Source organism: Sinohyriopsis cumingii, chromosome 17 (assembly GCF_028554795.1).
Source record: "Sinohyriopsis cumingii isolate HCF-2022 chromosome 17, ASM2855479v2, whole genome shotgun sequence".
Classification (NCBI taxonomy): domain Eukaryota; kingdom Metazoa; phylum Mollusca; class Bivalvia; order Unionida; family Unionidae; genus Sinohyriopsis; species Sinohyriopsis cumingii.
This window is the reverse complement of record NC_142977.1, coordinates 85,719,004-85,863,182: the sequence shown is the minus strand read 5'-3', so window position 1 is coordinate 85,863,182 and position 144,179 is coordinate 85,719,004. Positions and strand designations below refer to the sequence as shown.

General features: G+C 37.3%; 3 protein-coding genes across 13 annotated transcripts; all 3 read right to left on the bottom strand.

Moving 5' to 3' along the window:
• Positions 1-40,122: 40,122 nt before the first annotated feature.
• On the bottom strand, positions 40,123-63,667 carry LOC149779364 (uncharacterized). Of its 2 annotated transcripts, none has more exons than XM_089939989.1 (5): positions 63,573-63,667; positions 50,108-50,629; positions 48,981-49,173; positions 46,606-46,860; positions 40,123-45,707 (listed from the first exon to the last, which is right to left on the bottom strand). In XM_089939989.1, exons 2-5 carry the CDS (start codon positions 50,612-50,614, stop codon positions 45,310-45,312), a joined length of 1,353 nt encoding a protein of 450 aa, XP_089796115.1. In that variant the 5' UTR covers positions 50,615-50,629; positions 63,573-63,667; the 3' UTR covers positions 40,123-45,309. The 2 variants fall into 2 exon arrangements, with proteins under 2 accessions (XP_089796115.1, XP_089796114.1); XM_089939988.1 differs by lacking the exon at positions 63,573-63,667 and adding an exon at positions 63,139-63,264.
• A 17,708-nt stretch (positions 63,668-81,375) lies between these two features.
• LOC149779363 (sodium-dependent glucose transporter 1A-like) lies at positions 81,376-88,969 on the bottom strand. Of its 6 annotated transcripts, none has more exons than XM_089939981.1 (4): positions 88,877-88,969; positions 87,944-88,207; positions 86,530-86,815; positions 81,376-82,871 (listed from the first exon to the last, which is right to left on the bottom strand). In XM_089939981.1, exons 2-4 carry the CDS (start codon positions 88,196-88,198, stop codon positions 81,787-81,789), a joined length of 1,626 nt encoding a protein of 541 aa, XP_089796107.1. In that variant the 5' UTR covers positions 88,199-88,207; positions 88,877-88,969; the 3' UTR covers positions 81,376-81,786. The 6 variants fall into 6 exon arrangements, with proteins under 6 accessions (XP_089796107.1, XP_089796108.1, XP_089796109.1 ...); XM_089939982.1 differs by lacking the exon at positions 86,530-86,815 and adding an exon at positions 85,543-85,621; XM_089939986.1 differs by lacking the exon at positions 81,376-82,871 and adding an exon at positions 85,542-85,621.
• A 12,024-nt stretch (positions 88,970-100,993) lies between these two features.
• Positions 100,994-136,331, bottom strand: LOC149779362 (sodium-dependent glucose transporter 1A-like). Of its 5 annotated transcripts, XM_089939980.1 has the most exons (5): positions 136,086-136,331; positions 135,283-135,545; positions 132,787-133,072; positions 131,784-131,841; positions 128,712-128,846 (listed from the first exon to the last, which is right to left on the bottom strand). In XM_089939980.1, exons 2-4 carry the CDS (start codon positions 135,535-135,537, stop codon positions 131,825-131,827), a joined length of 558 nt encoding a protein of 185 aa, XP_089796106.1. In that variant the 5' UTR covers positions 135,538-135,545; positions 136,086-136,331; the 3' UTR covers positions 128,712-128,846; positions 131,784-131,824. The 5 variants fall into 5 exon arrangements, with proteins under 5 accessions (XP_089796105.1, XP_089796103.1, XP_089796102.1 ...); XM_089939979.1 differs by lacking the exons at positions 128,712-128,846; positions 131,784-131,841 and adding an exon at positions 100,994-101,142; XM_089939977.1 differs by lacking the exon at positions 131,784-131,841 and having other exon boundaries at positions 127,465-128,846; positions 136,207-136,331.
• Between the last annotated feature and the right edge of the window lie 7,848 nt (positions 136,332-144,179).

Here is a 144,179-nt window from a genome sequence, read left to right as displayed (position 1 = left end):
TAAGAGATTATAAAATGCAGTGATTCAGGACACACTGTCCTTGAAACTATTCTTGCATCCCCTAAACGTTGAACGTTCATAATCTTGAATTGTATTGCAGATTGGCAGCAGGAAATATATTCTATCAATCTCTCTATATATGCATGCATACATACATACATACATACACACACACGCAACATTACATACACACATATATATCAACTCTCTCAAGAGCGTAGCGTTTTGGAAATATAGCCAGTTATGTCTACAGGTGACACACAAAACCTCTTATCTATCAACGTTAGCAATGTTAATGGCGCAGATAGGGGCCGTCTGTTTAGTACGTTCGCATGTAAGGGGAGGGGGTTAACCCAAATGCTTGCGTGGGGTGGGGTGGTTACTGATAATGTACGTACGCATAGGAAACGGGGAGTGGGTGGTGGGGGTGGTGGTGAAACCGCGATAATAAATTGTCTAATAGTTAACCTTATCGACTGGGTTCAGTCGGCGTTTGAATTTTAGTGGAAAATAGACAAACTTTTTAAAGTTACGCAGCTTATTTCTTTGATGCAGCCAGACATTCAACGTCGGTGGACTATCTGTTTTATTAAAGATGTTAATATTATTAATCCTTGATCGTTTCTAAGTGAATTAAATATTGGCCGTTCTATAGAATTGGGGCGGGGAGCGTCACGCGTACGTACGAGGAGGGTGTGTGTGTAAAAATAGTACGCATATGTACAGGGAGGTGGAGAGGTCAAGCTTTGCCAGATGTTTCGTACGTAATAAATGGATGGCCCCGTACAATTCTTTTTACAAGGAACAGTTAAACTGAACTGGAAGTTAGTTCCAAGTATTTTCTTTATGCTGTACATGGTGCATTGCCCGACTGCTCTAAGATACATATAATCCGCACAACCTGAGTGGATTTAAGAATATATTTGCAACGAGATGGAGTGCTCCGTAACGGAGAGCGCTTTAGACCACTCGGCCACTCGGGGCCCCTTAATGTTACTGAAGTATTTACTTATATATCAGTACCTGAGGGAACAATCTGAATGTTTTCCATGATTATCTAAATCGTAATGATCTCTCACTTTCACTTAGGTTAATCGTGGTGATAATTCACCGAAGATGAAATCATATCAACCAATACGGTAGCAGACGTCACCTCATGAATAATAAATAAATCCCCCGTAATGTCAGCCAAGCATATCGAATTTCATTAAGAACTAACCATTGCAACTTGACTATGTTTATCTAACATAGCTTGAGGCATAGAATGGATGTAATGGGTACAACGTCTCCCGATGCTTTACTTCCTCTATGTTGACACCTCTTATTCTCATCCCAACACATTTAATTGGTTAAGACTTAGAAGTGACACCCTGGTTTTCTAATGATGTTTTATGCTTTGTGTATTCCTGTCCACCCATAAGGTGTTATAAGTTTGTTTGTCTCCAAGAAAAATAAATATAAAAATTTGGTCAGAGTTAGTCTATGTTTCGTTCATCATATGACAGAGTTTAAATTATCCCAATAAAGTTTGGTCGGTTGTACTCCCTTCCCTATACCTGGGCTGGCATTTGGCCTGGTTTCTATCCTTCCTTACTTTTAACCTAGGGAAGTACTATCCACCCTGGGGACTATTTAAGTCCCAGGGTAGTTTTCCTTCCCTTTCCCTTGTTGTTTTAATATTGAGTAGTGGCTCTGCCAGAGTCATTTTAGTTTAATGTTAAGTGTGCTTATGTGTGTTCTGTTGTATTATGTCCCCTTTTTCGTGTATGGACGGCTCTATCTAGGTCAGATCTTCTATGGTTTATTTTCTTATCTAATCCTGCATGTGTATAATTTTGAATCGTATCCAAAAATATGTGTTAAAAAAAATAAAGTGTCTATATGCATAGTATCTTTGTATCATGAGTGTATGAGTTGCATTTTGTTATTTGTATCTAGTTTTTCTATATGCCTTGGCATATTGTTGTCCAATTAGTTGTGTATTGTTGCACCTTAGTGCCTCAAAGAGGATTGAAATCTTCCATCACGCGGACGTGATGGAAAACACAGTTTTGTGCTTTAAGCTTTTACTTGAAAATGCCTTAGCACCTGATATAGGGACTGAAGTTTTCTGTGTTAGTCCTACTTCTCTCTCTAGTAATTTCTCTTTAGAGTGCACATTTATGATGGCATAATTATCAAGAGAGAGTTATTCTTTTGTTAGTTACAATTATGATTTAGTAAAGTTGTATAATTTTCTGGTGTATGTTTCAAGTCATTTCATAGTTACTTTTGAAATACCTTAGCATCCCAAAACGGATCGAAAATCTCTATCACCTGAACGTGATAGACAACATGTAGGTGGTTTGTTAAAGTCTTCAGTTCTGTTGTGCAAGTACCTAAGCACTTCTGTAGGGATTGAAAATCAACATCAAGCCAACGTGATTAAAACATCATATTTTATTCCGATTTGTATCATTGCTTTTTTGTCATTGAATAATATCATATCTATATATGAGGTTATATAAAGGGGATTATTAATTCTATTAGGGATATTTATTTTAAATTATTTGGAAGATGAACTTCATTCAATGCTGTTATGTGCAGAGTTTGGATACTGTTTGTTTCGGCAAACTGAAAGTTATACTTGGCTATAGTGAATTGAAACGAAGTGTTGTTCCTTCGAGCAAAACTAATAATTTCAAAATCCTGTATTCTTTAGATCAAAGAAAAGGATTTATTGGTATAGTTACGGCAAACTGAAAGCTACACCACAAGTTATACTGCATAGTTTTTGGTTTTAGTGTTGTAGTGTAATAGCATTATAATGTTTACAAAGTACCGAGTTTGATAAGAAAAACGGATTGAAATTGTAAAGGCGCGGACGTGATTGAAAACATCCTAATATTGGAAGTTTCAATATTGAGGTACCTTAGCATCTCCCATATGTTTGTGATTTCAAACATGATAGAAAACATGTATATTCAGTCACACGCCTTTTTCTTGTTCTTATTATTAAGAATTTTTGAGGAAAAGATTCCATTTATTGTGTTTCGGATTTTGTGTTGTGTTTGTTGGATCTAATAATTTCAAAATCTTGTATTCTTAAGATCAAAGAAAAGGATTTGTTGGTATAGTTTCGACAAAATGAAAGATACACCACAAGTTATACTACATTGTTTTAGGTTTAAGTGTTGTAATGTCATAGCATCATAATGCTTATAAGGTACCGAGCTTGATAAGAGAAACGGGTTGAAATCTGTAAAGGCGCGCGGACGTGATTGAAAACATCCTAATATTGGAAGTTTCAATATTGAGGTACCTTAGCACCTCCTATATGTTTGTGAATTCAAACATGATGGAAAACATGTCTATTCAGTCACACGCCTTTTTCTTGTTCTTATTATTATAGTTTTTGATAAGTTTTTTCTTTTATTGTGTTTTGGATTTTGTGTTGTACTTGTTGGATTCTTCAGATAAGTTCTAAAATACAGTTACAAGGCTCTTCCTGTGATCTCTTTTTAAAGTACACATCTTATCAATGGCTTAATCACCTAAAGAGCCCTGCTTCTGTTTCTTTATGATCAATTCCATTTTGGATAAATTAAATTTGGAATAGAGTACATTAGGAAAGTTCTATTACAGTAGAGTGTTATTTGAAGTTAAGGTGGCAAAGGTGTTTACTCATGGGTTCTTTTTAGATAACCTAAGCTTTCCCATGAGTATGGCTTTGACGTTTCAGTTATGGGTTCTTTTTAGATAGCTCGTCTTTCAACTGCTTTCCCATATTCTAGTTGTAAATATACATTTATGGGTTCTTTTTAGATAGCTCATCTTTCGACAGCTTTCCCATATTCTGTTATTTTGTATATATTTATTTATTCATTTTCAGTAAGCCATATTTTGCTTTTTCTGGTTTCGATTGATAAAATTATGAAATTGGTTACTTCTTTATATAAATCTTTATCATTAACTAAATTTGTGTCTAGTAAAATGGAATCTTCAAAATAACCTATTTTATTTATTATTTTTTGTTTTATATTTTCTCTCTGTATTTCTAATTTTTTTACAGAATAATATAATATGTCTTTTATTATCAAACTGTGTTTTGCATATTGGACATGGTGGATTATTTCTGACTATTTTTCTTAAAAGGGCCTTTTCTCCAGTCCACCATGCATCATGAATATGTTCAAATATTTTGGCTTTATTCTTTGGTCCTTTAATGTTTTCAAAATTTTTCCAAACATCTTTCCATATTATGTGTGGTTTCTGTATTTCTATTTTGTTTGATGGTAATTCTATATCTCTTATAAGATTGTAAATTTCCTCCTTATTCGTTTTTACCCATATTTCCTTATCATTTCTATATTCTTTTAATGCATTTGCTTGTCTATATGCATTAATTGGTGGGTTGATGATTTTGGTAAGTTTATTATTTTGGTGTATATCTTGTCTGTGGGATATTAAGAAACCAAACCAGTATAAATAGATGGCTTGCCAGTAATTATTTGGTTCATTATTTAAATTTTTAAATCTCTCTATATAGTTTATTGTTTGTTTTATTTTTAGTTTAGGGACATTTAGTCCCCCTTGGTGTTTTCCTTTCTGGAGTGTATTTTTAGACAATTTTTGTATTCCATTATTCCATATAAAGTTGTATATTAACTTTTCTATGTTTTAAATGTAGTATAATTCATAGTTAATTACATCGAACTCATACCATATAGAATTATGTAGGTATGTTTTAGCAATATGTGTTTTTTTCTACTATACTGAATTATCTGTTTTTCCAGGTGTCTGTGTGCCTTATAATCCTATTTTTAATTTGTTCTAAATTTAGGCTTTTATTGTTTTGCCCTAAATATTCTCCTAGAACTTTTGCATGTTGTCTAATTTTTTCTGGTGGAATTCCTGGATGATTATTTTTCCATTTTCCTATGAGAACGATTTCTGTTTTTGCATGATTTATTTTAGATCATGAAGCAAGTCCAAAAAGGCCATATTGTTTTATTAGATATTGATAGAACTTATGTGTTGTAATAAAATTAGTGCAGTCATCTGCATGCTGGAATGTTTTGCATTCTTTTTTATATTGGATATGTTTATTCCTTTTACATTTTCATCTTTTTGTATTGCTAATTGAAGTACTTCAATACTAAGTACATACAACAACAGAGACAGAGGACAGCCCTGTCTTACTGATCTGCTTATTGGGAAGGGTTTTGTTCTAGTCCCATTTGTTTGTACAATAGATTCAATGTTGTTGTATAATGTTTGAACCCACTGTATAAAAACTGGTCCAAAAATCCATATTTTTGAAGTATGTATATTATAAAATTGATTTCTATCCTGTCAAATGCTTTTCTTGATCAAAGAGAATTAATGCACCTGACAGATCATTTGAATCCATGTATTCTATTATGGTTTTAATAGACAAAATATTATTTTGAATATTCCTATCTTTTTCTCCACACGTTTGATTTATATTAACAAGTTCTTCTAGAGGTGCTTTTGATCTATTTGCTAATATTTTACTTAAAATTTTGTAATCAAGGTTTAATAAGGATATTGGGCGCCAGTTTTTCAAGTCTGTTATTTCACCTTTGCTTTTATATATTAAGGTTATTATCCCAGTTTTCATACTTTTTGTCATTTCTTTTTTCTTAATTATGTTATTATATAATGATTTTAGTAGTGGTGTTATTGAATCGTTGAATTTCTTAGAAAATTCAGCTGTTAGGCGATCAAGACCTGGAGATTTATCTTTGTTGTGTTCATCAATTGCTTTTTTTTATTTCATTCTCTGAAATTATTTCATCACATTCATTTTTATTAATTTCACTTAATTTTGGGAATTGTAAATTTTTTGTATAATTTGCTATTGTTTCTTCAGGAATATTTTGTGACGTATAAAGTTTAGCATAAAAGTCTCTTATATACTCTAAAATTGCTTCTTTTCCTTCTACTTCCTGATCATTATCTTTTAACTTAGTTATGTTCCTTTGCATTCCTCTCCTAATTTCTTCTCTTTTATATATACCTTTTCCTATATTATATATATCTTGAAAGAGACCTGCTCTTATTTTTTCTCCTTTAGTTCTTATTTCATTTATTTCTTCAAGTGTTTTTTCTTTTGCTTTGTCTTTTTCTTCCTGTTCTGTTATGTTATCATTTATTATTTTTATACACTCTGTCTCAATAATTTGTTAATTTTCTGCTTGCATTCTTGAGTATTTTTGACTAATTCTTTTGTATTCTTGTTTGATCTGTTCCCACAGTTCATAAATATTATATCCTTTTAAATTGTTAGAAAAGTTATTGATTTCTTCTTGATATTCTGGTAAACCTAGTATTGAATTGTTTAATTTCCAGTGATTCTTTCCCCATTTGGTTGAGGATAATATTTTAATTTCAAGCGTTATTGCTTTATGATCAGATATTTTTTCTTCTAAAATTTTACTATTTATAATACAATTTTGTAGATTTTTTGTTACATATGAGTGGTCTATTCTTGAAGCTGTAAATTCTGTCATATGTGCGTATTCTACTTTAGTTGGGTGCAGGGGCGGATTAAGGCTTACTGGTGCCCTAAGCACTGACAAATCTTGGTGCCCCCCTCCTTTCCACGTACACCTGGGAAGATAACCCTAGGGTGCACCATGATCAAAAAAACAGAATATTATGATCAATTTGCACTAGTTTTATCAATTTTGTTTACAAATCTTCATTCGTTTTTTTTTTCTTTTCACCCTTTTCTCAACTTTGTGGTGCCCCTTTTGGCCCTGGTGCTCTAAGCACGTGCTTAGTCTGCTTAATGGTTAATACGCCCCTGGTTGGGTGCAAGAATCTGTAAGTGTCTATTAAATTGTGATTTTCTATAATACCTTTCATTATTAGTGTAAATTTTTTTTTCCGATCTGGTGATACCTTGTTTTCTATCAAGGTCGCTGGTTATTGTGTTAAAGTCTCCAATTATTATTAAGTTATCTAGATTGAATGCATGCATATAATTAGACAATCTGTAAAGAAATGCTCTTTTTTGTTTGTATTTGGAGGGGGGACATAAACATTAATAATATTTGTTTTATTTGTGTAGATATGTATGACTCTACCTTTGCATTCAATTGGTACTTGCATTAATTTCCAATTGTTTTGTAGTGTTTTGTTATTAATAATTATTCCAACTCCTGAAAACGGGTTATTTGGATCTTTGTCTGTAATAAATACTGTATCGAGTTGTTTTTCTATGTGTTGTATTATTTTTTGTTTTATGTTATGTATTTCCTGTATATAAATGATATCATAAGATTTAATTATTTGAATTAAAGATTTTGACTTTTCAAAATCAAGATCATTTACATTAATTGATATGATTTTTAATTTTTCCTTTTTATCCATTTTTTGTTTTAGTTTACATCTTTTTATTTTAAATATTATTTATTTGTACTGTCTATCTGTATGGTTAAACACTATTGTGTTTTTTCTTATGTGGATTCATTTTGGTGAGTGCTGTTGTTTTTTCCACTTTGGTTTGCTGTCCGTTTTGGGTTTTGCTTTTTTCCTGCATTTGGTTTGGTCATTTTATCTGAGGCATTTTTGTCGATTATTTGGATTGGTTTAGCAGAGTGGGTGTCCTGGGGTACTTTGTTCTTGCTGCTTTGTAATGTGGCTTTCTTGGTCGATTCTTGTTGCAAACTAGGAATAAGTTGTGGGATTTGTGTGATCTCTTGTAGCATTTCTTTAATATTTTTAGTTCCAGGCGATTCAATTTGCTTTTTTGTTTTGGGGGTTTCTTTTTTTGGTGATGCTATTTTTCCTTTGTTTGTCGTTTTTTTTCTTAACTTTTTTTGTTGCTGCTGTTGTTTAGGGACGTTTGTTTCTTCACTTTCAAATGTCTGCTCTCTTTCATTTTGTATGTGTTCATTAAGTTGTGTTGTTGTCATTTGTTGTGTTTCTTCTGTATTCTGTGCTGTTTCTATCCTATTTTCTTTTTGAGGCTGTTCATCTGGTGATGTTATTGTCATTGCTTCTTCAGCAGTTTGTGGCAGTGTTGTTTCTTGTGTTGTTGTTATTACTAATGTTGTTTGTGTCAAGTCCTGTTGTTGAGTATCTATTTCCTGTGGTATTGGATTTTCATCCAAAAACATGTCCTCTATGTTTTCTGGTTCTATGTTTTGTGTTGCTGCTTGCGCATATGTTTTGTGTTGTTTTGTTGTGGCTGTTGTTTGGGTCGTTTGCATCCCCATGTTCTATGGCCCCTTGCGCCACATTTTCCACAAGCCCTGGACTTTTGGCAGTCATAATACCAGGTTTGTACTAAAATGCCATAAATTTGAAATATTTCTGGTATTTTGGGAGCATCTTTAGCTTCTACCTTAACCACTATCTTGCCATTGTAAAGTCCTGGGAACTTCCGTCTGCTCCGAACGCTGGACAAGATAACAATGAAGCTCCCCAGTACACGTACGTAGTACTATTTATAGAAAAAAGTCATGAGACCAACAGTCAATCAGACTGCATAGCGCTTGCTGACAAAATGAGTGCAAGTGGCGGGTTAGTATGTACTGGCAGCGAGTGCAAAGTAAAACATTGGAATTATGGAATAAATTAACAATGTCCTGGCTAAATTATACATGATACAAGGTAAATTCATTACATTGTTATGACTAACACGTGAAATATGCACAAAATAATTATACAAGCTTACAATACATACCAAATCTATGTATCACATATTATCAAGACATCTCGAGTCAGCAAGTCCCAATTCACAATGCAGGTCTCGATTCCTCAATGTGACCATTAGCTTTTGCCTGAGTAAGCGTGTGTTGTGTTTTTGGACTTTTAACGTAGCTTTAACAATATTTCAGTCATATCACTACGATGTATGCAATGTGGCAGTTTATTGTGATGTCTAGCACTGGGGCATCATGCCGCAGACATGTAGCATTATGTCCCACCCAGTCACATTATCCTGACACCAGGCCAACCAGTCGTAACACTAACCTCTTAATGTTGAGCGCCAAGCGAGGCAGCTGTTAGTACCATTTTTGTAAGTCTTTGGTATGACTCGGCCGGGGAACGAACCCACGACCTCCCGCATGTGAGGTGGACGCTCTAACCACTAGGCCACCGGAGCGGTGCCTGAGTGTCATTGTCAGTGCGAAACAGACGTTATGGGGAAAATGTGTGTATGTGTGTGCGATTTGGATTTTTAACGTAGCTTTAACAAGTTTTCAGTCATATCGCTACGATGTCTGCAGTGTGGTAGTTTATAGTGATGTCTAGCACTGGGACATCATGCCGCAGACATGTAGCATGATGTCCCATCCAGTCACATTATCCTGACACCAGGGCGACCAGTCCTAACAGTAACCTCTTAGAGCTTAGTATCATTTTAAAAGTCTTTTGTATGACTCGGCCAGGGATGGAACCCACGACGTCCCACAACAGAGGCTAACGCTCTAACCACTAGGCCACCGGAGCGGTATGGTTAAAATGTACTCAGTAGACCAATATATTTTGTCAAAATACCAATTTTATTAAAATATTAGGATATATTTTTCACATGTAAAAAAATAGAAATGAAAGAAAATATGAAAATTATTTCGTTCATAAGTTTCTATATTTCATACGTAACTATATAATAAATAGATGCTGTTTTCCTTTTTTTAAATCGATAATACCAGATTAGTTCATCGTGCGGTACACATAATCGATGTTTAAAATATTACCTAACTCGTCGGAACAATACCCATAATATTAACCGCATGGAAAATTTAGAAGTGAGAGTTCATTGTTAACCACCGGAGCTGCTAGAATGCAAAGAACAATTGCATCAGACATTGGTTGCAGCCTCCATCCCCTTTCCGTAAATTACACCTTACTTTTACTGATCATATACATATCAATGACGTAAGAGAGTGGTAGCGAAGGGTGGACCTAATATGTCGTGGTCAATTCAACTTTTCTAAACTATTTCACCCTATCTAAAAACAAAGCAAGTGCGGTTTAGCAGTGAGTCACATCGGGTTTTCTTTTTTTCCATGATGAAAAAAGTCGTGGCATCGACATAGTTATATTAGTCATTTACATAAATACTATTTTGGTCAAACAACATCTGCTGGTAAACTTTATCGAAGAAACTGAACAGTCAGTAACTCATCACACATTACACGTCGTGAAAGAGTTTTGTCTTGAGGAAATACAAACGTGTTTGTAATCCTGTAAGTCTTTGTCCTCGCCAATTTTGTAGGTAGAAGCCGTGACATAGAAACCCTTCTTTGTTCAAGGTAGTTGATCAATGTCTGATGCAATTGTTCTTTGCATTCTAGCAAATCCGGTGGTTAACAATGAACTCTCACTTCTAAAGTATCCATGCGGTTAATAATATGGGTCGACCGAATGAAGGCGTTGATAGCATGGAGACCAGGGCCGCGGACAGGGTAGGGCAACTAGGATAAAATTCCGGGTACCCACAACAGTCAGATGACCCACCGGCGTCACAATTTGTAATTCATAGGGGCCTACGGAATAAACTTTCCTAGGCCTCACAAATCCAGTCCGCGGCCGTGATGGAGACTATGTGGCATACTCAAGGTAAGCTATATATTTATGTTTCCATTGGTGAAGTTTCACAATAGAACTGAAACACCGTGCTTTGTCTCCGTATCCGAAGAAGACCTTTCTGTCTCCGACTCAAGATTTAGGAGTACGTCCTTCCAGAAACTCAGGCCATTTTCCTTTGAACGTTTGGATTCAACTGTCAAAGTCACAATAGCCAGGCAAAGTTGGAGAAAACATGTATTTTTCTTCGATTTGTAAATCTTGACGAGGTAGTCGTATCAGTTGTGACTTGTGAGTACATCGACAAGATTCATAGAAGGGTACACAAACAGAATTACTTTTGCAAGGAAAGCAGAAAGGTCATGTGGTTTCATCAGCTAGTAGAGCGATAAGGTCGTGCTACAACACTTCCAATGGTAGAGTAGCGGCAGAAAGATCGTGCTGCATCTCTGATGTCAAAGGGTACGGGATCGCTCTATTCACATGGCACAGCATCGAACTCGAGTTCAATGAACCTAGAGCCCGCACTTTTTCCATCACATAGTTTCTGTGTCGAGTTCATCATTCTCAGTCAGCGTTTCTGGTCACAATATATTTCTAAATTTAGTTGGAACATTTTTATATTGGGCATAAACATGTTTATAAAGTAAATTATTTGATGATCATGCAAATAAATAGCTTTGTAGCCTATTTTCATTTTCACTTGAAAGTCTTTTGTCTTGTCCCGACTTTAAGGCCACGTTTATGACGTCAGAGTTCAACCATTGACTGAAAAGATGGTAATGTGTTAGTAACTTTACATTTCATATAAAAAGTTTCTTTTTGGCCCTGTGTTGGTAACCCTACTTATTTTGTTCGCCATTAACAAACCCAGAATAGTCTCTTCCGGATTTTTGTCGGTAAATGATCTTAAACCCTCATCTTGAGTACAAGGAAGATAGCTACCAGGTCAATATATGTACATACAACTATCGGTGTCAAAGTAAAGGTGTGTCTCCAAGATGGAATACAATTTTAAAAGGACATTTGCTCTTGTCAAGTATGCTGCAATGGTGGTATTTCCAAACTTGTTTGTTGGTGTAAACTCCGAGACTTCATAATTCGCCCAGGTCAGATTATCACGTAAGTCGTCAACGAGTTAAAAGATTTTTCTTTATCGTGGATGAGTTGAAAGTATCTAAATAGTACTGTTTCCTTAAAAATATCGGGCGTTGCGCTACCTTTCCCCCACAAACAATTCAACATTACTTTTGCAAAAGACCGTCTTCACTCGTTCCAACGTGATGTCTGTTAAGGATCGGGAAAATATAGCAACTGGTGCAGTGGCCGCAACGGCAGTGGAAATATCAACACTAACAAAAATAACAGCAGCACGTCGGAATGTAGTCCATTCATCTACTTTATCTTCTCGTCAGTAATTGTATTTTGACAGCATGAATATTGGTGTAAAAGGAGATACCGGACGAGAAATTGTATTCTCTGAACGAAATGTCACGATCTAACTTCATTTTCTCAAACGATTATCGAGAGACTTGTTCGGTGTACTGAGCAGTATGTTGGATAACGAAGAGGCGGTTTGGGCGGTGTGAAGTGTCGAATTTTGAATTTCAGCGAACTGTAAAGTTGGATGCATTGAGCATTAAATTTTTTTCGCATTTAAGCCAGAAAGGTCATTGTGAAGGGTCACTTCGACCTTTCTTCGTTCCAATTCCCCCATGTCAGAGTAAACTTCAAAGGGACATAATTCCAACTCAGTGAAATTGACCGGGGTATCTTAACACGGTCCTTAGACAGTAAACATTTGAGCTACCAACCCTAACCGCTATGTACACTTATCACTTTTTCAAAGGGAAATTGTCATGCACAGTCGTTCACAGATTCTCAGCTGTCTAAACCTGATGAAAGGAATTATTTCTTTGGGACAAATTAAGGTCTGCTGCCTACGATTGGGCAGAATAAATTAGGGCGTACACTTTAGATCAATCAGACTTTAAAGTGACGACCTTAGTCAAAATTCTTTAGTCTGGAAATTTCCTAGAAGAGGAAACTTAATCTCGACTCCGTAGAAAGCATAAAGAGATCAGTGCTTTCCTCGTAAAACAATAAAAGGACCAGATTGTCTTGCAAAAAGAAAGACAGGTTTAGTGCTATGACGCACTGTTCTTAAAGAGAACATCAGTAAGGTACGCAATTTTAGTTTCACGCAATATTCTCTTAATCGATTCTTTGTTTATGCAAATGTGTTTGCTATGACTAGGTTTCCATATTATGTATCGTTTATTCAATTCATGGAAATGTGTTGATGCTAGAGTTGTTATGCAATTTACTTTATTCAGTTTCATGGGAATGTGTTGATGCTAGAGTTATTATGCAATTTATTTTATTCAATTTCATGGAAAGTGTTGATGCTAGAATTGTTATGCAATTTCCCTTTTTAATTATACAGTTATCGTTTCATTGGTAGAATTGATTGCATGCGATCCAAATGTTTATATATGTATGATTTCATAGGATTATATGAAATAACTTTCTTTGTTTGATAGGACGATACAGATATCATGAGTTAACGATACTTAACTAATTATATCAGATTTTGTAATGCTTGGATACTCTTATAGGTTAAGGATTGCCGTGAGTTACATTGTGTGAATTTCATGCAAGAGTAATCGAACATGTAGTAGCATATGTAAAATAATACGGTATTATTCGATAGATGTTCACGTGGTAATTTAAGACTTGCCCTGGAAGCGAGGTCAATGTCCTATCGTACTAAGTCAGAATTTACGCAGTGTGTAGATAGTAACATGCTCTGAATAACATAAGTGAATTGTATGTACCTCTAGAGAGTGGGGTATACAGAATTATGGGGTAATTTTGTCCTTTAAGGAACAGCTTTCTGAGAGAAAGACGAGACAGTCTGAAGACAGAAGTACGGGGAAAGAAAGAAGGACGAGGTCAGAATAAAAGGACAAGGAAGTCCATGAAGGGGCAAACCATAGAGCATAGGAAGGATGAAGTAGAATACATTGATATACGGTCAAAGGGAAGGAAGGCGATGCAATCAATCGGGACATTGCGCTCTTTTCACTTCTCGTTATAATGATGAAATAAATCCAAATTAGACACACCTGTTAAATTCTATTGATATAATCTAAATTGAATTGGAATTGCCGTTATTAATTTGTTTTATATAAATTTCTTATTTTCTTTCAAAGGGGGCTTGTATTGCATTATTTCTCCCAAGTATTCTCGCTCAGTTCTCTGTTGAAATTCCCTTCTCCTTTCACTCCTGCCGGGCTATAATATCGAGGGAGGTTATCCTCTAGATAGCTCCAGCCAAATCGAATTAATCACCCCTCTTACTAAGAGGGCGACGTTACAGGCGGTATACCAAAATTAGTATTTTGTACGGTAATGCCGGTCTTGAAACAATTTAGCCGCCATTGAGTGAACACTTTGAAAGGTCATGCCTTTTAGCAAGGATAAGAACCCATCAAAATATTATAGTCTATGGACAGAATCCAAAACCGGTATTAGAGAGTGAAAGGAAAAATCTGCTGATCCAGATAGGAAAAGATCTCTATGGAGACGGAGAAACCTCTATAAAATGAATTCCCACAATATGCCGTAAAAGCAGTTGCTCGTACACCCACGCAGCAGCAAAGACGAGCAAGAAGATACATATAAAACAGGCAGAAAGGCGTTATACAGTGAGGAACTTTGACATTTTGAATTACTAAAATATAAAGCAACGATGATTCACTAAACTTCTAGCGAACCATTACGAACGGAAATGGGTTTATTATGCTATTCACAATGATGACAATGCAAGAGTCCCAGTGGGTAAAACACCATCCCTTACGTGGACAGGAGTTCGAAATCAAAGAGCGATCCGTAGACCACTCATAAATCTGGTTAACTGTTACATGTACCTTAAAGTGAATTGTTCCAAAACTGCAATACGAATCCAAACCAAATTGCCAGAGTGGCTTCTGTGCAAATGTCATGCATTCTTTGTTCGGTGAAGTGGATTTATATTTGAGAAGCAACAGCATAAACATCCGGCGTATCTAGAGGATCAACACACATATGGAAAAGGATGCCAAGAACACACATTTTGATGCTTTTCTGGTGTGAAGCCAACATCGAAAATAATTCAACCGGACATACTGCCTGGACATGCGCATGGGACGTTTATTTATAAATTTTTTTTTGCTGATCTTAGGTTCTGTTAACAGTAATATTTTTATAACAGTCCTATTTTTCAAAGGTAAATTATTTAGTTTATGGACATTTTGATGAGAGTGACCAGTAAATCAAGTGTAATGTTGTATAACGTGTGCTATAATCAATTTTCGTCACCTTCGACCGTTTGCAAGTTAAATCACATTCGATGTGACAAATAATACGAACGTTAGGAACAAAATTAACAGTGATGTCCTGGGATGCGGTCGTTGTAGAGTTTATGAAGGAATATTCCATTGTCATGAAACTGTTTTCAGCTGTAATAATTTCTGATGCGACCACATGAAAATGTCAATTACATGTATGTAGCACTGTCTGGTCAATGGCATCTTGCTACAGGGAAGATTGTCCAAACTATATTTTGTGTAGAGAATGCTTTCTACTGTTCCCTTCTATAATATAGAGACCAGATGGTTGTTTTTGTTGTTGTTGTTGTAGGGTTTAACGCCATTTTTCAGCACGCGATAGGCTATGCATGGCGGTCAGTATTAATGGTGGAGGAAGAACCCGAGAAAACCCCCGGAGCAGCAGAGAGGGTGAACAGACCACATAAGGGAATGGTCATCCTTGTGTTTAGACAAAAAAAAAAAAATAGTGACCCTTCATAGAGGTCAATACCACGTCTACGATTATTGTTTGTCCCAAACAGAATTGTAGACAGGACCCTCTCTGCTGCTCAATAATCCTGGGAATCTTCATCTGAATCCTGGGAATTTGTTCTATGTTTCAAGTAATATTCAAGTTCTGATGGTGGTTTTGGATTTATGTTCTTTCTTTTTCTGTAATAGTTCATTAAACTTCTGTATCGATCTCCACCGCAATTTTTGCAAATCTGATATAATCCTCTAACGCCGTTGTTACATCCAACACAACTTCGTGAACCAGCATGAGGATTTTTCTTTAAAATATAATTATGTCTCCTGCAATATTCTCCACGGCACCTTTTGTTGCATTTATCTGTTGTTCCTTGACGCAGCCACGCACAGTTGTTCATTATATTAATGATATCTTTATAATTCAATTTAATGTTATCATCCAAATATTTTGTCAAGACCCACACGATATCTTGTTCTAGGATCATGTAAATTTATTGTTATAAATCCATGCGGAGTAGCTTGCGCTCGTGAAAAGAAATTTCTGAATTTAATTATATCCATGTCACCGCTGCACCAAGTTTGATGAATATTTCGCAGCGTGTGTGTGTCTACGCCATTAAACACAACTAAAATATTACAATTGTCCCTGATTACTTTTGGTATTTGTGTATATCGTTGAGTAACATAGATAACATCTGTATTTTTATGTCTGCCGCGAGAAAATATCCTGGCTGGATTTGATTGTTTATCTAGCATCACATCATCATATACAACTAAATTATTAATAAATCCGTCTAAAACCTCAACGGACGGTGCTTCATCAATATCTGTTATAAACTCTATAACATCATTATCTTCGTCCAGTAATCTTGCATTTTCGTTAAAATCTTTTAATACTTATAACATCGTTGATCATCAGCGGATGGTGCTACCAAATACAACTTATCCCATTTCAACCATCTCATTATCAGATTAAATAATAACTGCGTCTTACCCGATCCAGATGGTCCTATGATAATCATTCTGATGGAATTCGGTAGCGCAGGATGATGCTTAACAGGTTCTAGCAGCCGAGTTGCTGAGAAATCAATTATATCCATATATATTATAACATGAATTTATATTGTTTACGCTGTAGAGTTAAAACTCCAACTACTGATTTAGCTACAGTTATAACAAAAAATAAAAAAAATAGCGTACGGTGGAAAATGTGCTGTATGCGGTAGAAAGAAATTTTCGTTTTTACCTAATAAGCGCGGTGGTGATATTGCTAATTTGATGTCAAAGTTTCCGGGTACTCCATGGGCTAAATACCCAGGAGAAAAACATCTACCAGGATATAATTATTGCGGTCCTGGTACCAGACTTGATATCAGGCTGGATAATCAGGATCAACCAAAACCAGGCGAGGAACCAGTAAATGCTATTGATCGAGCTTGTCATATTCATGATGTTGCGTATAAGAGTAAAAATCTACAGGATAGGCATATTGCAGATGTGAAATTAATTCACGCGTTAAATTCCATAAAAAATAAAAATATCAGAGAATCATTAGCTAATTGGTTAGTAAGATCCGCGATGAAAGGTAAATTAGCGTTTGGGGCTGGTAATATATAACGGAATTAATTTATTATTCACCAAGAGGATACTGGAAAGGCAAAGCAGCAATTGGTAAACTCGCTGATGCAGCAGCGGTTAAACATTCTACTGCTAAAGCGTGGTTATCCAAATAGGCAATATGGCAAATTTATCTACCACCACCGAAACGAATTCAGTACGCGTATTTCGATGTTAGTGTTCCTAATGAAGTTCATCAAGCAGATATTCTGTTTTTACCACATGATACTGTGCGTGGAAAAGCGTACAAGTACGCGTTAACTGTAGTTGATGTTGCAAGTAGATATAAAGAGGCAGAGCCGCTACCAACGAAAACATCATCTGAAGTAGCCGATGCGTTTGAACGAATTTATCAACGAGGTGGTGGACCACAAAGTGGTCTACGATGGCCACAGCTGCTACAGGTTGATTCTGGTAAGGAATTTCTTGGTCCAGTATCATCGTTGATGAAACGACATAATACCAAAATACGACGAGGTCATACTGCAATTCACCGTGATCAGGCAATTGTTGAGCGATTTAATCGAACACTTGCTGAGCGGTTATTTGGATATCAATACGCGAGGGAATTTATTCAAGATAAAAGATCTCGCGAATGGGTTGCAAGATTACCAAGCGTGATAGCTGCATTAAATAATGAGATCACACGAACAACCAACATGAAACCCATTAGCGCAGTCACAAAAAAAAATATACTAACACAACGAAAGGGTACTGAAAAACAAAAAATATTGGGTGATGTTACAGTTAGATATTTATATGAACCGGGTGAACTTCAAGGTGGTAGCGCGAGAGCGACTGATCCTATCTGGAGTGTTACCACACACAAAATATCCACCGTGACAAGATCGCCAGGTAGACCTGCAATATACAGATTAGATTCGGCTGCTCCTCAACGTGGATTTGTACGTGAACAACTACAAATAATCCCCACGGATACACAACTACCACCGCGATCACTTAACTAGCACTAGCTCCTCTACGTCGATTACACTCAAGACAGGTCAACATGGTATTTTCTCGTGTATGACCGCGACCATTATCTTTTCTGTCTACGGTAAATTGTCTTGAATCATTACTCGAATACCGCCATAACATTATACAATTGCAACTTGCGCAATGATTATTCTGCTGCTGTTTTAGCTCAATAATAAATTCAACATCAAGATCAAAGTCGCGTTTATTTTTTTTATCAGATTGTTTGTATCCGATTAATTTTTTTCTTATTATATCATCATCAATGACGTTAAATTTATTAACGATTTCAGGAATTATAATTCTACGTAATTGAGATATATTTCTGACCCTCGATACCGCTGCTGTTGTAAATCGTCTCTGATTATTTTTCTGCTTGTTACGATCAAATCGTTGGGTCTCCATAAATTCAAAAAATCACTCATTGAGGTCTCTGAGGTTACTCCGCGTATTATTTGACACTGAATTTTGTTTGATTGTAATGTGATTAATTTTTTAAATTCCTTTAAATTTGCATCAAGAGCTCTATGATCATCGTCTATTTCTTCGTAATAATCGACGAAATTTTTTAACCAATCATGTGGAGATGGTCCAACAAAAGGCGGCGGTTGACCATGATCGCCACACATTATTATAGCGTTATTTTTCGTCAGCAACCAATCAAGAAACATTTTTAATGTATCCAATGACACCGTGCATATTTCGTCCCAAATAATTATTTTAGGTATATATTTTTCTCCCATTCGTTCAGGAGTCCATGTATCCCCGCGCCACCGAAAGAAACTATGATACGTGCACGATTGTACTTGCCGTTGTTTCATCTCCCGTGCAAGTCTATGTGTGGGTGTCAGCACGATCATATCTGAATTTCTAAAAACATTAATCGCTCGAGTCGTTTTGCCGCATCCACCAGGTCCATTGAGATATACTGTTTTATATCTAGTTATTGGATCACTCAACGATGGTGCTTTCGACATTTCTGATATTTTATTACACTTACGATAAAAATCTCTCGTCGGAACATCTGCTGATTCTGTATAATTGTGTAATATTTCATTTTTTATTCTCCACGAACTCCATCGTTCATCATTACTTGTAAATTTCATAACAGACTCTAAATATTTACTCGAAATATAAAACGAATCTGTTGCGACTCTGACTGCGGTCTCATGAAATCTATTAATCATCGATAATAAATTTATAGAAACATAAGCCAACATGGAAGATCTTAGATGAGTATACTGTGGGGAGATATCATTTATGTAACTAACGATCGTACCCAATTTTGTTCCGTCCGATAAATAAACACTTTCTCGATTTACAAATATATTTCTCGCTGTTGTATCAGCAATTATAAAATCGTACTCGGCATCATCTAAAATTAATCGTGTGTGATGTCTTTTATGATCATATGCACCACCCTGAGTAAATTTACCTATAATTTTTCTACCTAGATCTTTTGCGGTTTTAAGTTTAATCTCGAGAATTTTAGGAGCTTCTTTGATAATATCATCTTCGGAAACATCAGGACATTTTTCCTTAAACTCGCTAATAACTTCATCAGCACTGATAGAATCTGACATGGGCAACCAAACTTCGGTCTGTGCATGATATGATATAATTGCCTCACTAACCACCAACGATGTCAGTATCGCATAATCTAGCATATATCGTAATAAAACTATAGGCACCCAACGTTTTTCACAAAAATGTCTGCCAAACCAAACATAACAAATCTTGTGAAGATTTTCGTTAAACTCGAATGATTCAACACAAGCGAATCCAGTCAGATCAAAATCAGGTAATGGTCCATTAATTACCACTCGCGTCATCTCGTTTGTAGGGTGACCGAATCTTTTAAAGTATACAGAACAATCTCCGTATCCTAGAAAACTTCCTGGATAACATGCAACCATATCAACCGAAATAACATCGTTGTAATTATATTTGGTATTCCACAATCCGCCGTGTCCGTATTCGACGCAACTTGCGCGTACATCTTCAAGTAAATCAAATCGTGTTGGTTTCCATGAATTTCTTTCTCTAGCGAAATGAGCCGCAACAGATGGAACGGTAAAGCAATTGGTTAGTAATTTGTCAGTATTTTCCGCGTGTTTGTACTTGGAAAACTTCTCCGCGAGATTTTTCATCTCGTCATGGAGAGATTCTGTTCGATATATTTCACCGTTTGGTCTAACAAACTGATCAAATTCACCTTCCTCATTACTTTTAAATAACCATACCGATACAGGATCGTTTTTACTTATTTCGTTGATAAAATCAAACATATCTGGGGGGTAAAATCTAATAGTTCGATCACGTGGAAATATTGTTACTGCGCTGGTCCATGCGTGCGCGTTATGATCAATAATATTTATTGGAGCTCCTTTCGATTTATATTTTGATTCGTACAGTACTTCTCCCGTTATTGTCGCTACGGTTATTGGAAATTTTAATATTTTTCCTAACTCAGCAACATCTTTTATTGTAGCACCGGTATCCTTAACTGAATCAGCCCACGAGTTTATTTTTTCACGTCTTAAATCAGTTATTCCGTTTCCACGCATCGCGTTTGTAAAGTGTTCTATTACTCTTTCGGCTACACAATTTAACCTTGAAAATTTCATGGGTGTCAGTTTATCAACGTTGGGTTTTTTATTTATCTCATAGATTCCATAAATAACCGCTGTTACAGGATACGCTCGCTCATAATACGGTTTGTCAATACCCGTCAATAGACCTGGTCTGGAATTTTTACTTAATATGGCGATTTTATTATTACCAAGGACAGGATCATATTTGTCACGGATAATCCAACTACCTGTTTCTGTTAATACAATAAATTTTACTCTGAAGAAATATTTTTGATTGCCCTCATACTCAGCGATGTAGTTAATGATAGTTGCCGCTCGCTTGTCATTCATTGTGGCGTCCTTGACAGCATTGCGTATAATCTTGAACGTTGACCATGTATGAGATGCACCATCTGTGTAAAATTCTTTCTTGGCGTCGTGAATTTTATTGATCAAACTTTTATTTTTCGGATCAACCAAATCTCGTACTGGTAAATCAGAAGATAGTCTGTCGAGGTTGAATTTATATTTAACAGACCTAGTTTGGGATAATCTCTCAAACTCATTCATATAATTAAAACAAATATTTAAATAAAGACTATTATATATATACAATGTCTCAATGCAAATGGTTGATGATCGGTTCAGTAAATTGATGCAACAAATCCTGCAGAAGGAATTTTGTTGGATGCACTTACAAAGTATACGACGAGGAAGTCTAGGACCAATACCGTGTCTGCGATGTGGTATTGGAGTGCGAGGAAAAACAGGATTATGTGGAAAGCGCGGTGGAAAACGGTTCAGAGAACTTAAAAGATATTATGACAAAAAAAAAATAATAATAGTGAAAACGCATAAAATCCGTGGAGGATTATATATTAAGATTTAAGAAAAACAATGATTTGAACAAATAATATTATTGCATATATGGAGCAAAATACATTTGTCCCACATCCCACAATAACAAACTATGAATCAGATCGTAATGGCATGATCAGACACTGTAGGTTGAAGAGACCGGTTGGCGTTGTTTCTAATACTAGCTATCTTAGATTTACAGTTGGGAAGAAAAGATATCTGTGTCATCGATTCACGTATGAATGTTTCTTCGGAGTGATCAAAGATGATCTTGTTATTGATGATGTTGACGGGGATCCTCAGAACAACTCATTATCCAACCTTCGTGTTGTTACACAAAGCGTGAACTCTGCATGTGGTAATACTGGAAGATGTAAAACAATCGGAAAGAGGGCGGTAAATTCCACAAACACAGAAACTGGCGAAGTAATTATATTTCGTTTGATATGTTCTGCTGCGAAATACTTTAATATTAATCCACGTTCAGTACAAAAAGTAGCAGAAAATATATATAAAACCGCTTTTTCAAAAACATATAAGCAGAAAATCACCTTTCAGTATTGTTAACTATCATCACCATCTCGAATTATATTTATTTTTTTGGGGGGGGGTCAGAAATTGTCATTATTATACTAATTATTTTTTGACTCATGAAAGGGAGGTAATTTATGGTCATAATCATATACAACATCCAAGGTCTGTGATGCCTGGTGGAACGAGTTGAACAGTATGCATTACAGAAAGGATTTATGATTTCTAACTTACAAAAATATGCAGTTCGTGTATTTTTCTGCCCTATTCGTGAAACATTTAGAACAGCACAACACATAGAATACATGTATATTTCATCTAACCTACAGAAAACCGACATGTATATTCCAGCCTACTGAGTGCAGAATCCAGCGTCTAGTCTGTATCGTGTGGCGGGTTAATTTTAGATCCAATGTACAGCATGTACTGACTCGATTACAGAAATAGGTCCATGATAGTGTTTGGAATTAAAAATCAGTTGCATTTTCCTTGTTCAGTGCAGAAATATAATGCGAGATTGTGTATGTACGTGTGATTATTTATTTATCGAGTAAACTCCCTTTGACCAGTCATAGAGAGGATGGAAAAATCTGGCAATTAGATGCTCTAGACCGGATGTTCTATCATAGATGGCGTGGTATAGTAACTAGGAAATTCCTTAATTTAGCTTTGTTTGGTGAGAATATATTATATAAACGTATTTCTTGAATTCAGAATCGTATTTTGAGCAAATATATTCGAAATTAATTCCTTTTCAATGATTATTAGCTATATATTAACTTCCGAAACATATGTTTGTAATAAGATTTGATAGCTCAATCGGTATCGTATTGGACTGTGACGCTCGCGGTCCAGGATCGAATCCCATGGCTGACAACATGTCGGTGGTTTGCGCATAATTGCGATTTTTTATAATAATTGGGGGCTTCGCCAAATCCCCCCGCTCAGCAAACTCAACCACCATATCAACCGGTGGTTGATACATATTTTCGTATCACCCACGGGCTTGATTATTGTTGGTGGGGTTTTGCTGAGCGTATGTCCTTCATTCATTATATGTTTGTACTGTCCTTCATTCATTATATGTTTGTAATGTCCTTCATTCATTGTACATACCCATTTCATTGTATATATTCATTTCATACTTAATGAACTTGCTAAAAAACTCGAATAGAAGTTCATTTCATAATATATGTTTGTGCCGTCATTCATTCATTGTATATATCCATAATCTGAGCTCGCTAAAGACTCGATAGGGGCTCCTCATTCATTGTATATATCCATTTCATTGTATATATCCGTTTCATTGTATATATCCATTTCATTGTATATATCCATTTCATTGTATATACCCATTTCATTGTATATCTTCACCAAACACACCCTCTTGGGCCTCTAGACCGTTGTTTGACGGGTTAGGGGCTCTCATAGGGGGGTAGTGTTTCGTGTATCTGTGCCGTCCTTGAAACATCCCGACGAACTCGCTAAAGACTCGATAGGGATATTTTTTTATTTTAAAGATTTATATATTATATAATGAACCATGAAAATATCAAAGACATTATTTCTGCTATTAAAAAACTAGAAGAAAACGGAATTAATATATCTGATGAACTAAATCCTGAAAAAATATCTCATTTTGAAACGTTAGAAGAACTTAAAAATGAAAATAAGTATGTTCTATCATCTCAATATAAGTTCATAAAGCGGATTCAGGCAGCTATGTTTCAGTCACTGGCTATGGTGAACGATGATCACGTAAATGAATTTATTCCTCTTTCTGTCGCAGTAGAAAAGATCAGGTCGGGATTATCCAGCGAATACGAAACAAAAAAAAAAAAAAACAATCAGTACCCGCATAAGATACTTAAGAAAAATTATGTCAGCGGGTAACGACCAAAGCAACCCTGAGTAGTAGTATAATTTCCCTCACTGTATATCACATCAGAATTAATTTACATAAAAAAATAAAATATTTCAGAATAATAATAAAATATTTTTTGGAAAACTGATTAATTTGTATACTTTTGAGTAACAACCACCCCCATCAGATTGATTCATAAAAAAATAAAATATTTCAGAATAATAATAAAAATATTTCAGAATAATAATACAATATTTTTTTTGTAGTATTTTTTGGAAAACTGATTGATTTCTATACTTTTAAGTACCAATTACCCCATCAGAATTAGCAAACTGATTGATTTGTATAATTTTCAGTACCAATTACCCCATCAGAATTAGCAAACTGATTGATTTGTGTAATTTTCAGTACCAACCACCCCATCAGATTGATTCATTTCAGAATTATTTCAGTTTGTACAAAATTGATTAATTTGTGTAATTTATCCCATCAGTGATTATATTTATTTATTCTGAAATATTATTTTTTAAGTTGATCGAGTTTAATACAGGAGTGTGTATAATTTAGAATCTGATCTCTGTTACAGATGATCTCGATAATATGTTCTCGGCGGAGCTCATCTAACTGTTCTTGTGTTAATAAGAAATCCTCGCTTCCGTATTCATCAATAACTAAATTAACGCTAAATTGCTCTGTGTCTTGTGAAAACACTGTTCTGATGACGTTTTTCAAGTGCTTCTTTGTCATGTATAAAAACAATCACGTGCTGGTACATTATATAACATTTACTGGATTAAGATTTAACATACAGATTTATCACAAGCTCTTCTCTACGCATGTCAATTAAGCGATTAAGGTGGTCTGTGAGCTTAAAATTTATTCGTGTTAACATATTATTGTGACACCGCAGATACACAGGATTAGTTGGTTCTTGCACGATTAAACTTCCAGGGGGGATTTGTGGTGTAAATGTATATAAAATATATCCCTGTTGAGCCTGATTTTATTTTCCGAGATTTATTTGATAGCTGCCATCGACTACGTCACAAACCAGATTGACCACAATTGTGCTGGTTATATTAAGGATTCCCGGAGAAACGTGCCTGCCGCCGCCATGTCGATCATTATTTTCTCTGAGAACAGTTGAAGGTGGTGTTAATTTTTTCCACGCATCGAGTATTTTAGGAAAATATTCATCAATGACATCATTGACAGATTTTCTCCGAGCGTCCGGGTCATAATCGGGAAATTTGAACGTCGGTATATCAGATTCCTTGATTTTATATTTATCAATTAAAAACTTTTTTGCAGCGGGAGATGATTTTAAAATTAGATCTATAATTTTGTTGTGATTGCGTTCTATAGCTTCTGCGATATAATTCAGAATTTCTATTTGTTTGATAATTTCCCTTCGTGTCTCGTGGGATGTTATATCGAAAAGATACTCAGTGAGGCGTTCACGTAGTTTATTTAGTTGATCTTTATGATCAAGATTGGAACTGTCAATAGTTCTTTTAATTTCGTGTTCATGAATATGGCCAGGGGTTTTATCTTCTGGTAAAGCTGAAAATATGTCACCACCATAACCAATTAAATCATCCAAACTATCATCACATGTTCGAGGTCCACGCCACCACCACCAAAGATCTGTCATTGTAACTTCGTGACGAGAGCTACTTGTTGACTTAAAATCAGATTTTTTCGGTTCTGGTGGTCCTTCATACACCGGGGGGACATCCGGCCAACCTAGTACGGATCTTATCGTGGATTGATAAATATCAACGGCATAATCAGGAGAATGTATCTCAACCGTCGAGGACAGCGTCGGTTCATGAACGTTAATTGATATTTTTGCTTCTTTTCCGGTTATTGATTTTATTCTACGTTGAAATTCCTCATTGATTTGTTCGATCTCATAACTACCAGTGGGTATTCCAACATCTATCCAGTCAGGAGTACCATCTGGTTTGTTCTTGTTAGCAAATACAAGCAAATTATTTGCTGGTGTACCATTAAATGATTTTGATCTGATATTTGCCCAGCTGTAATATACTCGTAATTGAGCTAATGCTATTTCTTTTACTGGAATTGCAGTAGGAAAGTTAATACTAAATTCAGGATTAGTTGAACTTACCGAGATCATCGTTATCTTTGGCGGAGTTGTGTTAGTCACGATCTGCTGGAGTAATTCTGTCATTATTAGTATTTATGTCTTTAATACGGATACCTTCGTCGTATATTTTAGTCATCATTGAAAACTCGAAATCAGATATAATTCCATCACTGAGACTCGCTGATAACAACGAGGACAATTTCGAGTATGCGACCGTCGCTGTATGTAATCTTATCATGTAATCGGATAATTTTTCATTCGTGCAGGTGCATATTTTTTTGTGATGATATTAAGCACACCTGCAATCGTTGTTGCTGCTGAAATACAAATAGTTACGGCTGCTGGTGCCATCATTGTCACCGCTGATAATATAACACCGGTTCCAGCAACAACAGCGGATGCTGAATAAACAATCACGTTCACGATAATTAATCGTCGTCGATATTTATTTACTTTTACTGTATATTGTTCGACTTGATCTTTTAGCGCCGCCTGCCATTCACGCGCTTTATTGTATCTGTATTGTGCACCGTCCATATATTTTTATGCAGTAACCAATTGAGGTGTTTCAGCTACAAATTCCAAACACCACCAGTAAGATGTTGCGGTTAATTTCTTATCATCTGCTTCCAGGATAAAAATTTCTTCAGTTCCGCTATTTAATATAACAGATACAACTCCGGAAAACCTATCCGTTGAATGACGCCGTGGATACGTTGTAAATATCTCAAATCGCGCAGCACTGAACACAGACAGCCTGTACACGCCAGTGACTGTTGCGGTATATTTGATAGTTTTATTTTGCTGCGACCCGATTTGCAAATCCCGATGATACAGTGCATACGATGTTTGTGATATGCCCAGGAGTTATTCAGGCTGGAATTTTAATCAAATTGGTTTTATTAACGATATCAGGAATCCCCGCTACGATGTCTTCAAGTGTTTTTTTAGTTGTGTCGATGTTCGTCTTGATATCAGAAAGTTTCATGTCAACGGAGTGCGGAATGCCGAAGAATTCTTCTGCGGTTCTTTGATGGTTTCTGCGAAATCTTCCAAAAGCGCCCACGTGAACGTCATACTCGACCCGCAACGCGGATAATTTACCATCTACGTTGTCGACGTATTTTTGTTGTTGCTGCATCTTCGTCGGATGTTGGATCCGCTAAAACTACTATTTTATTTCCGCTCATGCTGAGTTCACCCGTCATTGTGTCACTGGTATTTTTCACGCGATTAGCAACGCTTCTTGCAATTTCATCTCTGATGGTTGTAAATGATACACTTGAATCTCTGATTCTGCCGCTGTCATAAGCACGGGAATATTATCTGTAACTGCACCGAGTACTCGTCGAACAATATCATTCCATCTGATATTGCTCGTTTTTAGTTTACCATATCGATCTTGAAAAATAACGACCTCATCTGGATCAACTCCAGCAAGATTCATGATATCAGCAAGTTCATCTTTAGTCGCATACTTCGACGGATCAACATCGCCGGATTTTCTCTTAACGTGGGAAGATCTTCTTCCGTAAATATCAACCATTATATAAGATCCAAGATCTATTTAAAACGCTTTACTCGCAACGAATCGGTTGCTTGTATAATCATGCACAACTTTATGTGGCGGTTTGGATGATTTTGATATAGCGTCGAGTATATTAATTACCTCACGGCCGCATATTGGCGGATCTGTCATTGTTTGTGTGGGTAGCGTTGAATACCAAACTTTACAACCAGAGGTTCTTGCGTGAAGTGGTGCGACATACTTGATAAATTTAGCAGGTGGAGCTAACCCGTACGAATCAAAATAAACGATTCCACGTGGATCAACCGCGTATGATACCCAATGAGTACCGGGTCCGGAACGTTCGTCGAGATTAATAATACCTGTTTCGAGTTTGTTTGGTTGTTTTGGTAATTGATCTCGCATAAAAACACCTCTAAAAGCTTTTATTTTTAATCGTTTAGCAGCATCAAGTAAATCAAAATTTGATGCTGGAACATCTAACGTGGGAGCCTTAGACCTTTTCCCCAGCGAGATCCCGGTAATCTTAGACCGCGTCCCTTTTTTTTGTACCCATTTCCAGTTGCTTTCTTTAGAGCCATTGCAGCAGTTGTTCCAACAGCACCTAACGCGGCTGCCTTTGCTACGGCTGGAGCAGCAGCAGCTATTAACGCTGGAATAGCCGCAAGAAGTGGAAATATACCACCCGTTTTAACCATGTCTTTGATGACGTAATTGAACTCCAGTTTTTGATTCTAGGGCTTTATTGAAATGTTTAATCTGACTATTTGTCAACGATAATTTGTTTGGACCACCACCCATCTGATCTCGTTTTAGTGATATTTTAGTTCCGCATTTGCTGGTGATTTTTGATTGAAGCTTTTTGACCTGACCGGGAGTCAGAGTAACATTAACATGACCATACGACATTTTTATATAAATAATATTTTTCTGAATAATTAAAGATTTTCCACTGGTGCATCAACGACTCTCATTCGACCACTACCACCTTCAAGTAACATGGCTTTATCGCTGAGTATGACCGCGATTGCTCTATAATTAGCACCACCTGTATTCAATGTTGCTTTAAGATGTATATCAACGACTGATTGTTTTGATAGATCAAGATGTTCCAGTGAAAAATAATAAATCGGATACAAAGTTCTGAAATCATATTGTGATATTTGCAATCCAGTATCAACATTTTGATCACGTCCCATGAATGACATTAAACGATGATATGCACGTCCTATACGATTCTGTTCATAATTTAGTTGTATATTTTCTGTTGGTTCTTGTTGTCCGTTTATCCGTAAAGAAATATCTGTGATGCCTAGTTTATCAAATATCATATGAGAGTGAACTTGTGTGCCTAATCGATTAGTTTCCTGAAACGCAACAAAAATATGTCGCGGTGCAGAAACACCCTGTTGTGATGCTATATGCCATGTAAACTGACCGTTAACATTAGTTTGCATACTATCTGTGCTTGTTGTTAACCATGACAACAAGGATTTACCACCAGTGTCCATGAAAGAAATTAATTTTTGTTCTACTGCGATCGTTGGAGTCATTACCGGCATCCACAGTGAAAGTTGAGACAATATTACTTTACAGCATCACCAACAGGTCTCCAAAGAGCATCGTTATCATCACCTTTTCGCACAAGAACAACCGTGTGTCTAGCTCCAAAAATAACTTTTCTAAAATTTCTACAAAATCCAAAAATATGCGATAGTGGAATTGCACCTGAAAATCTTCTATTGTCTCCTAGTAACATATTTTTACCTGCTGCAAATCCCAAGTTGAAATTTTCGCTAGAACCATGAACCACTGGCCACACATCAGCATCAGCGTTATTGGCAAAATTTCTTGGTCGTCTTATATTATACGGATCGCTTTCAGGGTGATTAGAGTTATCTTTCACAAACATCATTGTAGGACCTGCTGATCTTGTATAATCATCAGAATATCTTGCTAATCCTATTATTGTTGTAGCAACGTCTACATCTTTCTGAATCGATTCAATATTTGTTTCATCGATCATATAAGGGGCGTTATCAAACAACGCCATAATCCCATTGTTGACAAAACCAGCTTTTACTGCACCTCCGTAATTAGTATCATCCGTTTTTATAATTGTACCTTCTACCTCAAGAAAAGCCTCAGCGGGTAAAAAGTATCTACTTGTATCATGAACTTGTAGTTCAATTCTTCCACGTTGATCTGGTATTCGTGCCTCATAAGAATAAAACTGATAATCACGTACCGATTCATCTTTAAGGACAGGTGCCTCCATATCAAATGCTTCATCGGATTCACGTTTAAACATTTTATTATAATTATTTTCGTCTAACACGAAAACCGGGTTTGGAAACTCCACTTCCTGATATCATGCTTGAAATATTATTTCCTGATTCACTGAGTCTTTGATCTGCTATCAAATTTGATGTTATATTTCTTTCTGCCTCTTTAGATAATTCCGCTAGTTTTTGATTTGCAGCCTGATTTATTATTTTACTTACGTCTGCGGGCATAATTTCAGTACTTGCCAGTTTCACTGGTGGTTGTTGTTTTCGTCGCAATAATCGTGCTAGTCTTTCTTTGATTGCCGAAAACGCCTTACCAGCAACATTGACAATTGTTCCAGGAGCTTTTTCACGAACAATATCGATAGCTTTCATCGATATTTGTTTTGCAATAGGTGCTGCTTTTGGAGCTATCCTTGTGAATAATCCCCGCACAACATCACCAAGTCCATCTCCGTAAGTAGCTCTGTAGATTGGTAATCGTGAGTTCACCGCTATGACCTGTACAGGTTTACAATGATTATTATGTATGATCATCTTTTTTAATTTACCATTTATTTAACAACTAGTCATCAACAAGTTCATCGATACGTTCTCGGTAAACTCCGATATCCATGATACCACCTTGAAATAATCGCCGACAAATATCAGCTGCTTCATTAATTATTTCTGGTGAATTATTTCCGGCACGTTTTCCTCCTATGAGAACTTCTAACCGTGACACATCATTAATGATATTATCAGGACATAAACCAGATCCTGTTTTAGGTTCGTCTTGAGGTGTTTTAAATACTGGTGGTTGCATTACTGGAGAAAGTACTTCAGTGGTGACCGGGGGTATGTCAGGTGAGTCACTTCTTCGAAATCCATGTGGTGAATCTACCGGTGAATATGTCATTGCCGGCGCAGAAATTATTTTACGTTGTAAAGGTGGAGGAAGTTGATACTGGGAGAGTTGTTCTTGTTGTTTCAGTCTCTCTCTATAAAGTCTTTTTACTTCTTTAATTTTTTTGTATTCTTGACCTTTAGCTTGTTTTTTGTTGTAATATACGCGATATATATATTTAATAAGATTATCATCACTTACTTTTTCATGACGGGATTTTAAAATACTAGATTTATTAAATATACTATTTAATATTGCTTCGGGTAATTGTTCTTCTTTAGTATTCCTAATTTCTTCAACAACCCCTTCCTTAAATTTTGCAATTAATTTTATATTTTTTTCTACTAGTTCGGGTTCAGGTGCATGTTCTTTTTGCACGTCGGCGACTTCAGTACGAAGTTTTCCAATACTTTCAAGTATTTCCTCACCAACAGGTGGAGGTTGAGCCGCAGCTATTTCCCTGGCTATGCCAGGTGGAAGATCTCATAAAATCTTCTTTGTTTGTTTAGTTCTTCTTGCTATTTTTTCGGTTTGTTCTGCTGTTTGTTTTGATACCGGAAGAAGATCTTCTTTGATGACAGCTGTAACTTGTTCAGTAGCTGCAGTGACGGGTTTAAACAGTTTTTTAGTTTCTTCTTCGTACTCAACTTGTGCTTCTTGCTGCGCTTGTAGATTTTTTCTAAATGAGTCTCTGACAGGAAGAAATTTTTTAATTGCTTCTAATCGTTCTCGTGCTATTCTTGCAGTATGAGATTCTGGATATACCATTATTTTTAATATAACAATTTTTTAATTAATAGCAGCAGAGAGGGTCCTGTCTACAATTCTGTTTGGGACAAACAATAATCGTAGACGTGGTATTGACCTCTATGAAGGGTCACTATTTGTTTTGGTCTAAACACAAGGGTGACCATTCCCTTAAGTGGTCTGTTCACCCTCTCTGCTGCTCTCGGAAAGAACCACCGACCCACGAGAAGCTACTGGCAAGCTTTCTCACATACCCACATTGGCTGAATCTGAGACTCGAACCCACGCAGACGGAGGTGAGATGGCAGTGATATGAAACGGATGCGCTTTAGACCACTCGGCCACTCGGGGCCCCAGACCAGATGGTAAATCTGTATTAAAACTAGTTACATTTTTTTCAAATATATACTTATTCATTATATTTCTTTAGGAAGTCAACGAAATAACCCTTAGAAACTATAATCATAGTAACAATACGCATACTATCTCTCTCTCTACATATTGTTGTGGTGTTTAACGTCATTTTTCAGCACACGATATGCTATACATGGCGGCCAGCATTAATGGTGTAGGAAGAACCCGGGAAAACCCCGGAAAGAACCACCGACCCACGAGAAGCTACTGGCAAGCTTTCTCGCATACCCACATTGGCTGAATCCGAGACTCGAACCGGCGCAGACAGAGGTGAGATGGCAGTGATCCATAACGGAGAGCGCTTTAGACTACTCGGCCACACGGGGCCCATATATATATATATATATATATATATATATATATATATATATATATATACACACACACACACACACAAGTGTTAAACAAATACACAATAACAATATTTATACGCATATAGCACCTGCCATCGACCTTTGAACTTGGCAGCGTATCGCCCACTCAGTCATTTGATGCAGAAAGATATCTCATGTTGGTCTATTTAAAATTGAAATTAAGAATCATACTGTTAATGACTGCGCCTTGAAACAACTTTTCCACTTAGTGTGGATTGGAGGAATTCTATTTTTCTGTCGATCCAATTAAATTCAACTTATCTATTGGTGATGGACTGGAGTTATTAGCTGGGTCAATTCCGTACGATGTATATATCTGAAGGTACTGGCCTTGTATTTGTTTTGTCCTTGATAGTTTTTAATTACAAGGCGGACAAAATACGACATTCTTTTAATTGAAATTCACAAGAAGATACAGGATAAAATTTGTTTGTTAGGGAATATACAATTGATTTCATTTTCGGGTGCAATAAATTCTATTGGGAATTCGAGTTCTCTTGAAAATTCAGTCTAGATTGCAGTAAAATTTCGCGCTGTATATAAATTTTGGAACTCTCATAATTCCGGTTAGCAGAAATAATTAATAAAAGTACATTATAAGGAAATTCAAGACGCAGAAAGGTAAGTACATTTATTGCCACTGTAGTTACCAGCTAAGGATGGTATATTTTAAGACCTATCACTTGAATGCTCTTTGTTGGAGGCACCCCAGCTACATGACCTGTGTGAGTTGCATTATAAAATACAAATATTTTCTCCACACTTTTAGCGTAGAAAAGCATCTGGGTTGTGTGAGTCCATTTCGCCAGCGAAAAGTCTTCTTCATCATCTTAGCATATTGACTACGAGGCTTTTCTAGCGAAACCCGCCTTCTTCAGTGGCATTTTGTTTTTGAACTTTTTGTTGTTGCTTGAACAGACTTGTAAAATATGACGCATCTAAGAGAGAGAGAATAATCAATGACCTGAATACACCTTTCTGTGATATTTTTATCGACTAGATAACACGACTAATAGCCTGAACCATTCCAGTTGCAAATCCTTATGAACATTTATGCTAAATAAGTTTTTATATTATCAGAATCACATTTTGGCTACTGAATATCCCACATCTGTTGTCATAAAGCCATCGCAGTAAAATGCGATTTACACGTTCGGTCGTTTGATTGAATGAAAGTTTCTTTTGTGACTCAATGATGAACTCATCCACATCGTCAACTTTGTCATTTCTACTTTCATAGGATAAAATAGCTAGCTTGGTCCGTCCACAGACAAATCTAATAAATCAAATGCTCCGGCTTCTGCTGCTCGAGCGTCTATTGTTTACAACAAAAAGTAGTACCTAGCACACGATACTATTTTTAGACATGTTTTTCGTGCAGTATGATACTTCGACAGTGTGATGTTAACGGAGAAACAAATTAGTATAAAATCATTACTTTTTTAGTTAATAGATAAACCGTTAAGTTTAAATCTGTATTTCTTTCCATGATCTATACAGAAATATTACAGATTTGCATTAGAGGAAATGTAGCAAATATTTATTTTTAACGTTGAACACAACATTACTTCTTATCTTGCGTTCATTACCAAGAACGCAGAAACCCGATTAAAAAATCCTCACACCATATGCTAATTTAACTTCAGATACCTTCCTGTGTGAAGATACAACATTAACGCATTAAGTAAACATTCGTATTTTCGATGCCGTTCATAAATTTATTTAAAAGTCAAAAAGAGTTACTGAAGCGCCTGTGTTACTTATACGCATGCACGTCCACGGCTCATGAACAGCTGCAAACAGGAATTTTCCTTATTTTTCCAAACGATTCGAAATCTTCCCAGCAACGACATGCTCTAAAAGAAAGCAATATTCACTTTTAACTCTGCTTTATTGTTCCTTTTCATTTATTTTTTTATTCTTATTTATGTCCGCTTCTTTTCTTTTATCCTTATTTTCTCAACTTTCTAACCAATGTCTGACACATCATAACTGACAATTTCTCATTTTAACTTCTTTCTTTCTTTATCTTCGTCTGTCAACTACACCCACGTTGTTCATCCTCCTGCTTTTAATACACTGGCTAAATGCTAATATTTAACAACGAGACTAGTCACTTTGACAAGTAAAGCATTTAGGTTGTTATCATTAAAAATTAATATAATTCGCCATAGTAATGGAGAAGACCATTATAAGCCATTAGCTTTCGTTCTGATCCCTTACAACCTCCTATAACACGCAATTACAACTTTATGAGATAAAATATGTTTCAACTAATTAATTACTCGAAAATACAACTTAGTATTGTTGTATGTTTGACAAATACAAAATTACATATAATCACAAAACTATTTGAAAAGGACAGACAACCGGTGACTGTAACTTCGCCAAATAATAACATTACAATACTGTTATTCGATATCAGCCAAGTTCCCGTCAGTATCAGGCTTGTGTGGAAATCTTGTAGCAATTAAGAGGAGTCTAAACGATGGACGAAAGGACGGAGAAATAAAAAAGTCCAAAATGATATTACTCGTTTTATGCGAAAAGAGTAGCATCTATAACTTTAATCCAAAATAACATTGTTATGAATAATATTATATAATTACTAGATATCATTACTTTGTCAATAAAACAAGAGACTCTCAAGGGGACTGATGCACTACTAGGCAAAAAGAGTGTCCAGGAATTCAAGATAAGACCAAATCTTCCTTTTTACTGCTAAGTGTTAAAACCCTGTTTGATATTTTTCAGCAATACCAAGATTTTCAAATTAGCTACTGTGGTGGACATCCTATATATCAGGTTGGCACAGTTGTCATTTAGAACAGAGTAGACATCGCTAGAAGTCGTTTGGTGCAAGCCTCAAGTCACAATGATGGGGGGGGGGGGGGGGGAGGGGGGCAGTGACAACAAGATTTTCGCGACAGCCATCGTGACAGACTTATTGGATGTACGACTGGCTCTATTTTCATTGAGGTGCTGAAGAATGGCGTTAAACCCTACAACAACAAATTTCATTGGGGACCAACTTAGCATTATAAAAGGTATCTTGTGTCTTGTCATCCGTCCGTCTAAAGGAAGATGATGGTGTAGCTTCAGAGTAAGTTGTTGTTTCTCCTTCTTCTTCCTGGCTCGCTTTTCAGCGTGGTTTAAGATTTTAAAGAAAAAGAATTTCCCCGGCTTTCCTCACTGGTTATACTGGCTATTTAAAAAAGACCTTGTATATCTTAGGAATAATTAAAAGAACCTTTAATTCCCTTTATTTTGATGTATGTTTGATGCGTGTACTACGGGTTACAGAATATACAGCTTGGCCTTACTTCAAATGTGAACCTTTCAAAAAAGTGTTAGCTCTACTTGGTCATTTTCACTTCCTGAACTTCAGAGGTAAATTGTATAAAAAAGAGCCGATAACGTTTTAAAGAGCCGATAACGTTTTTTACATTTTACATATTTGGTAATTCATTCATTGTACTTTCAGAAGCTGGTATTGTCTAGTCTGGCAAAATTCATTTTCCCTATTTTAATAGCTGCTATGTATAGTGTACTTTAGACTAATTCAGGCTGATTTTTTAACACAAGGGTGCAGTCATTTTAGTTAGCAGTGTGCTTAAATCATGTAAAATTTCCAAAAGTACAATATCCAAAGAAATATCATCCACATTACATTACTGTAGCATATAGGTATGCCAACATTCTCTCCATTGTGCATGTTTTAAATGCAAACTACTTCACCTTACATACGTCACTCTCTCTAAAGTACATATTAATTGGTGAGCGCCCCCATAAGGACAATATAGGTATTATTATTGTATGATTTAATTATGTTTATATGGCTGAAACATTTAAGTCGCAAGCATCAAAACAATCCTTTTGAATATTTCTCCTGCCTTTCCCCCCACAGAACAGTATTTATGATGTGTCAGAGTCTCTAACAAGTCCAGCCTCCCCCCCCCCCCATGATAAAAAGTGAGCTATTTTAAGAATGCACATTACATTTTGTAAACATAGCAACCAATGTTATGCTGAATGACAGGAACATGAAACTAGCCAGAATTATTTCTGAGATATCAACAATGAATTTTACAATTTGAAAAGGGATGTAACTCATCAGGTTCATAAAGGTCAAAGGTCAAAGTGTAAAATATTTGCCTATTGTTTAATATGGAAGAAGCGAATTCACTTTCTCATCATTTATTTTTTCATTTCATTACAAATAAATGAAAAGAAACATTTTCACATATATTTCTGTCACTTATTGCAACAGTTTTAAATTTAAGTTGACTCTATTCCTATATTCTAAGACTTCTAATTTCCCCATAATTAAGGTCACTACTCACACAAACATGCCTCATGGCAAATTATGTAAGCAAGAGAAAAATGATCATAATTAGCTTATTTTCATGGTTAACATCAATATGATTGTACCATTTTATTCAGAACATCATACATAATTATGTGAAAATAAAAAAAAAATAATTGGAAACCTTTTTATATTTACTTTAAGGTGGCGCTATACAGTTTCGCATTTTGCATAGGGTTAAAATTTTAAAGAAAAAGAATTTCCCCGGCTTTCCTCACTGGTTATACTGGCTATTTAAAAAAGACCTTGTATATCTTAGGAATAATTAAAAGAACCTTTAATTCCCTTTATTTTGATGTATGATTGATGCGTGTACTATGGGTTACAGAGTATACAGCTTGGCCTTACTTCAAATGTGAACCTTTCAAAAAAGTGCTAGCTCTACTTGGTCATTTTCACTTCCTGAACTTCAGAGGTAAATTGTATAAAAAAGAGCTGATAACTTTTTTTTACATTTTACATATTTGGTAATTCATTCATTGTACTTTTAGAAGCTGGTATTGTCTAGTCTGGCAAAATTCATTTTCCCTATTTTAATAGCTGCTATGTATAGTGTACTTTAGACTAATTCAGGCTGATTTTTTAACACAAGGGAACAGTCATTTTAGTTAGCAGTGTGCTTAAATCATGTAAAATTTCCAAAAGTACAATATCCAAAGAAATATCATCCACATTACATTACTGTAGCATATAGGTATGCCAACATTCTCTCCATTGTGCATGTTTTAAATGCAAACTACTTCACCTTACATACGTCACTCTCTCTAAAGTACATATTAATTGGTGAGCGCCCCCATAAGGACAATATAGGTATTATTATTGTATGATTTAATTATGTTTATATGGCTGAAACATTTAAGTCGCAAGCATCAAAACAATCCTTTTGAATATTTCTCCTGCCTTTCCCCCCACAGAACAGTATTTATGATGTGTCAGAGTCTCTAACAAGTCCAGCCTCCCCCCCCATGATAAAAAGTGAGCTATTTTAAGAATGCACATTACATTTTGTAAACATAGCAACCAATGTTATGCTGAATGACAGGAACATGAAACTAGCCAGAATTATTTCTGAGATATCAACAATGAATTTTACAATTTGAAAAGGGATGTAACTCATCAGGTTCATAAAGGTCAAAGGTCAAAGTGTAAAATATTTGCCTATTGTTTAATATGGAAGAAGCGAATTCACTTTCTCATCATTTATTTTTTCATTTCATTACAAATAAATGAAAAGAAACATTTTCACATATATTTCTGTCACTTATTGCAACAGTTTTAAATTTAAGTTGACTCTATTCCTATATTCTAAGACTTCTAATTTCCCCATAATTAAGGTCACTACTCACACAAACATGCCTCATGGCAAATTATGTAAGCAAGAGAAAAATGATCATAATTAGCTTATTTTCATGATTATCATCAATATGAATGTACCATTTTATTCAGAACATCATACATAATTATGTGAAAATAAAAAAAAATAATTGGAAACCTTTTTATATTTACTTTAAGGTGGCGCTATACAGTTTCGCATTTTGCATAGGGTTAAAATTTTAAAGAAAAAGAATTTCCCCGGCTTTCCTCACTGGTTATACTGGCTATTTAAAAAAGACCTTGTATATCTTAGGAATAATTAAAAGAACCTTTAATTCCCTTTATTTTGATGTATGATTGATGCGTGTACTATGGGTTACAGAGTATACAGCTTGGCCTTACTTCAAATGTGAACCTTTCAAAAAAGTGCTAGCTCTACTTGGTCATTTTCACTTCCTGAACTTCAGAGGTAAATTGTATAAAAAAGAGCTGATAACTTTTTTTTACATTTTACATATTTGGTAATTCATTCATTGTACTTTTAGAAGCTGGTATTGTCTAGTCTGGCAAAATTCATTTTCCCTATTTTAATAGCTGCTATGTATAGTGTACTTTAGACTAATTCAGGCTGATTTTTTAACACAAGGGAACAGTCATTTTAGTTAGCAGTGTGCTTAAATCATGTAAAATTTCCAAAAGTACAATATCCAAAGAAATATCATCCACATTACATTACTGTAGCATATAGGTATGCCAACATTCTCTCCATTGTGCATGTTTTAAATGCAAACTACTTCACCTTACATACGTCACTCTCTCTAAAGTACATATTAATTGGTGAGCGCCCCCTGACGCTGGCGTTAGCCATCTTCATCTCCTTCTTGCAGACATCTTTGTAACAGATGTGGCCGTCCAGTCCGTCGTGCGCCTTCAGACAGCTCCCCCTATAGCAGGTCATTGGGAATGCGGTCTGGGTAAATTCTCTTGACATGGCCGAACCAGCGAAGGTGCCTCTCGCTGAGAATGGAGAACATGCTGTTCATGTTGGCACTTTCAGAACCTCTATGTTGGGTACATTGTCCTGCCACTGGATGTGCAGAATGCGCCGCAGTCATCTCAGGTGGAAGCCGTTGAGTTTCCTATCTTGTCTCGCATAGGTGGTCCATGTCACGCTGCTGTACAGGAGTGTGCTGAGCACGCAGGCCTGGTAGACGCGCAGTTTGGTCTTCTCAGTGAGCTTGGGGCTGTTCCAGACCATCTGGTTCAGTCTGGCCATCACTGCTGCCACCTTGGCAATCCTGCCGTTCACCTCAGAATCAATGGAGAGCGAGCTGGAGATGGTGGACCTGAAGTATGTTTTCAACAACTTCCAAGTTGTACTCATTGATGGTGATGGAGGGAGGAAAGCCTGCGTCCCGTGTCATGACGTTCGTTTTCTTCAAACTGATGATTAGTCCAAACTCTTTACTGGCGTGGGAGAGGCGGCACACCAGCTGCTTAAGTCCATCTTAAGTGTGTGATGTCAAGGCTGCATCGTCGACGAAGAGCAATTCACGGATGAGGACCTCTGTGACTATAGTCTCAGCACGGAGACGGGCGATGTTGAACATCTTTCCGTCAACAATGAAATGGATTTACACTCCCTCGCTGCAGTCCTTGAAGGCGTAGTGGAGAAGAATGGAGAAGAAGATAGCAAAGAGCGTCGGCGCAAGGAAGCAGCCCTGCTTCATTCCGCTGATAACTGGGAAGGCATCCGATGTTACGCTATTGAAGCACACTGTGCTGTGCATGTTCTCGTGGAATGACGTGACAACAGCTAGCAGTCGTTGGGGCCAGCCGATCTTCTGCAGGGGCCTAAAGAGTCTGTTCCGACTGACCAGGTCAAACGCCTTCGTCAGGTCTATGAAGGCGATGTAGAGGGGCATCTGCTGCTCACAACACTTCTCCTGCAACTGGCTTAGTGAGAAGATCATGTCTACAGTTGACCGGCCAGCTCGGAAGCCACACTGGAACTCTGGGTAGATGCGGCAGGCTAGGGTCTGAAAGTGCGCCAAGGCAACATGGGCGAAAGGTATATTGATGAAAACCCTGTGACGATATAGCCATCTCTTTGAGGGGTGCATAAATAATATTTTCAAGATAACCACCTCGGTGGCCATATTTAGGGTTAGATCTTTTAATTTAGGACCAACTAGACTCCATAAAAACTCTTCTTATAAAAACCTACGCAAAAATGATTCTCCATTTAAAAAGATTAGTGAAAACAATAATTTTAAGATGCCAAATATTGGACATTAGACCAGCAAATTTTTTATTTTCGATCAACAGAATAATAAGAGCAGTCTTCTGGTGAAAATCCATTATTGATATGACATTCATTTGGAAGATATAGTAATAACAATATTTTCAAGATGGCTAATGTTGTGGACATATTGGACATCAGATTGAGACCATTTTCATGTAGGACCAATTACACATCATAAGAAGTCTTTAAGTAAAACCTCATGTTGATACAACAAACCATTCAGGAGGCATAGTGATGACATTAAGCAACTATTCAGGATGGCTGATGTTGTGGCCATATTGGACATCAGATAACACCATTTTTATGTACGGCCAAATATACATCATTAGTCATTTAGTGAAAATCGCTTGTTGATATGTGCATCCATTCTGAAGGAGTAGCGATAACATCATTATCAAGATGATACATTATGGCAGCCATATTGGATGTCTAAGCAGAAACCATTTTTAATCCCAATCAGCTTGACCATGGGATGACCTTGGGATGGATGTGTTGTAAATCTTTAAAGTAATCATCTAAGTAGTTTAGCAGTGATAACAAATTTGTGCTAATGGATGAATGATCGACAACAAACCATGCCAAAAGCTCTTCCCGTATGCAGCCATTAGAGCTAAAAACTATGACCTTAATATGCAACGAAATACATAAACCATTCTGTATAAATGCCAATCTAAAACTAAAGAAGACTATTATAATTACCATGAAATATGTTCAAAATATCTAATACAGCAACAAAGATAACTACGACACAGCAGTAATAAAGCTGTATAAAGTACTGGCATAGCAAAGATACATGGATTAATAAACAGTATCAATTTATAAGCAAAAACCATTGACTTAAGTATATATATTCAAGACACATGGATTAATAAACAGTATCAATTTATAAGCAAAATCATTGACTTAAGTATATATATTCAAGACACATGGATTAATAAACAGTATCAATTTATAAGCAAAATCATTGACTTAAGTATATATATTCAAGACACATGGATTAATAAACAGTATCAATTTATAAGCAAAAACCATTGACTTAAGTATATATATTCAAGACACATGGATTAATAAACAGTATCAATTTATAAGCAAAAACCATTGACTTGAGTATATATATTCAAGACACATGGATTAATGAACAGTATCAATTTATAAGCAAAAACCATTGACTTAAGTATATATATTCAAGACTTCATTCATACAGAAAATAAATTATAGTGGACAGCAAATATATACCAACAATGTCTGGTCATATACTGATCTATTAAATAAATATTTCTAAAACTTGTTCAAATATGCTTAATCAAGCGATGGCATGCTGATGATTTAAGTATAAGACTGAATGCTTACTGCATGTGCAACACATTTGATCAGCTACCTCTTTATGTTTTAGGATAGACTATCATTCTGCCACGAAACTAGTCAATATTCAGACTATCATTCTGCCACGAAACTAGTCAATATTCAGACTATCATTCTGCCACCAAACTAGTCAATATTCAGACTATCATTCTGCCACGAAACTAGTCAATATTCAGACTATCATTCTGCCACGAAACTAGTCAATATTCAGACTATCATTCTGCCACCAAACTAGTCAATATTCAGACAATCATTCTGCCACGAAACTAGTCAATATTCAGACTATCATTCTGCCACCAAACTAGTCAGTATTCAGACATCTAGAGCCTGAGACCTGAAGAGTGACTTATTTGAAATTAATTATGCATGACATTTATTTTCAGTGACGTATATGATAGGTGGATTTGGTACTATCAAATAAATAAAAATATGGCATTATTCATGATCAACAGAATTGTAAAGTCTTCATTATTATATTTTTGCCAGTTTAGCATAACTGAATATAATACTTTATGATAATAATGATGTAAAGTAAAGTAATATAAAAAATACCAATCATTGTCACATTATAATACCCCAGTCATTAACACATTCAAATATTCCAGTCACTATCACAGTCTAATATCCCAGTCATTATCACATTCTAACATCCCAAACACTGTCATATTCTAATATTCCATTCATTATCACATTCTAATATCCCAGTCATTATCACATTCTAACATCCCAATCATTATCACATTCTAATATCTCAGTCATTATCACATTCTAAAATCCCAAACATTGTCACATTCTAATATTCCAGTCTATCACATTCTAATATCCCAGTCATTATCACATTCTAACATCCCAATCATTATCACATTCTAATAATCCAGTCATTATCACATTCTAATATCCCAGCCATTATCACATTCTAATATAGCAGTAATTAACACATTCAAATATCCAAGTCATTATCACATAATATCCCAGTCATCATCACATTCTAATACAAGTCATTAAATAATTCTAAGTCTTTATCACATTCCATTATCCCAGTTATTAACACATTGTAATACCCAAGCCATTATCACATTCCAATATCCCAGTCATTACCACATTCAAATAATCCAGTCATTAACATATTCTAATATCCTAGTCAATATCACATTCTAATACCTTAGTCATTAACACATTCAAATGTTCCGGTCATTAACATATCCTAATACCCAAGTCATTAACACATTCTAATACATGTACCTAAGTAATCATCACATTATCCCAGTAATTAAAACACCATAATACCGCAGTCATTATCACATACTAATATCTTAGTCATTAACACATTCAAATGTTTCGGTCATTAACATATCCTAATACCCAAGTCATTAACACATTCTAATATATGTACCTAAGTAATCATCACATTATCCCAGTAATTAAAACACCATAATACCGCAGTCATTATCACATACTAATATCTTAGTCATTAACACATTCCAATACCCCAGTCATTATCACATTCTAATAACGTAGTTATTAACATATCCTAATACCCAAGTCATTAACACATTCTACTACCCAAGTAATTATCATCTTATTCCAGTAATTAAAACACTATAATACTGCAGTCATTATCACATTCGAATATCTTAGTCATTAACATATTCTAATACCTCAGTCATTATCACATTATAATAACGTATTAACACATTCTAATACTGCAGTCATTATCACATTCTAATATCCCTTTTGTTAACACATTCAAATATCCTAGTCATTATCATGTCCTAATATTTATGTCAAGATCATTATTATATTCCATTCATTATCACATTCTATTATCCCAGTTAATAATATATTCTAATATCCCAGCCATTATCACATTCTAATTCCCCAGTTACTATCACATACTGATTAATAAATAACATGAATTTAAAACAAACTGCTGAAGCACAAATGCACTGCATGAAAACAGCAACATGTTGGTGAAGTGAGTAAAGTGTCAAAGAAATACAAATAATGCACTACAATTTCAGAGTCTGTACCAATAAGACTGTGAAGCCATGATAGTAGCACTCCTGATGAACTATTTTGGCATTAACAGCTTTTAAGAAGAAAAATACAATTTGAAGAAAGCAAAGTGTTATCAGAAGAATGGAAAACTGGCCTGTCAAACGTACCTTTTACAAGTGTAAAACTAATAGTTTTGAAATTTCAAGTTCAGTGGCATTTACCTTTGATCTATCGATCAGAGCGTCAGCAGGGAGTTTGTTTGCTCATGTGTAACGGAACTCAGAAGGTGATGAAAACTGAGTGCAGGAAACTGGAGTATATATATCCTCTTTATGTTTTGAATAGAATCATGCTAGGTAAGACTCTTTTAGGACAGATATTTATAAAAAAATGAATATATATATATATATATATATATATATATATATATATATATATATATATATACACACACATAGTTGCCAGCCCTCACAAATTTGGTTTGAATTTCACGACTTTTTCAGCGATTCACGGATTCACGCCACAACCCAAAAGTTCACGAATTCTCCAATCCTCAATTATTTTAAATCTTTAATAAAATAACCGATTTCCCGTTAAGCGCTAGTCATGATATTCGCAGTTGCCGAAACGGTCCGGTACTGCTGGTCATGATATTAGTAGATCTACAGCCGATTTGTACAGTTGGCCCGGTAGAAAGCATTTTAGCCTATTTTAATCTATATGTATAAGAGTAGTTTTACAAATGCTTTTGAGAGAAATTGGGGCCTAACTGGAATTTTGCTCCGCGTATGCGTCACCAACACTGATTTGAGTTACCGTTCAGCATTGCATGTAAGATCTTGAAAATGTCTTCACCACCAAGGAAAAAGAAATGTATTACTCAAAAAGTGAAGTTTAATTTGGAATATATCAAAAATTGGCCGTGCATTCTGCCATTAAACATTGATATTCATCATGCTTTTTGCACTCTGTGTGCTATAGCAGAGACGATGTGAGGAAGGACGTCGGCTGCAAAAAACATGTAGAAGTTGGGAAAATTAAGAATTCGCAGATTTCAGCTCTGGAATATTTTAAACCATTGGTGGAAGACATGCATGCTACCAACGCTGAAGCATTATTTGTGAGTTTTCTTGCTGAACACAATCTACCTTTATCAGCTGAAGACCATGCTAAACATTTGTTCTGACAAATGTTCCCGGACTCGAAAATCGCTTCCAAATTTTCCTGTGGAAGAACCAAAAATGCTGCAGCTCCTGTGCATTCCTCGTAGCAACAGTGACAGCAAAAGAGTATTTTCTTTAGTGAGGAAAAATAAGACAGACTTTAGGGCCTCCTTAGCTGCAGAAAATTTGTCAGCAATTTTAGTCACCAAGATCAACCTGCAGGCAAGAAGTCGGAACTGTTTAGAAAACAAATTTACGATCAAGGAGTTGAGGAAGTTGAAGTCTGCCACAGTATCATATCTTGATAAATAAATATTTCTGCATATATGTAGTGTTTTAGTTTTATTTTGCGAACTTGATATAGTGTAGCATTGATGGTCAGAGTGGATGGAGTTACTGTCATGGTATTTTTCATGAATTCATGTCCAAATTCACGACTTTTTATCCCTATTTTCACTAATTGTGAGCCTGGAAGGTTGGCAGCTATGTATGTATGTATATATATATATATATATATATATATATATATATATATATATATATATACACACTCTCAAGTAAATGGTGTTGCAATGGTACTTAATCCACATTATTGAGCAAGTGCACACTACTGCATAGCTTTCAGTTCTATACCTCCTCCACTGTTATTTCATACTTTTAACCTTTTCGTATCTCTTGGTCAGGCATTTAGTTATCTCTTCATAAAGGACTTTACATTTTAGTCCAAAATTTGCTTCATCGACACGGTCAGGGTGATAATGGATTACCGCTTTCTGCAGACAGCGGTACTTCACCTGGAAATCATCCTCCTCAACTTTCTTTGTAAGTTCCAACCTATGCAAAGGATTTTTTGGAGGAAATGTCTCGTACAACCATGTCAGAAAAGTGTCATAGGGATCTTCTTCTCTGGCCTTCAGTAAGTTTAGTTCTGGTGCAAGCTCCTTCAAAAATGATTCCTTTTTCTTCTTCTCTTCCTCTTGCTCTTGCATCAGAGATTCTTGCTGGTATTTTTCAAGAATTTGAGTGCAGTTTTGATACCAGTCTGGAAGATAATGTACAAATAATATACCTTAAGCATGACATTTGCTAAGTTTCAAGTGAATAATGTATAATTGAACATTAGACTAAAGGGCATCTTTGCAATGTCAAGTTGTAAGATATACAGAGACAGAACTAATATCAACCGTGCACTCCCCAAAAAAGTCAGTTTTCCATGATCTGATTCTAGTTGAAAGCTTAATCATATACAAGCCATGTGAACTTTATCTTCTTCGTTCTTTTCTTGGCAATAAAAATGAATTATCTAAATTTCTTCTCTACTGTAAAGACAGGTAACTGAGGTATTGTGGTTAAAAATATATATCAAGGTAACCTGGCTTGCTTATTTATAAAGTCCAGAGAACTGCATAACTTTCTATGCAAAAAATAAGCTGAAAATAAGAATACACCTGAACTTTAAGAATTTTCCCTCACTATGCCATTCTGTTGATGACAAATGAAAAAGGAATCTTTTAGGTACTCAGAATACATGTACAAATGTAGTGGGGATATTAGTATAGGATGATGGAATGAGGAATGTTTTAATGTACTCGAAGGCCATCTTTGAAATACATGTACAAATATAGTGGCAATATTGGTAGATGACAACTGAATAAGGAATCTTTTTAGGTAGTCGATGCAAGTCTTTGAAATACAAGTGTACTGGGAATATCTTAAGTGGGGCAGAGTCAAAACAACGGACTTCATTACTACAGCAAGCATTTTACACACCCTTGTCTGCTTCTGCATCAAGGAAATTAAAATTAGTAATCAGGTAGTATATCTCCTAAGCTTCTGCAAGTAAATGAATAAATAATTTTATATAAGTTCTGTAAAATGTTTGCTTTTTAAACACAAAACCCCCAAGATATGCTGTAAAAAGTATTTGCTGACATCATTACCTTCACTAGTTACGTCCATGGGTCTGAGAGACTGTGCAAGTTCAATTGACTTTTTAAGATACTCCTTGGCCTTGAACTTGATCTTCAGTACTCTGTTATATACAGTGCCCAGCCTACTCAAAGAGATAGCTTCCAGTTTAATGTCTAGATCACGAGCTTGCAGAATAGAGTCTTTGTACCAGTCTATCACCTCCCACACCATGTCCATGTTTAGGAGCTCTTCATCCATCAGAATGGTTTGGAAAATGTTGTCACCTAAATAAAGAGGAAAAAGCTTAATATTGTCTGCAGCATGATCTACCCTTTCATTAGAATGTAAATCCTGACCATCTGGCACTTGCTTTCAAAATGATGATTGGGTTACAACCCATAGATCATGTTCAAAATCAAAAAGTAGTTCCAGAATTCTCTGCCTGAGTAGTAATATAATTCCAACACTCACTAAAGGGATTGTTATTATCCATCCGTGTTTTATTGAAATCATCCAAATAGCCTTTTTTGTCTCATAATGTAAACATATTAATTAAACAACAAAAGTTCAACCACTCTAATGGCGTAAGTATCAATTCAATCTAGATTTTAGGGAAAAAAAGGAGAAAAATCAGTGTAAAGTATCTAGTATCAATGCGTACATTGCGATCCTCTGGTTAAATGAATTGTTTTGGCTATGCCCAATACATTGTTCACTTTCATACCAGAAAGCAGGTTATTGTAGTGGCAGATGCAATTTTAATGAGAATGCTTCTGTAGGCTCTTTGATCAATACATTTAGAATAAATTACTCAACACTGACCATATTACCCCAAATTACTATGCACTGACCATATTACCCCAAATTACTCAACACTGACCATATTACCCTAAATTACTTAACATTGACTACATTAGCCCAAATTACTCAACACTGACCATATTACCCCTAATTACTCATCACTGACCATATTACTCCAAATTACTCAACATTGACCATATTACCTCAAATTACTCAACACTGATCATATTATCCCAAATTACTCAAAACTGACCATACTACCCCAAGTTACTTTGACCGTATTACCCCAAATTACTCAACACTGACCATATTATCTCAAATTACTCAAAACTGACTATACTACCTCAAATTACTCAACACTGACCATATTACCTCAAATTACTCAACACTAACCATATTATCCCAAATAATTCAAAACTGACTATACTACCCCAAATAACTCAACACTGACCAAATTACCCCAAATTACTCAACACTGACCATATTACCCCAATAACTCAACACTGACCATATTACCTCAAATTACTCAACACTGACCATATTACCCCAAATTACTCAACACTGACCATATTATCCCAAAAAATATTTTTTCTCTGTCTTTGGTACTGCTACATAAATTGAATAATAAATCAATTTATTCATTGCTGTTTCTGAAAATGAGCTTCAGGAACTGATGGTCTATGGCACTTTTGTAAGAGCCAAAGATATGTAGAGAACTAAATATAGTTATGGTTAAAAAAATGATATATAGAATCAACTACCTAGTGACAGTTATAACGCAACATAACGTTATATTTGTAAGGGTCCATATATCTAGTGACAGTTGCAACACTAAAAGCAACAGCTGTGTAGAACCAAATATTTAGTGACAGAACACTAAATACAGTAGCTTGATAGAACCGAATATCAAGTGACAGAGTGCTAATACAATTGCTACAGAGAACCAAGTATCTACAGACTGAACACTAATACTGATAAAACTGCTACACTAAATGAAATATCCACTGACCAAACACTAATACAATTACAGATACTACATAGAACCAAATATCCACTGACAAACACTCATACAATTGCTACTGAACACTCATACATTTGCTACTGAAAACTCATACACTTGCTATTGGACACTCATACAATAGCTACAGAACACTCAAACAATTGCTACTGAACACTCATACACTTACTACTGAGAACTCATACACTTGCTATTGGACACTCATACAATAGCTATAGAACACTCATACAATTGCTACTGAACACTCATAAAATAGCTCAGCTTTCCTGACTTATTAAAAACAAATACTAAAACTCAGGAAGTAAAGGAACTGTTTTTAGTGGATCAGGTGGTCAAGTACAGTATGCATAAGATGACAACAAACAGTGTTAAATAATGTAGTGTTGGGTTATTCAAGCTTTGGATTTTGAAACACAAGTAGTACCATAGAAAAGGTTCTCACATCTGCCATTCATGCCATTCTGGACGAGTTAGTTACATTCAACAGGCAGACAAAATCCAGTCCACATTTTAGTCTGGATGGCTTAGTCAGAACATTGAATCAAATTTTTAAGATAAAGTTAGTCTTGATATTTCATGTCTAACCTGTGGCTCTTGACTGCATGGCTTTTGCTATACAAGTATGCATGTTCACGTCTTCTTCGAGAATTCTAACTTCCTGCTGAATATTCTCCAGTCTGACTCCAACTCTTGCAGCCTCGTTCAGTGGGTAGTAACACTCCTTCATTTGGTAGAGGCAGTCCAAGTAGTTTCCAGCTTCAATTGCAGTTATACCAGACTGGAAATAAGGCAAGCAATATGGGCATATTATAAATGTACTTGTTCATGTGTTATTTGCTGTTACGTATTTCACATGAAGAGCACATCCACAAATATGTATAGCCACACATACACTTTTTGGGAATAAGGTTGATAAACTGTCACAATTAACGAAACTCGATCGCTGAGAAAATTACTGACATCTGGAAATCCTAAAGATCCTGGCTGTTCCAGTAAAACATACATGGTACATAGGGAAGACACTTGAATGTGAGGTACTCACCCATAGATGCAAGTTAGAATTTTCTTATCATTTTAATATTAACTCTGTGAAATCAAGGTACCCTGGCATACATTTTTTTTAAAAACTGCCATCCCTGGGCACTATGTAAGTTTAAATGGAACAGCCCTCAGCAGTATAAACAGTTTTGGTGAATTTAAACTCAAATGTTGAACAACTCTACAAGCAAAAATGGAAGCATTGAGATTGATAGACTTACAGTGTGAACAATAAGTTTTTATATATATATATATATATATATATATATATATATATATATATATATATATATATATATATATATATATATATGTATTATATGTATATATAATATATATGATGAAAATCAAACACGGGGATGGAAAGACAATTTAAATACCTCACCATTCATCCATGAACATCAGGCTAAGGTCACTTTTAACTAACATTCAACGTTTATCTCCTCACTTCAGGCCGCACATGTGTAAAGAAAGGGACTAGGGAGTTGTGCCTCGGTTGCCTTTCATCTTAATATGCTCATGCTTCTTATAAACATGAGACGCTTCATTATAAACTGTCATTTTTGAAACATGACAGACTCTTAGAATGTACATGCATGCATACATACATACATACATACATAGATAATACATACATACATACATACATACATAGATAATACATACATACATACATGGAAATGAATCCGCGCGATATCCAAGTAACAATCGGCCTGAATGTCGTTAGCAGGAATCATGTGAACGACTTCTTGAATTATTCTCGCCTTTTCTAATCTATCCTTTGCGGTGGACTCTACTAGACCAAGCATATCACCCCAACATGAGCGTAAGGAAGCCAGTATACTATCAATCCAAAGTTGGTTCTTGGTACTTTTGCCCATTCTGAAAGATTCGTTAAAATATTTTAATGATTCCTCAAAGTGAAATTTCACCATCAACCATTTCTCTCCTGCTTTCGAGCTGAATATAGCAAGTTTCCAATTGGTAAGAGCCAAGTTTTTCGAAGCTGATGCAGTTTCTGATTGACACGTGGAGCATGTACGAGACTTCTGATAGCAGTTTAGTGACTTTTGCAAACGGAGTATATTGACCACTGGACTCATATTCTCATCGACTGACTTATAGTGGTTATTTCCTTCTTCTCGCCACTTGTCTGCATCACTAGGCTTGCAAGAAGTCATGGTATGGTATGCGTCCTGTAATAATAATAACAATAATAATAATAGCAGTAGTAATAAGAATTAGACATGAGCAGAAAAGAAGAACGTACCCATACAACTTTTTAGATGTCTTACCGATCAGCCAATCATCTGACAGGCAGTCGCTACATTGTTCAATTGTAGTTCTCCAGAAAATCATTTCCACCCCACCCCACCATGTTTATATTTTATTTCCATTTATTTGCTTGCCTAATATATTGTTGATTTTTGCAGAACACTGTTATGAATGAAATCGATATCGAGATGCAGGAACCATAAAGGAATCATCCTGTCTACACGCCATTTCATTCTTCTGTGCTTTGTTCATACTCTTTTAAGAGAAAAGTTTTGTAAACCTTTGCCATAGCCCAGGAGTAAGTTAAGCGCTTTTCCAATGAACTTGTGCCTTTTAAGAGCTCTTCTTACCGTTTCTAATTTTTACCGAGTTCGAGTTATTTTTTGAATAACTGTGGATCTACACAACTATATCATTTTCTTGCAACATGCATAGTTCAGAAACCATTTAAAACATTTTAATGCAATTAAGTAGGAGCATGCTGTGCCAGTATTGGCCTTTTTCTTCAACTTCCATTTCTTTATGTACCCTATCGTTCACACTCATATCATTACTAATACAATGTCAGTTACTCCTGCCCAGTATGATTTAAAAGCCATAAAACATGCATGACCCTTTGCGATTCTGTCACTTTAAAAAAAACTTTCATAAGAAATCACAACAAATTCCTCAACATAACATACAGTATATCGTGTTCAACATCTCAACCATCGTATTGAACGATAGCTGACTAACACGATTCGGTCCGATTGGGGAAGATAGCTTATTCTAAAGTCTAAATCGCATTAACTGCAATTGGGACACCCGTATTGTGCTCACAGTTTGAAATATACTATTCTAGTTCATGCAGAGTCTGGAAGGCTTGGTTGGAATTACTGGGTCTTAGCAAATGTTTTGAGAGAAGCTTAACTTATTACACCAAGATCAGTAAATATTGGATTGATCACACAATAGACTTGATGAATGGCCTCCCATTCATCCTCATTTTATGACGGGATTTGGAGTGTAATGGGAGCATTACTGGATGTCATTTTCTTTGTCTTGTGGAAATGAACTAAAATTCATAAAGCATTCAGTAATTGGGAAGAATTTTCATTGTGGAGAGGGATATCATCAATGTCTGCCTCGTGTTTCCGAGGGAAAAAGAAAATTTCAGTGCTCCACATTTGGAAACGAAGTTATCAAACTTGTTAAGGCTGACATATAATGAAATCAGTTTAACCCAAGGAAAACCCCTTGTGAATTACTGGCAGTTTGTTAGAATTGTGTACATACCCTTCATTCTAAAATAAAAATGCAATGTTTGTGAAGGATAGAACCAATGTATTTTTCATAAATTCGTTGACTTTGATCATCGGTATTGACTTAGATCATCGGTATTATCTTCCGCGATATGTCAACGAACATGAAGAAGGGCTAGGCTGCGAGAAGCACAATAATAAGAAGTAAACGAAGAAGAAGAAGGAATGGGACTTTATTAACTTTATTGTTTTCAACTTTGAATCACCAGAAATCGGTACTCCTAGAGTTTGAAACGTGTGCATTCTGGAACCGCAATTAAGTCACTGCCGGAACCGTATAACATGTTCCAGGGTGGACAAGCAGAAACATTTCGTGGACCCAACATTTTCACAGATTTTGCTGAGTGTCTATCAGATTGCTAAGGGTTGTGGACTCCTGAACCAAAAGAATTTAGTGTCCGAAAACAAGCTACCTGTTGTGCCATCGCAAACATATCAAAGTTGTAAGTCATAGATATTCAACAAAAGTTTTGTATTGGTTACACTTCTAATGGGAGCCTCAAGACAAATGAATACAAAATGCCAAAACCAATGGAAAAAAGAAACCAGCCAATAGTAATGATTTGGAATACTTGCAAAACGTGTACGATTGTCCATGGACAAATATTAAACTTGTCATCTGAACAGAGACCTCAAAAATCTATATTAAATTTTGACTATGGAAGACCTTTACAATAGAACTTGCCCTCAATGTCAGAGCCTGAAAATGTGGTAGCACCAATAACATAGACTTCTGTAAAGTGATCCAACATTATAAAGCGTCATCAAAATTTAGAATTAAGGTTATTAGAACCTATACAAAATGGACATCCATACTAAATGCAAAGCAAACGGACTCGTACTAAACTATCGTTCCAGTCTGATGTGCTCAAACAAAATATAAAGTTAGAAAGAATTTTAAAAAATCTCAAAACCGCACACGATATTTCACATTTGTCATGTCAACAAGTCTTTAGTAAACCGTTTGAGAACGTATACCAAATAGTCTACAAGAGTGTGCCATTACACATTACAACGCTGTACGTACTGCCAATTATAAAATAGGAAGAGTAGAAGGGATCCGACCATTCTCTCCAGAAGCGTCAACATGAGAACAACCTTTCTGTACTGATGATTTTAATAGAAAAATAATGAGTGCATTGCTGTTCCCTGTGCCAATAAAAATGCAAGGTCTTGCGTCAATATCATTATCACTTAAGTAGAAGGCTGGTCCATCTCTATGCATTTCACATCCCATCCCAGAGGATAAAGTTGTCCAGTAATTTTGATAATAGACTGAATGCACTCAACGCAAAAATGACCAATACAGTTTCTGGGACGTACTCCCATATAACAAAATTCTACAAACGTGAATGTCAAGAACATAACAAATGGTATCTGCGATATAACTATCTTCACCAGACCTGTGCGAAAGTGCCCAAGGACTCTCATCATTTACAACTATCTTCACCATGCCGGTCCAGAAAATTGCCTAAGGTCTCGCACCATTTACATCTTCACCAGGTCAATACAGAAAGTGCCTAGGGACTCGCATAAATTAAAAACTATCTTCACCGGTTCAGTCCAGAAAGTGAATAATGGCTCGCACGATTTACAAGTATCTTCACCAGGCTGGTCCAGAAAGTGACTAACGACTTGCATAATTTAAAAACTATCTTCATCGGTCTGGTCAAGAAAGTGACTAAGGACTTGCATAATTTAAAAACTATCTTCACTGGTCCGGTCCAGAAAGTGACTAAGGACTTGCATAATTTCAAAACTATCTTCACCGGTCCGGTCCAGAAAGTGACTAAGGACTTGCATAATTTAAAAACTATCTTCACCGGTCCGGTCCAGAAAGTGCCTAAAGACTCGCACCATCTACACTGCAAAAAAGGATAAACTGGATATCATTGGTATTTGAAAGGAACAAGTATTCTGATAATCTACTTCGACAGCACGAAATTATGACAAGAAATTATTCAAACTCCTAAACAAACAGCGTTTCTTTATATATAAAAAATCGTATAGAAAAGCGTGAAGGATTCACGCCACTCACAAATCCGAATGTTGGTACTGTTCCTAAAAATAAATTATCTTGAAAGATGTTGAAGTCGACTTTCTGAGGAGTTATTATTAACTCGCATGTAAGATGAGATCCATATTGAAAGAAAACAAAGCGAGAGACAATGAGACACAAGAGATTAAACGGGATTTACGAACTTTATTAGAAAAATGGCTGATATCAAACAAAAAAATAATAAATATAAGAAACAATATGTAGTATATCAAACAAAAAAATAATAAATATAAGAAACAATATGTAGTTCATAAAAACAAACTATACAAATAAAGATATTACTTAAGCGACAAAATAAAATAATAATATCACACTATTTTCATTGATAATTTCAAAGAATTGCTTTATTTTGTAAGGGTCAAATTAAATCAATGATTATATCCATTCTTAGTCCAATTTAAACTAACACTGAGAAAATAAACCAAACTTGTTTTTAGTGCAATCCTTAAGAATGGGATTACCAGTCTCCATTACATTTTTGCAAAGACAACAATAAGTACTACTAATGTTTCCTAATTAACAAGATAAAAATGTGACCAGAACTCTGTAAAAATGTCAACTAGTACTTATTTAATTTGGGATATGTTTTTGGTATCATCTCTCTGTCTCTCTCTGTGTCTTTCTCTCTCTCTATCTATCAAGAACTACATGCAAACGCTTGCTAAATATTACTGTAAATTTTTATGTCAGGTTTATGATATTCCAGGGAGATTAAACATAATTCAGTGAATGATAAATTTTCTAAAGTCTTATCTAGATTTGGGATTTATCTGTCAAATTTTCTTATTAAAGCCAAGAGTCATATTCACGTACAAAACCATTAAAGTTCAAAATTCCCTTCTCAACAAATGCGTATAAAATATACTCATATTTGCAATTTAAAGTCTATTCTACCAAACTGTTATCTGTAGATTATCTTCCTTGGTAAACCCTTCAAATGTGCCTAACACATGGGTATAGGATGTTTGTTTGGTACACCCTTCAAATGTGCCTAACACATGGGGTATAGGATGTTTGTTTGGTACACACTTCAAATGTGCCTAACACATGGGTATAGTATGTTTGTTTGGTACACACTTCAAATGTGTCTAACACATGGGTATAGGATGTTTGTTTGAAATGATATTCAGTTTATCCTTTTTTGCAGTGTAAATGGTTCGGGTCCTAAGCTGCAGAAACATTCATCTAACATCTATTGAGTCGTTTGCCAAATTAGTTTTGAAAACATACTCCCAAAAAAATAAACAAAAGTTCTGATATACGGGAGGGAAGTTAGCAAGATAAATTCTTTTATTATTTCGATTCATATGTTAAATTGAATCTTTAAAGGAGTACACTGTAATCACAATCAGGCTTCCTTCCCTGTAATAGCTGCAATCATTTTTCTTTTGACTTTGTCTCTACATTCAATTCGGACATAGTTAAAGGAAAATGAATTTCAGTTTTGGAGTATATTTCTGGCAATAATGTAATGTAAGTAATGTATTAGTTATCTAGTTATTGTCAAAAGTGTTGGTACTGCTATCTCTCCACATTGTGCAAATTTTTTTTCTAAACCATTGGAACAGTAAATGTTATATTACTTCAATTCTATGATCATCAATTATCTTGTTTGTATCATCAAAATTCAATGAAACAGTTTCATACAAAAACCACAAACTTTAAAACCTTTTTATTTCCAATTATAAAACTGGAGGAAATAATAATAATAATAATAATAATAATAATAATCAACAGCAAAGTGCACAGGTTGCTATGTGTCATTTACCATTTCACATTCTCTACTTGTATGTACGTAACAAAGTACCAACCATTCCTTCAACAGTCATGACAACTGAATGGGAAATATGCATTTTATGAAGAAAAAAGTGAAAGAAAATTGTAACAACATATTAACAGAGCTGATGGAAAATAATGTTTTAGCTAGAGCTTCATTAGTTTATAGCTGGCATGAAAGTAAGCTTAGTATTGAAAATGTCTTGATGATGTAATCATGTGTGGGTTTAGGTACATCATTATATTCAAAATAAATGGATGCAAATTTGTGTTTCTCATTTCATCAAATGCTGTTTCATAAAAGTTGTACTTTGTCAACCAATCCGACAATTTGCTAAAATGTTTGATATTGTTTGAAATCTTTTCATAATTATCATTGACAATGACAATGATTCAGTTAAAAACAATATCAACGACTTTATCATCATGCATTTCTTTTTATAGAAAAGTGGGGATTATCCTACAACATTAAAGACACAAACTTGAAATTCTGGAATATGACAGGGGGTAGTCTTTAGTGTTTTCAAATGGGTGATTAATATATCTACAAAAATCAAATTATTTAAAGTATTTTAGATGGAACTCTTAAGTTGGTTAGTGCAATTTTTAATGGCAGGGCTATGAAATATGCACTGGGCTTATGGGTTAAACTCTCTGATTTTGCCCAGGGATAGTCCATGTGGGTATGCTTCTCCAGCGTAACAATTTGGAAACTGTTGAGATCCCCAGTCAACAAGCATATATGGATCAGAAGGATACGAAACAGAACTAGACATACTGCCATGTCTAATACATAACTAGACATACTGCCATGTCTAGACATACTGCCATGTCTAATACAGAACTACACATACTGCCATGTCTAATACAGAACTACACATACTGCCATGTCTAATACAAAACTAGACATACTGCCATGTCTAATACAGAACTAGACATACTGCCATGTCTAATACAGAACTAGACATACTGCCATGTCTAATACAGAACAAGACATACTGCCATGTCTAATACAGAACAAGACATACTGCCATGTCTAATACAGAACTAGACATACTGCCATGTCTAATACAGAACTACACATACTGCCATGTCTAATACAGAACTAGACATACTGACATGACTAATACAGAACTAGACATACTGCCATGTCTAATACAGAACAAGACATACTGCCATGTCTAACACAAAACTAGACATACTGCCATGTCTAATACAGAACTAGACATACTGCCATGTCTAATAAAAAACTAGACATACTGCCATGTCTAATACAGAACTAGACATACTGCCATGTCTAATACAGAACAAGACATACTGCCATGTCTAATACAGAACAAGACATACTGCCATGTCTAATACAGAACAAGACATACTGCCATGTCTAATACAGAACTAGACATACTGCCATGTCTAATACAGAACAAGACATACTGCCATGTCTAATACAGAACTAGACATACTGCCATGTCTAATACAGAACTAGACATACTGCCATGTCTAAAACATAACTAGACATACTGCCATGTCTAATACAGAACTAGACATACTGCCACGTCTAACACATAACTAGACATACTGCCATGTCTAATACAGAACTAGACATACTGCCACGTCTAATACAAAACTAGACATACTGCCATGTCTAATACAGAACTAGACATACTGCCATGTCTAATACAGAACTAGACATACTGCCATGTCTAATACAGAACTAGACATATTGCCATGTCTAACACAGAACAAGACATACTGCCATGTCTAATACAGAACAAGACATACTGCCATGTCTAATACAGAACTAGACATACTGCCATGTCTAATACAGAACTACACATACTGCCATGTCTAATACAGAACTAGACATACTGCCATGACTAATACAGAACTAGACATACTGCCATGTCTAATACAGAACAAGACATACTGCCATGTCTAACACAAAACTAGACATACTGCCACGTCTAATACAGAACTAGACATACTGCCATGTCTAATACAGAACTAGACATACTGCCATGTCTAATACATAACTAGACATACTGCCATATCTAATACAAAACTAGACATACTGCCATGTCTAATACAAAACTAGACATACTGCCATGTCTAATACAGAACTAGACATACTGCCATGTCTAATAAAAAACAAGACATACTGCCATGTCTAATACAGAACAAGACATACTGCCATGTCTAATACAGAACAAGACATACTGCCATGTCTAACACAGAACAAGATATACTGCCATGTCTAATACAGAACAAGACATACTGCCATGTCTAATACAGAACTACACATACTGCCATGTCTAATACAGAACTAGACATACTGCCATGTCTAATACAGAACTAGACATACTGCCACGTCTAATACATAACTAGACATACTGCCATGTCTAATACAGAACTAGACATACTGCCACGTCTAATACATAACTAGACATACTGCCATGTCTAATACAGAACTAGACATACTGCCACGTCTAATACAAAACTAGACATACTGCCATGTCTAATACATAACAAGACATACTGCCATGTCTAATACAGAACTAGACATACTGCCATGTCTAATACAGAACTAGACATATTGCCATGTCTAACACAGAACAAGACATACTGCCATGTCTAATACAGAACTAGACATACTGCCATGTCTAATACAGAACTAGACATACTGCCATGTCTAATACAAAACTAGACATACTGCCATGTCTAATACAGAACTAGACATACTGCCATGTCTAATACAGAACTAGACATACTGCCATGAGTAATACAGAACTAGACATACTGCCATGTCTAATACATAACTAGACATACTGCCATGTCTAATAAAGAACTAGACATACTGCCATGTCTAATACAGAACTAGATATACTGCCATGTCTAATACAGAACTAGACACACTGCCATGTCTAATACATAACTAGACACACTGCCATGTCTAATACAAAACTAGACATACTGCCATGTCTAATACAGAACAAGACATACTGCCATGTCTAATACAGAACTAGACATACTGCGATGTCTAATACAGAACAAGACATACTGCCATGTCTAATCCAAAACTAGACATACTGCCATGTCTAATACAGAACTAGACATACTGCCATGTCTAATACAAAACTAGACATACTGCCATGTCTAATACAGAACAAGACATACTGCCATGTCTAATACAGAACTAGACATACTGCCATGTCTAATACAGAACAAGACATACTGCCATGTCTAATACAGAACAAGACATACTGCCATGTCTAATACAGAACAAGACATACTGCCATGTCTAACACAGAACTAGACATACTGCCATGTCTAATACAGAACTAGACATACTGCCATATCTAATAAGACCGTGGGTGCTAGTCACTAGGTTGTGGACTTGCCCCTGAGTCAATGCTTGGAAACAGTTCAGATCCACACTTTGAACCACATATTGTGTTATAAGTCTATGCTCTTAAAAATAAATAACAGATAAGAATGAAAGACAACACTTTGTAAAATTTAATAAATAATTTATTTCCATAGAATACAAAGTGAAAATGAGAAAAAAGAACTTAAGCATTGCGAATTAAATCCCACAATAATCCAAGAATTATAAACACAAGTACTAATAATGAAAAGTCCTGAATAAAACTCAGTTCAAGTCCCAAAGAGATCCAAAACTGAAGGCGATGACATGTCTGTTATAGTCTACAAAGAGCCGATGTGTCAACAGTCTCTTGTTGAATCACATAAATATTATTTCAGGTTTGAATTCAGTATAAATTCCAGTGAATGTCTTTATCCAAGAGTTTTATCAGAGAACTTTTGTATTTCCAGAGAAAATAATCATTTGAAATCAATAATTTGAAGAAAATAAAATTCAGCCCAAACTGGCCATAACAAAATACAACTTGAAGGTGCTAGATGTTAAAGCACAAATGGCTAAATCATCACAATCACAATGCTCTGCTTAATCTCAGGTCACAATTAGCATTGTCTAAAACAAACCATTACCTAATGGAAAATAACATTCTAGAATGAGCTAAGAGCCTTGTTTATTGACAACATAATAACCTGTAAAATTCATTTAGGAATCTCTGAAATCCCTGACCCAAATCAAGATATTTATTTCTTCTTGTTTGCATGAATAAAAATCTCGATATTGAGCTCATATACATAGAGAATAATTTACCAGTAGCTATATATTAGTTGTTGACAAAAATGAATTGAAAAAAAGAAAAAAAGTCAATCAGGTCAAGCAGAAATGAACTCAATTTTGGAAAAGGTGAAGTCCAGCATACAATTTTACATTACAATAGCATGTAATAAAATAAAATTAAACTAACAAACAAACAACTAAATTAAATATACATAACAAATGGATGATGGACATGAGAAGAAATCAGACAAATTTCCAGTACAGACCCTGAGGAAGGAGACTTGTTCTTGGGTCATCACTTGGAAACTACTGAATTCCCCAGCCTATAACTATATATACAGTAGGTTTAAAAGAAAAGAGGAAACAAAATTAGACATATGACCAGACCCTGCGATACTGTGCCTGGGAACTTGTCCTGGCCCATAACATTGAAATTATTAAGATAACCATCCTAGAACTATATATATACACATTTAATGGGCATTCACACACGCACATCTAAATTACAATTTGACACTGAAAGAAATAACTATATATGGGTAAGCATTTTTAGACCAATTCTATTTCTGTCAGCTTCCAAAGAAACCATCAAAACTATTATATAAAGATAGTTAGCTCTTCTGAACTAATATTGATAATTTGTACATATGTGCTACAACAGGCTTAATACAGTACATTTTGTTTACTCACATCTTATCCTTCATCTTGCTTTATAAGAGTCTTAATTTTATCATCACTGAATTTCTCAAAATGAATTTGGAAAAATCTTAGGAATACATTTCAACATGTTATTGGTTATAAATATTTAGTTTTAAAACAAAATAGCAGGCTAGATGGATATTCTTCACTATCAAAGACAAAAGTTTACAAGGATATAAACAATCAACAACTTCAGTGAGTCAGATGGTGGTCTTTGATTGGTTGAATGCCAGTAATGACATCAGTGTGCAATTACCAATAACTGGATATAATTTGCTCTTTTTCCACAAATTAGAGAGAGATTTTGTAAAAGCTATATGAAGGCTAGAAAGTTTTAGTTTTGGTTTTAAAATAATCCAAATAGTCCATTCCTCCCCCCTGAAAACTAAATGGCAAGTCATGGAGTTTAATGCAAAAGAGGGTGAAAATCTTTGAAGCAAGTATAACCTGCAGATTACTATGTTTATTTTACTGTTATTTCAATGTAAGAAATATATATATACACCTTGATAATTCTCTTTACTTCTTGAAAAGGAGTCAAGAGTTTCGACCCTGTGCAAAATATGTCCGTTTATTGCATCATGCCATTATGATAACGGTATAATGGTATATCGTATTTACCTTGTCCATTTATGTCGATGGATCCACGTCTGTCGATCCATCAAACATAAACTATGATAAAACTCCTATAAAGCTTAATTTATTAACATCAAACTTGCCCTATGTGTGAAACAGATAGAGGGCTCATCCTTTTATTACAAGAGAGAGAGAGAGAGAGATAGATTACACGTAAACTTTCAACCCCTAACACTGAGTGAGAGGACCCCGATGATCCAATTAAACAACACACTGCTGGCTTTATCCACTGCTCTAAAACTGCATATTAAAACTACAGTTCTTTAACCAGTGTATATTGCTATGCATTAAAACTATAGTCTGATAATACAAACCCGTTTGTTTGTACCCGCTATCGATTTAAATAACAGAAACATGTAATGTGATAAAAAGTGCAAGGAACTTAGTCAATTCATTCCTTGATTTATAGTTTTCTAACCTGACTGAGTAGATTGGCCCTAACACCGGTCATCTTATGCGCGTTTCGTGCTTAACGGAAGTTTTCAGTGCAATAGACGGACATGCTCGGATCCATTTCCAGTTTCTGGACAAGTCCATTTTCAGCAAAGGGGTGTATTAGGCTACAGATGTACATACACAAGTCATCTGTTTATTTACAATGTCGGCGCCGTGTTAGTATGGGATGTCCGTTCAGCATGAAATGATGCATGACATGCCAGCATTAGTGCCATTCTGGTCAGTCAGGTTAGAAATTATAAATCAATGATGCAATTGACTTAGTTCTGTGCACTCTTTATCACAATAAACGTTTGCATTTTTTGTTTTTTTTTTAAAAATATATTTTTTTTATTAGTATTTTTTTAAATACAAACAAATGATGCAATTGACTTAGTTCTGTGCAATCTTTATCACAATAAACGTTCGCATTTTTTGTTTTTTTTTTAAATATATTTTTTTATTAGTTTTTTTTTTAAAATACAAACAAACGGGTTTTTATTATCAGACTAGTTCATCCCATACTGGCCGCCATGTATAGCCTATCGCGTGCTGAAAAATGGCGTTAAACCCTACAACAACAACAACAACATCATCCCATCGGCGACACCAGTACATCGTCTTTTATTATCACATGTGAACCTCAGGTTCTTGATGCGAGCTTGATGTTGAGAAAAACCCCCACAATAATCTATAATATATTATGATAGAGAGGGCCCCATGTAAGAATGGGTCATGGGGGTAATCTAAGGTATTTTTGTCACTTTGTATGATATTTTCCTTCAGATTATTATTTTTTCTTTCTCAACATCAAGCTCGCGTCAAGCACCTGTGATGTGAACTTCCACTCTCATTCCGTTAACTATTTTCATGTATCACGTGATCATAATAGCGTAGTCAAGCTCTATTTTTAGACGAGGAAACCCCTACGTATGTTTGGCTGTCTTCAATTGCAATTTTCTGCATTTTTAGATTGAACATGAGCTTACTTTTTAATTTTTTTCTTCGACATTTCAAATAAATAAATAAAAAAAAGCAAGGTTAATTTTTGAAAATATAAGTAGTAGAGCCCCTTAACGAAGCCGATGTTTTTATTCACTGCTGAAATGAATCCGTGGAGGGCAACTTCCAAGAATCACGTTACAGTGTCATTATGTATAAGAACTTGCAAAGAGACCAATTATGACATGCTTCTTAAAGTTTCATTAAAAGCCATAATAAATTAATAAATGCTGATGTATTAGAATTAGATAAATAATAATGTCATTAGCATTAAACTTTCGATTTCCGCTTGTAAAGCATGCCTTCGATTTGCAAGAGCATGTATTGCATTGTTCTTGGATGTATTGTGAAAATATTGTCACCTACCACTCGCATCAAATGATGTTGCCGTTTCCACAGGTAGTTCCTAATGTAACTTGGAAATTCCAATTCGTGAACTAATCTTATTGTGTTTTTATGGTGTCTGTATACCTGCCATGTCGGCCTATTCTGCGCGTCGGGTAATTCTGCGCAACGATACGTCATTTCTGTAAACATTGGATCACGTGCTATTTTGGTTCAAAAATCCATTTTGTATCCGGAAAGAAGAATCGTACATTAATTTTGAAAAGTGATATTCAAAAAGTGTACAAAAAATATCCCACATTTAGACTCGAAATGCACATAAAAATGTGATTTCTAACTGGCAACGTGAAGACCCATTCCATGACCTTAAACCTGTAACCCAGAAAATTTAATTTACTATGCATCTTTTAGAATCATACAAATAAATACATTATATAAAAGATAGAAATGTGTACCTTAAAACAAAACTGTATTTTGATCCAAGTTTCAAATTTTGCAAGAAGTTGTCCCACACGTACAAAAGCGTCTGCTACCCAACGTGTCTACTTGCCGCTAAACATAAATTCTTAACAAATTCACCGGCTTATAGTCTGTTTCTAAATTCTGTAGTAATTTTTCCCAATCAAGAAGACGTTGTAAACACATTACATCATATTCATTGTTGTTTCTCTTCCGCGTAATAGCTTATTTTTCATAAAATGTTGAACTTTCCTAACATTTTTACAAGATCAGTTTAGTTACCCTAATATCTCTTGCCATTTATTGGCATTTGTATGTTGAATTTTGTAAAACTAGCTATAAACCTGACCTAATTACTCGAATGAACTGCTTACAAAGACAGTCCTAAGTAATACATTTCATTTTTATAGCACGATAGATAAATATTACATCTTTTCAAATATTTGCACAGAATAGGCCGACATATCGAGAGTCAGGAAAACGGGGAGGGGGTGGGGTATCCTCTGTGTTCAAAATTAATATTAATCTGAACAGAATAAAATGGTGACAATTGCACCTTTTCAAATGGTAAGCATTGCTGTATTTTATTTTTGTCAATCGCTTGAATTCGGTATGCGTTTTGCTTCAGTATTGGAAACGAAAACCTTAGGTGCGCAGAAATGCCTGACAGCAGTGAATGTATATGGAATCGGTTCACAATTAATACTTCCAGTTCAGTACCCACAAATGTAGTTCTAGTCTATTTTTAGAAAAAAAATTTCCTCTCACATTTGGATGGTGATAGAAGAGTTTTATTTATGCATTTTTGGTAGGGATTTAAAGGTAACTGTTCATTCTTGATAATATGAGCCCAGGGTGTTGTTGTATGTGTGTATTTTGGCAACAGTGCACAGTGAGTAATAAGGCCCTGGTGATGATCCGGAAGTGAAATCTGTGTTCTGTTTACATGCTGCTATGTTGACAGTTCAGCATCTAAAAAAAGAGCAGGTCAACCTTTGACAAGAACTTCACCGTGAAGTCGTCTTTGAAGGTATTTTAGATTAACATATGATTTGTATTGATTGTCACACAGTGGAAAGGTCAGTACTGAGAAACAAATGTAGAGAACATATAGTAAAATTAATTGTGTCCTATGTCCTGTCAGGGAAGCATTGATTCAACTTTAAATTGCTATAGATTTTTATTGTTGTTGTTGTAGGGTTTAACGCCATTTTTCAGCACAATTATTATGTGATTATGATTTGAATTTTTTGCGTAGCTTTAACAATTTTTCAGTCATATCACTACAATGTCTGCAGTGTGGCAGTTTATAGTGATGTTTAGCACTGGGACATCATGCCGCAGACATGTAGCATGATGTCCCACCCAGTCACATTATCCTGACACCGGGCCGACCAGTCCTAACACTAACCTCTTAATGCTGAGTGCCAAGCGAGGCAGCTGTTAGTATAATTTTTGTAAGTCTTTGATATGACTCGGCCGGGGATTGAACCCACGACCTCCTGCATCCGAGGCGGACGCTCTAACCACTAGGCCACTGGAGCGCTTTTTCAGCACAAGATAGGCTATACATGGCAGCCAGTATAACTGGTGGAGGAAGAACCCTGGAAAACCCAGGGAAGAACCACCGACCCACAAGAAGCTACAGGCAGGCTTTCCCACGTACCCATGCTAGCCGAGCCTTGGACTCGAACCCACGCAGACAGAGGTGAGATGGCAGTGATCCGGAACGGTGAGCGCTTAGACCACTCGGCCACTCGGGGCCCCTATACATTTTTATTATTAATGATAGACACATGATATTTTCTCATCATGTGTATACTGACTGTAGCAAACAGAAAATATAATTAAAATGTTTAAAAAAATCACTTTAACAAAAATTAATTTTAGAAAATTAAAAAATTATATAAAAAAATTCCCTATAAATTTACAGAAATGGTATCTGTTGGAGATGACACTCATTATTATTTGCAGCAATGTATTCCTACACCATATAGAAGTTGTAATGGAGGATTTTTTTCAAAGCCTGTCAGCAAAATTTGTATTGAATTCTGTAGTAGCACATAATAGTGTTTGTAAAATATGGACAGGAAATGTAACAGCCAATGGATTATATGGCCTATTGTCATATAAGGATCCTGTGACAAACACATGGAAGAAAAACATGTTCACAGACTGGCACTGATGGTGAAGCTGAGAAGTCTGACCATACCAAAGGAGCTAGATGCATCCCATTTATGCCATAATAGTTTGTGTGTGAATGTGGATCATCTGGTTCTAGAGCGTTATTCCTTAATAATAATAGACAGTATTGCAAAGGTTATGGTCATAGCATTGGCCATGGTGACTATCCAGACTGCATGATAAAGTTGAAATTGTAATATGGAATAAATTCAGGTATCATGATATATCCTTTACACCCACCCACATCCATATCAATGTATGTCTGGCATGGAAGGAAGGATGGATGGATGTGTTGAGTAACAAGGAGAAAGGAAAGAGTGTGGTCTTTATTTTAGATGACCATGCTGGTATGACAGTGCTTTCTTAAATACATTCCTTCCTTCCCTTCCTTCCTTTCATTCATTCATTCATTCATTCATTCATTCATTCATTCATTCATTCAGCTAGTCTACTAAGTCATGTCTTGTCATGTCATGGTATTTTAATTTTGATTTTTTTAATCTTTATTTATTTTGTTTTCTAATTTCTTTATTTGTGTCTTCATATTCAGAGAAAACTGTTTTGACCTCTCCTTAGGTCTCATCAGGCGGTAGTAAGTAACACAACTGCACATAACATGCGTAATTGTGTTACCTACGGATTTCCCCTCTACAGTTTTCCCTCCCTTCTGTACAATGTGTTCTTCATGGTGTATTTGAGCACTTTCATTTTGCACATGGAATTAAGATAACCTTTTCTGTCTGCAGTGTCCATTGGCTCCTGCTAAACCTTTGCATAAGATTGATCGCCCTTGGTATCTAGCAGTCCTTTGCAGTAGTCAGACTTCCTATTGCCTTGCTGTGTCCTGTACCTCAGATGGGCCTGTATCATATTTCCTTGTCTTGCTAGAATACGTTTCCTGGTTTGGGGATGCTTTTGATACAACTGATGGTAAGTGCAGTCTTTATCCATTGTCTCCAGTGATCTCAGAGTCCTTGTTGAAAGTTTACCTCCCAAGTGTGTCACTTTTATTTTCAGTGATGATCCCAGGCTGTTATTGAGTCTGTGTATTGCTGAATGCACTCTTGCCTCAAAGTTTCTGGAATAGTTCACATTTTTAGGTAATGAAACACTGATTGATCTGTTCACTGCCTCACATTTCTGTGTGTTTGTGTTCAGTCGCAATCTTTCTACACATCACAGGAGAGTTTCATTTTCAGAACTTCTAGCAGGATGTTCTTATCATTTTCTGTCATGTTAAGATGAGTCATTTGATGAGGGCCCAGGTATGCTGATCGCATCCACCAGCTGTTAGTACTTCCTCCCCCACAGACCTTTGAATAATGCCTGCATTTGGAGCAGTCCCCTGAATAACAGCACAGTGTGGCATCCAATACATGGGGAAGTTGACATTTAATTTTTGTAACGTCACCACTATTGTCCTTCATCATTTGCTTGAAGATTAAGCCGCAACATGCTTTAATGTATTGGCTGATAATTTTCTGTTTGAGCCTTTTTCCTTCTCTTGTTCTTATTCCTGGAAACATGTTTTCACTAAATATTGCAGAATTACACCGTTTGAACTGTAAACGACCCAAATGGATGGAATCTGACAGTCTTTCTACTTTCCACATTGGATGCAGAATGGTGTAAGCATTTTGGAAGCCAGCAGCAGCCTGTGCATCTCCATCTGTTGTTGCATGTCAAATGAGAATCTCTTGCAGAGCAAACTTGTTTTCCATTTCTCTTGCCATTTTATACTCTGAATGTAGTGCAACTGGTGACAGATTTGCTGTGCAGTCAACATGGTCTCCTGGACATTTCACATCAAAACATTTCCCCTTCTGCCATACTCCAGTCCAACACAGCTTGTTTTCTATTGTAGTTCTCACAATGTATTGCTTCTCTGTAACAGTTTCGCAGGCAATTCCAACAGATTGTGATGAACTTTGACCAGGTTTCTTTTCATGTCCAAAGCTAATGGCATTGGATCTTGCATCAAATGCAACATTTATTTGCTCAGGATGCTGAACACCATGCATAACATTAACTTGTCTGACTAGTTTCAGCTTGTCTGTCATGTCCATTTCATTGAGCTCCACAGTTGCTTTGCCTACAAGATTGGAGGCCCTTTGCATAGATGTTCTGCTAGGTGGCGGAATGTCAGTGGCTGCAAGCAAGTATCTAGCCCTGGTGTTGCCCAGTGGTGTATCTTGTAGTCCAGCTTGAAACATCATATTTACAGCAGCAGGATTTGGCACAGGTTTATTTGTTTTTATCTCATCATACAACTTATACTCTGGTGACCTAAAGCTGCAGTTTTTACACATCAATGTATGCTTCCAAGCTAGTCCCCATTTTATTTCATTAGCAATTTGGAACTCTGGTCTACCACATATGTTGACTTGATTGCCATGGTGATGAATAATATCATTCCACATTTCAACATGTTTTTTCATACAGATCATACGTGTCCCATGGTGCTCATTCAAATTTGTCTCTTTCAGGTCCAGTTTTGCTTTGGATGATGGTTGTAGAATTTTTGCAGACCCAGGTGTGCCATTAGCCTGGTGCCTGAACTGACTTGAGACCCCCATTTGTCGGCTTTGTCACTGCTATGAGAGAGAACTTGTCTGCATCAATTCTTCTGGTCACTGGAACAGATGCAGCACTGAAACTTGGTAGAGTATCATCAGTCAGATATGTGACTCCTTTGTTATGCAGAATATATCCAGGTTTTAAAAAAGTTGTCTTCCTCTTCTTGTACCCTTTCATGCTTTCAGTTACAATAACTGCATGTAAAATACAAGAATTATCCTCTCTTTCTCACTTATATAGCTTGGAGAAGGCATGCTAGCTTGGTTTCAGAGAACTTCACCAACTCTTCAATAGTACTGGAAGCCTGACATCTGAAGACTCCTCCACTTCATGGGTGGAAATGATGTTATGTACTTGGTTAGACCTAGCTTGCATATTTAGATGCTACCAGATTTCAGGTATTACCTTTCATTAACAAGCTCTGGTTTAATTGCTTCACACCTGATAAGGAAAGCCATTGATGTTTATGACAAAGGAATGGAGAGACTTTGCCATAGAACAAAATTTGTCAACTTCAGATTTAAAATTTTCATTAAAATTTAAGTTGCATTTAAATTTTCATATCAAAATATGTATCATTTTTTAAAATTGAATTTTTTAAGAAAGTTAAACAGTCAAGTTTAATTTCTAGTAATTTCCAGATTGGTGATAGAACTAAAAACTAATTACAGTTTATCTGAAGTGTTTATCTTGATTAGCAAAATCACAATTAAACTTTAAGTTTTGTGCATTTTTGAAATTCGGTCATTTGGAATTGGGTTGTGCTTGTGTTACAGTGGTGTCAGCTAAAAGCCTGTATCTGTCCTATTCATGGATGAAAGTTCTTAAAACTTTGCAGCAGTATTTAAGAGACATTGGTTTGATCACGGAAGGAAGTTTTGTCCATGGAGGTGAAATTGTCTAACCCTGTCAGGAATTGGTTCACAATTAATACTTCCAGTTCAGTACCCACGAATGTAGTTCTAGTCTATTTTAAGAACATTTTTTCCTCTCTCATTTTGATGGTGATAGAAGAGTTTTATTTATGCATTTTTGGTAGGGATTTAAAGGTAACTGTTTATTCTTGATAATATGAGCCCAGGGTGTTGTTGTATGTGTGTATTTCGACGACATTGCACAGTGAGTGGTATTGATCCGGAAGTGAAATCTGTGTTCTGTTTACATGCTGCTATGTTGACAGTTCAGCATCTAAAAATAGAGCAGGTCAACCTTTGACAAGAACTTCACCGTGAAGTCATCTTTGAAGGTATTATAGATTAACATATGATTTATATTGATTGTCACACAGTGGAAAGGTCAGTACTGAGAAACAAATGTAGAGAACATATAGTAAAATTAATTGTGTCCTATGTCCATATACCGCGTCGATGATATCCCGGATGATCATTTCTATCCAGATTGTTCTAATTGATGATTACGCTGAATGCCACAGGTAAACTTGGTCTGTTTCATAAGAATTCAAGGAAATGTCAGAGAGAGAGAGATGTACAAGAATTTAAAAACAATATTACTGATATCTGCAGTATTAATCTAACCATTGCAATTAAGTTTGGCGAAGAAATTTGTAATAATCATGCTACGGTGTATTATGAATATAAAGCAAATGCATGTCATCTTTAAAATATAATATATTTACATGTTGCATATGCTGTGTTATGCTACTGTTGTTATTTTACTGTATATGACCTGTCTTGTTGTATTGTTCCAGCTTTGTGCCTGTAAATTTAATATTGCATTTTTGTTACTCTAAATGCAGACGTCAATTAAAGTCATTTTATCTTGTATGTATATTCATTTTGTCTTGGCAATGAAATAGTCATACAATGTACTTTGTTATAGGCTGTACCTCAACTGAGGATATGACTTATTGGCATGGTAAAATACCCTGAAGAAAGGATGAAAATGCATATTTTAAATTATTTAAAGTATATTTTATATACTTAATATCAACTAAAAAGTAACCACAAAAAAAAAAAATCAAAAATAAATAAATAAAGATGTATAGATATCATCTGTTTTACCTTGATAAAACTTTATTTTTCTCTGCATTATGTTTCTCAGCATTGTTATTATTAAACTACAGGAAGTAGATTTGGTAAATCAACATTTTCCTATTGGTCACAAAAAGTTGCTGATTGTTATCTCAGTTGGAAAACGTTGGTAAATACAGAGTTTATATCAGCTAACACTCTTTTCAAAAAAGCAAAACAGGAAGCTTATATCCCCAGTTAAAACTGTATTTGTGGAAACATTTTCTACAATGAACCCTATGCAAATCTTCATTAACAAATTAAAAAAGTGTTATTTGAAAAATTGCATTAGGATTCAAATGAGTAATGAAATTACGAAAACCTGTAAAAGTTAATATGGGATGCTGTTGTTTTAGAGTTCACGATCATATTTAACCTTGACATTAAGCTGTGTCTGCTATATTATTTTCTGCTGACACCAATTTAAATGTTGATTACATAGTAATTGCTTAGTTATTTAAGACTAGTACATATACAATGGATGTGTCTACCTTCCACATGTAAATGGTTTACTGTCTTTTTGTCAGAAAAACTTGACATTCAGCATAAAACTGTAAGTTATGGCTAGCATGGTTTATTATTAAACGATTTAAAAATTCATCTGTGTAATTCAATGATAAAGTTAGTCAAGTACATTTTGAAATTTCGTCTGGTTTTATATTCTGATTACTTTTTGAAGGTTTTGATTGAAAATAGTATCCCTTGAAAATGAATTATTTGGTATATAACATTGACCCAGAGATGTCCAACGAATATAATATTTTTAACATGTATTTCTTTCTAATCTTGATTTGATGTCTCCCATTTTTGTTTTAGCATTTACATCTGTTCCTTAAATTAAACCCAGTTTTAAAGACATGATCTCTTAGAGTGTCTTTAATATTTTGTTTCTATGTTTAACACGGAATGCTGTTTCTAGCACAAAGTTAGTCCGAGTTTCCTCTGACCCTTGCCACCCCTTTTTTGATATTTAGACATTTATGTTGGGGTGTAGGTTCAGAGCGCATTCCCTATCGAAAAGCTGGAATTCGCCGACACCAAATGGTGTCGCTTTCTTGTCAACCCAGCACACTTGAACAACCTTTCATCGAGATACACCTGCATGAAATCGATAGGAATATGATTTATTTTCTCAAAAATCGTGAGCATAGCATTCGTCATGTCTTTTATCAGCTGACAGATGAGACGAAAGTATGTCGTTGCTGAAATTTGACCTGGATCTGGCCATTTCCATTCTGAGTGACATGACTATACAAATTTCGGAACCTACATGTCAATGATATCAGAGGTCATATAGTCACATGATATCGACAATAAACAAATTTCCCAAGTTGTTGTACAAAGAATTTGGACATATTATATATAAGTCACTTCATGTTTGTAAATAAATATAATGCACACTTAATTCTCAACATATTTATTCTGAGAAGAACAAACAGAAACCTGTGGGTATCGCAGCAGGGTGGAGAAAACCATTTTCAAGAAGTACCGAGCATGTGTGAGTGATTTTTGTTGTTGGTGTCATGTTACTACCATGCTGACACGTGCTCTTCGTAGTGAATCTGGTTTTCTTCAAATTTCCGCAATATTTACAGATTTCCGTAGTTGTTTTCACAATAAATATTGTGATAAGTTTATGTTGTTTTCATTTTTCTATAAAAATTACGTGACTTTTATTTACATGTTCGATTTGTTTTCCTACAGCAACACTCGAAATGGTCTGTTGTTGATATCACATGACTATGACCGCTGATGTCATTGAGATGTAGGTTACGAGAGTTGTGTAGTCACGTGACTAGGAATACAAATGGCCAGATCCAGGTCAAATGTTCCGGATGTTTAGTATGTGTTTCTTGCGAATTTTTTAGTGATATTTCGAGTTTTCTTTATATAGTTTGAATAGATGTTCTGCAAATCTTAATATACTTAAATAACTAATGCCTGCTTGATTTCTGTCATAATTGTAAGTAGTAAATAAGATGGCTAGGTAGCAAGAGGTCTAGGTCAATCTTGTTTACAATAACAGAATGTCCTGTAATTTTTCATTATTTTTTTGTGTGGTTGTTTTCCAGAGCACACTATCGTGACATAGGTGCAATTAAATATGTATAAAGGAGACCAAGGGAACAATTGTTCATTCCTGTTGTAAGATCAGTCTCTGAAATCATTTATAGTGCATGCAGGTATCACACCTTGCTTGTTGATAACTGCTTCCATACTTTTAGATATCTTGCATACCTCCAACTATCACACCTTGCCTGTCGACCCATACTTCCATCCTTTAATCCATTGGATATTTCTTGTGGATCCATTTTTCTATCTGTCACACCTTGCCTGTTGATTCATACTTCCATGTTCTTAGACATCACACCTTGCCTGTCAATCCATATTACTGTCCACAACACTTTGCAGGTCAAGTGATACTTCCATCCATCAATTTTGTCTGTCGATCCATTGTTCCATCCATCACACATTGTCTGTCAAAAACATACTTCCATTTATCACACGTTACCTGTCAAACCATACACCTATCCATCATATCTTGCATGCGATCTATATTTCCATCCATGACTTATTGCCTGTTAATCCATACTTCCATCAATCACACTTTGCCTGTCAATCCATACTTCCATCCATGACTCCATGCCAAGTCAATCCATACTTCCATACATCACACCTTGCCTGTCAATCCGTACTTTCATCCATCACACCTTGCCTGTCAATCCATACTTCCATCTAGTACTCCGTATCTGTCAATCCATACTTTCGTCCATCACACCTTGCCTGTCAATTTTTACGTCTATACTTTCAAAATCAAATATTGCCTGTCTGTCCAAACTTCCAGCCATCATGCCTTGCATGCCAATCCCTGCTGCCATCCAGTACACCCTACCTTTCATTCCATACTTTCAGTCATAACACATTTTCTGTTGATTTATACTTCCATACTTACAGCCATCAAACATTTGGTTTAATTCAAGAAGGTGTTTAGACCTGTTGTCTAATTTGAAAGTCTATGTTCATTTTAAAATTAATTAATCATTAATCACAGGGGAACCAGAACAGTGGTGACATATATCCTATCAAATTACAGTAACTCGGTGTAGACAAATTCAAACGTATCAGTTTTGTCACAATATGGTAGTAGTATAGAAATGGGGGTTCTGGCTCACTTTCATCATTTCATGATGGAGTAAGATGGAGAACTCTCCCCCCCATGGGACTATACTACTGGGTTATGGGGGTTCTGGCTCATCTGTGGTTCTGGCTCACATTTTTATTAGAGGAAAATGGCTCATCTTTTATGTGATAAAAGAGTGACACCCCCATGAGACTGGGTTATGGGAGTACTGCCTCAATTTAATGTAGATATTCTGGCTCACCTGTGATCGATGGCATTTCTAGCTCACTTTTTTCAAATGGACCTGTGTATTAGAGATGTGTTTTGTAGTTTAGTGAAGGTGTCTCTTCCGTGTTATCCTTAAAGTGTAGATAAGATTGGACTGAGTTAGGAGAGCCCTGATGGAGGGCTGGAATTAAGTGAGGAGGAGTTTCATGACTGGTTGAAGCGTGCGAAGGAGTTAATAGCATATGCGAATAAAGATATGAAGTATGTGCCTGAGATGATTTATTGTGAAGAGGGTGAAAGGAGGAGGAAGAGGAGTGGATGAAGTGTAGCCACAGTCATTAGCGTCCAGTGCAGCGATACAATCAGCAGCATTGCATCAAAAATAAGTTGAAGCATTTTCATTTGTCAGAGCCTGAGCCAAATGAGTTTGATTACTGGTTGAATAAGGTGACCAGAGTTCAGTTGGTGGATCGTGCAAAATTCATAAAATTTGAGTATGTGTTTAAGCATATCTTCTAGAACATGGGTCCTGACAAGCATGTTTCGAAATGTAAGGCCGTCTCTGAGAAGAGCTTGATGAAGGATTATGATAAAATTATTTATATCTTAGTCAGGGAAGCGGTGGGAATTCAGGAGTTGAAGTGTTTAGGATAGCCAATTCACTTGATGAACCATTTTTCTCCTTTATTAGAAATAACCCTTTCAACTCTGAAGACATCCTGGCTTGCTTTTGTAATTCCTGCAGGTAAAAGGATCCTTGGATAGGTTCTCCTGAGGAATCCTGGAGGGTGTAGGTGATGGGAATGGTTTTTTCAACGGTATGGACTTCTGCAGTCCAGCGAGGCTTGTATCCTTTTCCGAACTTTGATTTTTGTCTGCTGATTCTGATGTAATCCTGCTTTGAATTTGGATCTTAAAAAAACGGTATCTTCCACCTGATGGTTTTGGGTTTAGAGTAGGCGTCTGCTTGAGTCATTCAAATGCTTTGATGCCAGGTTGACGAAGTCTGGGAGAAACTGGAAGTATCGGTTGCGATTTTTGAGAGTTCTGTTAAATCGTTAGATGACATAGGCCTTGATAGGATTATGAGTCTGTACAAGGTAATGCTATTTTTTAAAAGCCAATATAAGACGGTTTTGTTAAAAATTCACTCCCATAATCTGCCTAGAGATTATAAAGGTTTCGTTTTTCTATAATACTTTATAGTGCTTCCACGATAGATGTTTCTCTTTTGTTTTTGAGAGGAATGATCTAGGCATATTTACTAGAGACAGCGATGACGATCATGAGATAATGGATACGATCGATGTACGCGCTATAATCTATCATATCGACGATATCTGCTGCCCGTTTCTCATCTACGTCTACAGCGAAGACTGCGTATTTGAAGATGCATGAGTGCGGGTTTATGCAGTTTTTCTAGAAGCAATCGCATGGCTGGATCTACGCTCGGTATGCTACGTCCACCCACGTCCAACTTATGTTTAGTGCCAAAGATGTCACCCACGACATCCTCTGGAAGAGGTAAACCAAACGAATGTAAATACTCTGCATCCGTTGAATGCGGATCATTGACGATGGCCATCCAGTGCGTGCCCTGTCCATCGTAATGATTTTTCCAGGTTAATGATGCAGCTCTCGTCGGAGTTAATCTGTTCAGGAAGTTAATCTTTAGAAAATTTGCATCGGAAATGGGGAACGCTGGATCTTAAGCGATGTTCAAGATCGAAGTTGGTAAAGACCATTTTTTTGTCGTCTTTGCCTCGCGTGGTTCCAGGCACCTGGAGTCTTTTACTGAGGCCGATCAATCCTGGCAGTAACGTTCCAACTACGCCTGCTAATTTTGGACTGACAAATCCTCCTTGTTTGGACAGTTGAGAGGCAGACAAGTTAAGAACGAGGCCTTTCAGAGCTATCTTATGTTTAGCGACTGAAATCGCTTCACGATGGGTCAGCATGAGCATATCGGGTCCGACTAGAGCCAAGGCTTTCAATCGGATCGAGATAGGTCTTTTGTGGATTGCTTTCACAACGATACTTTTTTCTCTACTGTGGGGACAGCATGACTTCGACTGGAACGTACAACTTGATGTTATATGAAATGCTAAGGTTTTCATTTGGCTGGGATGTGATGGGATGAGGTCTTTTGCCGTCCATAAACTTTGTTTACACTGCCTATGACTGCCTTGTGATTAGCTCCGATGATAGCCCCTATGGCTAAAGCCAGGCCTAACGGCGACAGGACCGAAACAAATACCTTAAGAGCCATGATGTTGACGATGGGGATAATTGCAGCTGCAATGCCATGACCGACGCGTCTGGATGACCTTTTCCTAGGCATGGTTTCGAAAACAGAGTTTTCTATACAAGGATATTCATTTTTCCGTTGAGGACGTGCGGAGGAGTCATAAATCGGTATGATGTGCTAGCGCGTAGCATAGGTAATCAGCTCTTGGAGCGACCGCCCATCGGATTTCGATGTCGGCAGGTGAGTCTTTGAAAAGTTCAGAAGATTTGGAGACTGCGAACTGGAACTTGGCATAGAAGTTAGCGAAATCATCAAGCGGGATCTGCGAGCCTATCCACATTTTGATACTTCTGCATGGCTTCCATGAGCATCATGTACACGCGAGAATAATTTCGAGTACCTACAGCGAAGTTGCATTCGAGTTTTTGCTTTGGAAATTGTCTGGAGTTAATGCGAACATAAAAGCGAGACAGACAGATGTTAGTTAAGATGTGCTTGTTATGATTTTGTGATTGAAGAGCGTTTGGCTGCTCTTCCAGCTGAAAGGCGATTAAGACATGTTTGGGAAGTTCGCTGCCCGAATTGGTTGCGACTCTCCACGATGTGGTTGCCTGAGCCGCAATAAATTTCTGCATGTAAATGCAGTGTTGTTCGAAATACAGTTTCTTTGTGAATCTGGATAGCGTCGTTTCCAGTTCGAGCATGTGCGCTATGAGGGTGTAATTTTGGGCCTTCACTGCGATAACCACGTCATGGTAAATTGCCAATCGACATGAACTGTGGATCTATGCATGTCTTGAGAGAGTAAGTCTGTTTCCAAGACCAGCGTGTGTTTGACACATCTGAAGATAGTACGGATATCTCGACATACACCGAAGATGATACTAAGAGAAAGCAACATGCAGAAATCGTGGCTAGTATCAGCCAGAACACGTCGAACGGTGAATAACACGTTGTAGGTAGCATTACATGTGAAAGCAAAATTGGCTTTGAAAGTGACTCCAGTCACATTAACGGCATACGCCATTCCAGCCAGAGTAAGTAAATCTGTGTTGGCAGGAAATTCTCTGCTGGCCGCTGAACCTAGAATTAGTGAATCTCTAATACATGATACTATGCTATAATAGTGTGATAAAATATTACCATTATTGTTTTAAGTTATACTTACACATTATGGTGCCTATGAAGAATGTACCCTGTACCTTTCTATCCAAATCCTATAAATTCTTTTGGATCGATCGCTGATTACCCTAGCCGTTTTTGAAGAGCCTGTGTAGCTTCTCTGGACACAGGCATGGCTGGCTGCAGCTTTCATCGTTGATGGCTGTGGCATGATTTTGCTATTTTTGTCCAATGGCCGTTCTCGCGGAAGACGATGCTCCCGTGGCACCCGTTTCGGGTACCTTGAGAGCAATGGGGCTGATTTGTCAGCAATGTCTGGAAAGGCTGTTCGTACGGAAGAAAACAGCGTGGCTAAAAATCAACTTTCGATTTTACGTCGATGTACGCGCGAAGGTCTAGTCGTTGCTTTATTTGATCCACAAACAAGTTTTTAGGCGACTTTTGGACGTACATGTAGGAAATAGGTGTTTCTTTCACTGTTTTTATTGACGGCATTTCCGGACTGGTCGGTCAACCACATGGTGACTTCCGAGATCGCGTACGTGTTCATGATGAGATTGTAAATGAAAGGATCAGGACAAATTTGCATGAGTGAGCCTATAGGGACGTTAATCGAGATAGAATAAATCACGATGGAAGCTGAGCCAACAGAAGACAAGAATCACTGAGCGATCGAGCAGTTGATGAGGATGCTATTAACATCGGTGATATTGACGGGAAGATCTCTTTTGTATACTCTATTTTGGGTGAGAGAAGTCTACGCGCTAAACCTCAGGAGAGATTCGATCGAGTTGTCTATGTCAAATCCTACGATGTAATTTTGCAGTGAGAGTGATGATAGTACGAAGCGTATAATAGCTAGGTTCGAATTTAATGTAGGCCGAGACGTCTCAGTTGGCGGTGATCATTCGATATATTTTCGTAGCAATGTCCGTGATGTTGTATCCGGCGGGAGAGATCGTGATCGTATTTTGTTGAAGCGCGATGACGTAAGAAAACCTATTGTTGTTGGCGGTGACGTTTGATTAAGCTGTTCCAGATTTCAGCGGGGATCAAGGCAATTTCGTACGACGATTACTTGTCCAGTTTGATCGAAGAATTATATCTCACCGTGGAATTGACCGACTTTGAATCGAACAATAGCGTGGTATCACATAGAGCCATTCTATATCACGTCATCGTACAAAATACGATACTGATATGAGGTCACTAGTTTTTGATTCAGAACACGACTGAGCATTTCAATCATTCCGTTATAGATGCCCATGCACACATTTCCCGCTTATTTCGAGGCGATCAGTAACTTGAGACGCGTGACAATTTCGGCGGAAGTATAAAAAGTAGCGGCTACTGCCTCCATGACGGAGTCCTTGTCCTTCTTTGGGTGTTCCTTTATATTCATGACATAGTTTTCGACCCTTCTCAAGTTGTTTGGCTATCTTAATCAACTCTGTTACTGTCAGTACCTTTGCTTCTGCCAGCCACTTCTGTTTCATCTCCTTCGTACGAGGGATGGGAGTACACATCTCATGTTATTGGTAATGCCTCCTTTATTCATCTTGGTCCATTTGTGAAACTTCTGTTCCTGATTCTGTTTTTCAAGATACTCAAAATTCCTTCGCATGGTTTCTTCATCAAGACCCTTCTGTGCTGAATTCATTATTGTCTTAACTGAGACTTCGGTAGCCCCATTTTCAGGAAGACTCGCTGTGGCTCTTTCCTCTGCTGTCATTTGTTCTTTGATTCGAGAAGCCTCTAATCATGAGGGAGTGGAGGGAGTATAGAAGACTGGAGCTCGAATATTTCTCCATATTAAGCCTTGTTTCTGATTTCTGGTTTCCTCCGCCAGGGATGTTTTGTAATCTCGGATGGTGATGACGAGATTTAACATGCGTTCTTTTTCAGTTTCGTCCTCTTCATGCCTCGGCGAAGGTACCATAATTTTGGGTGACGTTGGTCATAACCTCACCCGCCTTTTTAAGGGTAAAGTATTCATTCGTCATGGACTTAGTGGGTCTCATGAAGTCTTGGATGATGGGAAGATCGTGTTTCACAAATTGTTCGAGACATTGTGGATCGGGTTTTTCCGGTAGTTCATCGAGCTTAATTTTGTCTCGGAGAAGTTCATACGCTTCGTTTTCCTTGGCCAACTTTTCTTCTTGCTTGAGTTTTCGTAGTTTGACCTTTTCCTTTTTTGTCTTTTCTTTGCGTTCCGCTTCGGCCTGGGCTATCATCTTGGATACGCCAGCTTCGGGTGCTACCCTGGCTAACTCCTGCAGCAAGTCTTGCTGTTGTCATCGAGTCGTTTTAGCGTGTTCAGTAACTGATCTCGCTTGACATCGTACAGCATTTTGGCTTCGTTGAGTTTGATCAGAATGGGCTTGAACAATTCTCCAGCCACGTAGCCTTAAAAGGATTGTTGTTCTACTTCATCTTCGAGCGAGCGTCGACGCAAAGCCACCCATTGGTCGATAAACTTCTTGAGGATGTCCTCACGCTGACGACGTGTGGTTACTTTTTCAAACGACATAGCTATACCAGACAGGAAAGTAAAATTCGTCAAAGCCTTTGCGATAGCGTTCTGAGTAGTATTGTGGGACTCTAGCGTTAAGGAGACCTTAATCTTAAAAAGGTTAATATCCACTTTTGGCGTCAAAGGGAATTTAACATGAAATATTTAACATGGAGTGAATGGGGAATTGAATATAGCGACAAGGAACTGGGTCACCCTACCGTCAATGGGACCTTAATGTTAAAAAGGGGCATATACACTGTAGCCTCAAGGGGAATTTAACTTGGGTAATTTTATATCCACTCTAGGGACAATGGGAATATATCTTAGGTTGGGCCAGTATACGGACAAGGGGAAGTTGAATGGATTGGACCTGTATAGGGACAAGAGAAATTTTAAGATAGGTTGGGTCTGTATACGGATTAGGGGAATTAAATGGATTGGGTCTGTATAGGGACAATGGGAACTGAAGATAGGGATGTATAGTGACAATGGATTGGGACTGTATAGGGACAAGGGAAATTGAACATAGGGACATAGAGTGACAATAAATTTGGGACTGTCAAACGAAAATGGGAGTCTGACATGGGGAATACACGACCTGCACTTTCAGAAAATGTAATAATTTATGTACTTTTTTTCTCTCCGCTGTATAATAATAATAATAATGACAATAATAATAATAATAATAATGAGGACTTTGTATAGCGCCTAATCTTTAGAAGCTCTAAGCACTTTACAACATTAGACAACATCTGTACGATAAAAGCATATATAATGATTACAAAAACAAACACCATGAAATTAGAAAACATAAAAAACATGCTGAGAAACATTAAGGTAGGAAACATTATTAGGTCTTTGAGTTTGTTCTTGCAGTCGAAATAAGTGAGTTTGGAGAGCACTCTTGAATGGGATCACAGTGTCTTTGTGTCTAAGTTCAGTGGGCAATTCATTCCACGTTGCTGGGTCCTGGTATGCAAAAAAAAAACGCTGTCCATATGACTTTGTTTTCATAGTGGGATCAAGGAGTATACGATTGTCAGAAGAGGAGCGTAAGTATCTTGCTGGTGTGTACAAATGGGTGTTGAAATAAAATATGCATATAATAAGTTAGCCTTATCGTTTTCATTAATAATGCCTTATTATTTATAATTTTGAGTGCCATAATACATTTTGAAGGATGTTTCTTTAAAAAAATGATTGTAATTTGACATGTTTTGGGATCTTTTCTAGCACAATGTCAAAGCTGAGCATCAATATTACCCATGTAAATTTCTTTAGCATATATTTCAGGTTATTTTCTTATTCATGATTTGTCTTTATTTATTGCAATCACTGGTCTTAACAAGACTGACCACACATTTACATATTTTGTCCCATTTCCTTCTCATTATTCCTAACTGACCACGATTTATCTATCATTTGGGCGATATGTTGAATATGCAGCTTACGATAACGTTAAATATTTCCAAACAATGACATTTGTATAAAAATTTCGCAATCCTAATATGACTTTGTAATATGCAATGTTATGGTTAACACATATTAATGGACCAAAAGAGGATCGCAATGAAAGGAAATTTGGAAATTGGATAACAGTTTTAATTAAAGTAAATGCATATTGGTTTTGTTTCCATGGGCAATTCTTGTATGTTTTACGGCATAGGGCATTTAAAAATGGTCATTTTGTACATCATGAGATAACACAAAGTTATTTTAAAAGGTAGTATTATCAGGATCTCACAACTTAAACACGGAAACACAAAGCACGTCCTATCTTTTGCCTTCTCTTTATTTCATCAAAGACAGGACAACATTATTAATGTCGATTACAGTAAATACCAAGAAATTACGGTCTTCATTATGTCAAATTAGGACAAAGTGATCATCAAATATTTTTTCTTTATTAATACAATTTGCAATAACATTTTCAAGAGGAGATATCAATGACACTCTATAACTTATAAAATTATTAAGATAGACTGACCACATTAAAATGAAATAATTAAAATATACCACGTCTTACAATAAAAAATCGGAAAATCTAGACTGACAAGATTGAAATGAAATAATTAAGATAAATGATCAGAATAATGCAAATTTGACATTCAAATCATATATTTAAAATTTAATCATAGGACTCCAGCATAACAAATACCAAAAAGACCCACAAAACAAAACAAGACTATGCATGACTGGATTTCAAATTTTCCAGTTCCTCCTCTTTCCCTTGAAAATATATTTCCAGTTCCGTACTAGACTCACGCCGGATGCACGTTTTGGTACAAATAAATAAAATAACAAATATAAGCAGACATAACATGCTCTGTCCTAATAACAGATACGGAAACCATAGTGGGTTTTTATTCTCCATTAGATAGCCTAAATATAATGGATTTAGCATTGTGCCACTTGAGGCAGCTATCAAAAACAAAGAAGCTATTTTTCCAGAAACTGGCATTACGGTTTCTTCCGTCCATGTGACGATGGTAGGGAAGACGACTGACATGGCTAGACCAGTGAGAGAAGAAAACATCCAAACAATTGGACTGAATAAAAGAACACTCCCTACCGTAAAACCGGCTAGGGAGATAACCATGAAAGAGCAGTAAAGGAACAGCATTTTAGTTGGATGCATTAAACGGATGATAAAGATTCCTAAAAATCGTCCAAACCCAAAACTTGCCCAGTATACTGTTGTGGCAAGAGAACCTTCCAACTTTGTCCAGTTTAAGTGAAGAAGACTAAAAGTCATAAGGTAGCTGGCAAACGTGTCCTCCACAGCACAGTAAACGTGGAACAACAACATGAGAAGGACCATCACTCCAATTTTTTGAAAATTGGAAATCTGAGTAGATATTCTTCGACTAGCTTCATTTGCCTCTTGCTGTTCTTTTGTCCGTGGTTCTGAATTTCTTTGTAGATATGAAACAAGGAAAGCAATTGCTGATAGTATTCCAATTATCGTGCTGATCAAATATGCATACTGTACTTTTGTCTCGCCCCAGTATTCGAGTTCAGTAGTAATGGTGCAAATGGTGGAATTCGAACAGCTAGGCAAAATACTCGTGTGGGATATATTAGCAAATGAAGCGTTTTCTGTTCCATTCAGAGACTCCTTGGCCATTTCAGATAGAAATCTCTTTGGGGCAAGAAATGGTTCCGTTATCAATGGCGAAATTATACCGCCAAAAGCAAAAGAAAAGTGTACTGTCTGCATGTAAGGTCGACCGTCCACACCCCATACAGCTGCCATCACTGCATTTGCCCCTGCAAAATACACACACATTTACCAATCAATTACCTTGTTAAAACATTTTATCACTTTCTACGGCAACTAATGGATACAAAAATGTCAAGTGTGAATATTCCTTTATAATCATACTCCAGAAAATACTGTTGAAAACATTTCATCATTGCAAATAGTTTAAGAGAACATTTTATAGATATCCGACAAGCACATGGCTATAAAAACTCAAACATACTATTGACGTTAGCCGTAGACGTAGGACGTTACATCAGAATTAAATGTTCCAACGACTACTACGAACTTCAAAACTGACACAAACTGTCAATACAATTTTCGATTGACTGGGGTAGCCAACCGCCATAACTTCACTGGGAATGAGAGGAACGGTAAAGAGGTTACGACGCCTATTTCACTCATTTTGACATGGCTAAGGTAGGATGACGAGTGATGCCTCGACTAATCTGTAAGGTTTCTTAACATGGTATGCCAATTTGATTTGAAGCTTGAATGGTTGTGTCAAACATGGCCAGAACTGGTCAGACAGATTCTGTGAATTTGGTAATAGTACATATTAATGTAAGTACTGACAAGTAATGGAATCTAAAATAAACAAGGAGTGACAAGTGTCCTTTGTCGTGCATGAAAGTGAATTCACCTTCAAAGTCGGCTCCGAAATAGTTTGGTATATCAATTGGAAAGTTAATAATACTTTATAAAATCGAGGACATGAAAAAGCACACGAGGGAGCTAGATTTAACATGCATATTAACAGGTCCAAGTTGGGCCCAAAGAACATCAGATTAAATACAAAAGTTCAGTTACAAATGTTCTTTCTTTGTTCTATGGAAATGAATCGGTTCATCCCTTATGTTGGATGTACTACGGTAAAGGTCACTTGATCTACACTATGTCAACTAAATCAGGAACCGCAAACAGGTAGAATACAACAGTTTTCCTGTATTCCTATCACATTCGACCGGCAGACAATTTCATTTTTCAAGTGTTTTAAAAAAATACTTTGCATCTTTTTCGGGCTTACCCTGTTTTGCTGGACGGCCATTTTGTTCCATTTTGCTCCCATTTGGAATTGTTACTGGATGAATAGCCAAAGTTTCATAAACTCATGACTGCGCTGAAATCTGTTTAAGGTTGGTTTGCATTTCAATGTTCTGGTCAGCGGCTATTTCAACCTTTTGATTTGTACCAGTCAAGTCACACACTATGTATATACCTTTTGCACCTGTCATTTAATATCTCGCAAAATAATTATTTAGATAAGACTGAAATGTTCTGTTTCCAAGTAATGCACCGGAAAGTTCTGTTGCCATGTAATAAGACAAAGTTTTTCTAAATGAGAATGTATTTTATATCTTGCGGTTTTGGTATACTTTTCGACGGTACATGGATCTATAAACAAGAATAGCAGAGACTTACAGTCTCTTTACACTATGCCACATTCTGACAGCAAAACGGAAGTAAATTTCGAGTAACACTGATTGGAATAGACTTACACTAATATATCTGTCAGCATTTTACACTCATAGAAGCAACAACTTTGAGACTGCAGATGAACACATTTAATTTCAATTTCTTAGAAAACTGGGATCCAACGAACTTTTGACACATTTAGCAATTAGGTTCTAATGGTAAAAATTGCAGATCCCGGACTTATGACCACTCCTATTGTCAGGCCCGTAAAATATTCATATATTTTTTACAAATTGTTAATTTATGATCATATTATTTGTATTAAATTAAATAGCTTATCAATAATAAAGGGTTGTTTAATACTACGATTGTTTTGAACACACACACACACACACACACACATAAACTAATACTTCAGGGTCAAATATTTATGTCACGTTAGACTAAAACTAAGAGAACACTACAAGAGAATTTGTTAATTTTCTCCTTATTCTGGGCTTACCTTCGTACATATTTGATAATATTGTCATACTGTAGTAAAACGAATCATAAAGATCACAGATGATTACATATTGAATTCAAAATGTCTTCAACAGATGGGAAATCGTGGGGAAAAAGAAGATTACATCTTTTTCATGATGTATTTTTACTTGAAATATATACCGGTTTTTAATTTTAAATTATAAATAGTATCTTGACACTTTACAATAGCCTTATACCCACTCAAAGTCATTAATATAACAATTTGCAGTATCCTTATACCCACTACAGTCATTAATATAACAATATGCAATATCCTTATACCCACTACAGTCATTAATATAACAATATGCAGTATCCTTATACCCACTAGTCATTAATATAACAATATGCAGTATCCTTATACCCACTAGTCATTAATATGATACTCTGCAGTATCCGTATACCACTAGTCATTAATATGACACTTTAAAGTATCCTTATGTCCACTATAGTCATTAATATGACACTTTGTTGTACCCTTATACCCACTATAGTCATTAATATGACACTTTGCAGTATCCTTATAGCCATTATAGTCATTAATATAACACTTCGAAGTATCCTTATACCCATTATAGTCATTAATATGACCCTTTGTTATACCCTTATACCAACTATAGTCATTAATATGACACTTTGCAGTATCCTTATACCCAGTATAGATATTAATATGACACCACAAATACTTAAACGTTTTACTCAATTATCAAAAATGTTATATAGAAACATATTACTATCTACCTGTTTCAAGGTGCTCTAGGGTTTTCCAATGGTCAACAAGATTAGGTCCCCGAATTAGCTCAAAGTAAAAAAGATAACTCTACAAAAAATATCACAAGTTTATTATGGCTTGATATTGAAAAACTTTAAAAATCTAAATGAAATTTAGAACGATGTAAATCATATTACAGTTAAAGTTACTGTATGGACCGTTAAAAAAAACTATCTTTGCCACAAGAAATACTGACTACGAACTTGGAAACCACAAAATTGCTGTTATAGTTCATACAGCAATTTTGGATACAATCTATATGACTTTATTTTTGTAGGTGGATGCTTGAATATATTTGACGGAATTTAAAAAAAAAAAGTGATTAGTGTAATGAAGAAAACACGATTTACACTTAAGACAATGAAGAATATCAATAATAAATTTAGCGTACTTCGTACATTATAGATTATGAAAGGAATAGACCGCTCCGGTGGCCCAGTGGTTAGAGCGTCCGCCTCGGATGCTGGAGGTTTGAACCCCGGCCGAGTCATACCAAAGACTTATAAAAATGGAACCAATAGCTGCCTCGCTTGGCGCTCAGCATTAAGACGTGTTAGGACTGGTCGGCCTGGTGTCATGATAATTTGATTGGGTGGGACATGATGCTACATGTCTGCGTCATGATGCCCCAGTGCTAGACAACACTATAAACTGCCACACTGCAGCCATCATAGCGATATGACTGAAAACTTGCTAAAGCTGTGTTAAAAATCCAAATCACACACACACGCACACACATACACACACAAAAGGAATACAGTTCTCAATGAATCACCAAAAATGATATTTTGTGTTTAAAATATAACTTCATTTGAAAATTATATGCATCCTGAGTGCAGCTGATGTGACAAAATTGCGCCAGTCGACGCAGCTTCGACAAATCTAATCATGTAATAATTTCATCATTGTCTGATGAGATATAGGAGAGTTGGAACAGGAAAGTGAAAGAACAATACCAGTATCCAATCCTCCAGCACAAGCTCCACCGATTGCTCGCATGGCCACCATCAGTGGAAAGAGAGAACACCATGGCGCAATGCCACCAGCCAAAGACATGCCCATAACGATCAGGAAAAGAAGCAAAAGCCTGTTGAATTTATCGTACAGCACCCCATATATTAGAGAACCAGCCAGATATCCCGTGGTCCAAGCTGTTAGCAGCCAGGAGGACGTGGTAATGTCCTTGTTCACTATAAGACGAAGGTCAGGAAACGCTGGCCCTGTGTGTCCAATGAACATGCCCTATAACATATATATTAATACCTGTAACATATGTATTATATACATGTAATATATGAATAGAGATAGATCATGGGCGCCAGCATAATGTTTCTTATGGGGGGGAGAAGCAAACACGTAATGGCAAACCACTACGTTTTACGGATGGACCAAAAACATGTTTATATGTGAAATGAGGGGATGGATGGAGGAGGTTAAGTGTCTCCCCATGACCCTATTTTGTGGACACTCATACAGTGTCTATGTATAGTTATATCATGACGCACCAGTCCCAATAATATTCTAAGGTTTGAAGTCGTTTGCACGGTGTAGAAGGAATTGCACACATTTACACATGCAGGCACACAAGTCCACATGGACTACACATGCTGGCACATACGTCCACATGGGATACACACGCGGGCCCACACATCCGTATGGACTACAAATGCGGGCACACACAGGTTCCTCAATTAAAACAAAATAAAGGCAATGTCATGTCACTTCTATGAATTCCTGAAACAAGAATATATATATATATATATATATATATATATATATATATATATATATATATATATATATATATATATATATATATATATATATATATATATATATATATATATATTTATATAATCCGAGGGAGTAAATCAATAAACAGTATAATATGATTAACAGCAATTTGAAAGGAATGTGTGTGGACCTGAATTTAATATTTATGTTGAAATAATAATTCGATCCTATGATCCACAATCTGAACATACCTGTGTTTATTAAGTGGAAATGTTTGTTTTGCTTGACTAATATCGCTGAGTAACTTTTAATTGCATATATTTTTAAAAAAAAGTAATCTTTCTAAATTCTGGAATAAAAATCAATATGAGATAAACTTAAAGTCATAAAATAAAAATTATCGTGCAAAAGGATTTTATTTTACTTTATGACGTGCTGTCATTACGTTTTTCTATTTGCTATTAGCCTTATGTTTACATTTGCATTGAATCCACATGCAGTATCTATAGACATTTGCTAATTTTTCAAGCAGACACACACACACACACACGGATACACAGACACACACATATAGACACACACACATACACATGTGAATGAGATATAAATAAATAAAAGAACACAGTGGCAGCATACCATCACAATAAACGAGATACATATCCACACTGTCAACAAGAACTTGGATCTATATACAATATCCATTTTAATTTTCTGGATGACTCCGGTTCGATCATTCGTGACGAATGAGGCATCCTTAACTAGATTAGCTTCGGTTGTTTCAACTTCTCCATCAACATGCTTGAGGAATGATGTCTCCTCTTGGTTCTTATGCAACTCAAAATTGACTGTCACGTGATTTTCCTGTCTTTCATCATTAAGATTGCTCGTCATTTCCGATTCAAAAAATATGTGTTTATATCATATTACGTGGGAATGAGTTAAGAAGAAAAAGTCGACTAAAAATAATACCGTTTTTTTGTTTTGTTTTGGGGTGTGTGTCATAGTTCTTTATTATTATTAATATGATTATTCTTCTTCTTCTTATTATTATTATTATTATACTTTTATTATCAGACATGTATAATTCATGTTTATTATTATTATTATTATTATTATTATTATTTTATATTATTATTATCATCATGTGTCTTCTTCTTATTATTATTACTAGCAGTATACTTCTATTATCAGAGACATGTATAATTCATGTTTATTATTATTATTATTATTATTATTATTATCCAATACTTTTAATCATTTTCTCTCGTGGTAAATGCTGATTAACCATTTTCTCTCGTTGAATATAAAATAGCTACGCGTTGCCTGAAAGCATCTGATACTGCTCATAAATTGTGTAACAGATATTGTATTGCTATCTGTGATCTGAAATTTGACATTAGAGACTGGGAGTAGTTCGTTTCATAGAAAGTACATGTAGATTGATTACTTGATTATTAGACTTGTCCCTGGACTAGTGGAATAGCATAAACAGACGTTTTCCAATACCGGTCCTGTTTTTAACCAGATTAAGATGCAAGAGGCATATTCCAATACAATCTGAAGTTTACCTTACTGTGTTATAATATACGTGAACAAAGGTTGCTGTCCACGTCAGGGTTTTAGCTGGGGGAGCGAGTCATGATCCAGACGAGATAACGGAAGTTAACATTGCAGAAAAGATTACATTAGACGAAGCCTGGTTTAAATCTCTTGAGTGGAAAACTATCGAACCAAGAGAAGTGAGTACGGAATATAGGGGCACCGAGTACATACAGGAAACAGAGAAAATCGAACACATTCACTCTAGCTGGTCATTTGTTTTGGAGAATTCCAAGATAAATTAGTATTTGTACTGCTAACTGTCTTACAATCTTTAAATAAAGTAGTTGCATACAGATAATAATAATAATAATAATAATAATAATCTTATTATTATTATTATCATTATTATTATTATTATTATTATTAGTAGTAGTAGTAGTAGTAGTAGTACTTGTAGTAGTAGTAGTAGTAGTAGTAGTAGTGTGTGTGTGTGTATATGCGTGATTTGGATTTTTAACGTATCTTTAAAATAAATTCAGTCATATCGCTACGATGTCTGCAGTGAGGCAGTTTTTAGTTATCTAGCACGGGGGCATCATGTCGCAGACATGTAGCGTGATGTCCACCCAGTCACATTATCCTGTCACCAGGCCGACCAGTCTTATACACTAACCTCGTAATGCTAAGCGCCAAGCGAGGAAGCTGTTAGTACCATTTTTGTAAGTCTTTGGTAAGAGTCGGCCGGGGATCGAACCCACGACCTCCATCATCCGAGGCGGACGCTCTAACCACTTTGCCACTGGAGTAGTAGTAGTAGTAGTAGTGGTAATTATTATTAATTATTAAGTAAAATCCTTAGCAGTAGAAGTGAAAATAATACCAAAAGTAACAGTAGTAGTCCAATAAATCAACCTCCCAAATCTGTGTTGATACTGTTGTTCACCCGTCGAGTCGACGAGGACCAGTCTAGTCATTCTAGGTTTGCAGGGGCATGTTCTGTTCTGTGCATGCGCATGTGGCACGGAATGTTCGTTTACAAAAATGACAAAGGGATGAGTGGGACATCTCCAGGAGGGTTGATGGCACGCGATTTTCTGGCTTGCCTCTTCAGCTCTGCAGCTGCTGTCCTGCTAGATTCGCACCACTTGGAGCTCTTGTTCACGGAGGAAAGCCAAGTGACTCGATTGCTTGCTATTTGCTCCCAGGAATCAGGCTTAATGTTTAACTCTTTCAATGCAGCTTTCATGTTGTCTTTGAAGCGTTTCTTCTGACCTCCGACGGGATCGCTGTCCTTTTCAAAGCTCGCTATAGAAGAGTCTCTTAGTCAGCCGGTGGTCTGGCATGCGTACAACATGTCCCGCCCAGCGTAGATGCGACTGCATCAGGATGGTGTGGATGCTGGGTAGACCTGCCTGGGCGAGTACCACTGTGTCTGGAATCTTGTCCTGCCACTTGATGTTTATGATTTTCCTGAGACATGTGGTGTGAAAGTGGGTCAGCTTCCTTGCGTGGCGTTGATACACCGTCCCCGTTTCGTATGCGTAAAGTAGTGTTGGGAACACAACTGCCCTGTAGACCTTTAGTTTGGTCTGGATACTGATGCCTCTTCTATTCCAGACGTTGGCATACAGTCTGCCGAAAGTTGAGCTGGCTCAGGCAACGCAGACGTTCACTTCGTCGTCAATAGTGACGTTCTGTGACATTGTGCTGACAAGGTAGGTGAAGAAGTACATTACGTTGAGTTTTAGGCCGTTGACGGTGATGTTGATATCAACAAAAGGGTTTCCAGGGATTGGCTGATGCAGGACTTCATTCTTTTTGATACTGAAACTGAGACAGACGCTTGTGCAATATCTGGAGAACTTGTCAACGCTGCTTTGTACGTCGGCTTCTGAGCCAGCGTCGAGGGCATAGTCATCAGCAAATAAGAATACCCTGATGGTGTCTGTCATAACCTTGGTTTTCGCTTGAAGCCTCCTGAGGTTGAACATTTTTCCATCTGTACGGTACCTGAGGTCTACTCCAACATCTCCGTCTCTGAAAGCATTAGTCAACATGGAGGAGAACACTAGACTGAACAGTGTCCGTGCCATAACACAACCATGATTGACACCATTGGTTACTGGGAATGGTTCAGATGTCTCTCAATTGTCCTGGACTCGTTCCTGCATGCCTTCGTGGAAATGCTGTATCATATATTTATAAATGTTCTCGGGCATCCGTACTTGGCCATTATCTTCCACAAGCCTTCTCTGCTGACAGTATCAAAGACCTTTCTCAAATCGACGTACATGGAGAAGAGGTAGGCGTTTTGCTCTTGACATTTCTCGTGTAACTGCCTCACAGCAAACACCATGTCGATGATCCCACTTTCTGTTCGGAATCCACACAGGCTTTATGGCAGGAGTCCTTGGTCAAAGTGCGTAGTGAGGTGGTTCAGTAGGATTCTGGCGAGTATTTTTCCTGCGATTGAGAGCAAGGATATACACTGGTGGTTGTCGCAGTTCTGGCGGTTCCATTTGAACTTATACAGGTGGATTATGGAAGCGTCTTTGAATTGGAGCGGATCGTCTCTTGCTGCCACATCAGTAAAACAGTTGGTGGAGCCTTTGGTCAGGGCTGTGCCTCTTTCTTTGTAGACTTCAGCTGGGATGGAGTCTGAACCAGGGCCTTTACCACTGGAGAGCAGACGTATCGCTTTCTGTTTCTCAAGCAATGTGTGTGTGTGTGTGTGTGTGTGTGTGTGGTCATCCAGTGCTTCGTTGATGGGTAATTGGGAGAGACGACTAATGACTTCATCGTTGATGGGCGAAGGGCGATTCAGGACGCTGTATACGTGTTCAGCCCAACGTTGAAGAATCTTGTCTTTGTCAGTAATTAGCGTATCCCTGTTTGCACTGAGAAGGGGGGAAGATATAGGTCCATACACTTCTTTCAGGGCGTTGTAGAAGTTCTTCATGTCATGCCTTTATGTGTAGCGCTGAAACTCATCAGCTTTTTTGCTCAGCCATGTGACTCGCATCTGAAGAGGTTTCTGATGTACAGTTCTGCGTATATTGTACGCATCTTTCCAGGAGTTGGATTTGGGGTTGTTGAGGTAGATTTGACGGAGACGTGTTTTTCATCCAGAAACTGCTTGATCTCGTCGCAATTTCCATAAAAAACCAGTCTTGATACTTTCTACTTGAGACTCCCAGGATTTCCGAAACTGTTCTGTAGATCAGATCTCTGATTGCCGCCCAGTCGGTTTCCACATTCTGATTGTTCAGAAGGGTGGATTTCATCCACGAGAAATTGCTTTATACTGGTACGTGTCAGCTTGGTGATGTTTAGTTAGTCGTTTAGGAGCATTCTTTCCCTGTTGGTGTTGTTTGGGTTTAATGCGGATGTTGAACTTGGAGATGATGATGAGGTGGTCGGTTCAGCTGTCAGCGTAGCACAAGGACTTGGTCACACGCACATTCTGCCTGTCTATCTTCCTGACAATGACGTAGTCGATGAGATGCCAATGCTAAGAGTGAGGGTGCATCCATGACGTCCGGTATTGGGTGGGATGCGGAAGACTGTATTGGTGAACAGAAGTTCATGCTCGGCCCAAGTCTGCATCAAAAGGAAACCGTTGCTGATACAGTGACCCACTTTACTGCCAAGCTGACACCAGCCTCGCGTCGCTTTTCACTTCCTCGGCCACTCCAAAAGAAAGTGTATCCGGAACCCCTTTCACAGAGTTCGCCTTCTCCTGCAAGCCGGGTCTCTTAAAGGTAGCAATGTCCACGTTGTATCTGGCGTGTTCCGTTCCTATTAGGATAGTTCCCCTCTGTGGTCTTTCCACGTCATCTCTGTCCAGTAAGGTGCGTACATTCTAGGCGTCGAGTGAGAAAGGAACAATCCTCATTTTCTTCTTTGTATTTCGACCCTCAAGTAGGGTCCCTGTGTATCCGGAGCACCATTCAAAGAGTTCGCCTTCTCTTGCAAGCCGGGTCTAGCTAAAGGCTGCAATGTCCATGTTGTATCTGGCAAGTTCCGTTCCTATTAGGATGGTTCAACTCTGGGGTCTTTCCGCGTCATCTCTGTCCAGTAATTTGCGCACATTCCATGCGCTGAGTGTGATAGGAACAATCCTAATTTTCTTCGTTGTATTGCGGCCACTGAAGGAGGTTCCCGGCCAGCTGCGATAAACTGGATAGGGAGGTTTAGAGCAGGCAATGTTTAGGGCATCTTTTCTAGCCCCTTCCTTATGCCAAGGAAGTGAGCAGTGCATTTCTGAAGAGGGTTGATCAGTTGCTCAGGGGGCTGCCGGACACCACTGCTGTTCCGTGTCAGTTTTGAAGGACCCTAATGGCCTGAGTCGCCTGGGTACAGGTTTGCAGCTACGGCTGCTGATACTAACCCTAAAATCAATATTATCACTGGTGGGGGAATGATTTATCGGTATTTAACAGTAACAGTAGTAGTCATGACGGGCGTAGTAGGGCGGGGGATATTACTGATGACCGTTCGGGGCGCCAGTCGGAGTAGGTAAGCATCATTTGGCATAGTTTACTGCATTTTGTTCCAAGTGGGGGTGGGTGGGTGGATGAGGGGGCGCCCATGTCGATGCTTGCCCTACGCGCCGCTCCAACTGACGCAGTAGTATTCGTAGTTTGATAATATTTATTCCGTTGTTTTAGGGCACAACTAGAGGATGCGAAAGTATGGCGATGTTGTCTTCATCTATAACCACAACAATTTAGCGCTGTGTTTTTATGCATTTAATTTATTTGTGTTTGCTTACTGGAGTTGACATTTTATCTTTGTTTTGTAAGAGGCAAACCATATTATGCCTGGGGCAGAAAACTGATGAAAACTGACGAACCCTATATGCTCAGGAAATTAAAATAAAATAGCTTAAAGTACGCTACATCTGCCTCTGATTGTTGTTGTTGTTGTTGTTGTGGGGTTTAACGCCATTTTTCAGCATACGATAGGCTATGCATGTCGGCCAGTATTAATGGTTGAGGAAGAACCCGGGAAATCCCCGGTAAGAACCACCGACCCACGAGAAGTTACCGGCACCTCTGATTGTAACTAAAACATAAAAACTAGTTTGTAATTAGCAAGCATTACTATTTCTCTCTGTCTTTCGTCTTTATCTCGTGATATAATTTGGCGGCATACGATAGAGTCTTGTGGCATATAAGAAAGACTGGTGACCTTGAATATAGTTTTTGGTCCAGGTGGCAGGTTCAGTCATTCTGCCTCAATTTTGCCGTATTGCTACCTAATAGCAAGGAAATAAAACTATCTGCAGACATTTGCTTTACAATTCATAGGCTGACATGCACCCTTGATATCTCTGCTGACCGTGGAACTCAAATTAAAACAATATCATTTTTTATATATAAAAAAGAGTCAGCCATTCTGACTATAATCAACGACCTTTGGCCTCAGAGCTAAATAAATTGATTTTGACAGAATCAAATGACACGTATTTTGTTTTCTAAAATTTACTCATTCATTGACGATTTGATCTAAATCTGGAGGAAAAAATGTTGCACGTACACTAGCTGGTTTTTCCCTAACGCAGGTTACAATGAAATTACAGGCCCGCCATATGGCAAGGCAAATGAGACAACTGCCTTGGCCCCGCACTTTCAGGCAGTACATTTATTTAGCTTGGGGCTCGGCTTTCATCCATTGGTGCCTTTGGTCCCGCATGCTGCTTTGGGCGCCGCACATGGTAGGGCCGGTCCTATGAAATTAAAACTATTAGCAAATATATATAGGGATTGGGAGGAGGGGGTTCAAAGACTATCATTATAACAATTTGACCTATAGTCCTACAGTGTAAGACGCCGACCCTAATAGTTAGGAGGTGGGTGTTGGTGGGAGATAGATCCCGCTCATCCCCCATTGTAACTGTCAATGCTAATGTTTGACTTCGTTCGACTCTTGGACCCGATTACTTAACCATTTACTGACAGTGTTAATTTCAGTTCTAAGTAGCTCAGGGAGGTAGAATAACATGTTGAACAATAAAATAAATTTAAAGAAAAAAACTGGCTATTGACGAGTTTAAACATAAGTTAATGTGCAATGTTACGTTTGTTACAAATGGCAAATAATATCTGAAGTTAAAATATATATTATCTTGTTAATATTCAGCGCATAATATTATTATTGATCCTGGAATGGTTTGCTATAATGCTCCCACAAAACACATGGCGTGGGTAAAATAAATCACCACCTGCTCAAAGGAATTGTAGGATCCATACTCAACATGTCCCTTGTGAAAAAAAATCCTTCAAATTACGAACTTATTTCCTTATCGACTCGTTTTGGGAAAGTTATAGGTAGACATATTTGTAAGCGCCTCTAGAAACATCTACATTCAGATCATCTTATATTCAAATATCAGTCGGTTTTATTCGAAACAAATTATACGTTATTTCAGCTAACTGATATTTACTATACTCTTTGTACTGCGCTTGATAGCAAAGATGAAGTGCATGTCCTTTTGTTATGTCTGTAAAACATTTGATCGAGTTTGGCATAAATGTTTAATACATAAATTAAAGTGCAATGGCATTGATAGCTTTCTTAGGTATTTACAGATGTTGTGTACCACTCCCTCGTAGATGAACCATCTACTCCCCTCCTGACTTCAATCTTCCACGTCATGTGTGGACCACGCTGAACCGTTTACAGACAGGACAGGGTCATTGTGCAGCCAACCTTGTCTGATGGGGCCAGGCCACTGATTCTTCCTGTTGCTGTGGAGCTCTAGAGACCATGTCACACATTGTAAACAACTGTCCACTGACAAAATTCCCCGGTGGACTGCAGGCTTTGCACCTTGCTGATGATGACGCAGTTAAATGGATGATCACCAACTGTACACGATCAATAAATAAATAAATAAATAAATAGCCTAAAAGGATATTTTGTAAGTAATGCCGAACAAAGTAGCCTGTATGTTGCAGCTGACGAAACAACAGAGCTCTGTTTTAGTTCTGTTACTATTTATTGTGTATATTAACGATATCGGTGAAGATCTCTTGGGTGCAACGACACTCGTTGTTGGTGATAGCTCAAATCAAATGATTACGATTCCCTCCCCCCATTTCTTTTCGTTTTGTTCAAATAAACTAATGAGATTTCGTCACTGGAAGATGAAAGAAAAAGTGAAGAAAAAAGAACAGAGAGAGAAGGGGGGGGGGAGAGAGAATTTTCAGATCATATCAGTTGATCAGGAATGAAAGGATATTAAGTATTACATGCACATCATATACTATAATGTACATCATGCTATAAAACGTGAATTTGAGTTATAACACTAATTTATCTTAGTCAACAGCTTAACAATGGTTCTCACTCTTCCAGTATCAACAAAAATGTTTCCTTTTTTCAGATTTGACTGCAGCATATTTTCCAAATTATAGTGGTCCTTAAGAAAACTAACCCAGGTACAACCTTTTTCATTTTACATATACAGAAGTAATATTTGGCGAGAAGAAAACAAAAATACAAAGGATATTCATGTATTCCATCTGCACTTTTATCTCCCAATAATATAGTCTTTGCACTTGGCACATTATATATGTTAACTTTATACCGAATTCAGTGGGGTACATCATTCCACAACCTGTTTATCACATCCCATTCCCAAAACACGTGCATTTTTGTTTCCGGTAAACAATTTTGTTTTATATAAAAGGTACATTTCTCGCTATCAGACACTTGCATTTTATTCAAAATTAATTTTTTTGTATAATTCTGTGGTTAACTCGAATTGAAACCATAGTAATTTTTAATTTCTTGTTATTTTAGAAAACGTTAGCTAAATGTTAGGCTACACATCAATTTTCAAATTGAAAGTTTCATTCCTTTTCTTTTCACATGTTGGTTTAACATCCGTTTTCAAGTGTGGTTTGTAAAGTTCATTGCACTCTTTATTATTATGAAATGCGATTTCCAGATGAGTTCTACGATTTAATGTTATTTTCAAAGCAAATATAACTTTATCAATATCTCTTATTGCAAAACTATCTTTAGATAGAGTTTGATGCATAACCTCCTTTTTAACTTGATCCAATTTTGACTTCCTTATAAAGTTGAACAATAATTCATTTAAATCGGTAGCAATTGTTCTTTTTTGTTTGTTTTATATTTCTGCTTCAGTGCACTCAACAGTCGCTTGAACGTTTGACCAGATGTTGTAGTAGTCTAATAAAGGGGATGTTCTGGCCCTAAACCCTAGTTTGAACTTGACGACAACATAATTATCTTCCACCCCCCCCCCCAAGTTAATCTAAACAACTAAGATAGCAACTTTGTTGGGGCAATAACGTCTATTTCATAATCGTTTACTGGTCGAGGACATGCCATTGAATCGTCGCTGTCGTCAAACAAAATAGGGTCTGATCCAGAAAGACCACTTTATATAAGACTACTGATATGTTTCACATACAATTGATAGTAATTTTTATATCTGATATTTCACAGAATTACTATACATAACATTCACACAAAATTCCAATCCGCTATTAATAACTTGCTGTGACTTGCAGGTCAAACCTCTGATCAATAAAATGAATGCGCAATTGCTAACTTGCTGTGACTTTTATATAAAAAATCGATTTACACACACGCTCCAAAGAAATTAGTTTCTGCTTCGTACAGTTATATATCTAAATTTCCTCTGCATATCGGTAAGAGTTCGGTAGCCTTGTGGTTAAGGTGTACTCGAAAACGGTAGATCGACTACATCAAGTGTCCGAGTCCAGAAATAAAATACTGTCTTGTGTTCTTGAGACAGAAGCTATTATAACTGATGAGCGTCTGGTGAGCATTGAAAGAGATGTGATATACTTGGACGGGTAATTCTAAAATTATTAAAAAAGACTAAAATCTAAACCAGGTGGAACTCGCCTATCACCTCTGAACCTCAAAGCCCCTGGCGTTAGCTTGAGGTGGGTGGGTGGTATTTTATCAGCATGGACAGCTCTCTGAATCTTTAAAATTTCGTTTCGCAGTTAGCGAATTCACCAGGTTGATTGATTGACTATTTGGATTTATGTCGCGTGTGCCAAAGAGGGCATGTGCGATGGGTTTATTCCCGCACAGCAGGATGGTAAATTTCCTGGAGGAAGGAATTAGTGCTACATCCCACAGGCGTTTATGTGCTGAAGGAGCACTGCTAATTTAGATGTCAGTCGTATGACTATATAACCCTAACGATATGAATGAAGGACTTTCATAAGTGGAAATGGGCCGCACACAAACTCTTGTTAACAAAGAGTTGATCTCAGTCCGTTATTGGCTGTGCTAGGTATTCACCCAGGGGTTATGTTCACGCACGATGGAAAAAAATAACATAACAGTTACCCAAAATAAGAGATATCCAACGTCATACAACCTGCTTGTCAGATACTTACTTTGCCATTTATTTTTTTACAGAAAGGTGGCTTATCACTGTGATCTATATTTCAGAGAACATTTTACTATCCTTTTTTCACACACGATTTTTACTATCCTTATTTTGTAAATGTAATTTCCAGCGATTTTATATAAAAATGTAGTGAGTAATGTTTTTGGTATTTTGGCAACTCTGTTCGGTCTCATATCTAAAAGCAAATCGTCTTTGACTCGCAGTTCCTGAATCAGATCTGACATTATAAACTTTCCACCTTTAATGTAAGCTCGAAGTTGACTACGAATTTTATTATAAGTCGATACTGTCATTTTACATGAAGTATTTGTGTTCTCGTATTTTGGCTCGATCTTTGTGTTTAATTGTTGAAAAATAAATACCTATCACACAAAACAACAATAATGGGTTTGAGGTTCCACCGGCTATATCAATCCCAGCTTTTGGTAATAATATTGGAATATAATTCAGCGCGCTTATGATTTTGTTGTAATAATATTCTGGCGCTTTGTTGTTGTTGTTGTTGTATTGTTTAACGCCATATTTTAGCACAAGATAGGCTATACATGACGGCAGTAGAAATGGTTGAGGAAAACCCCATGAAAACCCCGGAAAGAACCACCAACCCACGACAAGCTACTGTCAAGTTTTCTCATATACGCACATTGGCCGGATTCTGGTGTGTCTGATACAGTATCGTTTTTTATTGTATTATTTATAGTGCTTGATCAGATCGTCGCTATCGTTGTCTTGGAGACCAAATGAAATATAACTAACAACATAACATAACTGTCCCAGTTTAAAATTTTGTAAGTACTAGATGATGGCTGAGGATTGAATAAGCTGTTGTAAAACTTAAAAGATCGCGAATATCAGCTTCCCCTATATCTATGGCGGTCATATTTAGGCATCCAACAATCAACTCTTTGATATTTTTGTATTTTACTTCTTTTCAGCTTGTTTTGTATAGTTTTTAATGTAATTTGTTAGAACTATTTTGTATTTCATAATCTTCGTCAATAATATTTGTACAGTTGTAATTTCGTCAAGCTCTTGATAAAATATATCTCGTTCGACATCATCATATACCTCAAATCTAGACTCAGTTTATGATACTGCGTTTAGTGCAGCATTAATCTGATTTACGTTATACTTTTCTTTATTGCCGGTGATTAAGTGTATAAAAACTAGATATGCTGTTGTTAGCAGGTTAGTGTCAGTAATGTTATCTACTATTTCTAACAGCGTCTTTTTATCATAATTGTCCATACTAGATGTTTTTGGTATAGTTTCTTACAACCATGAAATTTTGTTTTTACAAGGTTAGTTTTATCAATAGTCAACACAGTTTCTTTATTTAGTGTATTTAGCAAATATTTTTTTCAACCTTTAATCACCGCTATTCGCAGTTGTTTACAGGACAGTATTTGCTAATTATATCAAAGTCTCTGATAGCGTATTTCATTTGAAGGCCTCTCATTCCTATAGCTACGGCTGCTGGACACTGTATTTTAATCCAGACGTTTTTCTCCGTCTGTGATCAACTATACTCCGCTAGATATAGGTCTGTTAAAAGCAAGCTTATAAGTTGGATTATTTTCCGAATAATGACTGCATGCCGTTGCAATAAACCATAACGAATATTAACAGGATCAACAATATATTGTTGGATATAACCGACAACATTTAGATGTAGTTTTGTACTACTACCAATCTCTTGCGATTTGGTAAGACTATCCACGTACTGTTTATTTGTAAGATGGAATGCAGGTACAGACACGTACTTAGAAGTTATCTTAATATCAACCATATTGACCGTACTTGTTACCGTACCACCGTATTTTTTAAGGTAATTGGCATCTGCCTAGTAATTGCATTTGCTGATGATTCACTTATTTCAGCGTCAACGTCAAATTTATGTTAGATCAAATGGGGCAACCGGATTATAAGTCGTTGTTATTTTATTCAAGCCCATGTTTAACATACCTGTAACTAATTTTACCACCTGTTATCTTAACGTAAAGAGCATCAATATCTCGATCTAATACATCAATATCAATAGCACTGTTTGTTGCAGTAATTGTTCTCAGGTCAATATAAGATACATTTGTAATATCGTTACAAGCAGTTGCCTTATATGATGCTGTTATCTTATTAAATCCCATATCTAACGCCCCAGTCATCGTATCGTCGGATTTTATTCCAAAAGTTGTTATTGACAAACTTTACATTTGTTACAGAATCGTTATTGGTCAAAGTTATATTATCAAGTTTGGTATGAAATATTAATTTCTCACCCATATATTACGTGCCAATCATCGTTCCACAGATAATGACAACTTAGAATTATCTACCGAGCTAATTTGTGGATAGCTTACCACCTGTGCATTATTAATGTTTGAGGGAGGTCTCAAGATTTACAATCTTATTTGTACACATATTGTTATTTCTGGTCATCTTTCCACCAGTTATTGACAACTTACTATTGATGACATCATTAAGTTGGGTTAACAGTAATGCTTTTGAGTTGTCTATATCGATAGGTGGATATGTTGTCTCAAGTTCTAGCATTCGCTGACCTGACATACTTAAGTCACCGGTCATCTTACCACCCAACAACGATAACATTACTGACAGCATTAAGTTGTGCAAAGCTTGCTGCTTGTGAGTTATCTGGGTTGATTGGTGGATATGTTGTTTGTACATCTAGCACTCGTTGTCGTGACATAATAAGGTTGCCGGTCATTGTGTCACCAGATTGCTTTAGCAAATTTGTCCGATCAACATCTGTAACTATAGTTTCTGTTGTTTCAGCAGATGACTTACTGATTAACCTACCAAATTTTGTGTACCGCTCCGGTGGCCTAGTGGTTAGAGCGTCCGCCTGAAAAATTATTAAAGCTACGTTAAAAATCACATCACATCACACCAAATTTTGTGTAGTAGTTATATGATGGGGATACTAAACTTTGATACCGATCTAGTAATAAAAAAAGAAATTAAATTTTGAGTTACCAGATTGTCATTCCCTGATAATAGTACGTAGTGGACTTGGCAAACAAACTTGCTAATGAACTAGCTACTCAACGACATATTCAACTACGATCGGGTGTATATTTTATACCAACAATCCTCAGCATGACAAATATGGGTTGCTGAACGAGAACTTGTTGTTGTTGTTATAGGGTTTAGCGCCATTTTTCAGCACACGATAGGCTATACATGGCGGCCAGTATTAATGGTGGAGGAAGAATCCGGGAAAACCCCAGAAAGAACCACCGACCCACGAGAAGCTACTGGCAAGCTTTCTCACATACCCACATTGGCTGAATCCGAGACTCGAACCCACGCAGAAAGAGGTGAGATGGCAGCGATCCGTAACGAAGAGCGCTTTAGACCACTCGGCCACTCGGGGCCCCCTGAACGAGAACAATGAAAAACTAAAAAATGAACTTGGTGCTGGTGAAGATATATTTGTTTTAAGTACACCAGAAGATCTTGTTCCTGTTTGATGAGCTAGACTCGGACGAACATAAGATTATTGTGTTTGATGACATCCCGTTGAGTAATACTGAAATGGACAAGATCTAATCTGATTTTTCATTGTCAGGAAATCGACGATGTAAGATAATTTATCTTGCCCAAGGTTTTGATAGCGTTGATCGTTTGATGAGAACAAATACTAGATGTTTTATATTGTTTAACAGATTTGACAATATTGACGTGCAAAACATATCACGAGAACAGTGCAGATGAGCTGTATGCAAAGGCAGGTCATGGAAATCACAATGTTTTTTCTTATTCAATAAACTTGTTAGAGATGCCAAGCACATGTTTCTATGCGGAATTGGTTTTTAGATTGTAAAGAATTATAAATGTAATGTGTGCTATTCACAATATTGGATAAAGCGCGGATATATCATCTAAAGAAATATATGGGCACAAGAGCTGTTTTTAAGAAAAAAGTTAAGCAGAACGTGCTGGACAACAACAAACCGCAAAAGAAATTAATAGATACTTTAAGCCTATCACCGAATCCATACTTCGCAAACAACTCGGTGTTGATAAAGTATCACCAGAAGCTCTAGAAAAACCAAAGGAAGAGGGTATATGAAGACTACTTGTGGAAGAACAAAAGAAAGTTGTCGAGGACATTATTGCAAAACTGCTTCTGAACTTGAAGACGTAAAAAACAACAAAAAGCTTATGATAATGATGATGATAATAATAATAATAATAATAATAATAATTACCTTTTATAGCGCCTAATCTTTAGAAGCTCTAAGCGCTTTACAACATTAGACAACACATATAACATAAAAATATATATAATGATATGATTACAAACAAAAAACACTATGAAATTAGAAAACATAAAAACACATGCTGATATATTTAAGGTCGCAATCCTTATTAGGTCTTTAAGTTTGTTCTTGCAGTCGAAATAAGTGAGTTTTAAGAGCACTCTTGAATGGGATCAGTGTCTTGGTGTCTAAGTTCAGTGGGCAATTCATTCCACGTTGCTGTTCTCTGGTATGCAAAAGAACGTTGTCTATATGACTTCGTTTTCATAGTGGGAACACTGAGTATACGATTGTCAGAGGAGTGTAAGTATCTTGCTGGTGTTTACACGTGGGTGAGGTTGGATAGGTACGTTGGACTAGAGTCTGTCAATAAAACGTAGCACAGAGAACAAATGTTGTGTTTGATTCTGGATCGACTGGATATCCAGAGTAGGGTACTGAGCAGCGGGGAGGTGTGCTCTGATCGTGGTATTCTAAGTATGATCGGAGCAACTACGTTTTGAACCTTTTTAAGTTTCTGTAGTAGATATTGAGATGAACCTGACATAATTGTAAAGAATGAAGAGAACAGGTCCAAGAACAGACCCCTGTGGAGCACCACAACATAGATTAACTGGGCTGGAGTATATTCCATTTGCAGACACAATTTGCGTCCTGTTGACCAAGTATGACTTGAATCACAGTAACGCTGTATCATGAATGCCAAATACATGCTGTAGACGGTGAAGTAATATATCATGGTATACTGTGTCAAATGCTGCAGACAAATCAAGGAGGGTGAGGACTGTAATCTTTCCGCTATCCAATGCAGAGAGAATGTCATTAACTACGTTTAGAAGAGTAGTTTCAGTACTGTGGCCAGGGTGATATGCAGATTGTACATTGCGAAAAATACTGTTTGAATTCAGATAAGATACAAGCTGGAATAGAACAACCTTTTCTAAGATTTTTGATATGAATGGGAGATTAGGAACTGGGCGGTAGTTCTTTAAATCTTTATGGCCTAGTGTTGATTTCTTCAACAGAGGCTTTACAATGGCAGTTTAGAAAAATTATGGGTATTCCCCGGATGAGAGAGATGTATTAATAACATCATTTAGTGAAGGCAATTCTGGATCTAAGCACTCTAGCAGCAGTGATGTTAAAATTGGGTCAAGTTCACATCACTTTGGTGCACTCTTCATTAGGATTGTACGTACGAAATCCATTGAGATAGGTTCAAACGATGCTAATGGTTGCCGCTGAAATTATCTATCCCAACTGTATGGCGAAGACGAGTGAATTTAAATTGTGTTGTCAAGCTTATCTCTAATGGTTTGTATTTTGTCATGGAATAAATTTGTAAACGGGTCCGGAAGGTCGGTGATCGTAATACTGTAATGGGCTGATTTCGCTGCATGAACTATATTTGTGACATTCTTCTTAGTGGCTTCAGAGATTTGCTTATAAATAGTGGGTCTGGTGGAAAGCCAAAGCCTTTCAGCTTTAGGGCTGTCTCTTTTAGCAGTGCTAAGCTCGTCCCTAATACTGCTATACCGTGGATAACACTTTTCAATTAATATTCTGTACTTGGAAGCTGAAACATGTTTGTCAAGCAATGTATGCAGACAGTTATCGAGTTGTTCTGATGTATTGGGTAAGCAAGTTGTTAAGTTAGCTTGGATGTCGTGCATTAGTTTGGTTCTATTTATGATACGGAGGTTTCTCTTAGTAGCAGAGAAAGGTGGAGGGTTAGGGACTGATAAGTCAATATGCAGAGGTGATATGATACAAGTTCGTGGGATACCAGGGAAGACTGTTATGTTATCATCAGGTCTATGAAGAATCCAGTCTAAAATGTGACCATGTTTATGAGTGGGTTGGTTATCTGACTGTTTGAGGTTGAAAACATTAAATTAATCTTGGAGTTTTGATCTGTTTGGGTTTGGGTTTCCTATACAGTCAAAGAGAAAGTTGAAATCTCCAAGAATAATCAGGTTGCTACCTATCGAATTTCCATACTCTGGGTGATTCGGAAACTGCTCCTAAAAGAGAGATACAGTCAGCTTGTTTTTTTCTACTAGGAGGATTAGTGTAAAATAAAATAAGTTTATTGCAAAGAAACAAATTGAACTCGCAGAAAATTAAAAACGTTTCAGAATGTAATGACTGGGGATCTGAATTTCTTTTAGGGGTAAGATATATTGAAAAATCTATCAGCAATTTTAGACCAGAACATCAAAGAGATTACTTAGATTTTCTAACAAAAAATAAAATAAATATCGACATGACAAAAATAACATATATTTTGTTTCATACTATGAAATATAATCCATTGCGAGGTATCTCATATATCGATCTGCCAACTAAAACTCAATATGTTGTATCAAATTCAAGAACAACGATAACAAACGTGTTCGATGGGCCGTATTATCATTGTTGTTCTCGGTGGATACTCACGACGACCAAGTATCAAATTACATTTCTCATTCTAAGAATCTAAACGTTTCCGGAATAGAACTTCCCGTTTCCGAGTATCAAATTGTAATATTTGAGAAACTAAACATTTTAGTTTTACTAGATGGTTTTAATATGTTTAGTGTGCGTGATGACACACAAAAGATTTATCCATGATATATCAACGTAGAGACACATCAGATCTCGGGAAATCCAAACAAGCAACAATAAACTTGCTGTTCTATACAAACCATACCGTGTGGATCAAATAACTGGAATGGGTTGGTTGGTGGACAGTAGAACAAGCACAACGAAACGAATCATTTCTGCACCAGATGCTTGCACGGCTGTAAGTTTCAGCTGGTACTAGATCGTCATTGCAAATACGGTTCTAATGTACAAGGAATATCTATGCCAGTAAGGAGGAAAATATATTGCAGTGTACGTTTTGGCGGGACATATACATATATAACACAGGCAATATACAACATACAAACACAAACAATTATACATGCTACTAAAACAATTTTAGGTAAGAAAGTAAATGTTTTCGAGACAGATGCGTGGCTCTAAAAAGGGCCTTTGGGTTTTTTAATTAACTTTATTCCGTTAACATAGAGGGCAACACATATATCTTCTCTTCCTCAAACTTCTTCTGACCTCTGGACCGTAGCCTTGTCTCTCCAAATAGATTCTTCTTCTACAAACACTCGTATCTGTGATCCGGATAACTATCCATGATGATCTCACATACATTGGTAAGTCCGTACAAAAAAAGAATCGACAATAAGAGAGTAGATGATTCTACGTTTGTCCACATCTTGTGATGAGAACAGGTGAAGGGAATGAACTGAGTGAGGTTATTTATAGTGAAAAGCGGATCGAAACGAATTGAGTTTTTTCACCCATGCTAACACGAGTTACCCAATTGAGTCACAGCACGGAGTCTGTCTTCCAATCCGAATACAGCGACCTCTGACGTCACATTCCATATATAGGCGCGCTAGCATCTGTGCGCCGTGAATCCATGCGACAGATTTTTCAAACATGACGGAAAACAATAAGACGCTGAATTAGGGTGCACCGGCCGTGGAGACGGGAAGCGATGGTATGACAGAGGATACCAAAGTCAAAACAGTCCTACTTCCAGAAGAGGTCTATTTGTATTGGGATTAGGTAGATTTTCTCTCCTTTTCGCAAGAATTTGTGTCGGTACCAGTACCTTCGCCACCATTTCCTTCCTTACCGGACGTCCAGAACGTTAAAAGAGACAGAAAAAGGATTTAGAGAACATTTTTACAACAGAAAGTAGCAGAACAAGTTTTTCTCCTTTAACAGCAACAGCGAGAAGAAGAAGAAGAAGCACGATGGAAACGACAGGAAGACGAAACAGGGTCTAGGAGAGAAGGAAGACAGTGAAAGTCAAACGGTGACGATACGTTTAGACATTTTGGCAGAGTTAAGGAGTCTAAAAACCTATATCCGACTTCATTAATACGACCTAAGAGAAAATGACCTTCCCGAGCCAAACAACCCAGCCTTGTTACAATGCCTGCCATAACACCCCTAGTGAGTTCTACCAAATCATCATCATTAGGAGCCAGTCCAGAAATAGGCCTTGGCCGTGGCAAAGACTTAAAGCAGTTAAAGCTGATTACATCCCGTTCCTTTGTTAGGTTTTTAAACAAACAAATACCCCAAAGGTCCTTTCAGGGCCACCCATTTCTCTTGAAAAGAGATATCATTAATTTTGCCAAAATCAATTAAAACTCAAACTTTTTTCACCCATGATGTACGTTTGAGCCCATGGTGTACGTGTGTGAATGTTTCAGTGAGTGTTTGAGTGTAGATCCATATTCTAAAAACTCAGAACCAAGAGACACTTACGTTTTCTGTCTGTTCTTTTCCGCTACATATTTTACAATCCAGTTCGCAACACAACACAACACACCTCTCTAGAAAGTTCATTGACTTCTTCTGTCTTTGTTCACTCTGACCGATTTTTAAATTTCTTCACTTTCACAAGGTTTTCCTCGTCGTTTACCTTACTTGCTCCTCGTTATCTTTTCTTCTATTTTTCCTCTTCTTGGACGTGCCTGGGTTCTTCCTTATGGAAGGGTATCTCTTCTTCCTCCTCGGAACCCCTTTCTTACTCTTGCTCCTGTTGATTCGTAGGGCAGTCTGAAGAACAATGTCCTTTCTCTTGACAATGGTTACAGTATCTTGATTTTTGTCTCTTTTAATGCCTGTTTTGCTTCTTGGACGGTCTGGACATTCTGTAACTCAATGCCCATTCTTCTTACAGATATATCAATTATCTCGAAAGGAAGGAGAGTAGTCTGTCGGCTTGTCTAAAGAAAATGTTCTTATGACACCTCAAAAAGTTCTGATCAGATGTTCGATCTGTGTGGTTTCTTCCATCGTTCTGGTCGTCTGGAGAGTGAAATGTAAACTGGAAGGAAAGACACTAACCCTTTATATATACACTGGTTTTATATGGCTAAAAAGTGACCCATGGCGTTTACCATGTAGTCACTTGACGTTCTGCAGTCAAGATGAAACGATCGCCTCATTTCACGGAGAAAGGAGAAGAAAGTAAGGGACAGAAACGTGATTTATCGCCTCGCACAGTAGGTGCGGTCTTGGCTCAAATTCATGCCAGCGATTTGGAAGATGACATAAGTGAACCAGAATCCAGACCCAGAGAGTCTACAGTTTATCACCATTAGTAAGCCCTGAAAAGTATAATAAACATCGAGAGACGTAAAAGCTCTCCTCCAGAAAATTAAGAACTAAGACTTATACGCACACGGTGAAATTTAAAGATTTTTAGTCCGAAGTACCAGTAAAGAAAGCAGAGGGGTTCTTCACCGAGGTGTGGTATTCTTTGTTAACCACACTGAAACGACACTGTCAAGCCAAAGAGGACGATCGCTTGAGACTTTTCAATCATCACGGCAGTTTGACGTCATCCGTAAGGATCCAGTTTAGCAACTCATTTGACACCTTCCAAAGTCATCTACAAGATTCAATACGTGCAACAATCCACTGACAAGTTTCACGTCACCGATGGAAAAGCGACACTGTTTATGACCCTCGTGTCTTTTCCCCAAGGAACGACGCAAAATGGTGTTATTCGTGGACGACCTTCGCAGAACCAAAAAGAGCCTCGTCCAAATTAACAACCCTCAAGACCAGTTGTGTTTATGCCGTGCTATAGTCGTCTGACTAACATACGCCGACAAGAATGACACGGTAGAATAAAAAAGAGCCCGGAAAAGTACTCAACAATCGGACCGACCAGACAACAAAGAGAAGGAGAACTCCTGTTACAACAAGCTGGCCTGTCCAAAGACATACCCTGTGGTATTCCTGAAATGCAAAAATTACAAGATGTCCTAGCTCCACGCTACACTTTGAAAATACAACGTCAAGAAGTGCGCAGGCCTCTATTGTTTCAAGGCAAAGATTTCGAAGACGGAAAATACATTCAGGTAAATGATCGCGATGTACCTTTTGATGCCATCACCAGTATCACCGGATTCCGGTTATTACTGTGAGAAATGTGACTAGAGAAAGACAAACAATGTGGATCGAAATTTGAGGGATGTTTGGCCTCTTAACCATGAATGGACGAAGGACAAGAACGAATGCATTACCAAGGTTGTCAGCGCACTACCTGTTACCAACATTTGAAGACACATGGTTCACAAGAGAAAAGTGCTATTCAATTGCTGAGATTGTGCCCTACATGTAGAAAAGGCATACGTACCAATAATGCCAATGCACACGTATGTTCAAGAAGGAAATGATGTCACATTTTTCAGCAGATCGTTGACTCGGAACACAGATGCTACATTCAAAAATACCATTCCAAAGATGAGGAGGAAGATGACCAGAAAAAAAGGCAATTTTATCTTTTCCGATTTTGAATTCATACAAGAGACCGGCATTCACGTTCCTAATATCTGCGTGGCTGATCGAGCGTGCGAGTGGTGCATCCAAGAGCTAATCGTTAGCAATTGTCCTCATTGTAATAAAATTCCTGGAGGACGTGAAAAATTATGTCGAGGACCAAACACGCAATATTTCGCCCAATAGATCTAAGACGTCATTGATGAGACAAGGAGCCAAGAGGACATCGAACGTTATGGAGATTTCTATCGCTATGCCACGTTAATGGCTCACATTTTCTCGGGATAGGATGGACAGTTTCTTTTGAGATACTATACAGAACAAAGTACTGAACGTCTTACAGTCACTTTGAACGGACCCAAAATCATTTCCATGCAAGTGGGACAAGTAAAGTTTAAAGCTTCGATGAATTACTTGCGCATGTCTTTGAGTCGAATGCCTAAAAGGTTTGGAATGACAGATATGGCCAAAGAATACAATCCACACTTTTTCAATACCGAAGCCAATCAGTACGCTGTTTTACCCCATTTTCCTGAGGGTCAAAACCATGACTCCAACAACATGGGTACAGAACAACGAGAACCTTTCTACGCGTGACACCCGGCTCATGCCTCGGACGTCCTTGACTTTCAGGAAGAAATGTTTTAGTATTGTCGTTCTGTCGTGGACATTTTACGTCGTTGCAGCGGAAAATTTAGAGCACTATTCATGAAACATGGAGGGATCGATCCTTTGAAAGAAACCTGCACCATTAATAAAGCGTGTTCCTTAGTGATCCGCAAAGTATTAATGCCCGAAAACACAATGGCTGTCATCATCCCACAAACGACCATCTTTGTCAACGTCAGTACTCGGTCAAAGCCCTACGCTGAAGACATTACTTGTACGATAAGGAATACAAATGGATCCAATATATCCACATAGGAGGCGGCAAAAAGATCATCGGAACGTATTTGGTGGATGGTTGCGACTTAGAAAGCCCCTAATTTCACGGATGTCCCCTCTATTGCCTTCAACGTGACACTAAAAAACAGTTTTTACGACGGACCATGGAAGACTTGTACGAGGCCACTTGTCAGCGGCGCTTAAAGTTAGAACAGCAAGGATACCAATTGCTGGAAATGTGAGAACACAAGTACGATCACCGTTTGAAAACCTACTCGGAGTTTAAACTCATCGTGGAAAGTTACAAGTTGGTGGACCCACTGCACGCGCGGGACAGTTTGTACTGAGGACGGACAAATGCCACCTGTTTGCTGTATAATCCCGACGATGAGAAGGGAGAAGAAATCCAATACTTGGACTTGTGCTCACTGTATCCTAGCGTGTGCAGTTAGTGTCGTTGATTGGCAGGGCACCCGCAATTGATGACGAAACATATCGACCTGGACAACATTGGACAATACGAAGGATTGATTAAATGTAAAGGCTTGCCTCCCACAGACTTGAAGCTTCACATTTTACCTCACCATTGCAAAGGAAAACTGATGCTCCCTTGTGCCTAACATGTGCCAAAACGTGCAACCAAAACCAGCCTTGTCAGTACACCCAGTAAGAATGCGCCTTGACGGCAAATTGGTTAAGTGATAAAATTGTTCAAAGATCTGGACATGTGATACCAACTGTTAAAAGTGTAAGAAATTTACCACTTTCCCAAGTCACAAAAATACCACATGGGCGAAGAGACTCAGAAAGGCATTTTCTCAGACATCTTGAATGCCTTTTGAACCTGAAACAAGAAGCCAGTAGATATCCGTCCTGGTGCCAGACTCCCGAAGACCAAAAAAATTCAATGAGAAATACTTGGAGCAGGAATGTATCACTTTAGACCACGTGAAGAAAACGTAAGGATGCCGATCGTTTGCCAAAGTGATGATACATTGTTTGTGGGGCTAAATGGCACAACGACCTTGTTTACCCAAGACAGAGCATTTGACAGAACCTACCCGTTACTCTCAGCTGATTCACGACAAAACCATATTCATGAAACATGTGGACGTCGTTCATGACGATTTGATCTTGGCCAATTAAGAAGAAGAGCTGGACTTAGTAGAAGCCGACGAATATGGAAATGTCATAATTGCGGCCTTCGTGACAGCCCACACTCGCTTAAAAATGTATCAAGCTTTATAACTATTAGGTGATCACGTCTTGAACTTTGACACGAACAATAGCATCTACATCGATCGCCTGGGTCAACGTTACCCTGACATCGAAGGAGACATATTAGGAGCCTGGACGGACGAACAAACCGGCGACAAAATTCTAAGTTTTGCTAGTGGTGGTCCTAAATATTACGGCAATGAATACCGGGACAAACAAGGAGAAGTGCACACGGAATGTAAAGTGAAAGGATTGACTCAGTTATTGCACCAGTCGAGTGGTGATCTTTGACGTATTGAAAGAACTTTGCAGTCTGGAGAGCATAGCAACTTTAAAGTGACCACCTACGAACCATAGAAGATTGTACGTTTACCCACTCACCAAATCGTCCGTCGACTTTGACAAAAATGTATCAAATTTTGTACCAGAAGCAAGTACTGCTTCCAAACCATTTCACGTTACCGCACGGTCATTGTTTATACCAAAAAAAAAAAGCGAGAAATGGTGAATCCTTTTAAACAGAGAATCATTCCAGTTTGGGGATTCTCACGTGGAGTCCGATGCTGTTCCTAGCGATGAGAGCTATGCCGTACGTTGTGACCTAAATGACGCAGTACCACATCAAGGGAATGTTGCTATCTCTACTTTTATTACAATACCTACCATGGAAAGGCAAGCTATACGTGTCAAACCTGACGGATGAGAAAGCGATGCCATTCATTATCGTGGACACTTTACTGGTTGTTATGGTGGATGTCATTCTACACGTCACACCATGCACCTACCACCCTCCGAATGTGATTCAAACGTGAGTAAACTTCGGCGGATTTCAGCCTACCTTCGTCGAAATGAACATGTGAAAGACGAATATTCGTTCCCTGTGCATTTCGCTGAATACTGCAACTTTGAAAGTCGATTCCAAACCTTTCAATGAAGATGACCTAAATATCTAGGAGTACCTACCCCCGACGAATTAGCCAGAGCCGGATTTTTCTACTTGGGCGAAGGGGATACAGTCAAGTGCTTCAGTTGGGGTACGTCACTTCACCAGTGGGACAGAACGATTCTGCATGCCTGGAACATCCTCGATGGTCGTTTTGTGGGTCCTAGTCATTGAAGTGGCATACCATGTGGTTTAAGAAACCAGCGTTGCTAGGAATCAAAAGTTGGGCAAAACCTTGACAAGTATTTGAACTCCATTAAAATAGTATTCAAGGATTACCAAGCAAATTACTATAGAAGATCTACAACGAAATTTGGCAGAAGCTTGCCACAGCAAAATCTCAATTGGTGACTGTAGAACTTTTTTGTCGAGAAATTCAAAAGACGAAAGTAATAAAAAGTCAACAAACGCCTCAGATTTCTCTGGATCAAGAGTGCGTTCATCCTATTATTCCGCTTTAGACCGTTCACATCAGAAGGTTTTATTGACATTCTTGTCCGATACGTTGAATGGCAGTGGTAAGATATTACTCACTATGTTGATTATTTCCGCTCTAGGAGAAGATTTTAAATAAAATAATACTGACTGATATGATCATGGATACTTTACAAGAGAACATTCGTGGTTTCCATGTGGGGTTTGGAGAATGGATTTTCCGAGTGCAGGTCAGAAACAACTGATAATTAAAGAGCAACTGCATCCATTAAGTCACCGGTGTTTAAACAACCGGTACCTGAATGGTATAAGAGGACTGATTCAGTTGAAAGTGTTCCATAGGTCAGACATTGATCAAATACTCATTGGCACGAAGTTATGGTTGTTGATCCTCTTTGCTACAAGGTAGACTTACCGCAACGAATTCCAGAAGTTAGAGGGTTACCAAAATCTTTCGTACAACGTAAATTTAGTTCAAGAGGTAACTTCTGAAAGAAATCTAACGTGCAAGTAGATGACAAAATCATTTATATTCGATCATCTCTTATCATAAGATCATCTCTGTGCAGAAAGTATACGTATTACCTACGAGAAAAAAGGGTATAAAAACGGGCTACCATGTCACATTTTGTATCACCCGAGATCCTAGAAAGTCAGTGGAATGAAATCAAGGAGAGTATTCAGACGGTGGAGGATTATCAACACATAGTACATAAACTGTGTCCGTTGAATTGGGGTCGACGTGTGGTGTGCGTCTAAGTGACTTCTTTCCTTGGATTTCGTGTGGGCTTTTTGCGAACAGTACTTGCCAAAAAATAAAAATGAGCGTGATCATTTCAAATGTCCACTAGAGACTCATTTTAATAAAAGCCTTGCATTTTCATTTGGATATTTATCGGCCTCTACGGGAAAAAAGATTCGTCAAATTTTAGAGCTTAAGATGTGTACGACGATGTGTGTGTAGCTTGTGACTTGCACCCTCACTGGACAGATGTACGTGACTGTAAAATATGGGGTTTTGAGATTTGCACCAAAAAAGCTGCCACTTATGCCCAAGAATTGTGATCCTCAACTTAAATGTCAAGTGAAAAAAGTAACTTTTAAACCCGTGTTAGTGTTAAAAGAACCCGTCACCAAGAACAACCACTCCCTTCAGGATAGGACTGACATGGACATTGCTGAGAGGCCATTCCTGGAGGACACATGTGTGACTGTAAGTACATTGCACATCGTCCCTAGGACACCTTGGTTAGTAAAATATGTTGTACAGTGACTTGTTTATATTCCATTCTGATCGTTTTGATGTGTTTTTTTTATTGCTGTACTTAACCATTTGCCTTTTATGTACTTTTGTCTTTCGTGTTCTTCCATTTTCAAAATCAATAAACGTGTGCTGAAAAAAGTATAAAAGGTTTTGTCGTTTGTCTTCGTGTCAAAAGTAGCATTCCTTGTACTATGGCCACCTTTGCCTTTTTTAATCCCTCTTCCTCCACTTTCAAAGTCATCGACGAACACTTAGATCGAACCAGTTGGGAGGTCTTGTATCCGGTTAGCATGTTAATTGCGAGACCTAGCGGTTCAGGCAAAACCGAATTAGTCAAATATTTGACCGAACATAAACATCATTTGATCGATCGTCCACCTGAACTGGTTGTGTGATGTTACAAAGTATGGCAATCGGTGTACAGGCTCTTGCGAGAAAGTCAAAGCGATTCCATCGTGTTTGTGGAAGGCGTTCCAAGCGAAGACGATGGGATCGTGTATGACCTGAGTCAAATCCATCTGGTCATTTTCGATGACATATTAGGAGAAGACGAAACATTAATATGTGGTTTACGCGCAAAGGGAATCATAGTAATGCCAGAGCTATTTACATTTCCCAAACATTGTTTAAACAAAGTAAATACCATCGCACCATCAGTCTCATTGCTCATTACGCGGGCTTGTTTAGAAGCCCTAGATATAAGTCGCATGTGTAAGTCTTAGCCAAGCAGTTTGGAACGCCTTGGCTGACTCATCCGTATGACGGCGCCAATAAAACCCCACACACCTATTTACTTGCGGATTTAAAACCCAACTTCCCAATTATTTCCGATTTCTTACTCATTTGTTTCACTACTGGTTGCAAGACGTAGGGCCTGTCATGTACACCTACTCGTATAAAAACCTCGGACACTTTGGATCTGTCTCACACACGTCAACATGACTTCCCTTCAGTATTATCTTCCCTCACATCGATTCGAGACTTGTACGGTATCAGTCACTAAAAATAAATCCACAAATACATGCTCGTGTCTTAGAAGCCAGTCTCAAAGAAGTCTTGCTATGGTTTACGGTGACATCACATCAAATACTGCAAGGCATCATTCAGATTCCTCATCAAACCAAATGTTTTTTGAGAGAAACAAAGTAGCCTTGACGCAACTGGCCAATTTCCACATCGACACTCAGACCAAAAATCAAATCATTTTGAAACCTGGAGGTAGCGGTTCTCTAGCAGGTGTCATCATGTTCTCTCTCTTGAAATGGGATTCTAACGCCCACAAAGTTCTCCCCCCCCCAAAAAAAAATATCCCACTCTCAAAATGCAAAGCAAACCGAAAAGAAATAAAAGAGCAACTGTGTCAACATCAGGTCACAACCCCAGAAAAAGAAAAGCTGACAGAAAAAGAAAAAGAAAAATTACTAGCAAAAGCCCCAAGAAAACAGCTTCTACCCGCAAGTGAAACACTTCGACCTGGACACAACATTGCATTCGCAAGCCATGATCTGCATCGACGGTGGCCACGTCTCCAGTAACCCCAGGTTCTTCCACTTCTCCGTTGTTAGTGATATCTGTCAAACCCAATATTAAACCCGTTCTTCCTCAGTCGATGAAAAAATGGAAAATAAGGTTCTCCATAATATTATCCTGCAACGGCGACACCCCCCCCCTTCTTTAGCTGTAGTGGCAGCTGCTCACAAAGTACCTGCCCTCCAAATCAAAGTCCAAAAGAGATTGGGCATGTTACATTTTTTACTCCATTTGTCGACGAAAGTACTGTTCCAATTTAGTCCGTTGCAAACCCATCCATGATGCGCCATGCCTGTCATCAATTTGATACAACGTAAAGGCAATCAGTGGTGACGCGTTCCAGTATAAAAAAGGGCCTAAGGCAAATAATGGTCATCAGTGTTTGTGCGCTCTTGAACACCCAAAGATGTCACCCCCCAGAAGTCATCCCTCTTCTAATACCATAGGAAAGAAACAGAAAGGACTAGGACTGCCTCCTCGTTTAGTCATACATCGGGACACGTTGTCCGTCCTGACCAAAACTTCTCCATCCATACGAAGAAAACTCATTCGTACATCTTCCAAAGTCGTCATCAATACCGTTTCTCAACCCAGATTTGAACGAGATGTCCCAGTTACAACACAAATTGCAGTCGCTGATGGATCGCCACGACTTGTCCGAAACAGAAAAATCGCAAAAGTACGGTCAGCTCTTGCAAAGACTTCAACTATTTCACCAGAAATCTTTAGACGAGACAGCTCTACCCACTCTGAAAGATTGTAAGACCTTGATGAAAAGTCTATTACCATCACCACCACCAACACTACCCATAGTGGTCAAGACAGACGCAGTCCGACAAATGTCTAAAGAATAAGAGGTACGAAAAGTCTTACAAACACCCTCAGCAGTTCCCATTCCTAGTATGATTTCAGCGTCTTTGTTGATCCCTTCCCCCAATCTCCAACGAGACTAACTGAAATCTTGGTTTAAAATGATGATGTCCTCTCCTCCTTCGACAGAAGTGAAAAAGAAAGAATGGAAACCAGAAATGAAAAAAAAAAAAAGAAACAGACAAAATCGATTCCATTACCACCTCCACCGCCAACACTACTTTCAAATTCAACTCCCGTGGCACATCGGACAAGTAAAGCTATTTCCAAGCCACCATCTCGCCCCGTCCAAAGTAGCATCAGCGGTGAGTGGGTGACTTATTAAACAACGGAGACGGTGTTAGCCAGCATTTGCTACCATACAGCAAAATTTTCAGGTTACGGAGTTGAGAAATTGTATCGTGCTGCGAAAAAAGTCTGAAGAATGTCCATTTACGTCATGTACAACGATGTCTACAAGAACAATCCGCATACAAGCTGCATAAACCTATTTGACAGAATTTTTCCAGAAGTCGCACCCGAGTGGAAGATATCGATCACCAATGGCAAGCCGATTTAGCCGATATCTCTCATTTGACCACCTACAATCGTGGCTACATATAGTTGTTTTGTGTCATCGACGTCTTTTCTAATTTTGCATGGGTCCTACCATTGACATCTAAATGAGCAGTGGTTTAGTGTGATCCCTCAAACTGGTGTTGAAACGAACCGGTCGTCATCCTCTTCTTTGGCAAACTGAGAAAAGCACAGAATTTCTGATTCAATATTTCCAAAAAGAATTAAAGAAACTTGACATTCATTTTTTCACCACAGAGAACCCCGAAACCAAAGCCAGAATCGTGGATCGTTTTCAGCCTACCTTGAAAGAACGCATGTGAAATATTTTACGCATCAACACACTATCTAGAACATCTACGTCTTACCGCACATGAGTCAAGTGTACAACCAATCTTACCATCGAAGCATCGGACATGCTCCCTCCCCTTCAAACAATCAAACAAACAATTTTTCAAGTGTCAAACTACTTTTGGTAAGGTTAACAACGTTGTTAAGTAGAGATAGACTTCCACTGATGGTAGTCATTGGGTCACTGATTTACACTACGTGTCCTAGCTAAAGATAAAATATAACAATAATGGTCACAAAACCATAGATGTACTTTGTCATCGTTTCTAGAAGAGTGACGATCAAAATAAGTCGCTAAATGTTCTAAAGAATATCCAAGACTGCATTGCTGAAGACAATAAACACAACATCGTCCACACACCATGGAATATGTGTCTTGTAATTTCATATTATTTAATCGTGTCCTCTGTGCATTTCTTCTCATAAAGTTGATGATGTCGTCTTCCAGAGGTGGCAATCTATATGAATGAAAATACTCTATACAACCTTCTTTAGGAAACTAGACGGCTATCCAGTGTGTTCCTGGGAGATGATATTCGTGCATATTGATGACATAAGCTTGATGATTTTGAGTTGTACGATGATGATGTTCATCTTTATATATATGCGTGCAATGCGGCATTAATTTTTACCATGAAAAATCGCGAGTTTCGTTTCCAATCCCACTCAATCCACACAACTGTTACTAGCTTAGTTAAACATGAGTGCGTGTTGGGTCCATTCCCACCCATGAGCGCCCACTATTCAGATAGCATAGGATAATATGTCTCGGTAAATGAGGGCTTAATTATCAACACTCCTTGTGTGCATAAACGCCTGGGGATGTGGCTCTAATTCCTTTCTCCAGGAACAATGAGCATCCTGCTGTACAGGAATAAACCAGAGGCATATGCACTCCATTCGAACGCCTATATAATCCAAGTAATCAATCAATCAATCAGTCTGACCATCCATTGTTGACTCATCCTCCTATGAAGATGTGCTGAGGACTAGCCAAGCTGAACGAAGCCTGAAGAGATAGAGAATGTCAGAATGTTGAAAGTGACCGAATACCTGATAAAAGAGCTCTTCAGAGAGGAAATCAATAAGGGTAAAGAAGAATGGACGGAGAATTACAGACTTCGAAAGCAGATATAGCAGGGAAAGCAGCAGCTGCAATAGCAGGCATCAGACGATAAAATATTGCCATAAATCCCTGCCTACGAAAACAGCCCTTTTCAGGGCTACCCATATGGTATGTTAGTAAGTTAAAATACATAGAAGTGTGGTTTACAAGCACTTCGTTTGTTTGACTTTGTTAAAAGTGTCTGTAGCTTGTCAAAGAATAATATGTATGAAATTTGAAATGAAGTTAGTGATTGTAATTAAGAAGTGAGTGTTTCTTTTAGGTCAACGCGTTCCATTTTTCTTGGGGTGGTGATATGGGTATTGTTAGATTTGATATGGGGGGTTCTTTCACGTCCGTGCTTGAAAAATATAAAGGGAACGCTCGTCAGTCTCGCTAGTCATAGTGCACTCGTTAACAAGAGTGGAATTGCAAAATTGATAGAACTTCAGATGCACCTGGAGCATGCCAGGCAACTTCTGGATGAGTTGGCTCTAAAGGCAATAGAGGAGGAAGCCAGAGTTAAGGAAGAGGAGAAGAGAAAGAAGATAGAGGAGGAAGAAAGGATCTTACCTCACCTGATAACTAGGCAACATGATGTAAATCGTCTTTTTAGGAATGTGAAAACATTTGCTAGCTTTATTTATCTGAAAATTTGACATCCGATGCTAAATTCATTTTGTCATTCCGAGTAAATAAAAACTGGTTAATAGACGCACTGAAAGTGTCACTTTAATATCCGTCAACGTCGAGGACACAACATAAGACCTTGCTCCGAGGATATTTTGTGAGTTGACTAGGGTAGTCGGAAACCTTTTCCCTTTTTTTCGAGACCTGAAAGGTAGGCCCCCAAGCGCTATTTTCTAAGTGATGCGGCATGTGGTTAAAATAGCCCCTAATGCAACCGCATGGGTCTCAGCCACCAACAGCGCTGGCATAGCCACAAGGAATGGAAACATGTCTCAGCACTTTTGCATTTGCGACACATCTGATATTCACAACTTGAATGTGACCGATGTGTTATTCTGTTGCGAAATCTCTGAATATGTCATAACAAAACTGATCATCCAAGGATGGTAGAATCAAATACAGCGGAACCCGCATTGCCATCACATGATCAGATTCAGCTAAGGTTGGATCAACGATCAACGCACGAACTGAGTTCAAAAACACACTCTGCTTGGGCAACCGAGGCTTCGCTGAAGAAAACATTTTTCTCAAAATTGTACAAACGTTATCTCAATCTCGTATATGACATGCTGAACATTAATACCAATTGTATACCTATCATCATGCCTTCATGATACTACATGTTACCCACCTGATGTCGCTTACGCAAGGAATGACTTCGATGCGCGTTAAGGCGCGAAAGCAGATACCACCCGTGCATTCGTCCTGTAGTCAGAGAAAGAATCACCCGAATCATCAAAGGACATATAAATTCCAGGATGATACTCACTTGAGAAAGTTGTCTAAATGGAAACGAAACCTTGATATAACAAACATTACCACGAAACGTAAAGCTTCTGAGAGGACCATATCAGCGATACTCTAGTCTGCGAGCTAATTGGAAGGATAATCATCCATTTTTGAAAGTCAGCGAGGAGCGTTAGCGTGGCAAGGCAAACAAGCGTTGTGGCAGGTTTACTAGTGGAGTGCTTGGTGCAAGGACACCCAATGAAGTTCACCAGGTTGATCTTTGTATTCTCACGCAACATCACATACATGGCAGAGGACGCGGTAGTAAAGATGAATACAGATATGAGTTAACCATTATCCATCAACCGATAGCAGAAGACTGATCCGTTGACGTCCAGAGGTTCAGAAAATATCACAGACGTGTTGAAACCTGTATATGTACGAGGATCGCTCCGTAGCTTCTGTAGGTTGATTCATGTAAAACAAATATCAAAGCCGTTGCTGTCTTGTTTGCGAAACACTATGTGAGGGATTGTCAGAGACATGCCGGTATGCATTGTGATCAGACCACTGCATAACATCTTAACTGCATACTTTCACAGCCACAAGTGTTAGACCTGGTTGGAAAAAATCTAATTCATCATCTGTTTGCTCCGGGGAAGCTGGAATGTGGACAGCGTTGTGCTACCGAACCGGTGTTGTCTGTTTATGCGTTTATGCTCTTGGACCTGATTGACATTCACGTGCAGCACATGACATGCACATGAAGTATTTTCAATACGATGTGAATCACATGCACGCAGCGAAACTTATCCGGTCGCGGAAACATCTCATGGGTATGTACTGTTGCACACAGGTTGAATCGGCCCCGCTGACACCAAGCGATTTATAGTCTCTAATCACGAAATGCGGAAATGACTTGTAATTATTTCCTTCAAGTAAGCTCTACTAGGAAATTTATGCAATCGTTCGGCCGGTGACACTAAATGTTTGGTCTATCTTTCTTGATGTTTTCGCTGACAGACTTTGGTTCGTAGTTGCATGAATCGTTTGAAGCGATTATTTGCAAACCTATATTCGAATTTCCACACAATTGTATTGTTGAAGTTGCTGAACAATGGCTGATACTTCGGGTACACGCTGCTGTTAAACTCGTTGGGGAGTGACGCCTCACCCATGTCCGCAAAGACACTTTTCATGGTAATGTGGATCAGCAAGGAGTCTATTTATGTGCAATGCACAGCATCTTGATGTTGTCGCAGTACTGTGGTTTCATCGTGTCGTAATAAAACTTGTACATAAATAGCTTTAACAAATCCAATACGGACAGGCCAACATAGATGGGTTTTGTCATGATTTCATGCTGTGTACCACCCTTTCATATCTTACGTGGCTCCAATGTGTGTCTTCTATGAGTCTTCGAAGTATATCTTGTTCCCTCTCAGATTTGTTGTGACCGCTAACCAACTAGATCATGCTCACACGTAATGTGCAAACAAAATTATATCCTATATATCAAGAAAATGCACCCATACAATGTTGCTCATGTAAAGATGAATCCATTTAGACTTATCATCCATAGCGTCTTATTTGAGTGCAACAATGATTTCCAGTACAATGATTATTTTGAGTGCAATGACTACCTCCAAATTATTTGCGGAAATCATACATACGCATTCAGTCATGGCTAGTGTGGCAATTCTGAATCACAACTTATTAAATTGGAATGTTCACCGACAACAATTTTAGTCGTTTTATATCAGTTGCTGAGAACCCAATCTGAGAAATTCAAGGTATTCTTCGAGACTTTGACGCAGAACTGAAAATTATCATTTTCTGAACAACATCACTGAACTTGACTGAACTTATAACAGCTGCAGGCTTTAGTGTCCTAGTGGTTAGAGCGCATGCCTCGGATGTGGGAGGTTGCAGGTTCGAACCCTGGCCGAATCCCAGAGAATTATGAAAAATGGTACAAACAGCTGCCTCACTAGGCACTCAGCATTAAGAGGTTAGTGTTAGCACTTGTCGGTCTGGTGTCAGGATAAAGTGACCGAGTAAGACATGATGCTACATGTCTTCAGCATGATGCCCCAGTGCAAGACATCACTATGAACTATCACTGCAGACACTGTTTGACTAACAAAAAATTAAAGATACTTTTTGTGCGAGGCTCACAATAGGCGACTCCACTTCAGACCCCATGTTTTTTCAAACATTGATACTTATCGCGGTAAATGTGCATTTTCTATAGGAATACAGTTGGGGTAGGTGGGATATATAGCTTACCCTGATCAGTAAGAGACTCAAACTCCACTTACCAACATACTCAACTTCATATTCTTAATTGAGAGCAAATCTAAGATATATCAATTGGGTGAACTATTATAGATTTAGAAGGAATGAATTATAATAAGTTGGTGTCGAATATATTAGTTGCTGTACCAATATCACTTGGGTTTATTAATAGATCAGTCCAGTTAGCTCCAACTATTAGGGGGTTGGGTTTCTTTTATGTGTCGCTTACGATATAAAATTTTCAAAATGTTCCAGAAGTTATTTGGTGAGTAGTTTGATCTACACCCTATCCCAATCTCAACTGTCTTTGTATCAGCATAATATAATCTCAATCCACATAGGCTGAATTATTATGAGCCTGTAAACTAAGTAACAGAAAGAAGCAACACCGACAAGTTGTCTAAAAAAATATCAAATAATTATCAAAGTTGCTCAAATAACCATGGACAAAGGTGAAGGTGTGCTAAAGGAGATAGTAAATTCCTCAGAAACAACATGTTGTGTCGATTTTTCATCATATCAAATATTGTCCCATTTGGCAGCAAAAAAACGGAAGCCTTTTCCCTGTGATAAGGGCAGTGGAAGACAATTTCCTTTTTGAGACGAGAGGTTAGTGTCATGGAGACAAAAGTTTATCCTCTCTCTGCCTCTTGTCCAATTTTGTTTGTGAGCACTGTGGTTTCCAACAGTTATATCTTTGGTAGGACCGCTTCCAGTGGTCTTTGCCCTTCTTGTGATCTTTTTGTTGAGTTTCCTGAGAATCCTTCTGCTGCAGCAGAAACTGGGGGAGGGAACTGTGTATCCTTGATGGCTTGTTTGCATATTTCACCAACCTGACTATTAAAGAGGAGTGTAGATGATAAATGCTGAGAGTATAGCTATGCCTTATGGCGGTCTTTAATAAAGGTGTATGTAGATGCATATTATTCCACCAGTTTTAAGTTCACAGCTGCTGTTTCGGTATAATTGCAATGGCAGTAGCTGGTACAGGAAAGTAACATTTCCACTGGTCAGAATGTTACCACGTGATTAAAATGAATTGTGTTCATTTCTGTATGAACTGTAAGGAGAACTACTTTTCCACTTCTATAAATAGAGTCACGTGTACAGCATAAGATAAACACTGCCAGTGAAGGCAGACACGAAGTAAGTATTGAAGGAAAACAACATTCGGGCGTTATTTGCTGTGTGAATCGGCAACTGACAGTTTATACCACGATAAACTCAGAAAAAAACATTTTTAAACTCTTACATATTAAGGTTGGAAGAAGATAAACTGTATGCAGCCTGTTGGAAGATCGCTATAGATACTAGAGCCAAAATATGTCCCACGGCCATGATGTTGTGCAGTAACTACTGCGAGTTGTTGAACGACTTCCAATCTATACATACGAAGTATGACTTTTTCATCACCAAACCTGTGACATCCCTGTCAACTACTTGGGTGTCCATATGGAAAATATGAGCATGTGACTTGTAGAACTACTGATGAATGTTGGAAAGTCAGATGATGCTTGTCTTGTTCCTGATGATGTCAGTAGTCCAAATTTTAATAACTCTACCATAATGTGGAAGTAACTTGGCAATATATCAACTGATACTAGAACTTGAGTCCAGTCGGTTGTTGAAGAAGGAGCAGGCAGACAGAACAAGGATGATAGTAGGTGGAAAACTTTTTCAAATGAAGCCAGGAGGGCTGAGACTGGAAAAAGCTGGTACGGCTGATGTCTTTTGTGCTATCTGTTCAGTAGCTGGAGAAGAGTATAGAGTTGTATCACTATAATCGCAAAACAAAGTTAGATACACTGACTTTCATGCAGTCGCTAAGTAAATGATCATTTTGAGCAGCAGAGGGGGTGAACAGACCACTTTCTGGAAGGTCTATGTTTGAAAAATACTGTAAAGTTTCCTTAAATGACGTCACCCCCTCTGCTGCTGTAGTTAAACCAGTCTCACATCCAAAAAGTAAATCAAGGCCAATACGATATCGTGATCGGGGATCATGTAAATGTATTGTTATAAATCCGTGTGGTGTTGACGGTACTCGCGAAAAGAACTTTTTAAATTTAAATATATTCATGTCTCCGCTACACCATGTCTGGTGAATATTTCGTAGAGTATGTGTATCAACTCCGTTAAATACAACTAAACTATTACAGTTATCTCGGATAACTTTTGGTATTTATGTTTATCATTGAGTAATATAAATCTCGTATATGTTTTTCTGCCTGCCTCGAGAAAATATTCTTGCTGGATTTGATTCTTTGTCCCCCATTGTCACGGAATTGTATAAATTCTTTTATTTATTAAAAACACGTACTCGGGTTTCGATATTTGTGTACGACGATACCCCAGGGTGATTTATGTATATTGTGTTGTATTTCGAAATAGTGGGTTCGGTTCATCTTATGCCGCACGTGCGAAGTGCTCTCCATGGGAAGAACCGAATGCCTTCAGTGCATAGACTATATATGTATATATTTACCTCACCGTAGGTAAAGCTCTTTACTTTACGGATAGTCTTGTCAGTCAGAGGTCTACTATAAGGACTTGCACATCTTCAGCTATAGAGGTATGTAAGTTTATTAATTTCTTGTATATAAGTTACAACTATTGTACTACCTCGTTTATTTTTGTATGTTTGCTATGTAGCTTTGGTTTACACAGCATAATGTACATATTTATATTCTTGTTTGCGACATAGCAAGGGATGTATATTAGTATTATAAGGCTACGTTTTTAAGAAAGGTATAGTACAGTAGGATTCTTATCGAGACAGGTTAGGTTTATTTCTGAACCTGTTGTTTTGTAATTATTGTGCCAATAATGTAATCTGTATAACTTAACGTGTATAACGTTATTACGTTTTACTTTATATGCCAGTGTCATGTATAGTACACGGTATTGGATATATTTTCATCTGTCCGGAGTGTGTAGAGCTGTGTACGGCTGTCCAGAGTGTCTGGAGTGTCTAGAGTGACCCGTGCGTTCAAAATTATCATAGTGATCGAGGTGGACGTGGTGCAAGCTGTAAAGCCAACCACAGGAATTAACCGTAGCATCTGTGAAGCTGAACTGTAGCAGCCGTGGAGCTGAAATAAAGTGTGCTGATGATGGAATGTATCTCCTTATATATAATCTTTTAGCCGTGGGCTAAGTTTGGGGTTCGTAAAAACCATTGTATCTTTCAGGACTGTAAAGATAGCTTTTATAACTGTCCTTTCATGTTTGCATAATTTCACTGAGTGAATTCATTTTACTACATGAGTAAAATTCTACATTGTTTACTAGTTGAGTATACTATGTCCGTCTTTTCATTGTGAAATCACTGTGAACCTTTCACCCCTTGACTTTGTATTTTGTAAAATGATTTATTTGTATTTTCCATTACTAAGTTTGTGCGTTCTTATGTTAATTAATCCAATATTTGGATTATATATACACACCCATATTCATGATTAATTGCCCATTCAAGTCATTCATTATTAAACATTGTATTTATATCATAGTGAAAAGTTTTATGTTGTGAATCCGGAAATCCCACCCGCTTATTTTGTTACAAATGTGTCAGAAGTGGGATCATTTCGAATTTAATAGATTACTAGTGTCGTTTCATTATACTTGTATGCTATTTTGTGTGTTTCGGACGCTCTTGACAAGACAGTGAGGTTGAGTAGACACATAAAATTTCCTTATTTGTTGTCTACGTTTCATGCTTTTGTTGCTTTTCGAGAAGGAAAATACGGTTTGTTGAAATAGTAATTACGCATTTTGCCTAATACTGCACTTTAAGTTGGTCATAACAAACGTTTGAAATGTCATCAGTGGAAGAAATTGTAGAACTGGGAAGCAGTTCGGCTATGAGGGGAAGTCCCTTAGAAATTGTGTTCGTGATGAACAGGCTAGGGAAAGGCCTCAAAGGTTAAAGGAGAGGAGGACTGAAAGGAAAACCAATGAGTTGATAGAATTAGAAAAGCAGGCAGAGATGGAGAAGACAGAATTAGAACAAATGCCGAAAAGTAAAGGATATAATGGGAAAGGGAAGCAGAGAGGGAGAAGATAAAATTATAGAGGTGAAGATTTAATTGCTTAAAGCAGTAGAAAGGTGAAAAATAAATAAGGTTAGAAGCTTTGGAGATAGAAGATAGAAATAGACAGAGGGCGTATCAAACAAATGTTTTGCTATTACAAACTAACAAGGAGGGGGAACATGATGTTAAAATGAGAGGTCCAAAATTGCCCCATTTGAAGACGACAAAGATAACATAAATAGTTATCTAAACAGATTCACAGAACGTCATCTCGCGTAACAAAAAAGGTGGTAATCAGGTCAAGGACTGAAAACCCAGGGAACCTGGAAAACCTGGAAGGATAACTAGGGAAGGCATAAGAGCAATGAATTTTTCACTTGCAAGTAGTGGGGTCATTTCTGCCCCATACTGTCCTAAGCGGAATGGGGCAGTACAGAGAGTCGCGGTAGCCATTGAAAGCAGAAGGTAGGTAGATAGAAAACTATATGTTTCTCAGGAATCTAAGCGGGACGCGGTGTACGAACCAGTGAAACGTGCAGAGATCGGTTGCGATGCGATCCAATCGATCGGCAAGTGTATTTACCCCGAAGCACGGGTACAGACGGCAAATGGCACTGCCAAGGGGCAACAAGGGACTATTTTACGAGACACAGGGTGCACTACTGTAGTCGTGAAACGGAGCCTAGTCCGCGATGATCAATTGCTTGGGTTTAAATCGCCGTGTATGCTACTAAACCAAACAATCGACCACGTTCCTGTCGAAAGGATAGTTATCGAAAAACCATTCTTGAGCGGAACCGTGGATGCTTTGTGCATAGCCAACCCAATCTATGAACACACGATTGGCAATGTACAAGGATCTAGACTCTCAACCTTGTCCGACTTCCGATTCCCGATCATCCAAGCAGTGCAAACTAGGGCTCAGGTAAGGGAAAATAATAATCCTTTACGTATATTAGAAGTACCGGAAGCCATTACTGATATCTCCCGCGAAGAATTTCAGAATGAGCAAGAACGTGACGAGCCTCTACGTGCAACCGCAGAGGAAGTTTTATCTGAAATAATAATAATAATAATAATATTAATAATAACGAGGAATTTATATAGCGCCTAATCTTTGGAAGCTATAAGTGCTTTACAACATTAGACAACACCTATAAGATAACAAAACATATATAATGATTACACTGAACATCAATATTACCCATGTAAATTACTTTAGCATATATTTCAGGTTATTTTCTTTTTCATGATTTTTCTGTATTTAGTGCAATCGCTGGTCTTAACAAGACTGACCACACATTTACATATTTTGTCCCATTTCCTTGTCATTATTCCTAACTGACCACGATTTATCTATCATTTGGGCGATTTGTTGCATATTGGTTTTGTTTCCATGGGTAATTCTTGTATGTTTTACGGCATAGGACATTTAAAAATGGTCATTTTGTACATCATGAGATAACACAAAGTTATTTTAAAAGGTAGTATTATCAGGATCTCAAAACTTAAACACGGAAACACAAATCAGGTCCTATCTTTGCCTTCTCTTTTTTCATTAAAGACAGGACAACAGTATTAATGTCGATTACAGTAAATACCAAGAAATTACGGTATTCATTATGTCAAATTAGGACAAAGTGATCATCAAATATTTTTTCTTTATTAATACAATTTGCAATAACATTTTCAAGTGGAGATATCAATGACACTCTATAACTTATAAAATTATTAAGATAGACTGACCACATCAAAATGAAATAATTAAAATATACCACGTCTTACAATAAAAAATCGGAAAATCTAGACTGACAAGATTGAAATGAAATAATTAAGATAAATGATCAGAATAATGCAAATTTGACATTCAAATCATATATTTAAAATTTAATCATAGGACTCCAGCATAACAAATACCAAAAAGACCCACAAAACAAAACAGGACTATGCATGACTGGATTTCAAATTTTCCAGTTCCTCCTCTTTCCCTTGAAAATATATTTCCAGTTCCGTACTAGACTCACGCCGGATGCACGTTTTGGTACAAATAAATAAAATAACAAATATAAGCAGACATAACATGCTCTGTCCTAATAACAGATACGGAAACCATAGTGGGCTTTTATTCTCCATTAGATAGCCTAAATATAATGGATTTAGCATTGTGCCACTTGAGGCAGCTATCAAAAACAAAGAAGCTATTTTTCCAGAAACTGGCATTACGGTTTCTTCCGTCCATGTGACGATGGTAGGGAAGACGATTGACATGGCTAGACCAGTGAGAGAAGAAAACATCCAAACAATTGGACTGAATAAAAGAACACTCCCTACCGTAAAACCGGCTAGGGAGATGACCATGAAAGAGCAGTAAAGGAACAGCATTTTAGTTGGATGCATTAAACGGATGATAAAGATTCCTAAAAATCGTCCAAACCCAAAACTTGCCCAGTATACTGTTGTGGCAAGAGAACCTTCCAACTTTGTCCAGTTTAAGTGAAGAAGACTAAAAGTCATAAGGTAGCTGGCAAACGTGTCCTCCACAGCACAGTAAACGTGGAACAGCAACATGAGAAGGACCATCACTCCAATTTTTTGAAAATTGGAAATCTGAGTAGATATTCTTCGACTAGCTTCATTTGCCTCTTGCTGTTCTTTTGTCCGTGGTTCTGAATTTCTTTGTAGATATGAAACAAGGAAAGGAATTGCTGATAGTATTCCAATTATCGTGCTGATCAAATATGCATACTGTACTTTTGTCTCGCCCCAGTATTCGAGTTCAGTAGTAATGGTGCAAATGGTGGAATTCGAACAGCTAGGCAAAATACTCGTGTGGGATATATTAGCAAATGAAGCGTTTTCTGTTCCATTCAGAGACTCCTTGGCCATTTGAGATAGAGATCTCTTTGGGGCAAGAAATGGTTCCGTTATCAATGGCGAAATTATACCGCCGAAAGCATAAGAAAAGTGTACTGTCTGCATGTAAGGTCGACCGTCCACACCCCATATAGCAGCCATCACTGCATTTGCCCCTGCAAAATACACACACATTTACCAATCAGTTACCTTATTAAAAACATTTTATCACTTTCTACGGCAACTAATGGATACAAAAATGTCAAGTGTGAATATTCCTTTATAATCATACTCCAGAAAATACTGTTGAAAACATTTCATCATTGCAAATAGTTTAAGAGAACATTTTACAGATATCCGACAAGCACATGGCTATAAAAACTCAAACATACTATTGACGTTAGCCATAGACGTAGGACGTTACATCAGACTTAAATGTTCCGATGACTACTACAGACTTCAAAACTGATATAAACTGTCAATACAATTTTCGATTGACTGGCATGCTATTATTAGCCAACCGCCATAACTTCACTGGGAATGAGAGGAATGGTGAACAGGTTACGACGTCTATTTCACTCATTTTGACATGGCTAAGGAAGGAGGACGAGTGATGCATCGACTAATCTGTAACGTTTGTTGACATGGTATGCCAATTTGATTTGAAGCTTGAATGGTTGTGTCAAACATGGCCAGAACTGGTCAGACAGATTCTGTGAATTTGGAAATAGTACATATCAATGTAAGTACTGACAAGTAATGGAATCTAAAATAAACAAGGAGTGACAAGTGTCCTTTTGTCGTGCATGATAGTTAAATCACCTTTAAAATCGGCTCCGAAATATTTTGGTATATCAGTTGGAAAGTTAATAATACTTTATAAAATTGAGGGCATGAAAAAGCACACAAGGGAGCCAGATCTAATATGCATATTAACAGGTCCAAGTTGGGCCCGAAGAACATCCGATTAAATACAAAAGCTCAGTTACAAATGTTCTTTCTTTGTTCTATGGACATGAATCGGATCATCATCTTATGTTGGATGTACTACGGTAAAGGTCGCTTGATCTACACTATGTCACCTAAATCAGGAACCGCAAACAGGTAGAATACAACAGTTTTCCTGTATTCCTATCACATTCGACCCACAGACAATTTCATTTTTCAAGTGTTTTTTAAAAAAAATATTTGCCATACTTTGCATCCTTTTCGGGCTTACCCTGTTTTGCTGGACGGCCATTTTCCTCCTTTTTGCTCCAATTTGCTTTTTGGAATTGTTACTGGATGAGCAGCCAAAGTTTCATAGACTAAAGACTGATTGAGATTGTCAGCCATGTCTGATTGCGCTGAAATCTGTTTAAGGTTGGTTTGCATTTCAATGTTCTGGTCAGCGGCTATTTCAACCTTCTGATTTGTACCAGTCAAGTTACACAATATGTATATACCTTTTGCACCAGTCATTTAATATCTCGTTAAATAATTATTTAGATGTAAGACTGAAATGTTCTGTTTCCAAGTAATGCACCGGAAAGTTTTGTTGCCATGTAATAAGACAAAGTCTTTCTAAATGAGAATCTATTTTATGTCTTGCGGTTTTGGTATACTTTTCGACGGTACATGGATCTATAAACAAGAATAGCAGAGACTTACAGTCTCTTTACACTATGCCACATTCTGACTGTATTGTACACAGCAAAACGTAAGTAAATTTCGACCAACACTGATTGGAATAGACTTACACTAATATATCTGTCAGCATTTTACACTCATAGAAACAACAACTTTGAGACTGCAGAAGAACACATTTAATTTCAATTTCTTAGAAAACTGGGATCCAACGAACTTTTGACACATTTAGCAATTAGGTTCTAATGGTACAAATTGCAGGCCCCGGACTTATGACCACTGCTATTGTCAGGCCCGTAAAATATTCATATATTTTTTACAAATTGTTAATTTGTTAATTTATGATCAAATTATTTGTATTAAAATTAAATAGCTTATCAATAATAAAGTGTTGTTTAATACTACGATTGTTTTGAACACACACACATATAAACTAATACTTCAGGGTCAAATATTTATGTCACTTTAGACTAAAACAAAGAGAACACTACAAGATAATTTGTTAATTTTCTCCTTATTCTGGGCTTACCTTCGTACATATTTGATAATAAACGAATCATATAGATCATAGATGATTACATATTGAATTCAAAATGTCTTCAACAGATGGGAAATCGTGTAGGGAAAAAGAAGATGACATCTTTTTCATGATGTATTTTTACTTGAAATATATAAAGGTGTTTAATTTTTAATTATAAATAGTATCTTGACACTTTGCAGTAACCTTATACCCACACTAGTCATTAATACGCCACTTTACAATATCCTTATACCTATCATAGTCAATAATATGACACTCTGCAGTATCCTTATACCCACTATAATTATAGGTTACTGCATTTGTATGGGAAAATATGAACGAGTTTTGAGATGGAATACTGCACGAACTTGTAAAACTTAAGTATATTTTATTTTGCCATTCTTATCACCAGATAAAGAAGACAGTATATGCCTTGTCACTTGTATGTTATTTGTAAGGACCTAATCTTCCGTCTTTTATATAATGTAGCTAGCCTAAATCCGTAACATTGTATCAACGCAGAATGTGCCAAAACAGCTTGGTTTTTTTGCAGTCCACGAAACATATTTTAGTTCATTCAGAAACAAATTTAAACAACCACAACGTAAAGAGCCTCCTACGCGAGTGTATATGATTTGTTTACAAATCAAAAGTGCGTCTGCGTCATTGTTTGTTTACAATAGAAAGTAGTTCCTTTATTCGAGTGAATGCTTTATGTGTATTGTCGCGCGCGTTCAGTATCGGGGAATATTGAACGATTCTGACAATGTAAAGTTAACTGGGGAAAAAATGAGCATATAATAATCATTAATATAACACTTTGCAGTATCCTTATACCCACTCTAGTCATTAATATAACACTTTGAAGTATCCTTATACCCAGTATAGATATTAATATGACACCACAAATACTTAAACGTTTTATTCAATTATCAAAAATGTTATATAGAAACATATTACTATCTACCTGTTTCTAGGTGCTCTAGGGTTTTCCAATGGTCAACAAGATTAGGTCCCCGAATTAGCTCAAAGTAGAAAAGATAACTCTACAATGCTTGATATTGAAAAACTTTAAAAATCTATATGAAATTTAAAATGAAATTTAGAACGATGTAAATCATATTACTGTGAAAGTTATTGTATGGACCGTTAAAAAGACACATCTTTGCCACAATATACTGATAATGAACTTGGAAACCACAAAATTGCTGTTATAGTTCATACAGCAATTTTGGATACAATCTATATTACTTTATTTTTGTAGGTGGATGCTCGAATATATTTGACGGGATTTTTTAAAAAAAAAGTGATTAGAGTAATATAGAAAACACGATTTACACTTAAGACAATGAAGACTGTCAATAGTAAATTTAGCGTACTTCGTACATTATAGATTATGAAAGGAATAGACCGCTCCGGTGGCCCAGTGGTTAGAGCGTCCGCCTTGGATGCGGGAGGTCGCAGGTTTGAACCCCGGCCGAGTCATACCAAAGACTTATAAAAATGGAACCAACAGCTGCCTCGCTTGGCGCTCAGCATTAAGACGTGTTAGGACTGGTCGGCCTGGTGTCATGATAATTTGATTGGGTGGGACATGATGCTACATGTCTGCAGCATGATGCCCCAGTGCTAGACAACACTATAAACTGCCACACTGCAGCCATCGTAGCGATATGACTGAAAACTTGCTAAAGCTTGTGTTAAAAATCCAAATTACACACACACACACACACACACACACACACACACACACTCTCACATGAAAGGAATACAGTTCTCAATGAATCACAAAAAATGATGATTTGTGTTTGAAATAGAACTTCATTTGAAAAATATATGCATCCTGAGTGCAGCTGATGTGACAAAATTGCGCCAGTCAACGCAGCTTCGACAAATCTAATCATGTAATAATTTCACCATGGTCTGATGAGATACAGGAGAGCTGGAATAGGAAAGTGAAAGAACAATACCAGTATCCAATGCTCCAGCACAAGCTCCACCGATTGCTCGCATGGCCACCATCAGTGGAAAGAGAGAACACCATGGCGCAATGCCACCAGCCAAAGACATGCCCATAATGATTAGAAAAAGAAGCAAAAGCCTGTTGAATTTATCGTACAGCACCCCATATATTAGAGAACCAGCCAGATACCCTGTGGTCCATGCTGTTAGCAGCCAGGAGGATGTGGTAATGTCCTTGTTCACTATAAGACGAAGGTCAGGAAACGCTGGCCCTGTGTGTCCAATGAACAGGCCCTGTAACATATGTATTGATACCTGTAACATATGTATTGATACCTGTAACATATGTATTGATACCTGTAACATGTATAGATATAGATCATGGGCGCCCGCATAAAGATTTTTTATGGGGGGAGGAACAAACACGTAGTGGCAAACCACTACGTTTTACGGATGGACCAAAACATGTTTATATGTGAAATGGGGGGATGGATGGAGGAGGGTAAGTGTCTCCCCATAACCCTATTTGTGACACTCATAAATATATATATATATATATATATATATATATATATATATATATATATATATATATATATATATATATATATATATAACATTATTTTGATGGTGGCTACTGCGGAAGAAATATAAATAAAAGGAGTCCATCTTAAGAGATAAGTGTACATCGGGTGAGACCACATTATTCAAAATTTACATTCTGGTTACAGTCGCGTTTCTTGGTGGTGAATCTACCCACAGAAACCCATGACCATTACACACTGGTTACAGTCGTGTTTCTTGGTGGTGAATCTACCCACACAAGCCCATGACCATTAGCTACTGGTTACAGTCGTTTTTCTTGGTTGTGAATCTACCCACACAATCCCATGACCATTACATACTGGTTACAATCGTGTTTCTTGGTGGTGAATCTACCAACACAAACCCATGCCCATTAAATACTGATTACAGTCGTGTTTCTTGGCGGCGAATCTACCCAGGCAAACACATGACCATTAAATAATGGTTACAGTCGTGTTTCTTGGTGGTGAAACTACCTACACAAACCCATGACCATTATATACTGGTTACAGTCGTGCTTCTTTGTGGTGAATCTACCCACACAGACCCATGACCATTAAACACTAGTTACAGTCGTGTTTCTTGGTGGTGAATCTACCCACACAAACCCATGACCATTATATGCTGGTTACATTCGTCTTTCTTGGTCGTAAATCTACCCACACAAACCCATGACCATTATATACTGGCTACAGTCGTGTTTCTTGGTGGTGAATCTACCCACACAACCCATGACCATTAAATACTGATTACAGTCGTGTTTCTTGGTTGTGAATCTACCCACACGAACCCATGGCCATTACACACTGGTTACAGACGTGTTTCTTGGTGGTGAATTTACCCAGGCAAACCCATGACCATTACATACTGGTTACAGCTGTGTTTCTTGGTGGTGAATCTACCTACACAAAGCCATGGCCATTACACATTGGTTACAGTCGAGTTTCTTAGTGGTGAATCTACCCACACAAACCTATGACCATTACACACTGGTTACAGTCGAGTTTCTTGGTTGTGAATCTACCCATACAAACCCATGACCATTACACACTGATTACAGTCGAGTTTCTTTGTGTTGAATCTACCCACACAAACCCATGGCCATTACACACTGGTTACAGACGTGTTTCTTGGTGGTGAAAACTCTTTATTATGCTAGTCACATTTCGCTTTATACAGAAAGAAAAAACCTATTCAAGAACTGTATTTGTTTCTTAAATGAAGCTCAGCAAGTTAAAAAGAGAAAACTAGGGTTTTCAACACACGTATTACAGGACTCCTCCGCTTGGTCCAATAAAACTGTGTCCCTTGGGTCAAATTTCTGGGTACAAGAATATACCACATGGCCAAAGTCAAGTTCATATTCGAATGTCTCTTCACACCCAGTGTCTATGTATAGTTATAGCATGACGCACCAGTCCCAATAATATTCTAAGGTTTGAAGTTGTTTGCACGGTGTAGAAGGATTGCACACATTTACAGATACAGGCACACAAGTCCACATGGGCTACACATGCTGGCACATACGTCCACATGGGATACACACGCGGGCCCACACATCCGTATGGACTACAAATGCGGGCACACACAGGTTCCTCCATTAAAACAAAATAAAGCCAAAGTCATTTCTATGAATTCCTGAAACAAGAATATATATATATATATATATATATATATATATATATATATATATATATATATATATATATATATATATATATATATATATATATTCAGAGGGAGTAAATAAATAAACAGTATATTATTAATATATAATCATTTGCTAATTTCTCAACCACACACACACACACAGACGGATACACACACACACACACGGATACACACACACATACAGACACACACACACATACACGTGTGAATGAGATATAAATAAATAAAAGAACACAATGGCAGCATACCATCACAATACACGAAATACATATCCACACTGTCAACAAGAACTTGGATCTATAAACAGTATTCAATTTAATTTTCTGGATGACTCCGGTTTGATCGTTCGTGACGAATGAGGCATCCTTAACTAGATTAGCTTCGGTTGTTTCAACTTCTCTATCAACATGCTTGAGGAATGATGTCTCCTCTTGGTCCTTACGCAACTCAAAATTGACTGTCACGTGATTTTCCTGTCTTTCATCATTAAGATTGCTCGTCATTTCCGATTCTAAAAATATGTGTTTAGATCATATTACGTGGGAATGAGTTAAGAAGAAAAAGTCGACTAAAAATAATACCGATGATGAACGTTTTTTTTTGTTGTTGTTGGGGTGTGTGTCATAATTCTTTATTATTATTATTATTATTATTATTAGTATTATACTTCTATTATCAGAGACATGTATAATTCATGTTTATTATTATTATTATTTTATATTATTATTACCATCATGTTTATTATTATTATTATTATTACTAGTAGTAGTAGTAGTAGTATACTTCTATTATCAGAGACATGTGTAATTCATGTTTATTATTATTATTATTATTATTATTATTATCCAATACTTTTAATCATTTTCTCTCGTGGTAAACGCTGATTAACCATTTTCTCTCGTTGAATATAAAATAGCTACGCGTTGTCTGAAAGCATCTGATACTGCTTATAAATTGTGTAACAGATATTGTAATGCTATCTGTGATCTGAAATTTGACATTAGAGACTGGGAGTAGTTCGTTTCATAGAAAGTACACGTAGATTGATTACTTGATTATTAGACTTGTCCCTGGACTAGTGGAATAGCATAAACAGACGTTTTCCAATACCGGTCCTGTTTTTAACCAGATTAAGATGCAAGAGGCATATTCCAATACAATCTGAAGTTTACCTTACTGTGTTATATATACATGAACAAAGGTTGCTGTCCACGTCAGGGTGTTAGCTGGGCGAGCGAGTCATGAAGCAGATATGATAACGGGAGTTAACATAGTCTGGTTTCCTGCTTTGTATGCTCCCTGCGTTGCCCTACTAATAGCGGAGGGCAACGCAGGGAGCATACTAAGCAGGGAACCAGACTAAAGTTAACATTACATCAGACGAAGCCTAGTTTAAATCTCTTGAGTGGAAAACCATCGAACCAAGAGAAGTGAGTACGGAATATAGGGGCGCCGAGTACATACAGGAAACAGAGAGAAAATCAGACCCATTCACTCTAGCTGGTCATTTTTTGAGAATTCCAGGATAAATTAGTATTTGTACTGCTAAGTGTCTTACAATGTTTAAATAAAGTAGTTGCATACAGATAATAATAATAATAATAATACCAATAATAATAATAATAATAATAATAATAATAACAATACACTGCTGTCGGGCATTTCTGCGTACCTAAGGTTTTCGTTTCCAATACTGAAGCAAAACGCATACCAAATTCGAGCGATTGACAAAAATAAAATACAGCAATGCTTACCATTTGAAAGATTCAATTGTCACCATAATATTCTGTTTAAAATAATATTAATTTTGGACACTGGATAACACCCCCCTGTTTTTCTGACTCGCGATATGTCGGCCTATTCTGCCCAAGCTTTGAAAAGATGTAATGTTTATCCATCTGGCTATAGAAATGAAATATATTACTTTGGACTGTTTGTGTCGGCAGTTCAGTCGTGTAATTAGGTCAGGTTTATAGCTAGTTTCACAAAATTCAACGTAAAAATGCCAATAAATGGCAAGAGATATTAAGCAAACTAAACCGATCTTGTAAAAAGTTAGTAAAGTTCAACATTTTATGAAAATCAAGCTATTACGTGGAAGAGAAACAACAATGAATAGGATGTTAAGTGTTTACAACGTCTTCTTGATGGGGAACAATTATTACAGAATTTAGATACAGATTATAAGCCGGGGAATTTGTTGAGAATTTATGTCTAGCGGCAACTAGACACGTTGGATAGCAGACGATTTTGTACGTGTGGAACAAGTTCTTGCAAAATTGGAAACGTGGATTCAAATACAATTTTGTTTTAAGGTACACATTTCAATCTTTTATATAATGTATTTATTTGTATGCTTATAAAATATGCATAGTAAATCGAATTTTCTTGGTTACAAGTTCAAGAAGGTCATGGAGTGGGGTCTTCACGTTGCCATTTAGAAATCACATTTTTATGTGCATTTCGAGTCTAAATGTGGGATATATTTGTACATTTTATGAATATAACTTTTCTTAATTAATGTACGATTCTTCTTTCTGGATACAAAATAGATTTTTGACCCAAAATAGCACGTGATCAAATGTTTACAGAAATGACGTATCGTTGCGCAGAATTACCCGACGCGCAGAATAGGTCGACATGGCGGTAATAATAATAATAATAATAATAATGATGACAATAATAATAATAATATTCTTCTTCTTCTTCTTCTTCTTCTTCTTCTTATTATTATTATTATTATTATTTATTATTATTATTATTAATGTTAGTAGTAGTAATATTAGCAGTAGTTTGTGTTTGTTTGCTTGATTTGGATTTTTAATGTAGCTTTAACAATTTTTCAGTCATATCGCTACGATGTCTGTAGTGTGGCACTTTTTAGTTATCTAGCACTGGAGCATCATGTCACAGAACCCACGACCTCCATCTTCCGAGGCGGACGTTCTAACCACTAAGCCATCGGAGCCGTAGTAGTAGTAGTAGTAGTAGTAATTATTATTAATTATTAAGTAAAAACCTTAGCAGTACAAGTGAAAATAATACCAGTAGTAACAGTAGTAGTCCGATAAATCAACCTCCCAAATCTTTATTGATACTGTTGTTCGTCCGTCGAGTCGACGAGGATCAGTCTACTCATCGGAGGTTTAAAGGGGCAGGTTCTGTTCTGTGCGTGCGCATGTGGCTGATGAGGCCAATCCTTGCACGGAATGTTCGTTTGCAAAAGGAACAAAGGGATGAGTGGGACATCTCCAGGTGGGTTGATGGCACGCGATTTTCTGGCTTGCCTCTTCAGCTCTGCAGCTGCTGTCCTGCAACATTCGCACAACTTGGAGCTTTTGTTCACGGAGGAACGCCAAGTTACTCGATCGCTTGCTGTTTGCTCCCAGGAATCAGGGTTTATGTTGAACTCTTTCAATGCAGCTTTCAGGATGTCTTTGAAGCGTTTCTTCTGACCTCCGTGGGATCGCTGTCCTTTCTGTAGCTCGCCAAAGAAGAGCCCCTTTGATGCCACTTGATGATTATGATTTTCCTTCGACATGTGGTGTGAAAGTGGTTCAGCTTCCTTGAGTGGCGTTGATGCACCGTCCACGTTTCGCATGCATAAACTAGTGTGGGGAGCACAACTGCCCTGTAGACCTTTACATGGTTTGGATGCTGATGCCTCCTCTATTCCAGACGTTGGCATATAGTCTGTCGAAAGTTGAACTGGCTCAGGCAATGTGGACGTTCACTTCGTCGTCAATAGTGACGCTCTGTGACATTGTGCTGCCAAGGTAGGTGAAGCGGTACACTACGTTAAGTTTTAGGCCGTTGACGGTGATGTTGGGATCAACAAAGGGGTTTCCAGGGACCGGCTGATGCAGGACTTCAGTCTTCTTGATACTGAAGGTGAGACCGAAGCTTTTGCAGGAGCTGGAGAACTTGTCAAAGCTGCTTTGTACGTCGGCTTCTTAACCAACGTTGAGGGCGTAGTCATCGGCAAATAAGAATTCCCTGATGGTGTCTGTCATAACCTTGGATTTTGCTTGAAGCCTCCTGAGGTTGAACGTTTTTCCATCTGTACTGTATCTAATGCCTATTCCAACATCTCCGTCTCTGAAAGCATTAGTCAACATGGAGGAGAACACTAGACTGAACAATGTCCGTGCCAGAACACAACCCTGATTGACACCATTGGTTACTGGGAATGGTTCAGATGTCTCTCTGTTGTCCTGGACTCGTTCCTGCATGCCTTCGTGGAAATGCTGTACCATACATATAAATATTCTCGGGCATCCGTATTTGGTCACTGCTTTCAACAAGCCTTCTCTGCTGACAGTGTATCAACGACCTTTGTCAAATCGACGTAGATGGAGAAGAGGTCGGCGTTTTGCTCTTGACATTTGTCGTGTAACTGCCTCGCAGCAAACACCATGTCGATGGTCCCACCTTCTTTTCGGAATCCACACTGGCTTTCTGGCAGGAGTCCTTGGTCAAAGTGCGTAGTGAGGCGGTTCAGTAGGATTCTGGTGAGTATTTTTCCTGCGATTGAGAGCGAGGATATACACTGGTGGTTGTCGCAGTCCTGGCGGTTCCATTTGAACTTATACAGGTGGATTATGGAAGCGTCTTTGAATTGGAGGGGATCGTCTCTTGCTGCCACATCAGTAAAAACAGTTGGTGGAGCCTTTCTATCAGGGCTGTGCCCCCCTTCCTTGTAGACTTCAGCTGGGATGGAGTCTAAACCAGGGCCTTTACCACTGGAGAGCAGACTTATCGCTTTCTGTTTCTCGAGCACTGTGGGGTGGGGGTGGGCAGGTCATCCAGTGTTTCGTTGATGGGTAATTGGGAGAGACGACTAATGGCTTCATCGTTGATGGGCGAAGGGTGATTCAGGACGCTGTATAAGTGTTCAGCCCAGCGTTGAAGAATCTAATCTTGTCTTTGTCAGTAATGAGAGTATCCCTGTCTGCACTGAGAAGGGGGAAGATCCGGAAGATGTAGGTCCATACACTTCTTTCAGGGCGTTGTAGAAGTTCTCCTTGTCATGCCTGTCTGCGTAGCGCTGAAACTGATCAGCTTTGGTGCTCAGCCATGTGTCTCGCATCTAACGTTGTTTCTGCTGTACAGTTCTGCGTATATTGTACACATCTTTCCAGGAGTTGGATTTAGGGGTGTTGAGGTAGGTTTGGCGGAGACGGTGTTTTTCATCCAGAAACTGCTTGATCTCGTCGCAGTTCTCATCAAAAACCAGTCTTGATACTTTTTAGCGAGGCTCCCAGGATTTCCGAAGCTGTGCTGTAGACCAGATCTCTGATTGCTGCCCAGTCGGTTTCCACATTCTCATTGTCCAGAGGGGTGGATTTCAGACGTTCTTCCATTTCATCCACGAGAGATTGTTTGGTACTGGTACGTGTCAGCTTGGTGATGTTTAGTCGTTTAGGAGCCTTCTTTCCCTGTTGGTGTTGTTTAGGCTTAATGCGGATGTTGAGCTTGGTGATGATGCGGCGGTGCTCTGTCCAGCTGTCAGAGGAGAACAAAGACTTGGTCACACGCACATTCTGCCTGTCCATCTTCCTGACAATGACGTAGTCGATGAGATGCCATTGCTAAGAGTGAAGGTGCATCCATGACGTCGGTATTGGGTGGGAGGCGGAAGACTGTATTGGTGAACAGCAGTCCATGCTCGGCCAAGTCTTCATAAAAAGGAGACCGTTGCTGTTACAGTGACCCACTCCGTACTTTCCTTGCACTCCATCCCAGACAACGTGATCACAGCGTACTTTTGCATTAAAGTCTCCAAGAATGACGAGCATATCAGCCATTGAAACGTCAGCAATGACGAAGTGAAGATCCTCATAGAACTTGACCTTCATTTCATCCGGGTTGGTCAAGGATGGAACGTAGCAACTGATAATAGTAAGGTGCTTTCTTCCAGACAGGAGGGGGAGTTTCATGGTCAAGAGTTTGTCGTTTACTCCCTTGGGAGGTCCAGCCAATCTGCCAATCAGTGCTGTCTTCACTGCCAAGCTGACACCAGCCTCGCGTCACTCTTCACTTCCTCGGCCACTCTAAAAGAAAGTGTATCCGGAGCCCCTTTTACAGCGTTTGCCTTCTCCTGCAAGCCGGGTCTCGCTAAAAGCAGCAATGTCCACGTTGTATCTGGCAAGTTCCGTTCTTGTTACGATGGTTCTCCTCTGGGGTCGTTCCACGTCATCTTTGTCCAGTAATTTGGGCACATTCCATGCGTTGAGTATGATAGGAACAATCCTCATTTTCTTCTTTGTATTTCGACCGATGAAGTAGGTTCCCTGCCAGCCGCGGTAAGCTGGATATGGAGGTTTAGAGTAGGCAATATTTAAGGCATCTCTTCTAGCCCCTTCCTTATGCCAAGGAAGTGAGCAGTGAATTTCTGAAGAGGGCTGCGCAGTTGCTTGGAGGGCTGCCGGACAGCACTGTTGCTCCTTGTCAGTGTTGATCGACCCTAATGGCCTGAGTCGCCTGCCTGCGAGTTTGCGGCTATGGCTGCTGCTACTAACCATTTTCCGGAATAGTATTTCCCGTTTCCGAGCATCAAACTCTAAAATTTGAGAAACAAAACATTTTACTTTTACTAGGTGGTTTTAATATGTTTGGAGTAGATGATGATATACAAAAGATTTATCCAAGATGCCTCAGCGATCGAGCCACATCAGATCTCGGGAAATCCAAACAAGCAACAATAAACTTGCTGTTGTATAAAAAACCCATTACGTGTGGATCGAATGCCTTTAACGGGTTGGTTGGTGGGCAGTATAACAAGCACAACGAAAAGAAACATTTCTGCGTCAGATGCTTGCATGGCTGTAAGTCTCAGCTTGTACTTGATCGTCATCGAAATACTGTTCGATTTGTACAACGAATATATGTGCCAGTAAGGAGGAAAATATATTGCAGTTTACGAACTATAGACACAAGATGAAAGTTCCTTTTATAAACTACTACGATTTTGAATCTCTGTTCTACTTCAGGTGCAAGAAGAAGAAAATAACCCTAATAAATCCTCGACAAGATAAGTACAAGAACATGTTCCTTGTGGAGTAGCGTACAAAGTCGTATGTGCTGTTGATAAAAGTTTATCAAAACCTGTTAAACTTTACCGTGGTTCCAATCATACTCTGTGGTTATCGAGAAATCTCATTAGCATGGTTGATTCCATCTTGATGCTGCTCGGTAGAACAATGAAAATAAGACCTTTAACCGTAAAACAGGAAGTTGAAATTCCTTCAGCAAAAAAACCCCAAAAAACCAAAACAAAACAAACATGCTACATCGGCGTGCAAGCGTTTTTGTCTGAAATTCGATCTTATCACGTAAGAGATCATTGTCATATTACAGGTAAATATCGCGGTCCAGCTGATGACATGAAATCTTTAATATACCGCCCCAGATTTCATTCCTGTTGTCTTACATATTTTCCGTGATTATGACTCTCATGTTTTCGTAGAAGCATTCGGTGACAAAGATATAATTAACCGCCTTAAAATCATTAACAACAATAAATTAAAATGTATCCAAAATAATATAGAAAAGTATATGTCAGTGACACTTGGCAAGTTGAAATTCATCGATAGTTTACAGTTTATGGCGGCATCGTTAGACGAACTCGTGAAAGGATGTGGAAAGTTTGATAATTTGACTGATCATTTCAGTGACAAATCAAATTTAACTTCAGGGAAAGGTATCTTTCCATAAGTGTATTTTGACGACTGGGATAGATTTAATGAAAGAAGTTTACCTGACCAGTACAAGTTTTATTCTCGATTAGATGTTGAAAGAGGCAGTGATGACGACTGTGCTTACGCAAATTTGGAATGATTTCAACTGTAAAACCTTTGGCGATTATCATAACCTGCATCTGATAACAGAGGTTCTGTTGCTCGCAGATATATTTGAGAATTTTAGAGATGTCAGCGCTGATAACTACGGACTTGACCTAGCACGGTATTACTCAGCACCGAGATTATTTGGCAATGGAAAATAAAACTGGAGTTGCTGACAGATCCTGACATGTTTTTTCCCTTCTTCATAGAACGTGGAATCAGAGGAGGAATAAGTGATATAACAAAAATATGTTAAAGTTTATGGTTTATTTGGACGATTATAACCTATGCGAATATGCTATATCTGAGCCAATGCCGTACGGCGGATTTCATTGGATAAATCCTGATAAATTCTTCAATGAAACCGATAAAACTGTAACCGAAAATATTGGTTATTCTGTTGATATTGATCTTGACTATTCCATTGATCTTTACGACGCATATAACGATTATCCATTTTGTCTTGAGTCAATGCTGGTCGATTAAAGTTTGTTATCGGAGCAACAATGTAATAACTAGTAGTAAATCAGTCGTTCAAAAACTACTACCAAATCTTGACAAACGGAGATATATTTTATATTATAAAAATCTCAAACAGACGCTTGATCATAGCCTAATATTAAAATAAATTCATCGTGTGTTAAAGTTTACATCGCGTTGGATGAATGATTATATCGACTAATACTAAACGAAGAGCAGAATTTGAAGAAAAAAATATTTAAGCTCATGAATAACATCGCCTTCGGAATGACTATGGAAAATATCAGAAAGAGAGTCAATATTGAAATCGTCAGTAATGCTGAACGTCGTAAGAAACTTGTAGCATTTGATAATTTTGTCAGTACGAACATTTTTAATGAAAATCTTGCCACTATACATGAAAGAAAGAGAAACTTAAAGTTGAAGAAACCGGTTTATGTTGGTATGGCAGTACTTGAAATATCAAAGACTTTAATGTACGACTTTCATTATGAATTTGTTACGGTTAAGAAGCCTGATACGGAATTGGTATTTACATATACTGATTCGTTGACGTACAAGATAGAATCTGATGATATTTACAAAGAAATTTATGGAACATCGGGATCTGTTTGATCTTTCTGATTATCCAAGAAATAGCGGTTTTCACAGCGATGACAATAAAAAATGTAATTGCAAAGTTTAAAGATGAAGTGTCTATGAAAAGTATGACGGACTTTATTGTATTTCCTATTAAATTGTATTGCTTAAAATTATCAGATAATAAGGTTAAGAAACGAGCTAAGGGAATAAAAAGAAGTGTGGTCAGTAAGGTAATATGA

What these genes read in the sequence shown, in the direction of transcription:
- LOC149779362 (XM_089939977.1), bottom strand. Translation starts at nt 135,537, where the DNA reads ATGACGAGCAATCTTAATGATGAAAGACAGGAAAATCACGTGACAGTC. An exon ending in GTATTTCGTGTATTGTGATG is followed by an intron (nt 133,073 to 135,282) that starts GTATGCTGCCAT and finishes CATATGTTACAG; the next exon opens with GGCCTGTTCATTGGACACAC. An exon ending in TGCTGGAGCATTGGATACTG is followed by an intron (nt 128,847 to 132,786) that starts GTATTGTTCTTT and finishes TGTATTTTGCAG; the next exon opens with GGGCAAATGCAGTGATGGCT.
- LOC149779363 (XM_089939981.1), bottom strand. Translation starts at nt 88,198, where the DNA reads ATGACGAGCAATCTTAATGATGAAAGACAGGAAAATCACGTGACAGTC. An exon ending in GTATCTCGTTTATTGTGATG is followed by an intron (nt 86,816 to 87,943) that starts GTATGCTGCCAC and finishes TATATGTTATAG; the next exon opens with GGCATGTTCATTGGACACAC. An exon ending in TGCTGGAGGATTGGATACTG is followed by an intron (nt 82,872 to 86,529) that starts GTATTGTTCTTT and finishes TGTATTTTGCAG; the next exon opens with GGGCAAATGCAGTGATGGCA.
- LOC149779364 (XM_089939988.1), bottom strand. An exon ending in CATGCAGTCAAGAGCCACAG is followed by an intron (nt 46,861 to 48,980) that starts GTTAGACATGAA and finishes CTCTTTATTTAG; the next exon opens with GTGACAACATTTTCCAAACC. An exon ending in CATGGACGTAACTAGTGAAG is followed by an intron (nt 45,708 to 46,605) that starts GTAATGATGTCA and finishes ATTATCTTCCAG; the next exon opens with ACTGGTATCAAAACTGCACT.